We start from the raw sequence: 106,969 nt of genomic DNA, 5'->3' as shown, positions 1-106,969 counted from the left end.
CAGATAAGCCTCCACAATGGTACGATTTTGGGGTACATATCTTTTATTCCTTTTTTGGGTCAGTGTTGGTGATATCAACAACAAAAAAAACAATTCTGGCATAGTTTTTTTTTTTTTAACAGCATTATTTTGCCCTTTTTTTTTTGCACCTTAATTTTTTCTGCACATTTTTTGTGGTAAAAACGGCCACTCCAGATGTCAGCTGAAAGTCTATGGGAAATACGAAACATGGGACACACAAGCCTTTTTGGTCATTAGGGCTCATGCACACAACTACAGTCGTGGTCAAAAGTTTTGAGAATGACACAAATATTAGTTTTCACAAAGTTTGCTGCTAAACTGCTTTTAGATCTTTGTTTCAGTTGTTTCTGTGATGTAGTGAAATATAATTACACGCACTTCATACGTTTCAAAGGCTTTTATCGACAATTACATGACATTTATGCAAAGAGTCAGTATTTGCAGTTTGGCCCTTCTTTTTCAGGACCTCTGCAATTCGACTGGGCATGTTCTCAATCAACTTCTGGGCCAATTCCTGACTGATAGCAACCCATTCTTTCATAATCACTTCTTGGAGTTTGTCAGAATTAGTGGGTTTTTGTTTGTCCACCCGCCTCTTGAGGATTGACCACAAGTTCTCAATGGGATTAAGATCTGGGGAGTTTCCAGGCCATGGACCCAAAATGTCAATGTTTTGGTCCCCGAGCCACTTAGTTATCACTTTTGCCTTATGGCACAGTGCTCCATCGTGCTGGAAAATGCATTGTTCTTCACCACTGTTGTTGGATTGTTGGAAGAAGTTGCTGTTGGAGGGTGTTTTGGTACCATTCTTTATTCCTGGCTGTGTTTTTGGGCAAAATTGTGAGTGAGCCCACTCCCTTGGATGAGAAGCAACCCCACACATGAATGGTCTCAGGATGCTTTACTGTTGGCATGACACAGGACTGATGGTAGCGCTCACCTTTTCTTCTCCGGACAAGCCTTTTTCCTGATGCCCCAAACAATCGGAAAGAGGCTTCATCGGAGAATATGACTTTGCCCCAGTCCTCAGCAGTCCATTCACCATATTTTCTGCAGAAGATCAATCTGTCCCTGATGTTTTTTTGGAGAGAAGTGGCTTCTTTGCTGCCCTTCTTGACACCAGGCCATCTTCCGTCTTCGCCTCACTGTGCGTGCAGATGCGCTCACACCTGCCTGCTGCCATTCCTGAGCAAGCTCTGCACTGGTGGCACTCCGATCCCGCAGCTGCATCCTCTTTAGGAGACGATCCTGGGGCTTGCTGGACTTTCTTGGACGCCCTGAAGCCTTCTTAACCAGAATTGAACCTCTTTCCTTGAAGTTTTTGATGATCCTATAAATTGTTGATTGAGGTGCAATCTTAGTAGCCACAATATCCCCGCCTGTGAAGCCATTTTTATGCAACGCAATGATGGCTGCACGCGTTTCTCTGCAGGTCACCATGGTTAACAATGGAAGAACAATTATTTCAAGCATCACCCTCCTTTTAACAGGTCAAGTCTGCCATTTTAACCCAATCAGCCTGACATAATGATCTCCAGCCTTGTGCTCGTCAACATTCTCACCTGAGTTAACAAGACGATTACTGAAATGATCTCAGCAGGTCCTTTAATGACAGCAATGAAATGCAGTGGAAAGGTTTTTTTGGGATTAAGTTAATTTTCATGGCAAAGAAGGACTATGCAATTCATCCGATCACACTTCATAACATTCTGGAGTATATGCAAATTGCTATTATAAAAACTTAAGCAGCAAATTTTCCAATTTCCAATATTTATGTAATTCTCAAAACTTTTGGCCACGACGGTAGAGTTGAGGGAAGTGAGCGTCGGATGCTTCATCCAAAGTCACTTAATTCAAAATTTCATAATTCTACTCTACGGAGATCCATCTCTGCACAGTATTAGAATGTATGGGCTCTAATGAGCCGAAGTAAGTTATTCGCAAAGTCCCGCGTGACTCAGTTGAATAACTTCGGTAGATGTACCTCGGACCCAAAGCAGAGGGGTCTTCCACTTCAAAAATCATCTACCGAAGTTATTTAACGGGGTCACGCACAACTTTGCGAATAACTTAATTCGGCTTATCAGAGCCCATACATTCTAATACTGTAGGGAGACGGATCTCCGTACAGTATTATTCCGACGTTTTGAACGAAGCCACTTCAGGTTAAGCATCCAAAGCGCCGTTCTCTCTACTGTATACACAACCGTTGTTTGGGTTCCGCACCTGAGCGGGTCGGATGCAGACCCATTCACTTCAATGGGGCGGCAAAAGATGCGGACAGCACACGTTTCTCCGTTCCGTGGCCCCGCAAAAAAAAAAAAAAAATGTCCTACTCTTGTCCGTTTTGTGGACAGAAATAGGCATTGCTACCATGGGCTGCCCGTTCTGTTCTGCAAATGGCCGGCATCCATGTTTTGCGAACCGCAAAACATCAAATGGTCGTGTGAATGAGCGCTCACAGAGTTTTTTTTTTTAGGTTACTATAGATGACGTATTACGGCTCCAGCGTAATATGTGGCACAGAACATAATGAAATACCGAAACCCGGGCAGAGAACTCATTATTATTCTGAAATCTATCGCCAAACTCCTAATTGATGGTTTCCATTATTCTAACATGATGTAACTTTATCATATTGCTATATATATCTATATATGTGCACATCTCTGAGTCATGCACAATTTATAGCAGCCAGATAATAACCCAGGTAGATTTGTGGAAACACACATGTCCCATACGGTGCGGATTATCGCCAATCGTTATCTCTCCTTATCCCGTTTTTCTCATTCAGGAACGGAACAGACGGCCCCTAATAGAACAGTCCTATCCTTGTCTGTAATGCGAACAATAATAGGACATGCTTTTTTTTTTTGTTGCAGAAACGGAATGCACACGGAGTAACTTCTGCTGTTTTTTTTGTTTTTCTTAGTGCGTTCACATTTTAGTTATTTCCATCAGTTATTGTGCGCCAAAAACAGTAGTGAAGCCTCCTCAGAGATCAGGTATAATGGAAAGATCTGCACCTGGTTTTGGCTGACAATATCTGATGGAAATAACTGATCAAATAACTGAAGTGTGAACACAGCCTAAGGCCTCATGCACACGACCGTTGTGTGCATCCGTGGCCGTTGTGCCGTTTTCCTTTTTTTTTCGCGGACCCATTGACTTTCAATGGGTCCGTGGAAAAATTGGAAAATGCACCGTTTTGCAGCCGAGGCCGTGATCCGTGTATCCTGTCCGTCAAAAAAATATGACCTGTCCCATTTTTTTGACGGACAACGGTTCACGGACCCATTCAAGTCAATGGGTCCGTGAAAGAACACGGATGCACACAAGATTGGCATCCGTGATCCGTGGCCGTAGGTTGCTTTCATACAGACGGATCCGAAGATCCGTCTGCATAAAAGCTTTTTCTGATCTAAGTTTTCACTTTGTGAAAACTCATTTCCGACAGTATATTCTAACACAGAAGCGTTCCCATGGTGATGGGGACGCTTCTAGTTAGAATACACTGCAAACTTTGTACAAGACTGCCCCCTGCTGCCTGGCACCACCCGATTTCTTACAGGGGGATATGATAGCACAATTAACCCCTTCAGGTGCGGCACCTAAAGGGGTTAATTGTACTATCATATTCCCCTGTAAGAGATCAGGGCTGCCAGGCAGCAGGGGGCAGACCCCCCCCTCCCCAGTTTGAATATCGTTGGTGGCACAGTGTGCCTCCACCATCGCCCCCCCTCCCTCCCTCTATTGTATTAAATCGTTGGTGGCACAGTGTGCCAACCACCATCGGCCCCCCTCCCTCCCTCTATTGTATTAAATCGTTGGTGGCACAGTGTGCCAACCACCATCGCCCCCTCCCTCTATAGCAGTAACATTGGTGGCAGTGTGCGGTCTCAACAGTAGAAGATTCATACTTACCTGTTTGCTGCTGCGATGTCTGTGAACGGCCAGGAGCTCCTCCTACTGGTAAGTGACAGTTCTTTAGCAATGCGCCGCACAGACCTTTCACTTACCAGTAGGAGGAGCTCCCGGCCGGACACAGACATCGCAGCAGCAAGCAGGTAAGTATGAATCTTCTACTGTTGAGACCGCACACTGCTACCAATGTTACTGCTATAGAGGGAGGGGGGGGCCGATGGTGGTTGGCACACTGTGCCACCAACGATTTAATACAATAGAGGGAGGGAGGGGGGGGCGATGGTGGGGGCACACTGTGCCACCAACGATATTCAAACTGGGGAGGGGGGGGTCTGCCCCCTGCTGCCTGGCAGCCCTGATCTCTTACAGGGGAATATGATAGTACAATTAACCCCTTTAGGTGCCGCACCTAAAGGGGTTAATTGTGCTATCATATCCCCCAGTAAGAGATCGGGTGCTGCCAGGCAGCAGGGGGCAGTCTTGTACAAAGTTTGTAGTGTATTCTAACCTGAAGCGTCCCCATCACCATGGGAACGCCTCTGTGTTAGAATATACTGTCGGATCTGAGGTTCACGAAGTAGCTCATATCCGACAGTATATTCTAACATAGAGGCGTTCCCATGGTGATGGGGACGCTTCAAGTTAAAATATACCATCGGATTGGAGAAAACTCCAATCCGATGGTATAAAAGAACTCCAGACTTTACATTGAAAGTCAATGGGGACGGATCCGTTTGAAATGGCACCATATTGTGTCAACATCAAACGGATCCGTCCCCATTGACTTGCATTGTAATTCAGGACGGATCCGTTTGGCTCCGCACGGCCAGGCGGACACCAAAACGACTTTTTTTTCATGTCCGTGGATCCTCCAAAAATCAAGGAAGACCCACGGACGAAAAAACGGTCACGGATCACGGACCCACGGACCCCGTTTTTGCGGGCCGTGAAAAAAAACTGTCGTGTGCATGAGGCCTTACTTCTTTGAAGCAGATTTTATCTGTGTTCCCCATCAAAATCAACGGTGAAGCGTAAAATAGCTAGCAATATTTTGCACATTTTTAGTAGCATTTCTTTTACGAAAAACGTGAGCCTACTGATCTGCCCCTGTCTTTACGAGGCGGATTTAATCCGTGTGCACTTAGTCCAATGCTATGTGATAAGACACAGGGGATTTGGAAAAATGCAGTTCTGAACCATGAAGAGATACAGGGGCTCATTTGCCAAGGCTTTAGGCCTGAGTTTTGGCGTAAAAAGTTGCAAAATTTAGCACAATGGGTATTTTGCACGAAAATGTTGCAACTTTTTGTGTTTTTTTGCTACTCTCTGTGCATTTTGAAGGGGTGGGGCTTGGCAGAAAGGGTGGAGCCACTACACCCTGACGCATTTCCTATAGTTTTCCCTGCACTGCAGTACTCTGTAATGGACACAGCGATCTGTGCGTGGTTCTCTCTCTCCAGCCGTTGCATCACTGGCTCTCTCTGCTATTTGAGGAATGTCATCCTGTTTGTAGCGTGTGTTATGTTGGGAAGGTGTGGCGGTTGTCACGCGCCCTGCACCGGGGATGGGACAGGTATTCTGAAATTGTAGAAAATCAGGAAATGGTAGTTTCACCCGGTAACATAGTAGCGACACAGAGGAATTTACTGTAACCGTACACACTGTTCTGCATGGATGGCGGTACACATGCGTCACCCTGGTATGGATTCATTGGCGAGATGACCCTTAACCCTTTATGCACCAGTCCAGTTTTCATTTTGACACTTTAGTTTTTTCCTCCTCGCCTTCTAAGGCCTCTTTCACTCGACCATATGGCTTCTTCAGTGTTTTGCGGTCCGTTTTTCACAGATCCGTTGTTCCGTTTTTTTGTTTCCATTGTCTTTCCGTTTCTGTTCCGTTTTTCCGTAAGGCATATACAGAAATTACATACCAAAAATTGGGCTGGGCAAAAACGGAACGGATACGGAAGACATACGGATGTATTTCCGTATGTGTTCCTTTTTTTTGCGGACCCATTGACTTGAATGGAGCCACGGAACGTGATTTGCGGGCAATAATAGGACATGTTCTATCTTTAAATGGAAATACGGAAATGGAATGCATACAAAGTACATTCCGTTTTATTTGCGGATCCATTTAAATTAATGGTTCCGTATACAGACCGTAAATGGAACGCAAAAAGCGGCCCGTAAAGGGAAAAAAAAAACGGTTGTGTGAAAGAGGCCTAACACTCATAACTTTTTTATTTTTCCATCTACAGAGCTGTTTGATGTTTTTTTTGTGTTTTTTTTTATTTTGGTTATATATGACTTTGCGATGACTTTTTATTCATTTCTCTTTTTGATGGCGAGGTGATCAAAAAACATCAAATTGACCATTTTTACTGTTAGGCCACCTGCACAGGATACGATTTTTCCATGCGGATTTCCCTGCAGAAAAAACGCATTGTAGCACAGTATCTGCAAAGCGTATGAGATAAAAAAAAATGTTGCGCACACACTGCGGAAATTGACCCGCTATGCGGATTTCCAAATCCGAAGAATGTCAATGATGTGTGCAGTTTTAGCAGCGGATTTCACCCTTTTCAATGGAAGGGTGAGATCCAAGGCAAAACTGCATTAAATCTGCTCCAAAAACCGCTGTTAGAAATTGTGACTTTTGGCGCAGTTTGTGTGCAGAATAAATTAGTACAGATCGTCTGTGCATTCACCCACACTCGTGTGCAGGTACCATAAAGATGTTCACGGTTCACCCCTAATTTTATATTTTAATATGGGGGATTCAGCCCGCACAACCCCTAGCAGGTGCAGATTGCTATGGCGAAATACAGATACAAACGCAAAAACACAAAATGCATATATTGTTTTAATAGTTTGGATATTTTCAGATGCTGCATTACTAATTATGTTTCTTTTTTAAATGTAAAATTGAATAAAAGAGGTAATTTTAATTTTTAACATTGTGTTGTTGTTTTTTTGTTTGTTTTTTAAACATTTTGCTGCAATTGTTAGTCTGCTTAGGAGGCTTGAATATGCGATCTTCTGATCGCTTGTATCATAGACGGCAATAGAAATATTATTGCAGTCTATGGGATTTTAAAAGGCATTCCATTAAGCCCTACCCCAGGCAGGGCTAAAAGGGGTATTCCGGTTATAATGGATATGGGATAACTATCAGATCGGTGGGGGTCCTCCACCAATCACGAGAATGGTGGTTCCGTACCGGGTAGATCCTCCCTGAAATGGATAGAGCGGCTGGTCAGAAATACACGCCGCCGCTCCATTCATTTTTAAGGGAGTGCAGGAGATCGTTGAGTACTTTCTGATCAGCCACTCTGTCCATTTCAGGGGGGCTCCACAGGGTACAGGGTCCTCTGTTCTCGTGATCGGTGGGGGTCCCAGTGGTAGGACCCCCAGAGATCCTGTGGATAGAGGATATATAACTGGAATACCCCTTTAACAGGCATCTTACTATGGCAGGCCTGGGAGCCCTCACAAGGTCCCAGGCTGCCATACTAACCATTTGGAACCCTGCGATTTTCCTGTTGGGGCTCCGATTGGAGGACAGAAGGAGCCCCTCCCTTTGTCTAACCCCTCAGATGTCGTGGTGACTATTGATTGTTGCATCTTAGGGGTTACATGACCAGGATCTGCATTATCATTTTGCATTAGGGAGTTAAGGTGGTTTCTGTTTTTATATCAAAAGTGCATATTCACTGTATAATGAAAAGTTTTTCAATTTATTAAAGTGCTTCAATTCTTCACTATTAGATAGCTAATCTGTCAGTGAATTAGAGTACTTTTGTTTGTATTCAGAGACTGCAAACCTGTACATAGCTCGTCCAGTAAAGCGGTGTAAGGGGTTGCTGTCTCTAGCAAGGCGGCGGTGACAGATTCGTTTGCAGACAACAGGATTAAAGTCCAAATTGATGCTTTATTTTATGACACTCCGGCAATTTACAGGCAAACCCAGTTATAATTCACTAGGTACGGGGAAGTTCCAGCACCACAAAACGAAAACCAAACAAAAATAAACTCCCGCCCGTCTGGGCTCTAACTACAGATTAGTTTCTAGCTCACCTATTGAGTGCAGGTCACACACAGAGATTCCGGCGTCTCTAGCCAGCAAGGCAGCCGGCCTACTAGACCTTTCCAGGCATAACTCTCTCAGACTGACAGACTGGGATGTGCTTTTATTTCTCCCTAACAATCCCAGCTGGGTACACCTGGGGATCCCTAAAGATAGGAGGAAATCTTCCCTTGAATGGGGGTGGACTGGGGAGGTCCCACTACCAAACCTACCTTCCCAGTCCAAATAAAATCCAGTCCTTGAACTTCCTAACAACACTGTCTCAGCAAGCTACACCCTGCTGAAACCACTTTAGCTTTTCTGGATTTTACTTACCTCACCCAGTTGAGGAACCTGGGTGAGATATACACCCCTTCCAAGACTGTTCCATACACTTTACCACAGCGTTATACAGTTGTATCAAATCTAAATAATGCTCTGTGACCAAAACAGCCTGGACTCCAGACTGATACATTGTAGCAAACTGTCAGATTTACTGTACAGTACAGGTTTACTGTCCCTGAATGGAAATGAGTGTTTTCATTCACCGACAACAAACTAGGTGAGAAACTGAAACATTAAACATACTAGAACGTGTAGAGCTTTTCATTTTTATAGTGGTTAAGCTTTCCTAACTGTACGCATTAAAGGGCTTTGTGATCAAGCATTTTTTAATTTTGGGGGTACACATAACTTTAATTAAAGTGGTATTCTGGTTGTCCACAGGATAGAAGATAACTATTAGATCGGTGGGGGACCGCCACCGATCACGGGAACGGGGGCTCAGTATCCCTTGCAGCCCCCCTGAAATGACCAGAGCTGCTAGTGGCCACTCCATTTATTTCTATAGGAATTTCCGAAGATAGCGGAGTACAACGCTCCGGAATTCCCATAGAAATGAATGGAGCGGCCGCACACATGCCCAAACAGCCACGCCGTTCATTTCAGGGGGTACTGGGCTTCCGTTCTCGTGATCGGTGATGGTCACAACAGTAGAACATCCACCAATCTAATAGTTATCCCCCAAACTCTTTCAGGGGAGTATGGAAAAAAAGAGCAGTACAGCCAACAACTTTGGGATGATAACATAACTTTACTCTCTGGGTAAGTTTGATCCTAAATAAAAAAAATTTTTTTTTACTTTTTACTACTTTTGCACAATACTCTTCAAAAAAAATTGTGTTTGCATCCATAACGCATAACTTTTAAAATTTTTACAGAACTTTGCTTGATTTTTGTGAAACAGCTTGTATTTTTCACTTTTTGATTGCCTTTTATTCCGTTTTTTTGGTAGCCAAAAGGCAAAAAAAAAAAGCAATTCTGCCATACATTTTTCTTCGGTTGTTTTTTAGGGTGTTCACCGGGTCGCTACAGACGCTGTGATACCAAATATATGAAAGGAGTTGACATAAAGTTGTGGAGGCTGTTGACATAAAGCTCGTTCAGATGCTACCAACCATGCAAACTCTGCTTCTCTGAGGTCCCTTTCACACGAGCGAGTTTTCCGCGCGGGTGCAATGCGTGACCTGAACGCATAGCACCCGCAATGAATCCTGACCCATTCATTTCAATGGGTCTGTGTACATGAGCGTTGTTTTTCACGCATCACTTCTGCGTTGCGTGAAAATCACAGCATGTTCTATATTCTGCGTTTTTCACGCAGCCCTGGCCCTATAGAAGTAAATGGGGCTGCGTGAAAAACGCATTGCATCCGCAAGCAGGTGCAATGCGTTTTTCACTGATGGTTGCTAAGAGATGTTGTTTGTAAACATTCAGTTTTTTTATCACGGGCGTGAAAAACGCATCAAAATGCATTGCACCCACGCGGAAAAAAACTGAACAACTAAACGCAATCGCAGACAAAACTGACTGAACTTGCTTGCAAAAAATTGCGAGTTTCACTGAACGCACTCTGAACGCATCCGGCCCCAATCCGCAACGCCCGTGTGAAACCGGCCTGAACATGCGCGCTTATATGGAGAGAGGGGCATCTCTGCAGGAGCAAACATTTAGGCATGGTGCAATCCATCATCCTGATGGGAGACCTACATATATACTGGGTTAGATTGTCACCATTTCTGCCCCCTGCACTTTAGGCCTCTTTCACACGGGCGTGTGCGCCCCGTGGTCGTGCTGCGGCCTGCAAATGCGGGCCGCAATGCACGAACACAGTCCGTGGGGCAGCTGCAGAAGATCGCTGACCCATTCACTTGAATGGGTCCGCGATCCGGCCGTTCTTCAAAAAGATAGAACATGTTCTATCTTTTTGCGGAACGGAAGTATGGGACGAAACCCCACGGAAGCACTCCGTAGTGCTTTCGTTCCGCATCTCCGGATTTGCGGACCCATTGAAGTAAACGGGTCCGCATCCGTGATGCGGAATGCCCACGGAACGGCACCCGTGTATTGCGGATCCGCAATACGGCAACAGGGCGCACACGCCCGTGTGAAAGAGGCCTTACAGTAAGAAAATAGCTGCTCGTCTTCAAATCTGAATCTTCAATTAAATTTGTTTGAAAAATAAACTTTATTCAATGTTATAGGGGTTGTCCCACAAAAAATAGTCTACATTCAAACCTGGACCTGAATACTTTTGTAATTGCATCTAATTAAAAATGTAAAATACCCACTCAGTTATTCAAGAAAATCTATTTGTATAGCGCCACCTGTTTGTTCTTTTCCTTATTTCTCTGTGTACCTCACCGATGTGGTCGCACATGCTCAGCTCCACCCTTCATCTGCCATATCTTGTTAGACACTGTGATAGTTACAGGGAGAGAGCTGCAGCAGAAAGTACACGCCTCCTGAGAATGGACATGCCCCTGAGCTGCAGCAGAAAGTACACGCCTCCTGAGAATGGACATGCCCCTGAGCTGCAGCAGAAAGTACACGCCTCCTGAGAATGGACATGCCCCTGAGCTGCAGCAGAAAGTACACACCTCCTAAGAATGGACATGCCCCTGTGCTGCAGCAGAAAGTACACAACTCCTGAGAATGGACATGCCCCTGTGCTGCAGCAGAAAGTACACAACTCCTGAGAATGGACATGCCCCTGAGCTGCAGCAGAAAGTACACACCTCCTGAGAATGGACATGCCCCTGAGCTGCAGCAGAAAGTACACACCTCCTGAGAATGGACATGCCCCTGAGCTGCAGCAGAAAGTACACAACTCCTGAGAATGGACATGCCCCTGAGCTGCAGCAGAAAGTACACACCTCCTGAGAATGGACATGCCCCTGAGCTGCAGCAGAAAGTACACACCTCCTGAGAATGGACATGCCCCTGAGCTGCAGCAGAAAGTACACAACTCCTGAGAATGGACATGCCCCTGAGCTGCAGCAGAAAGTACACGCCTCCTGAGAAAGAACATGCCCCTGAGCTGCAGCAGAAAGGATGCACCTCCTGAGCAAGGACATGCCCCTGAGCTGTAGCAGAAAGTACACGCCTCCTGAGAAAGGACATGCCCCTGAGTTGCAGCAGAAAGGACGCACCGGCCTGAAAAATATTTAGCAATTAAGCAATGAATGAGAAGATCTCTGGATCCATGTGAGGTACAGGACTGATTCTACCTTTGTTATAAAGAGACTGTCATTTACTACATGATGTCCGATTGTCATTTTTATATTAACTCTTTTAAAGTTTAGTATTGGTGACCTATCCTCATCATAGGTCATCAATATCTGATCGGTGAGGGATGGCACCTGGCACCCCCACCAATCAGCTCCTGCGAGTGCCACAGCCTTCTTGCAGCTTACCAAGCACAGCGCCATCCATTTGATAGTGGCTGTGTTTGGTATTGCAGCTCAGACCCATTCACTTGACCACACAGACATAAGATATAAGGGAAAGATTGGATCCCGTTCTGTGTTTTTGACCAGCACCTGGTTTGGGCTCACAATCGCTGATGGAAATCACTGATCAAACACAGACATGTGTGAAAGCGGCCTCGATCTCAGTGGTTGGAGGGCCCATTTAATGATCATAAAATAGATATTTTTAAATAGTAAAACAAGGGTCAGCAACCTTTTGCACTCTAGCTGTTGTGAAACTACAACTCCCAGCATGCACACTTGCTCGGCTATTCTTATAAGGGCTCATGCACACGACCGTATGTATTTTGCAGTCCACAAAACACGGGTCCGCAAAAAATACAGATGATGTCCGTGTGCATTCCGTATTTTGCGGAACAGAACAGCTGGCCCCTAATAGAAAGGTACTATCCTTGTCCGTTATGTGGACAATAATAGGACATGTTCTATTTTTTTTGCAGAACGGACATGCGGACATACGGAAACGGAATGCACGCGGAGTAACTTTCTTTTTTTGCGGACCCATTGAAATGAATGGTACATACAGTACGCAAAAAAAAGGAGCGAACATGGAAAGAAAATACGTTCCTGTGCATGAGCCCTAACTCCCATAGAAGTGAAATAAGGATGCTGGGAGTTGTAATATCAAAACAGCTGGAAGTTGCTGATCCGGTCAGTAGAATATAATAATGCCACTGGCGGAATTTATCCCAATTATCCCTTTTTTAATGGTCGTGTGACAATAGTAGGTTGCACGGCTAGTGTTGAAAAGTTTTCAACAGTTGGACGGGACATGGGCGGAGCGGTGGCATCAGGGGCAGGGACTCTGTCTCTGGTAAATTTACAGGCTGGAAACAGGCGCACATGTTGCCTAAATACTACACCAGCCTGGGGCACGGCTGCCAGAGGCAAGGGAGTGCAAGGGGAAACAAAGACCACCAGTCTTTATAAATGTGCCCCAGTGAGTGGTAAAATGATGCCATGGTTAATAAGAGCTGTTTCTAAGGCCCCATTCACACCACCGTAAGGGCTCCGTGCCCGTATTACAGACTGCAAACAGTGGGTTCGCTATATATACGGGCACTCCTTGGTGCGGATGTGGACCCATTGACTTGAGTGCCATCTCCTATCTTTTGCGGAACGGAACCATGGATCGGAAGCTTACAGAATCACTACGAATCACTTGGGCTATTGGGTCAGGACCGCAGAAGATAGGACATATTTATATCTTTAGCTGTACCTTACAGATCCGGACCAATTTAAGTAAATGGGACCGCATCCGCACCACAGAGTGCACACGGCTGGTGTCAGGGCATTGTGGACCGCAATTTGCGGTCTGCAGCACGGGCATGGAGCCTTTACGTTTGTCTGAATGAGCCCTCAATGTCAGCCATTTATCCTTAACGCAATCACCGGCCTGACTGTTTACTCTTATCCTAAATACTACAGACAGCACAAGATGTAATGTAATCTAAGAGGATCTAATGTCATGTGCGCCCAGGTGGACGGGCGCTGTCATGCAGCGTAGGAGAAGGACGTGGTTAATGGTACACAGTGGTGGCGGGGTGTATCCCTAGTGACCTGAAGATGCAGGAATGTGGTGGAACCTGCCCAACGAGCCGGTAATAGAGTAACTTACGGTATGTTTCAGCCTGACCGAAACTAGGTCCCTTTAAACTGGCACTTAGCTCGAAGAAAATATTTTGCAACGTAGTAAACGCTCTTTCCTTTAGGGTGTGAAGCCTGTGCCCATGCTGTGGACCCCAAATTGCAGTCCACAATACACGGGCACCTTCCGTAGGGCAGGCGCATGGGGATTGCAGACCCATTCACTTGAATGGGTCTGCGATCCCTCCGTTCCGCAAAAAGCGGAGCATGTTCTATCTTTTTGCGGTGCGGAAGCACGGAACGGAACCCCAGAAAGCACTCCGTAGTGTTCCGTTCTGTGCTTCCATTCCACACCCTTCCGCATCTCTGGATTTGCGGACCCATTGAAATGAATAGGTCTGCATCCGTGAGACGGGAATGGGACACCAACGGTCGTGTGAACGAGCCCTTACACTGAGGTCAGAACAGCTGAGAAGAGATAGGTTACAATCTGCCACTCAGATAGGGTTATGAAACCAGAGACCTTCAACAACAGCCGACATGTCGATCAATACAATTGATTTTAAGCAGGTTTCAAAACCATAGGAACTGCACTGGAAGAGGGGAAGGGAGTGTAACGGGACTCCCATAGTGCCCAAATAATACTCCTTTAAGGGCCATCATAATACCGCCATATAGTTTCTACATCCATATTCGTGCAAGCCAATTCTCAGATCATACCGCCATACACCACTAAATAATGCGGGGTCATCTTTAGATCATTCTTGGGTTTCTCCTTCTTGAGAGTCCCCTAGAAAACAATGGCCTTGGGCCCATTGCTTAGTTTGCCAACCCATAAAACCAGACCCTGAGCTTGAGTCCTCATCTTGGGTACCACTAGAGGTAAGTGCTCTGACCAGTCTGTCGTTTATCGCAGCACACTGCCATACTGAATTATAAAGGGCATCTGTCAGCAGTTTTGTACCTATGACACTGGCTGACCTGTTACATGTGCACTTGGCAGCTGAAGGCATCTGTGGTCCCATGTTCATATGTGCCCGCATTGCTGAGAAACATGATGTTTTAATATATGCAAATGAGCCTCTAGGAGCAACGGGGGCGTTGCCATTACACCTAGAGACTCTGCTCTCTCTGCAACTGTCGCGTCCTCTGGTATGTGGAACCATTCAATTCAATGAGGCCGCAGAAAAATGGACATTCCGTGTCTGTATGTCCGCATGGCCATTCTACCCAAAAGAATAGAACATGCCCTATTATTGTCCACATTACGGACAAGGACAGGACTGTTCTATTAGGGACACGACTGGTATCATTGTTTTGCGGGCCACAATACGGGCACCACGGCCATACGGTGGTGTACATGAGCCAAAAAGCATAAGTTTGGGTCTCATACTGAAATGTATTTGCCTTTCACAGAGATGCATAGGATTGCCGCAATGTTCTCACGGGACACTAGATGGAGCCTGTGTGCAGCGACACCTGTGCTGCACATAGGGGGAGAGCGCATCCCACCAGCCTCCCCCATTGTGTGCATTCACCTGCCATGAGGAGGCACAGGATGGGACTGCCTCATTCTGCAGGCGGCCTGCCCATCGCCACCCACTGCACAGCTCAATCACAGCCAAGACTACACATCCCAGAACCCTCTGCTTTGCCAGGGGAGGGGCCGGCTGCCTGCCTGTGTCTGAGCAAAGGTTGTGCGGCAGTGGAACAGGTTAATGTCGTGAGCCGGGCAGGTTACACATTAAAGCGCGTAGAGCCACGAGGGTGGGGCCCTGACACCAGGGGCCAGGACGTCTCTGGGCCTGGGTGACCTGTTCTCACCGGTGACAGTTACCAGAAAACATGAATGCGGCGTCATGTTTACCCTTCAAAGCCCTTCAAATTATAGCAAGCAATATTCCGTCCTTCAGAAAGTCACTCACTAAGGGCTCATGCACACGACCGTATGTATTTTGTGGTCCGCAAAATACGAATGGCGTGCGTGTGTCATCCCTATTGCATCCGTTTTTTGTTTTTTTTCGGATATGTTGTAACTATGTCTATCCTTGTCTGCAAAATGGACAAGAATAGGACAATTTCTATCTTTTTTGCGGAACGGCCATGCGGACATATGAAAACGGAATGCACATGGAGTCATATCCGTTTTTTTGAGGACCCATTGAAGTGAAAGGTTCCACATGCGGGCCGCAAAGAAAAACAGAACGGACACGGGAAAAAAAAATACGTTCGTGTGCAGGAGCCCTAAAGAAAATTGGAAAATTTATTTTGTGTGCAAAAATGTAATGCTTTACCATGTAAGCATAGGAATCCTGATATAGGTATATAGTGCAATTAAAGGGGTAGTCCAGTTGTGACTATCCACAGGGGATAACTATTAGATCGTGGGGGTCCTACTGCTGGGAACCCCACTAATCTAATAGTTATCCGCCATCCTGTGGATAGGGGATAACCTGTCACAACCAGGTATTATAAGGAAATCAGCGGGTGTTTTTGGCTGTATCTAAAGTGGGTCTTAAAGGAGTTGTCCAGGATTAGAAGAACACGGCTGCTTTCTTCCAAAAACAGCACTACCCCTGTCCACAGGTGGTGTGTGGTATTGCAGCATGGCCTCATTGACTCCAATGGAGCCAAGCTACAATACCAGAGACAACCCATGGACGGGGGTGGTGCTGTTTTTCTAATCCTGGACAACTCCTTTAAAGGGAACCTGTCACCGGGATTTTGTGTATAGAGCTGAGGACATGGGTTGCTAGATGGCCGCTAGCAAATCCGCAATACCCAGTCCCCATAGCTCTGTGTGCTTTTATTGTGTAAAAAAAACGATTTGATACATATGCAAATTAACCTGAGATGAGTCAGAGCTTGAAAATATGACTCTTCTCTGGTCACACAAGTAAGATATGACTCTTATGTTAATTTGCATATGTATCAAATCGTTTTTTTTCCACAATAAAAGCGCACAGAGCTATGGGGACTGGGTATTGCGGATGTGCTAGCGGCCATCTAGCAACCCATGTCCTCAGCTCTATACCCAAAATCCAGGTGACAGGTTCCCTTTAAGGGTACCGACACACACCACATGTGGGGTTACTCTAAGGGCTCATGCACACGACAGTATTTTGCGTTCAGTATACTGGCCGTTTTGTTTAGTTCAGTATGCGGTACATATACTGAACCATTCATTTCAATGGTTCAGCAAAAAAAACTGAAGTGTCTCCGTCTGCATTCCGTTTCAGTATTTCCGTACCGTGAAAAGATAGAACATGTCCTAGTCTTGTCCGCAAATCACGGTGCTTGGCTCCATTCAAGTCAATGGGTCCGCCAAAAAAACGGAACACATACGGAAATGCATCTGTATGTCTTCTGTATTTGTTCCGTTTTTGATGAACCATCTATTGAAAATGTTATGCCCAACCCAATTTTTTCTATGTAATTACTGTATGGCTCCATTCACACGTCCGCAAATGGGTCTGCATCCGTTCCGCAAATTTGCAGAACGGGTGCGGACCCATTCATTCTCTATGGGGACGGAATGGATGGGGACAGCACACAGTGTGCTGTCCGCATTTGCGGAGCGCGGCCCCGATTGCGTTCGTATGGCATCCGTTTTTTTTTGTGGATCCATTGTAATAATGCCCATCGTTGTCAGCAAACTAGAAAAAAATATGACATGCACTATTTTTTTTGCGGGGCTGCGGAACGGACATACTGATGCAGACAGCACACGGTGTGCTGTCCGCATTTTTTGCGGACCCATTGAAATGAATGGGGCCGCATCCTATCAGCAAAAAAAATGGAACGGGCAAGGAAACAAAATACGGTCGTGTGCATGAGGCCAAACACGGAAAAAATAATACTTAAAATAATCTAGACCCCCTAACTTCACAGAGGAGATAGAAACACAACTGTATAACCAAACAGAGTGGGCGGCACAGGCTGGTACAGTGGTCATAATGGGAGATTTTAACTTCCCAGACATTGACTGGGGTCACGGTTCTGCCTCAACCGCAAAGGCGAAAAGATTCCTCAAAGGGGAGAAGATTCCTCAACTTGCTGCAGGACCACTCTATGGGCCAGTTTGTAGAAGCTCCCACTAGGGGCGATGCTCTGTTGGATCTGGTAATTTCTAATGACGCAGAGCTTGTTGGAAATGTTACTGTCCGAGAAACACTAGGTAATAGTGACCACAAATTAATTATATTCCCGGCTAAACCATAAGGCCTCTTTCACACGGGCGGCCCGGATTTGCTCCGGATGCGTCGCGTGTGCATAACGGGAAAACCGCACGAGTAGGCACGCAATTGCAGTCAGTTTCGAATGCGATTGCGTTCGAATGTTCAGTTTTTATCGCGTGTGGTACTCAGACCCGAACCCGGACTTCTTCACTGAAGTTCAGGTTTGGGATCGGTGTTCTGTATATTTTATTATTTTCCCTTATAACATGGTTATAAGGGAAAATAATAGCTTTCTTAATACAGAATGCTTACTAAAATGTAGCTTGAGGGGTTAAAAAATTAATTAACTCACCTCATCCTGTTGTTCGCGCAGCCGTCATTGTCTTCTTTCTTCCTGCCAAAGGACCTTTGATGACGTAATCGCGCTCACCACGTGGTGACGTCAGCGCAGGTCCTGCTGAATGAAGATAGAAATCTTTTATCTTCATTCAGCATGGAGGAGACAGGACTCATCTAAGGTTCATTTACATATCTATAAAATCAGTTTGTTTTTTTACACAATAAAAGCACACAGAGCTATGGGGACTGGGTATTGCGGATGTGCTAGCGGCCCATGTCCTCAGCTCTTTACACAAAATCCCGCTGACAGGTTCCCTTTAAGAGAGAAGCTCAGCTGAAATCATTAGTTAGCACGTCCTTCAGACTCCATAATGAATACATTTTTGGCCCTGCCCGTTGGCTATGAAGAGGCCTGAACACTTTTGGGCTGTGTCTCAGCCAGTGGTCCATCCAGATCCCTTTTCTCTTGTGGAGACCTCAGTTTGATGGAGGGGGAGGAAAATGGCTACTGTACCACATTGCGAGACTTATAATCAGTGATGGCCAGCGAACACATGCGGGCTGCCTTCTTTAGTAAGGTAGACTCGCCCGTCTGGCGATGCACAGGTAAGCCCTTACCTGTGCCAGGAGCCGGTCTGAAATCAAATGCGGTCACCGGGAGCAGGCAGTTCCGAGAACAGCCGCCGGGGGCCTTTATCGGGCTGTTCTCGGAACTGCCTGCTCCCGGTGACCCCATTTGATTTCAGACCGTCACATGGAACAGGTAAGGGCTTACCTGTGCATCGCCAGACGGGTGAGTCTACCTTACTAAAGATGGCAGCCCGCACGTGTTCGCTGGCGAACACTGCGAACTGTCCATCACTGATTATAATATGTCTTATGTATGACAAGTAGTGTATATAGGAGAAGGAGGTATTGCCGTAGCAACCAAGGTGATCACTGCTTTATAGTCACACCTGCTTTGGAAAAATAAAAGCTGAAATCTGATTGGTTGCTCTGGGCAACCCCACCCTGTCTTGCCTGTCCCAGCATTCGTACATGAGGCCCCGTATATAAACTAATACGAGGAGATGTATAAAAACTGATGTAAGGGAAAACTGCCATAGTTGCCAATAGCAACCAATCCAATTTCACTTTTCATTTTCCAGAGGGGCATAGAGTATTTACCCCTAGCGACCAGTCAGAGTCCAGCTTTTAATTTTTCAGTGCAGATCATAAAATCTGTTGTTCCAGAAAACATCTGCACATATATATATTTATGTCCCGTTATTTATCACAATCTCAGTTCTCTAAGGGTCCGTGCACACGGCAGCGTAGGTTATGCGGATTTCACTGCAGCAAATCCATACCACCATATGCATGGGTTACTTGTGGATACCGTCACAGATTTTGGGCTCCTGTACGCGGCCATAAGTGTTTTGCAATCCGCAAAACGCAGATCTCTACCGAGTGCATGCCGCCATTTATTTTTTAACTTCTGTAAAAATGACCTATCCTTGTTCGTAAAACGGACAACAATAGGACATGTACTATATTTTTTGCAGGGGCCGCGGAACGGACATACGGTTTGCAGTCCGCATCTTTTGCGATCCTAATGAAACAAATGGGTCCTCATCCAATCTTCAAATAATGCGGATCAGATGCGGACAAAGATTATGGGCGTGTGCATGAAGCTGGTACTGTATTAGGGCTCATGCCCACGAATGTAAGTGCTCCGTGCCCGTATTGCAGACTGCAAACGGCGGGTTGGCAATATACGGGCACTGGCTCACTTGAATGGGTCCGCGATCTGTAAAATATCTTTGGTCATATCTTTGGCTATATCTTGCAGATCGCGGACCCATTCAAGTCAATCCGCACCACAGAGTGCACACGGCCGGTGCCAGTATATTGCAGACCCGCTGTTTGCAGTCTGCAATACGGGCACAGAGCCCTTACATTTGTGGGCATAAGCCCTAATACAGTACAAGCTTCATGCACACGGCCATAACTTCTGTCCGCATCTTTTTTGCAGATTGAATAAGGACTCATTCATTTCGGGCACGGTCCACAATATCGGCACGTATCCGTTCCGTTTTTGCTGAACCATCTATTGAAAATGTTATGCCCAGCCCAATTTTTTCTATGTAATTACTGTATATAGCATACGGAAAAACGGAAACACGGATCCGTTAAAAAAGCGGGCCGCAAAACACAGAAAAAGGCCTACTGCACACGACCCTATGGCTTTTTCAGTGTTTTGCGGTCCGTTTCCGTTTCTATTCCGTTTTTCCGTTCCGTTTTTCCGTATAGCATATACAGTATACAGTAATTACATAGATAAAATTGGTCTGGGCCTAACATTTTCAATAGATGGTTCCGCAAAAAACATTTCCGTATGTGTTCAGTTTTTTTGCGGGCGCATTGACTTGAATGGAGCCACGGAACGTGATTTGCGGGCAATAATAGGACATGTTCTATCTTTAATGCCTCATGCACACGGCCGTTGTTTGGGTCCGCATCCGAGCTGCCGTTTTGGCGGCTCGGATGCGGGCCCATTCATTTAAATGGAGCCGCAAAAGATGCGGACAGCACTCCGTGTGCTGTCCGCATCCGTGGCTCCGTTCCGTGGCCCCGCAATAAAAAAATAACATGTCCTATTCTTGTCTGCGATTTGCGGACAAGAATAGGCATTTATATTGCCGGCGCCCGTTCCTCAAATTGCGAAAGGCAACATGGGCGCCTTCTGTTCTTTGCGGATCCGCGGTTCGCGGACCACAAAAAACGGCACGGTCGTGTGCATGAGGCCTTAACGTAACAGAAAAAACGAAAATACGGAGACAGAATGCATACGGAGTACATTCCGTTTTTTTTGCGGAACTATTGAAATGAATGGTTCCGGAACACAAAAAAAATGGCCAGTAAACGGGGAAAAAAAACGGTCGTGTGCATGAGCCCTTAAAGGAACAATAACTTATTTACCCAATATAATAGAGTGCTTTCTATATGTCGCATGCATATTCCTCAAGTACACACAGTATACAATTAGGTAATCGGTACATCCATTGGTCTTCTGTACTACATGACCATACAAGTAAATCCTGCATATATGACGATGGGACCCGGCCTCCTTTATTGAAATCGTCCAGGTCGCACACGACTGCAGGGCACAACCTGCTGGTCACACTCTGTAATTGTCTCTTTGCACCACAACTACAAGAAACTACAACTCCCACAATGCATTAGGGCAGAAGCAGGGAGGTGAGGGGGTGGCTGTGTATCTGCTGTGCCTGAAACAGCTGACAGCCTGGGTAAGGTGAATGGAAACCATTACCCCAGAGAGAGAGACAGGAGCTAGAGCTGTATTCCTGCAGGTGATGAAGGAGAAGGATGAAGCCATCACCTCCCCATAGAGGACTGAGGAGGATGACGATGCTGGAGATGATGTGCAGATTGTAGGAATTTGAGCCTGGCTGCAATTGCTGCTTTTGGGTCCCTGCATGCTGCAAGAGATCATCTTTCCATGATAGATCAGACCCCAATCGTGGACATGTGAGGTAGGTGATCTAGCGGATCAGATGTGTTAATATTATATCGGATAACGCGGAGCGGAGCATGGTTTAATGAATTATATATCGCCTGCACTCGAGCAGGAGAAGTCACATCTAGAAACCCTGTGCTGCTGCTAATATCCCGTCAGGTGATCCTTCCATTGACCCGGCACTTACTGATCCCTTCCTGACGGTCAGATCCTATGAGCAGACCCCTCACTTTATAAGTAGAGAGCCCACCGACCTGCTAATATCATCCATTTTGTGTATTTTATATAGGATTCCTATAGTGGTCTGATCACATCCGTCCATGCGATATCCTTAAATTAAAAACACAGAGGGCTCCGATCCTTACTCCATTCCCATAAGTGTCCACTGAACGTATAGGCATGGTTGGTAGGTAAGAAAATGTAACCTTAATCCCTGTGACAATGCCGTGTGACAGGTAGACAGTCGGTGTCAAACAGCAGCATCGGATTTCTATAGATCAAATAAACACAGACGTGGGTTTTAACCCTTCCTGAACCTTATAGACCAGTAAGGAAGCTGGTAAACATGGGCACACTATTAAATGTCTGCTGGGAGGTGGGTACAAAACATAGATGTTCCTCACCACCTTGAAGATGTCTTTAATGATTTTAATGAGGTTTTAACATCTAACTTTTCTTAATCCCTCACAGTTCCTGTTTGAAGCTTTCAGAGACTTGAAGTTCCAGGATCGTAGACAGTCACCTAATTCACCTGAATTTTCAGAAACCTCCACCCTGATGTACCTGAAGGATTTGGCTTGGCCTAAGCAATTTTACTAAAGCGGCTTGATCAGCAGAATGTGTCCTTTGGAAGATGGATGGAAAAATGAGTAATGGAGTTGATCCTGGGTTTAGTCAGGGGCCACTATATGCGCAACTGGTCTCGGACGTCTTTAAATCTCTTTATTATGGAAGTAGGTACATTGGACAAGTGCAATCTTGGGATTAGCATGGAGTAAAATGAGAACTTCCCTACCTTGATCTGCAGGTATGGATGGCTTTCCAAAAGCTGAGACCATGTTGTGGCAAAACTCTAAAGACCCAAAAGAAAATGGGATGTGGCATGATACAGAGGGTTATGGGGGTTCCAACCCTTTGTGGACAGCAGTTTTCGATTACGAGGCCACAGCAGAAGAAGAACTAACATTAAGAAGAGGTGACTTGGTGGAGATCCTCTCCAAGGACTCTACAGTCTCTGGTGATGAAGGTTGGTGGACTGGAAAAGTTAGAGACAAAGTAGGCATCTTTCCAAGTAATTATGTGGTCAGTGACCTTAAATATACCACCTGGAAGGCCACCCCGAAAGATTTCCCTCATCCACTGCAGATAAAGTTTGAAGAGCTGGATTTGGAGGAAATCATTGGGGTGGGAGGTTTCGGGAAGGTCTACAGGGGCATATGGCGAGGAGAAGAGATGGCAGTTAAGGCAATTCGGCATGACCCAGACGAAGATATCAACGTGACAGCAGAAAATGTCAGACAGGAAGCCAAACTTTTTTGCATGTTGCACCATCCCAACATTATAGCCTTGAAAGGAGTATGTACAACACCTCCGCATCTTTGCTTGGTCATGGAATATGCAAGAGGTGGACCATTACATCGCGCTTTGGCTGGAAAAAAAGTCCCAGCTCACGTACTAGTCAACTGGGCTGTTCAGATCGCAAGAGGCATGAAGTATCTTCACAGTGATGCCATTGTACCAATTATTCACAGGGACCTAAAGTCCAGCAACAGTAAGTGTCTATGAAAACAGGTAGTGCTTGTTGTCTTATGTGGGTGGATGATGGCGTAGGGTTCTTGGGTTCTTGTCTGCCTCTCCCTGTGCTCTTAGCATTTTTAAATGTCATAATTTAGGTCAGATGTGACCTATGGGCTGAAATGCAGAGCATGCCATCATTCATGCTATTGATCCTGTAGAAGGTTATTCATTCATATTTCCATATTTATGGACAGGTTAGTCATTTAAAGGGACGTAGTAGTGGAGATCTAGGCCAGTTGTACCTTTCAACCCTCCCCCCACCAGGCATCTGGAACTTCATGCAACTGCTACCTTTGCATCCCCTATAGCTATGTCGGGGATGTCAAATTTGTGACTTGGCCCATGTAGGACCACGTCATAGACTTAAAGGGGATCTCCAGGATTAAGGCACTTTTAAAATGGCACCTGTAGCTTTGGTACCTAATGAAAAAATTCTTAATCCCGCCGCTCCGTTCTGGTGCACTGGCTCAGTTCAGTGATATTACAGTACCCGGCTTATTTTCTTCCAGCCATGGTATCAGGGGTGTAGCTATAGGTGGTGCAGAGGTAGCAGTCGCTACCAGGCCCAGGAGCCTGAAGGGGCCCAAAGACCCTTGGGCCATATAAGAAGACATTGGTATTATAGAAAGCGCATGCTGGTCAAGTTACACCTCTGGCTGGAGGGAAGGGGTTAGGTAAAAAATTTGGCATGGCATGGTGTGGGGGAGGGTGCCGTTTCAATTCCTGCCTCAGTCAGCACGAAGGCTATATGCTTCCCTTCCCCCGAGCCACAAAGCACTGACGAAAGTGGGGCCCAAGCTGAACTCTTGCAGCAGGGCCCATGAGCCTTTAGCTACGTCCCTGCGTGGTATGGATGACCGGCTTTGGTGGCACACCGCTGCTGGGTCTTGTGCCTCTTGGGGAAATGTCACTGCTGAGGTCAGTCGGCTGCAGCAGAACACTTGACCCCGTCTGTTCACCAACTAGAAGTAAACAAACCAAGGACCCGAAGATCGACGAACAGAGCGGCGGAGGGCAGGTAAGTATGATTCTTTCCCTAGGTACCACATGCTAGGGGGCTAATTCAAAAGGGCTATAATCCGGGACAACCCCTTTAAATGGATTTTCTCATGAACAGCATTTATGGCATATCGATTTGATATACGATAGACAGAGATGAGTGGACGCCTGTACCTGTTGAAGTGTTGACGGCACGTGCCAAGCCTATGGGATATAGAACCAGCCTACTGACCCCCACCAATCAGGCATGTGTAGCCCATGAATCTAAAAAGGGGTTTTCCCAGTTTAAGAAGTGATGTCATATTGCTAGGATATGACATCACTTCCTAATCTGTGGGGGTTGGACCCACTGATACTGAAAGGGACACAGCACTAGTTAAGGGCTGTAGCTCCTGCACTGATGTGAGTGAATAGGGTCAGGGAGGATCAGGGAACTTAAAGTGGCCCTGCAAAAAAAAACAACTAAAAGTGACCCCATGTCTTAGGTGGGTCCAAATTGACAGAAGGCAGGTAACATAAGTAGGTGGGGCCAACACATGTAGGCAGGGGTAAGAGAAGTAGGTGGGGCCATCAACACCATAGTACAGAACAAAATACCGCCCCAGCAGAACCAAATACCACAGTGCAGCACAGAATACTTCCTCACCCGATGTCCCCATGTTGTAGGTGGGTCCAAATTGAGAGAAGGTGGGCAACACAAGTAGGTGGGGCCAACACATGTAGGCAGGGATAAGAGAAGTAGGTGGGGCCAGCAATACCATAGTACAGAACAAAATACCGCCCCAGCAGAACCAAATACCACAGCACAGCACAGAATAGCTGCCTCCCCGATACAGTATTCAACTGTGACAATGACGATACAGTTGAATTCAGAAGGACTCCTGCAGCTGCCAACCAGATGTATAATTACCTGATTAATTAATGCTGAGAGTATCTGATTGTTATGTACCCGTCTGGCGGCCATGAGGAGGGCTCGGGTGCCTCCCTGGACATCGGTCCCCTGGGAATTTTCCCTGTAGGGTCTATGGCCAGACCGCCCCTAAATAGGGCTGTGTTTAATTTACCGCACAGATGGGGCCCCTGTAGAGGAGAACATTCCCTTTTAAGGGGATGTCCCAGAGGTAGGACCCCCCCACAACCTTAATTTATGGAATATCCTTGTAATATAGCATAAGATTATTATCTTCATATTTTCCATAGGGTAAAAAAAAAACTTTAAATAATCACCAATGTTTTGACTCAAGCAGATAGATAGAGGAGAACCCGCTTTTACACTAAAGGCCCACATACACATTATGCTCGGCCAAACCCACCATTTTCAGCAGTACCGGCCAACAATCTAATATGTGTGACGCTAATATGTGTGACGCCTGAGCATGTCTGTGAGAGTCGGGAGATATATCTGTCCGCCGAATAAGCGTTAACTATTGAAGGTGATTGGGCACCTTCAAGGGATTGTTCATCCCCAGGACTACCCAATGTGGCTAGACCTATGAAGAGAATCATACCTGATCCCTGCTGCTGGATTCTGGCTCTTTAACTCCCCTGTTGCCGCTACAGTTCTCTGGACCTCCAGCGTCAATATTCACATTGACGTGGATCATGTGGCCATTGCAGCCAATGACCGGCTGCAATGGTGATGTGTCCCCCGTGTGTCATGTCACTGGGTCACATGCAGCTTGGGAATCTGTCACCGCTGAGGCCAGTCATTGGCTGCAGCAGGCGCATGTGACCATGTCTGTGCACGGGGACCAGAAATCCAATGAAGAGAGCCAGGGAGCAACAGAGAAGAAACTGAACCGCAGGGAGCAAGTAAATCCTTGCCAACCTCTTAAATGGTGTCCTTCATTGACAACCCCTTGACTTACTGGATGGAAGAATTTTCCTCCGGCTAGCCTTACCAACCCCATTCCCTTTCCCAATGACCACACAGAAACCTTCTTACTTTGGTAAAATGACCATTACGGCCAACTTTATTATACACACAAAATAATGATAATAACAGGCACTTTAACACATCCTTCAACCTTATGAGCCACTGTACCGTAACAAGGATCCTGGAGGGCAACCCAAACAAGCGGTATCTTCCTTAAACATCTCTCCTTATACTTCAAGGTTACCCTTGGCCACACTCACCGACCCAAGGGCACCAAATCCTTGAAGTATCCATGTATCTCCTCCTCTAGGCCTTTTTGCCCAAACAGGAGCCCCATCCTCGGCAATCACCAACCACATGAGATACAGGCTCCAACATGTCCTGCATCTCTTAAACCATTGTATTGCTCCCCCAGGATCCCATATCAATCAGCCGCCATTCCACCTCCATCAAATACACCCCACTCTCACCGAAACAAGGGCGGGAGGGCGGGAAAACACACTGGCTTGCTCTGGCAACTGCCTCACAAAACCCCTCCCACAACCTATATACTGCCCGCGAAATCGCTACTCCTCCCCGCTCACCTGAGCCAACCCCCAACAAACTTCATATCTGTAACCCCTTCCTAGCCTGCGGTCTTCCCCCCAAGTCAAGACGCACTCCACTATGTCTGCGCCTCGCTCTGTCGCTATTAGTCATGTTTTATATGGAGTCTGAGAAAGAGCCTACTAATGGCGCCTACCATGCAGATGGGAACTTAGCCTCAGCTTCAGCTGGTATCGAGTCTGTGAGAAAAACCTTCATCCTATATTAGCCTAATAATTCCATTCCATATTTTTCAGTATGTATTGAAGGACATGTATTTCTTCAACAGAGAGGAGGTTATGTAATTGTGTTCCCAAAAAGTCATCCGAAATGAAATATTAGTGGGCTATAATCGCACATAGTGGAACACGCAGGATTTGCATGTAATATAAATACGTGATAACGGCGTAATGTGAAAGCAATTTTGCAGCTTTTTGACCTCAGTGTTTGATATCAATTTACATACAATTTTATCAGCTTATTATATTACTTACGCCCTGTGTTAATAAAATACCACCGCTTCCAGCTTGGCTCGCAGTGGCGTCGTTCTGCAGAGTAGGGCTCATGCACACGGCTGTATTGCAGCCCCATATATGCTAGGAGTGGTCTGAAGCCATAATATGTCGCCCATAGAAGTCTATTGGATGATACTGTGTCTTCAATTCCTCTAGAATCATCCAAAAATACTTTGCGGTGTAACACCGTATGGGCTTGGTTCGCTGCCGTACAGGCTATGAGCTGCCTGCTGCGCTGTGTGTATGAGGCCTTATAGTGAATTCACAAGAACAGTTTTTTTTGTTTTTTAGCTGTTATTTCTCAATTTGACTGCGTAGTGTGAATATATGCTAAGGTAGATTGGAGAAAATCACATTTGTATATATTTTATAACCCCCCCCCCCTCAGTGTTTGTTCATCATGCTATGTCATTTTGGTGTTAGTATAGATGTAGCAGAACTGAGTTTGTCACTTATCGCAACGTGCCATGATATTACCACAGCATACATCAGGATAGCAGGACAGCATGTGCTGGTCACACCACTTCACTGGGCTTTACCTTAGTATCTACTATACTTTATATATGAATATACTGTCATGGCACCAGGATAAATTGTGCCGCACAGTGCCCAGATTAAGGCCTCCTGCACACGAAGGCGCGCGCCCCGTGGCCATGCTGCGGGCTGCAATGCACGAACACCGACCGGGGAGCAGCCGCAGCGGATCGCGGACCCATTCTCTTTAATAGGTCCGCGATCCACCCGTTCCGCAAAAAGATAGGACATGGTCTATCTTTTTGCAGAACGGAAGTACGGGACGAAACCCCACGGAAGCACTCCGTAGTGCTTCGGTAGGGTTCCGTTCCGTGCTTCCGTTCCGCACCATTCCGCATCTCCGGATTTGCGGACTCATTTAAGTGAATGAGTCCGCATCCGTGATGAGAAATGCACATGGAACGGTGCCCGTGTATTGCGGATCCGCAAATGCGGTCCGCAATACGGCAACGGGACACCTACGGTCGTGTGCAGGAGGCCTAATAGTGCAAGGATTGTCCTATAGCTACCATTTACTGAAAGCAGTAGCAAACCTAAAGCCAAACAGTGCCCAGATAGTGTCATACCATGTTGCATCCATTTTTTTGTGGATCCATTGTAACAATGCCTGTCCTTATCTGCAAAACTGACAAGAATAGAACATGTTCTATTTAGTTTTTTTTGTGGAACGGACATATGGACGTACGGACAAGGAATACACATGTAGTCATTTCCGTTTTTTTTTTTTTCGAGCCCCATTGAATTGAATGGTTCCACATACGGACCAGTAAAAAAAACGAAACAGAAAAAAAATACGTTCGTGTGCATGAGCCCTTATACTGCATCTAGGACACTGGCGACACCTGCAACATCAGGCCCTCCACTACAGAATTCTGGCTTCAAAAAGATAGGGTTTTGGGCTTATTAGCGAAATGTGACATTTTATATTTTCACACCACTCGCTCCAGTTTTGAAAAGCTGATGAGACAGTTGGCTGAGCTAATTTAAGCCAGGTTTATCAACTGCGTCTTTTCAAACAGTCACAAAAATGGTTGCACTCTTAGATTTCAGACACAGTTTTGTTTTTGCTTCATTTTTGGATTTTTTTGCACCTGTTTTTTGCTGCATTTTTTCTTTGGAGTAAAACCGCCAGCCGTAAATGTTAGCTGAAGGTTTGTGAGAAATAAGAAACGCAGGACACACAAGCGTTTTGTTTGGCTCCTGACATTTTTGTTCGCTTTTGGTGTTTTTTGTCTTTCTTGCCTCTTTTTAATAATCCAGCATGCTGCAGCGCTTGGCTTTTTTTCAGGCTTTTTCAGATCACCTTCTCTAAGGCTCCATTCACACGTCCGTGGTGTGTTACGGATCCGCAACACACCCGCCCGGCACCCCTATAGAAATGCCTATTCTTGTCCGCAAGCTGCGGACAAGAATAGGACATGTTCTATCTTTTGCGGAGCTGCGGACCCGAAGATCGGGGCCGCGCTCCGCAATTGCGGATGCAGACAGCACACTGTGTGCTGTCCACATCCGTTCCGTCCCCATAGAGAATGAATAAATCCGCACCCATTCCGCAAAATTGCGGAACGGATGTGGACCCATTTTGCGGACGTGTGAATGGAGCCTAAAGGGGAAAATCACCATGAAGAAAATGCTAGCGGTGCGACACACTGACCCAGATTTACTAATGTGTCTGCACCAAAAATCTGTAAAAATTGGCGCAATTTGGCACTATTTAGAGTTGCTATACCCTTTTTTTTATTTTTATTTTTACTTGCTCCGGAAGGGGGTGGTGCTTCGTGGGAAATGGGGTGTGGCCTACGATGTGACTTTTTGCGGCAAAATTACACCACAATTCTGATGTATATATCTGTTGCAAAGTACATCAACCAATAGTTGTTATAGAGTCGGAGAAAAGTGCCCGTCCCTGCACCACATGTGATAAATCTGGTGCCGATCGTAGGTTACGCCATCTACAGGATTTGTAAATCTAGGCCAATGTGTGAAAAATACTGCCACAAAAAACAGCAAAAAACCTACCTGCACTTATTCTGGAGTATTTTTATTCCTGCATGTAACTCCCCTTGTCAGAATTTTTTTCTATAGGTCCTCATGTCATTTTACTTATCTTTTAGGCCTCATGCACATGACTGTATTATGGGTCCGCATCCAGTTCGCATTTTTATGCTGATCACACACAGGCCCATACATTTCTATGTGGTTGCAAAAAATGCGGACATGTGCCGTCCACATCAGTTTGTCCATTCCGGAAATTTTAGACCGTGTCCTATTCTAGTCTCTTTGTGGACAAGAATAGGCATTTGTAGGGACCGAGGAAAGTGCGGGATGCGTATTTTGTGGATTTGCAGTTTGCAGCCGTGTGAATGACGCCTTAGTCATCTTTAAGGAGAACAACCAGAGGTTTTTTATAGGAAGTTACAGATTGCCGCTGCAGCATCAAGTCGCTTCGACAGCATTAGAACCTAAACACGTAAGGGTGTCTCTTAAAGGGGTTGTCCAGGATTAGAAATGGGCTTCTGTCGATCAACAGAACGGGGCCTGTGCTCCCTATATGGAGCAGCAGATGGGTGTCCGCCTCTCCATTCAACTCTATGGGACTACCAGAGATAGCGGAGTACAAGTGCTGAATGGAGCAAACATGTAGAACTGCCGCTTCATTCAAACAGGGGACTATGGGCCCCCATTCTTGTGATCTGTGGGGGCCCCAGCAATCGGACCACCATCGATCAGACATTTATACCCTATCCTTTGGATAGGGGACACAATTATTGTATTGGTACAACCTCTTTCACTGGCCTGGAGTAGTAGTGCCCATATTTTGTCACGTTAAAGTGCCTTTAACTGGCCTGGCGTAAGTAGGTCCGAGGTGTAGTGAAAATGCCTTATTCCGGGTTAGGGGGTGCCCATGTTATATCAGTGCCGTTCACCGGGCTGCTGGCGCCCATTTTGGGTTGCCTTTCTTTGGCTTTTTCAGTGGCCACTGGTATCAGTGCCTTTCACTGGCCTGGTGTAGCAGTGCCCATACCGCGTGTAGGTGTAGTATTGTACTGCGGGGAGGGGCGTCCTGCGCCTGCTCCAGTATCAGTACACACTGACCTTTCACACACTCCTCTCTCCTGAAACCTGTTTGACTTTCTCCTCTGTAACCAGGATTAACCTCTACATTGCCATCACACCAATCCCTTGTTATTGTGCAGAGCCTTGTGAAAGTATTCACCCCCTCCCCTTGGTGTTTTTCCTGTTTTGTGGCATTTCAAGCTGGAATTAAAATGGATTTTTGGGTTGTTTGTACCATTTGATGGACACGTGCCTACCACTTCATTGCTTGGACAGGACCTATTTTCGGGGGTTCATATCAATGTTACAATTTGGCCAATTTTGTCAGGTCCATTACATAAAATGTAAATTAAAAGGGTTTCCAGAATATTGATGACCTAACTGTCTGATTAGTGGGGGTCTGACTCCTAGCCCCCCCCACCCCCCACCAGGGCCTCTTCCTAGTGACCAATGAACATGATGTCTCGTGGCCTATGTGCAGCTCGGTCCCATTCAAGTGGACGGGCCTGACCTGCAATACCAGGCACAGCCACTATACAATGGATGGCGCTGTGCTTGGCGAGCTGTCAGGAGGCCGAGGGGCTCACCGGAGCATCGCAAGCTCTTCGACATCTGATCGGCAGGGGTGTCGGGAGATGGACCTCCACTGATCAGACATTGATGACCTATCCTGAGGATGGGTCATCAATACCGGACTTCCCAAAAACGCCCTTAAAAAACATTTTAATTCCAGGTTGTAATGCAACAAAACAGGGAAAACACCAAGGTGTGGATTAATATGTCCACAAGGTCGGTATGTACTGAGGTTAGCTAGAGGTTAGCTAGAATGAATAGATATACAGTATAGCTTGATTATTGATTAGTTCCAGCCTCAGCCGTGGTGTCAATGACTTTTCTGGAAGTGAAATCTCTGTCTGAGGTTGTCGGAGGGGGTTAATTCCTCATTTGCTTCCCGTCATTTGTGTATGCACATCCATTCTTTTGCATAAATGTTCTAGACACAGTGACTATATTGACATAGTAAATTGCAGCTACAGAGCTCGACGGTACGTTTGGTGCGTGCATCTTCTGTCTCTGCACGGCCCTGCCGCACTCTGGGCCTTGAAGGAGAAGAAAAAGTCAGCATTGACAATGGCCAGGATCGTGACTACAGGTTCTGCTGCCATACGCGTATCAATACTGCTTATCAGTAATTCATCTTTGTAATAAGACAGTGTGTAAAAAAAAAAAAATCAATTACCTCCAAAAAGTTAAGTGCCAGTAAAAGTTGGGAAACGGCTAATATGGCTGTCATTTGTTTGCTGCAATTTTCCATTTGTCCTGAAAATGTAAAATGCTGTCTGTCTGCTGCTGCCACTAGAGGGAGCTAACTGTGTTATCAATGCCGGAAGATCCCATGCCCCCTCTAGTGCCGGAGGCAGGCAGTGAGCATGTTATCTTTTAAATCTCTACCTCTGCAGTGGATTTAGAACTGTGTATCAGCAAAACATAGCTCTGACTGCTTTGAACGTTTATTAAGGAATTAATTGTAAAGAATTATGTCCCTAGTAACAATATGAAGATGAAAGCTGGAGATTCACTTTAAAGGGGATCTCCAGGATTATGGCTACCTTTTATCTAACCCGTTTGTACCTCATGCCGCAAGGAGGAAGCTGTGCTCACAAGAGTGCTGCGGCCTCCTCAAACAGCAGACCTCCACCGATCAGATGTTGAACTATCCTGAGTATAGATCATCAGTATAATACACTTGGAAAACCCCTTTAAAAACAGAAGTTTGTTTTTGTTGGTTTCTAAGCGTAGTTATAGACAGAAGAAGTCCTACTGACAAATGGTACTGACACATCTGAATTAGGAGGGTCTGACTGCTGTACAATCTCATGATAATCCCTTTTATCTTAAAGGGCATCTGTCAGCAGTTTTGTACCTATGACACTGACTGACATGTTACATGTGCACTTGGCAGCTGAAGACATCTGTGTTGGTCCCATGTTCATATGTGCCTGCATTGCTGAGAAACATGATGTTTTAATATATGCAAATGAGCCTCTAGGAGCAACAGGGGTGTTGCTGTTACACCTAGAGGTTCTGCTCTCTCTGCAACTGCCGCACCCTTTAACACGTCCACTGTTTAGACCAGTGGTGCCCAACCATTTTTCGTCTGAGGGCCGCACTAGACTTGGTATAAACTTCGCGTGCCGGAACCAGGTAGCTTTGCCAGAAAGAAATGCAAACGCTGTGAGGGGGCACGTGTGAGCATTACTACTGTGGAGAGGGCACATATCTGGGCACAACTACTGTGAGGAGGGCACATATCAGGGTATAACTACTGTGAGGAGGGCACATATCAGGGTATAACTACTGTGAACTGTGGGGAGGGCACATACCTGGGCATAACTACTGTGAGGGGGCACGAGTGAGCATATACTGTGAAGAGGGCACATATCTGGCATAACTACTGTGAGGGGGCACATATCTGGGCATAACTACTGTGAGGAGGGCACATATCAGGGCATAACTACTGTGAGGAGGGCACATATCAGGGCATAACTACTGTGAGGGGGCACATATCTGGGCATAACTACTGTGAGGGGGCATGTGTGAGCATTACGTCTGTGAAGAGGGCACATATCTTGGCATTATTACTGTGAGGGGGCACATATCTGGGCATAACTACTGTGAGGGGGCATGTGTGAGCATTACGTCTGTGAAGAGGGCACATATCTTGGCATTATTACTGTGAGGGGGCATGTGATGTATACATGTGTGTGATGATCACACACTGCGCTACATACATTACTCACATGTATACATCACATACTGCGCTGTCACCTTCTTCTGCACGTCTACCTTGATGTCTGGTCTTTAGGCTTCAGTCAGATCTTCCACCGCCATGCTTGCGCCGTGTGCTCGACACCACCAGGAGCTGGCCCCTCCTCCTTTCATCTCCCGCCGGCTTCTCCTACAGCAGGGCGCTCTATCTCTCCAGTGCCCGCCCAATCTTACCAATCGGGGGCGTAGCTAGAAATGACTGGGCCCCATAGCAAAAAAATGTATGGCCCCCCCCCCTCCCAGATCTCTCACACCCACATACCTATCGGACCTCCCACCCCTTCCAGGGCTCCCACCCAAACACCCCTCCCACCCCACAGATATCCCCCCTTCAGTGCCGTCCACAGATATCCCCCCTTCAGTGCCGTCCACAGATATCCCCACCCAGAGCCGCTCCCTAGCTAATTTATTCACTGCACTTACCTCTGTGAAATTGAAGAGAAGCGCCGTAATCTCGCACAGGCGCACTGGCAGAGGCCAGGAAGACGGTGCATGCACACTTCGATGCCTCTGCCAGTGCGCTTGTGCGAGATTACAGCGCTTCTCTTCAATTTCACAGAGGTAAGTGCAGTGAATAAATTAGCTGGGGGGGGGGCGCAGCGCGCCCTGCGCTGATAAAGTCCGGTCACTGCGCGGCCGTATAACACGGCTTCGCGGGCCGCATTTGGCCCGCAGGCCATAGGTTGGGCATCACTGGTTTAGACACTATGGACACTATAGGACACGTTGTGTGTATTTGTACTTTAATAGAAACAGGGATGCCTGCGGTTCACCCCTGTGACGATCTCTGGTGCTGGTGTCCTGTCATCAGCATCTAGTATGTGTGATCTTCGCCTTTTACAATGCATTTGTGTTCTCGTGATGGTTTTAGCAGAGCGCACATTACTTCTGCTGTGTCGGCCATTCTATTGCCAGTGAGTCTGAATGCTGCTTGCTACAGTCAGGCACCAGATATCTGTTTGTATTTTCACGTTATTACATTGATTTTCTATTCTGCAACGACCTAAAGAGGTTTTTGCATAAAACAATTTTATAGTATATCGACTAGACTTTACCCTGTTGGAGAATATCCATATAAAATCACTTATCATTAAAGTGTCTTCACCTCCTTCGCAGACCTCTGCATCTCCATGGTAACAGACAACAAACAAACCCTGTGTAGTCTGATTCTGCAGCCCTAATTTACATGGGACTATTATTGGGCGGATTTTCAGGAAAAAAACATTTGTCCATTTCCTGATAGGTGCTCGTTCATCAGGTGAAATCATTGTTTATGCCGATACATATATGGTCGTTTCTGTGTAAACCGTAATCTGCTACCCAGAAACAATGAATCTATATGGTGACAAACAATTGCAGTAGCCATCGTTCGTCTTCATACAGTGGAGATGATTGCGGCATGTAAGTACAGCTCTCACCCCCTCTGCAATTTTCTGGAAGGTACGGTTGTTTCTCGTTAAATGCCTGCACAGTCGGAGCATGTAAATACATCAATACTCTCTCCTATCTGTCCCCTACTTCTTCCTATATCTTTGGTACTTAAAGGGGTTTTCCGGGATTTTAATATTTGCTCGCGGTCAACACCGCAGGGGTGATTACAAGAAGCCGTCCCATTCACTTCTATGAGTTTGCTCTGTAGTATACACTTGAATAGGAAGGAGCCGTCCCATAAAAGTGAATGGGACAGTTTCTAGTAATTACACCTGCTCATCGCTGCAATGTGGACAGCAAGCGGGTAAACAATGAAAGGAAGGCAGCGCTCACACAAGCTCAGCCTTCTCTTCAAACAGCTGATCGGCGGGGGTGCCGGGTGTCGGACCCCCTTCGATGTGATATTGATGATAGAACATCAATATTAAAATCCCGGAAACACTTTTAATTAAGAATTAGGGACAGAGAGAAGCAAGTATGACTGCAGGGTCTGACTACACAGGGTTTGTTTGTTGTCTGTTACCATGGGAATGCATAGGTCTGCATAAAATGATTTGGAAACAAGACTAATAGCAAGGTTAGGCTAGTTTCACACCCGTGGCACGCATCTCCATGGTAACAGACAACAAACAAACCCTGTGTAGTCTGATTCTGCAGCCCTAATTTACATGGGACTATTATTGGGCGGATTTTCAGGAAAAAAACATTTGTCCATTTCCTGATAGGTGCTCGTTCATCAGGTGAAATCATTGTTTATGCCGATACATATATGGTCGTTTCTGTGTAAACCGTAATCTGCTACCCAGAAACAATGAATCTATATGGTGACAAACAATTGCAGTAGCCATCGTTCGTCTTCATACAGTGGAGATGATTGCGGCATGTAAGTACAGCTCTCACCCCCTCTGCAATTTTCTGGAAGGTACGGTTGTTTCTCGTTAAATGCCTGCACAGTCGGAGCATGTAAATACATCAATACTCTCTCCTATCTGTCCCCTACTTCTTCCTATATCTTTGGTACTTAAAGGGGTTTTCCGGGATTTTAATATTTGCTCGCGGTCAACACCGCAGGGGTGATTACAAGAAGCCGTCCCATTCACTTCTATGAGTTTGCTCTGTAGTATACACTTGAATAGGAAGGAGCCGTCCCATAAAAGTGAATGGGACAGTTTCTAGTAATTACACCTGCTCATCGCTGCAATGTGGACAGCAAGCGGGTAAACAATGAAAGGAAGGCAGCGCTCACACAAGCTCAGCCTTCTCTTCAAACAGCTGATCGGCGGGGGTGCCGGGTGTCGGACCCCCTTCGATGTGATATTGATGATAGAACATCAATATTAAAATCCCGGAAACACTTTTAATTAAGAATTAGGGACAGAGAGAAGCAAGTATGACTGCAGGGTCTGACTACACAGGGTTTGTTTGTTGTCTGTTACCATGGGAATGCATAGGTCTGCATAAAATGATTTGGAAACAAGACTAATAGCAAGGTTAGGCTAGTTTCACACCCGTGGCACGTATATTCAGCCGATTCTCCTCATTTTTGCCTGAATGCAGCCACATCTCTGCCGGACCTCATTATACTAACATGGGGCCAGCCGGAATTCCGTTTGTATCAGGTAGAGCAGGATCTGGAGAATTCCGTCAGGCTGTTCTCTGCCGTAATTCATGCTGCAGGTGTTAAATTAGCCTTTCTTTTATGTTTTAAGATGCATTGGAGAGAGAAATAAATTGCTTGAATAGGTGAACATAGCCTTTAGGTGGAGATTAAAAAAATAAAACAAAAAACGGGCCATAAGATGGTAAAAATAACAAAGAATCATTACTTGGCTCCACCGATTCTCCACTGCTGCTTCTGTCCCTGCTGCTCTGCACTTCCTGTTTTAACTTCACACAGCTGGAAATACCCAGAAAGACCCGCTCAACCAGTCATTGGCTGAGGTGGCTCATAGCTAAGGCCATTGTTTGAACATGTGGCTCTTTTCTAGTGTTTATGGCTGTGTCAGGCCAGAACCGGAGCAGCGGTTGAACAGTAGTCAAGGGAAGCTTGATGGAGGTGAAGAAAGATTGTTTGATATTTTTACCATATTCCGGGGACATTAAAAAAAAAATCCAGAACACCACTTTTGGCATGGTAGAGTTAGGTTACTTATTCAACGCATCATTGTATTATCTGATCAGTATAGGGTACATCATAAGGGAAGGGCTTCAAAAGAAGGTACTGCAACGGGGCATAACCCAACCAACCAAAGCCCAGGCCCGTGTGTGTGTGTATGTGTGTGTGTGTGTGTGTGTGTGTGTGTGTATATACAGGGAGTGCAGAATTATTAGGCAAGTTGTATTTTTGAGGATTAATTTTATTATTGAACAACAACCATGTTCTCAATGAACCCAAAAAACTCATTAATATCAAAGCTGAATATTTTTGGAAGTAGTTTTTAGTTTGTTTTTAGTTTTAGCTATTTTAGGGGGATATCTGTGTGTGCAGGTGACTATTACTGTGCATAATTATTAGGCAACTTAACAAAAAACAAATATATACCCATTTCAATTATTTATTTTTACCAGTGAAACCAATATAACATCTCAACATTCACAAATATACATTTCTGACATTCAAAAACAAAACAAAAACAAATCAGTGACCAATATAGCCACCTTTCTTTGCAAGGACACTCAAAAGCCTGCCCTCCATGGATTCTGTCAGTGTTTTGATCTGTTCACCATCAACATTGCGTGCAGCAGCAACCACAGCCTTCCAGACACTGTTCAGAGAGGTGGACTGTTTTCCCTCCTTGTAAATCTCACATTTGATGATGGACCACAGGTTCTCAATGGGGTTCAGATCATGTGAACAAGGAGGCCATGTCATTAGATTTTCTTCTTTTATACCCTTTCTTGCCAGCCACGCTGTGGAGTACTTGGACGCGTGTGATGGAGCATTGTCCTGCTTGAAAATCATGTTTTTCTTGAAGGATGCAGACTTCTTCCTGTACCACTGCTTGAAGAAGGTGTCTTCCAGAAACTGGCAGTAGGACTGGCAGTTGAGCTTGACTCCATCCTCAACCCGAAAAGGCCCCACAAGCTCATCTTTGATGATACCAGCCCAAACCAGTACTCCACCTCCACCTTGCTGGCGTCTGAGTCGGACTGGAGCTCTCTGCCCTTTACCAATCCAGCCACGGGCCCATCCATCTGGCCCATCAAGACTCACTCTCATTTCATCAGTCCATAAAACCTTAGAAAAATCAGTCTTGAGATATTTCTTGGCCCAGTCTTGACGTTTCAGCTTGTGTGTCTTGTTCAGTGGTGGTCGTCTTTCAGCCTTACTTACCTTGGCCATGTCTCTGAGTATTGCACACCTTGTGCTTTTGGGCACTCCAGTGATGTTGCAGCTCTGTAATATGGCCAAACTGGTGGCAAGTGGCATCTTGGCAGCTGCACGCTTGACTTTTCTCAGTTCATGGGCAGTTATTTTGCGCCTTGGTTTTTCCACACGCTTCTTGCGACCCTGTTGACTATTTTGAATAAAAACGCTTGATTGTTCGATGATCACGCTTCAGAAGCTTTGCAATTTTAAGAGTGCTGCATCCCTCTGCAAGATATCTCACTATTTTTGACTTTTCTGAGCCTGTCAAGTCCTTCTTTTGACCCATTTTGCCAAAGGAAAGGAAGTTGCCTAATAATTATGCACACCTGATATAGGGTGTTGATGTCATTAGACCACACCCCTTCTCATTACAGTAGGCTTTCGAGCCTATACAGCTTGGAGTAAGACAACATGCATAAAGAGGATGATGTGGTCAAAATACTCATTTGCCTAATAATTCTGCACTCCCTGTATATATATATATATATATGATATAAAGCTGAATGTGTGTATGTATGTCCGCTAAAGGAATCCGCACCGTCGCATTTACAAACACGAAATTTGGCACACATCAGGTGTCTGGGCCTCCGCTCTCTAGCATGTACCGTTCCTTTGATATTCCCCAAAAAATGCATCAGCCAATAGAAGCCTGGTCACATGACCCTTATCAGCCAATAGAAGCTTGCAGGCCCTTAGTCTCCACATACACAGTTTTACACCAGGTTTCCATAACAACCGAGTCCTTTTTCTTCATTGCTGTAGGTCAGCTTTAAAGGGGCAGGGCGCTTTGGATGACACTGTTAAGGGAGCGGAGTGCTGTGGAGGTCACAGTTCAGGGGCAGGTAGGGTGGCCATTCAGGCCATCCTCAAAAGACTGACTTAAAAACCCTTCCCCCTGGTCCTGTTAGGCCACGCCCCCTCCCACTCCGCAGCCGTCGGGGATTGAAAAAATGAAGGTGAAAATCAACTTCTGTTAGCTGCAGGAGTGGGAGGGAGGGTGACTTTCTCCCTGCAGCTCACACTCAGACAGCACAGTGCTGCTGTCTGAGAGTGAGCTGTTCAAAAGGACATCCCTGTGTCCGTCCAGGCCCTGCGCCGGACGGAGGACAGGGAGTCTGAAAGCCGGACTAAATCCGGACCTCTGGCCACCCTAAGGCAGGCTGCTATGGAGGTCACAGTTAAGGGGACGGTCCGATATGGAGGTCAGTGTTAGGGGCGGGGTGCTGTAGAGGTCACTGTTAAGGGGGCGGGGTGTTGTTGAGGTCACATTTTAAGGGAATGGAGCCCTGGAGGTCACTGTTAAGGGGGCGGGTTATTGTGGAAATCACTGTTAAGGAGACGGGGTACTGTGGAGGTCAATAGAAATGGAGCGGCTGCTTTGGAGGTCACTGTTAAAGGGCAGGCCGCTGTGGAGGTCACTGTTAAGGGAGGAGGGGACTGTGGAGGCTACTATTAAAGAGGTAACTGGGTACTGTGAGGTCACTGTTAAGGGAGTGGGGTATTGTGGTGGTCACTGTAAAAGAGGAAGTCACTGTGGAGGTCTCTGTCAAGGGGGCCAGGAATTGTGAAGGTCACAGTTAAGGGGACTATAACCTATGGTCAGTGTTAACGGGCGGGTGCTGTAGAGGTCACTGTCAAGGGGGTGGGGTGCTGTGGAACTCACTGTTAAAGGGGCAGGCTGCTGTGAAGGTCCCATTTTAAGGTGATGGGGCACTGTGGGGGCGGGGGTCAGTGTAAAGGGCTGGGGGGCTGTGGAGGTCACTGTTAAGGTGGTGGGGTACTGTAGATGTCACTGTTATAGTGAATACTGTCGATATCTTTTAACGACAGACACAAATATTAAATTAAATAGATGAAATATACCCTTGCGAAGCCGGGTCCTTCTGCTAGTGTATATATATATATATATATATATATATATATATATATATATATATATATCTGCTGTTTGTGATGAAGCAGCCTCCATGTTCTCCGGTTGTTTTTCTTGCAAAGCACAAAGTCATGCCATCCAGTGTTTGCTATGCTGCTGTGCCAAGACCTGCGCTGAAGGACGCTCTTGGCATCAGATAATATAATAAGATCTTGAGCAAAGAACCACCTTGAAAAGTGCAATGAAAAAAGGTTATGAAAAATGTATGCACACAGTGCACCATTTATGGGCTCAGAGGGGCCATGCTCCCTATCAAACAATGGGATGTTTCTCTTCATCGAGGAAGCCACACCAGACTGACTAATGTAAGACCTTTGTGAAATAACCGTGTGTACTTTCTTGCATTGTGCATGCAAAGTGTGCAAGCAAACAAGGGAACACTGGGAGGAGTGATTTAATTTTTTTTGGCATATCACCACCCATAATTCTCCTCAGTAGAGGAAGCATTTTATAGTCATGGATCATTTAAGACAGATAGGAGATACTGTCAAGTGAACTATCACCTATTAGACGAGAGTAAGCTACAGGAAAAGGAGTCCTCATCAAATGCTCAAATCTGCAAAAAAACATGTTACACAGCATACATTTATAGAGGGCAGCTGATGAGATGTATGTATATTGGTATGCTGGATACAGTGAGGAACAGAAGTATTTGCAAGTTCTCCCACTTAGAAATCATGGAGGGGTCTGAAATTCACATTGTAGGTACATTCCCACTCTGAGAGACAGAATAAAAATAAAAATCAGGAAATCACATTGTATGATTTTTAAAGAATTTATTTGTCTTGCTCTGCTGAACATAAGTATTTGAACACCTCAGAAACAGTAAGAATTCTGGCTCTTAAAGACCTGTTACTGTGCCTTTTAAAAAGTCCACCTCTACTGCACTCATTAATCTAACTTAGTAGCATCTGTCTGAGCTCTTTGAATGACTGAGGGGTGGACAGGTGTCTTTAGACGCCAACTACTACCATGGGGAAGACCAAAGAGCTGTCAAAAGACACCAGAGACAAAATTGTGGACCTCCACAAGGCTGGAAAGGGCTACGGGGCAATTGCCAAGCAGCTTGGTGAAAATAGATCAACTGTTAGAGCAATTGTTAGAAAATGGAAGAGGCTAAAGACGACTATCCGTCTCCCTCGGACTGGGGCTCCATGCAAGATCTCACCTCGGGGGGTATCACTGATGATAAGAAAGGTGAGGAATCAGCCCAGAACTACAAGGGATGGGCTGGTCAATGACATGAAGAGAGCTGGGACCACAGTTTCAAAGGTCACTGTTGGTAGAACACTTTGCCATTATGGTTTCAAATCCTGCATTGCATGGAAGGGTCCCCTGCTCAAGTCATCACATGTCCAGACCCTTCTGAAGGTTGCCAATGACCATCTGGATGATCCAGAGGAGGCATAGGAGAAAGTCATGTAGTCAGATGAGACCAAAGTAGAACTTTTTGGTCTAAACTTCACTTGTCGTGTTTGGAGGAAAAAGAAGGATGAGTTGCATCCCAAGAACACCATCCCTACTGTGAAGCATGAGGGTGGTAATATCAGGCTTTGGGGGTGCTTTTCTGCGAAGGGGACAGGACGACTGCACTGTATTAAGGAGAGGATGAATGAGGCCATTTATTGTGAGATTTTGAGCAACAACCTCCTTCCCTCAGTCAGAGCATTGAAGATGGGTCGTGGCTGGGTCTTCCAACATGACAACGACCCGAAGCACACAGCCAGGATAACCAAGGAGTGGCTCCATAAGAGGCATATCAAGGTTCTGGAGTGGCCTAGCCAGTCTCCAGACCTAAATCCAATAGAACATCTTTGGAGGGAGCTGAAACTCCGTGTTGCTCAGCGACAGCCCCAAAATCAGCCGGCACTCCGAGTATATGGTGAGCAGTGGGTAGGCGTCCCATCAATCCAAGAACAAAGAAGAACGGCACTTGCTATATTAGGCCTCTTTCACACTTGCGTTGTCCGGATCCGGCGTGTACTCCACTTGCCAGAATTACACGCCGGATCCAGAAAAACGCAAGTGAACTGAAAGCATTTGAAGACGGATCCGTCTTCAAAAAGCGTTCAGTGTTAATAGCATCCTGGATGCCATAGTAAAGTCCTGGTTGCCATAGTAGTAGTGGGGAGCGGGGGAGCGGTATACTTACAGTGCGTGCGGCTCCCGGGGTGCTCCAGAATGACGTCAGAGCGCCCCGTGCGCATGGATGACGTGCCATGCGATCACGTCATCCATGTGCGTGGGGCGCCCTGACGTCACTCTGGAGCGCCCCGGGAGCCGCACGGATGGTAAGTAAGCTGCTCCCCCGCTCCCCGCTACACTTTACCATGGCTGCCAGGACTTTAGCGTCCCGGCAGCCATGGTAACCATTCAGAAAAAGCTAAACGTCGGATCCGGCAATGCACCGAAACAACGTTTAGCTTAAGGCCGGATCCGGATCAATGCCTTTCAATTGGCATTAATTCCGGATCCGGCCTTGTGGCAAGTCTTCAGGATTTTTGGCCGGAGCAAAAAGTGCAGCATGCTGCGGTATTTTCTCCGGCCAAAAAACGTTCCGGTCCGGAACTGAAGACATCCTGATGCATCCTGAACGGATTTCTCTCCATTCAGAATGCATTAGGATAAAACTGATCAGGATTCTTCCGGCATAGAGCCCCGACGACGGAACTCTATGCCGGAAGACAAGAACGCAGGTGTGAAAGAGCCCTTAGATGCAACTTTATCTCAAACACTGGCTTGACAAAGTCTCGTGTTTGAGTCGAAAACGCGTCATTTGTTCCTCCATGTGCGAATTAAAAGGATAAAGTTGCATCTAATATAGCGAGTGCCGGTCTTCTTTGTTCTTGGATTGATGGAGCCCCGAAACCTGACAGATCTAGAGGAGATCTGTGTGGAGGAGTAGGCCGAAATCCCTGCTGCAGTGTGTGCAAACCTGGTCAAGAACTACAGGAAACGTCTGACCTCTGTAATTGCAAACAAAGGCTTCTGTACCAAATATTAACACTGATTTTCTTAGGTGTTCAAATACTTATGTTCAGCAGTGCAAGACAAAAAAAATAATCTTAAAAAAATCATACAATGTGATTTCCTGATTTTTTATTTATTTATTCTGTCTCTCAGAGTGGGAATGCACCCTCCATGATTTCTAAGTGGGAGAACTTGCAAAATCGCAGGGTGTTCAAATACTTCTGTTCCTCACTGTACACCCAAAACCCAGCCCTGGTTAATGTTAGAGTGCTGATCTGTCCAACCATCTGCCCCACATGCCTACAAATCACTGCTCGGTGCCACATTTCATCTGGATCCCATTTTTTATATCTAATTAACTATTTACTTTACTTCACAGTATGTTCAATCGACTTGGAAAAAAGTCCACTGTGTATTTGCCACTGGAATCTGCAGCAGAAATTCAAGGCTGAGCCTCAGATTTATGCTGTGGATTTCTACTTTGTGTTACCACAGATCCAAGTGTGGATTAGCCTCATTCATTGGGTCTAATCAACGTACAGCTACACAACAGCATTCTCAGCCCAGATTTCACTTGGATTCTGCTTCAAGAAGTGGCATGAACAGCAACTCAGGTTTCGTTGGAAACAATGGGACACAGATTGGGAAATTTTTGGAAATCTGTGCGCAGTTTAAGTTGTGTGAACATACTCTTAGGCTGAAAGGACATCGTTTTGCTGCGTGTCTGTCGGCTGGAACGTGTGCTTTCACCCTTTTGGTCAGTGAAAATGAATCCAGTCAATGGTAAGCAAGACGAGCAGAGATGATGGTTGCGTTCATATGCAGCATTCATCCATTCTGTATGGGGATGAACAATCGCTTCTATGATCGTTCATTCCCATACAGATTCATTGCTTGTTGGCAGCTCCTTCCTGTATACACAGGATGATCTGTTGCGGCAAACTCTGATTTCACGTGCCACATAAAAAATGTGATCACTGATGTCATGGTAGAATTTTTGTATGATCCCTAAACAAGGGGTCTGGCCATGTTGTCTGCAATGCTCCAAATCTTAAAATTTAGTCTAGGGCGAAAGATTGAGAAGACATGACTCATTGTGGTATTTGAGTCTTCCTCTTCCAACCCCAAAAGACAGAAGAAGACTTTTATTAGCCAACATGTGGGTGTTAGCCTTACAACCTAAAAATACAGGATTCTGTCACTCAGATCTATATGATTTCACAACATACCATCTCATTACAATTTAGCCTATTTTCACATCTGCGTTTTTGCTGGATCCGTCATGGATCAGTAAAAACGCTTCCGTTATGATAATACAAGCGTCAGAATCCGGTACGAATAGATCTGGTTGTATTATCTCTAAAATAGCCGTGACAGATCCAGCACTAAAGCCATTGTAAGTCAATGGCTGCGAGATCCGTTTTCTTTTGTGTCCGAGAAAATGGATCCGGCACCATTGACTTACATTGTGTTTCATTCTGGGTCCATCTTGCTCCGCATCCCATGACGCACTCAAAAACGCTGCTTGCAGCGGTTTTCTGTCCGGCATGGGAACGCAACCGGTGCACTCCGTTCCGTTCAGTTTTGTTCCCATTGACAATGAAAGTTTTACTCTGGTATTGAGTTCCTATGAGTGATCTCAATACCCGAAAGGGAAAGCGCAAGTCTGAAAGTAGCCTAAGATACAGTAGTGCGGAAAAACCTAAGCAAGGGAATTCCATTGTCTAGATACATGACATCCCCTCTGTAGCCAATTAGTTTGTATACCAAATATTGCAACCTAGGTATATCCAAGATTGAATTATGTTTCCTCATTCTTACTATATCATTGACAAACACACTCTGTGACTAAATAATGGCATCACTGCAAAACTGGCTTCATCGGTTTAAATCCAACAAGACAACAGAATAAAATTCCCGTATCATGTGGTGGTGGGTTAAAAGAAATGTAAGGCAAAGTGCGGCCCATCATTGATCATGTAATTTAAAAAAAAAAAAAAATTATGTTTTAAATGACCTGCATTGTGTTTCTTCCACCCACAGTCTTGATACTTGAGAAGATTGAGAACAACGACTTATTTAACAAAACCTTAAAGATCACAGACTTTGGTTTGGCCAGGGAGTGGCAGAAGACCACTAAGATGAGTGCAGCGGGCACCTATGCTTGGATGGCTCCGGAAGTCATTCGTCTCTCGCTATTTTCCAAGAGCAGCGATGTGTGGAGGTAATGTCTGTGTTTCCTTATGATAATAGGAGTTCATCATTCAGAACTTTTATTTGTTAGCTCTAACAGCAGATACAAACGGCGCCTCTTATTTTGGAGGACCTGACACATCTGTGCAATACACTGATGGCCCATTGATTTCAACTGGAGTTGTGTAATGCTTCATTTTTCCTGCGGGGACGCTGCGGGAAAAATGTCCCCCACATATTACAGGTGACTGATGATGGAGTGGACCTTGTGATTATATTGTCAGGTAGCCCTTCTTACAAAAAGGAATTGGCCAAGGTAGCCAACCCCTTGTAAGCTGTTTAAGTTAGATTAACGTTGGCGGATCCCATTGGGAATCCAGTATGTATGGGGCCTCCTAAAGATTGTGTATGTTGGATTTCAGATTGCCAAATCCTTTTGTCCTGCCGAGTGGAGCACGTACATAAAGAGACATGTCCCATACACAGACATGCTCAACATGCCCGACCCTTCTCTCTCCCAACATTTCTTGTCCAGGAGAATACAACTAATATGTATGGCCAGCATAAAATTACTGGTTGCCCTATTGAAACACGTGTTTGGCTCTCCAAAATGTGCGTATTCTTTATAGAGGAGGTAAAGGTAAGCATCTGCCAGACTGCCAGGGATTGTGTGAACATGGGATTTATGTACAGTATATAGAATGCCCAGAAGGAAAGATCTGAAGATAGGTTGCACATCAGCTCTTCACCCTATGAAAGTCACAATGACTGGACTCAGAATTCATATTCCATTATGTCTTGCAGTTTTGGGGTTCTTCTGTGGGAGCTGCTTACTGGGGAGGTGCCTTATCGGGAAATTGATGCTCTGGCCGTTGCCTACGGAGTTGCAATGAACAAACTGACTCTACCAATCCCATCAACGTGTCCGGATCCATTTGTAAGGATCTTAGAAGGTAATCAGACTCTGTTAACTTTCAATATGTCACCAGACTGTTGAGTATTTTTTGTCATCCTGATGTAGAGACCAATCCAATCCATAATGTTGTGACCCTGTAAATGCAAGAAAATTACAACCACCATTCATGGTACCAAGTTCGAGATTGCTGGGCCTTTAAATACATGAAATGTAATAATTGCATGAAGTAAAAAAAAATATGAGTTCAGAACCAGATTGTCTGGCACCAGCTTAAGCTATGGAAGTCTAGATTATTGGGTGTAGGACTCTTTAATTTTTTGTCTTCTTAACTTCCTATATTATGATTTCAGCATGTTGGGACCCAGACCCTCACAGTCGCCCTTCATTTTGCACCATCTTTGAGCAACTGACCGCCATAGAACAGTCAGCCATGTTCCAGATGCCCCTTGAATCCTTCCATTCCTTGCAGGAAGACTGGAAAATAGAGATTCAGCAAATGTTTGATGAGCTCAGGAATAAAGAGAAGGTAAACCTTAGTGTCCATGGGTAGATGATGACACAATGCTTCTTTGATAGTGACCTAACTGATAAAATGTTCCTGGCTTAAGAGATATGTTTTTCTCATTATAGTTCATATTAGTCCTATAGGAATGTATGACAAACAAACCCATCATATCCATTCTGGAGGCCAACATCTGTGTATCTCAACTAAGGTTCAGCATTGTTATGGTATACAGTTTCAGTAAAACTGTAAAAACGACAAAGTAGTTAGATTACAACATTATTGATTACATGGTCTTCAGGCATGTACTATAGGCAAGGAGAGGTGATGTGACATTATCATGGAAGAATTGGCAATTTGGAAATGGGTGGCTACAACGATCATCAATCTTGTCACCTGGGTGTTCCAAATGAGCATCAAGTTATCGGAAAGTCTTCTTGGTTGAAAAGATCTCCCTTACTTCTCTCATCTTCTTGGTGATTGTCTTCAAATGTGAACTATTTGATGATTTCTCTAAAGCAACAGCCTACAGCTATCAGTCTACAGCAGGGCATTGTGGGAGTTGTAGTTTTACAACAGCTGTAGGGCCACAGGTTGAGCATGCCTGCTCTAAAGGTTCTGATTTTAGAAAAATTCTAACTGGAAAATACGGAAGCAATTTTATGATCTACAAAATAGAATATCTACATATTTTTGATGGATCTAATTCAAAGGATGTACTAATGAAATAATGCAAACTGTCGGAACCGAATCATATGAGCTGGACAACATCACAGCTATATTTCTTGAGCCTCAACATACTAGGCAGCCATGGGCCTCTAATCAGTAAGGAGAACTGCAAAATGTCTTAACTTCTTCAAGGGAGTCTTTCAGCAGGAAACTCACTGGTAAGCCGGGCACAATGCCTTGTAGGGCTAGATCGGCTGAATGTAATGACAACTTTTTACTTTGCGATTTATTGCTTCATTGTAGAGAAAAAGTACTTTCAATCCATATGCAGATGAGCCAATAAGACCACCAAGGGCAGGCCCAAACCCCTCTTTGCACCATTGCTTCTCCTTCTCCCTCTGCTAGCCCTCCCTCTTATTCCTGATTGATATGGCCAGGTGAGATCACTATGCAGCAAACTATTCCTGACAATCAAAAAGGAGAAGCCAGCAGACGAAGCAAGAAGCGCACGGGTGCACAACAACCTTAGGCTACTTTCACACTTGCGTTTGGTGCGGATCCGTCATGGATCTGCACAAACGCTTCCGTTCAGATAGTACAACCGCATGCATCCGTTCAGAAAGGATAAGTTTGTATTATGTTATGTGTAACATAGCTATGACGGATCCGTCTTGAACACCATTGAAAGTCAATGGGGGATGGATCCATTTTCTATTGTGCCATATTGTGTCAGTGAAAACTGATCTGTCCCCATTGACTTACATTGTGTGCCAGGACGGATCCGTTTGCCTCCGCATGGTCAGGCTGCAGGCAGTGTTTTGGTGTCCGCCTCCAGAGCGGAATGGAGACGGAACGGAGGCAAACTGATGCATTCTGAGCGGATCCTTTTCCATACAGAATGCATTAGGGCAAAACTGATCCGTTTTAGACCGCTAGTGAGAGCCCTGAACGGATCTCTCAAACGGAAAGCCAAAACGCCAGTGTGAAAGTAGCCTAAAGGTTGCAACCCATAAAACCTAATCTTTTCAAAAAGTCTGAGGTCTTTTTCTGGCTAGAACCTCAGTCTTAGAATATTTTGGTTCAATTACAGTGTTGGTTCCATTGAGTTCTCACCATATGGACCTAAAATGGGAACTTTTTACAATTTCCTGAACTTTATAGAAAAACCAAGCAGCAAAAAGTAATACATGTATTATGTTACATTTTACATTCTTCCACTTACCACTGTATATTTTTTATTTATTTTTTTATTTACAATGTATTTTAATCTCCTATCTTGTCATATACTGGAGATATATAATTTTTTTAATTTTTTTTTTACAAATCTTTTGGATCTTCCATTAATTTTGAATTGCAGCAAGAGCTGGATATTAAAATCCTAAAACTTCGAAGAATGACACCTGAAAAAGACCACATCGTCCATCAAATCTGCCCTTTTTTTTTAATAGATATATTTTTTTATTCCAGACAGGTTTACCTTCACTTACTGTGGATCTCCAACCGTCTACTTTAAGTGGATTAATATTTCCTGACGTTGCTTGTGATCTTCTCCCAACTCATTTCAGATTGTGCCTGCTTGTTTTTGTGTTTACATTTTTTTTTATTAAAACACTTCCCTTTTGAACTTTCTTTAAACCTTTAGCATATTTGAAGGTTTCAATCATGTCCCCCCTTCATTTTTTCCTCAAGGCTATGCAAATTATCCTGTCACTATAAAAATGCAGTGCAATCTGCAGGCAGCATGTTATAGAGCAGGAGAAGCTTAGGAGTCAAGTGAATGGACCTATCATGATTAACATCTATACACCCGTTTATACAGCGAAGGCCGTCAATCACTGACTCCTAAGCCCAAGATGAGCAGAGGTTTGAATTAATAATTTACTAGTTCTACTGGATGATTTTCCACAAAACATGGATATATATCAATCTGCTCAACTCCTGCTCTATAACATGCCGCCCACAAATGACGGGTTCCTGATAAGTTCTGTGTGTGGCGCCTTCCACCAAATTTGTAGCCTGTCTTTGAATCCATTAGTTTTTTTATCAGTTCACTTTATTATGTGGACGTTAAGCCCTCCAAGTAAGAGTAAGCTCATACTGGAAGTCAAATACTGGTGGATGATTCCATGATGGAGATCCTGGAGGCATGTCTGACTATGACTAGTTAGGAGTTGAGTTAAAATGGAAGAAGAATACCTCGAAGAAGATTGTAGAAAGTGACCACTTTAAGTCTGTCTTGTGGGATGAGGACGGGACCACCCTTTTAATTGAATCAGAATTGGTTTAAAGGGAATTTTTTAATCGTAAGGGACCTTCCAGAATTTATGACACCAACAACATCAAAAGTTTTGTTTGTCAGCTAAATATCTGAGGGTCTGGCAAAATTCAAAGGGAATTAGAAAAATTTAAAACCACAGTAAGTAAGAAAGATCACGTTCTTTGTACAGCAAATATGGAGGACGTAATGTACAAGAAAAATAATTGCAAGACGGTCAGAAAATGAGAGCAAATATCTGATTAGTTTCCATGGTGAGCACTATTGTTCTCCTTTTCTTCGTTTCCATTCATGGTCCTCCAGATGTCATGGGGCGTGGAGAAAGATTCCTTTAATGTTCAGTTAATCCTTTGTTTCAATGAAAGTTAGATTAGATCCATTCTCAAGAAAAGTACAGACATTTTACCCTTTGAAAGATGGTGATGGATCTTCATCATAAAACTGCTTCTGTGTTTTCCAGTTACAATTAAAAAAAAATATAATCAAAATTTTCAGATGAATTCCCCAGAACTTTTAGGGTAGGACCGCATGTGCTGGAAATGTCAGATTAGTGGTGAAACTTTGGTTGCAGAATCCACACCTATACTCTGCTACAATGTACAGTAAAATGTGAATGAACGGCTATTAACCCCTTCCCATCATTTGTTCTATATCCTCACCAGAAGTGAATGTATTGAGTGGGCTCAGGAGCTAAGCCCACTCCAAAAAGCAGCGATTGTCATCTGTATTATATAGCTGACACCTGCCTGCATCTGTCAGGATCAGAGAGAACTACATCCATTCTACTTAACCGCTGTCAATAGCAACTGCGGCATCTAAGGAGAGAGAGGTGGGGGCTTCTTCTTTCACCCATTTGCACCCTGCAACACAATTATGGGGTGCTAATGGGCTGTCATGGCAGCTGGAAGCCTAGTTAAGGCCCCTACATCTGCTATTTTTGTCCTTTTATTATACCCTGCGAGAAGAAGGGTGTAATAGGATAACGTGAAAAGTACTGAAGTACTGCAGTGTATTATGCAAGTGTATCACATTATTTTTCTCACATGGTGAATGCTGCAAAAAATATATAAAAAAATCACAGCGTGAAAATTGATCACTTTTGTGATCACCTCACTGCCCCCCAAATGTGCTAAAAAATTCGGATTGTAGGCATGCATCAAATCCACTGCGGAAATGCTACAGACTTCATTCATTGTGATGCGATGAGTAAATCTGTGTCAAAATCTGTGAGCTAGACCCAGCAACTGCTGTAGGGAACCCAGCGCTAAACTCATGCTCTTCCTCACATGAATGCACTGCATTTTTCTTTCAGCTTTTACTAGGGGAAGCTCAATGCTAAAAGTTTTTACAGCTTCTATTGCATTCAGTGATATCTGTATAAACTCGTGTGCACTGAGCTCCCTCTAGTGGTGACTGTAGGCAGTTATATATGATAGGAGAAACAGAGGACTTAGAGCTATATGAGAGATTTATGAATGTACAATGCCACTTATCTAATGATTGTCTCCTTTGAGAAGATTAACTTCAGGAAAGGGAACACCATGCACACACCATGAAGAATTAATAGGACATTGGTAGAAAGGGTGAGCGATTTTTAGCTACTTGGTGTCCACATAGCTAAGGGTCTCACTTGGTCAAAAAAGCCCAACAACATCTTCACTTTCGCCAAAGGCTGAGGAGTGTCAACCTGTCACAGCAGATCCTCTGCAATTTCTACAGGTCTACCAGTTGTATTATGGCCTGGTATGGCCGCGCTACTGCTGCTGAACATGACTCCCTGCAGAGGGTGGTGAAAGCTGCCCAACATAACATGGCAGCTGCCCTACCGCCTAGCCTGAACATTCACAATAAGAGATGTATGAAGAACCCCCACAACGTTTTCTCTGACCATACACACCCTAGCCACCTTTTGTTTCAGTCTCTGCCATCCGAAAAGAGGTCCCAGAACATTCGAACCAGAACCACCAGATTCAAGAACATTATTTTTTCCCCTACAGTTAAACTGGTCACATCCGGAAACACTTACAAGAACATGAATACAGCCTGGTATACACAGTTTATGGGACTGTATGCACATTGCATTTAATGGAAACTTCATATCTGTATATTTAGCTGTTCACTTCCATACTTCAATTTTTTTTGCTGAAAGCTTTGTACTCGAACTGAACATAGCAGATGAACAGCAGTTTATTGAGATGCTGAACATATATATATATATATACAGTATATATTATATATGGTAATATTGCCCGCAGCAGCACCTTATATCTTTCAGTGTCAGTGTAGAAACACATCTTTGTTCTCCCTGTCTCCCCTGTATGTGTTTGTAATTATATATTTTTTTACACTTAACTTTATTAACAACATGAGAACATCACCTAGAGACAGGCAGCCATTTTACAAATCACCTTGAAACAGGCAGTCATGTAAAGCCATGTAGTTATCCCATGGAAGTGTCCTGTGTGCTGACCCAGCACATACGTGTCATTTAACACTTTTGCTTACTGTCAGTGGTTACTGACTGATGCCATGGATGCATTACACAGGACTGACTGATTCATGGGCTATACAATTCTGTTGTGACGATAGGACAACCTGATGTAAGATGGGATTGCAACTAAAATGTTAAATAAATGCATGTTTATTTGAAAATTTTATAATTTCCTAATATGTAAACAAACAAATAAATAAATAAATAAAAAATTCTAGCTGGAATACCCCTTTTAAGCTGTGCTTTTTATTATTTATTTATTTTCAGTTACTGTATCGGTAAGTAGTGTTTCGTTATGCTGTACAATTCTGTATTGGTATAATAAAAATAAAGTTGAATTGAATTTCCGTACGTATCATATATATTATGGACATTTGTGTCCACCCCAATGCAGATACCTGACATGCAGACCCTCTATTGCTTCACCATCTAAAGTTCAGTAACTTTTTTTTCTCAAATTGGCTTTAAATATATTGAATAGCGTTATGAAAAAAATATATCACTTTTATCAACAGAACAAATGGCACAGAGGCAGTCCATGAGGCTGCTGTTGGGTCCTTGGAAAGAGAGAGAGACCCAGACTGAGCACTTCCCTGATATTAATGTTTTGAGGCAAGCATGTGCCAAGTTCGCAGTACGGGTCGGTTCACATGACATTTTTTGTGTCCGTTTGAAGTATATATTGGAAAAAAGGATGCAAAAGTACAGCACACTATGCTTTGGTATGCTGCAGAGTCCCGTAAAAAAAAAAAAAAAAAAATTTCAATAATGTAACTCTTCAGTGAGCGGATGCTACTGTATGGCATCAGTCTGAGGATGGATGGGAAAAAAGTGATGTGAACCCACCCTAAGATGTATGTGTTAATTTGCTAATGGGCCCGCACTTCTATGTATTCCTCTGGCCATTGCAGCAGGATATCAACATAAGGGCAGATGTTTTCCACATGATAGAGAAGTAACAAATCTAGTAATGTGATGTGTGTTCCATCATATTAGGAACTTCGCAGTCGGGAGGAGGAGCTGGTGCGTGCAGCTGAGGAGCAGAGGAACCTGGAGGAGATGCTCCGAAGAAGAGAACAAGAGCTGGCAGAACGAGAGTTTGACATTGTAGAACGGGAACTGAACATTATAATGTACCAGATGTATCAGGAGAAACCCAAGGTGAAGAAGCGGAAGGGAAATTTTAAGAAAAGTCGTCTGAAGCACAAGGATGGAAATCGCATCAGCTTACCCTCAGGTAGGGGACATTTATGGGTCAGGGAATGCAGGTTCACCCAGCATTATAAATATGCACCGTCACCACCACTCAGCACCCACATCATCTTGTGCACCCACACTATCCTGAACACTCTACACCCACATCGTCCTGAGCACATCATCCTGTCCACTCCATCTCTCTACACATACATCATCCTGGGCACTTCAGCAATGTACATCCACATCATCCTGATTCTGAGCACTCCATCTTTCTAAAGCCACATCATCATCCTGAGCACTCCACACACACAATCCTCCTGTGCACTCCATAGCTCTACACCCACATTATCCTCCAGACATGTCCTCTTGTGCACTCCACCTCTCTACAGCCACATCCTCCAGTGCACTCCACCTCTCTACACCCACATCACCCCATGCACTCCACCTTTTAAGGCCAAATTATCCTGTGCTCTGCCGCACTCTACATCCACATCATCCATGTACTTCAGCACTCTGTGCCGGCATCATCCTGTGCAATGCACTCTAGCACTCTTCACCCACATCATCATGTGCACTCCAGCACTCTTCACCCACATCATCATGTGCACTCCAGCACTCTTCACCCACATCATCATGTGCACTCCAGCACTCTTCACCCACATCATCATGTGCACTCCAGCACTCTTCACCCACATCATCATGTGCACTCCACCTCTCTACAGCCACATCCTCCAGTGCACTCCACCTCTCTATACTTGCATAACATTACATGCATGGAAGAGCAAACCACTGGTGCCCTCAGATATCGGTGAATTACGCCTTACCCCACTTTGTTGTCTGCCCTCAGGTTTTGAACACAAGATCACTGTACAAGCCTCAACAACTCTGGACAAGTGCAAAGGTCAAGGATCAAGCAGTTGCAGTCCTCCTGGAAGCCCCCTGATCATCCCTAGGCTGCGTGCCATTCGATGTAAGAAGTTTCGCTCTAGGTTATACATAAGGCTAGGGTTTAAGAAGGTTTGTGCTGAATTTGAATGTTCGTCTTCTGAAAATTAACTTTAAATTCTCTCAGTGACCCCTGTAGACGGCAGTAAAACCTGGGGACGTAGCTCAGTGCTGAAGAAGGAGGAGGTGACCTCAACCAAGAAGAAGGGGAGGACATGGGGTCCAAGTTCTACGCAACCAAAGGAAAGAGCCGGAGGAGAAGAGAGGTGACATTGCTCTTTATACTAATCTCATCCATGTTTGTTGCCATATGGCATAATATAGCCCCTACCATAAAGTATTAGAATATTTGAATCCACCGAGGTGGTCTGTGACCATAAACGCATGAGGTTTCAGGATGAGTACATTTGTAGGTTACACAATTAAGCAATGACTTCTAATATTATTCAGAACTTCCAACTTGTTGTACATTATTCCTTATAATTTTTATTATAATCTTCTCGAAGAGTAAGGAGGAGATCCTGCCCGCCATTGATTGGTATGATACACCCTTATTCTGTCAGTGTAGCGACTACCATGGGGCCCGTAGTCAGAGGGGACCCAGCTCTGAACTGATTCTCCTAATTCCTGACCCATATTTATAGTGTTGGTCTGCATTGACCAGTAGGGGGAGCTCACTACATATAAATGTTTATAGAATAGCGGGCCATCGATGCATTAATTTTATTTATTTTTTAGAGGTTGACACTTAGTAAATCTCACTCTAGTGCAAAATAGATCAAGACTGGCATATAAAACCCCTTGATAAATCTCCCTCCATATTGCCTGTATAAATTCATATGCAGTTAGCTCCCCCTAGTGGTAGCTGCGTGCATCTAGGATTTTATCATATAACTATGGCTGTGTAAATTAAAGGGGTTTTCTACTTTTCAGATATTGCTACATCAATATCCGATTGGTGGTGGTTCAACACTCGCACCCCCATGATCAGCTGTTTTTGACAGGGGGCGAGAGAAACAAAACAGTGAATGGAGCAGAAGGATCTGTTAACCATGTAGCGTCTGTGTGGCAGACCTCAAAATTTTACACTGTATTTAGAACTCAGATGAGGCCCCTAAAATCAGTCAGACCACTTCTTTTACTAGGAATATTAATCAATGAACAACTACTATCCCAATTTTTTCCTCCACTCCCTCCTTCTTTTGCTCTGTGTGCTGCTGCACATCTGCTTTTAATTGCTAATCAATTCCTTCTATAGCACTGTACTGCCGACCCTGTTTTGTAGCCAGAGGAATTAGGTTCCTAGCTTGCTAAGTTCCTTGCTGTGCTGTTTCCTGTTGTCTGCCCATGTACTGACCTGTGCCTGTTTCGCCGTTGTGACATTCTGCTGCCAGTCCTGACCTTGGACCAGTTTCTTTGATTTGAACAAACTCTACCTGCCCTTACCTCAACCTCTTTCTGACTATGTGTTTAGCTTGTTCCTTCAGTGCCATGCACCAGTATCTCTGACCCCCATGCGTTAGCTGTCAAAGAGGTAGCCGTCTGGTGGTTCTTTGAAGTGAAGTCCAAATCCCTGTATAGGGGTTAAAGGGTGAATACTAGGGAGCCGACACAATAATGCCCTTAGGGCAAGATGGGCGAGTACTTACCAGTAGTGTTGCTCTCCCTGGCCTGCAGGCGGTCCATTCAGGTCTGTAGCCACAAGGTTGGCCTCAGAAAAAAGCAGAACCAGTACTGTTGCTTTAGTGTGAATGGGGTTTTTTTGCTCCTCAGTTCACACAGCAAGTCTTGAAGTGAAGTCGAAAGTCTAGACTTGAAACCGTTCCTCCCCAACCTGTGGGGGACAGCTTCACACAGGTTTGTGAGTGTACTAGAGACCCACACTTTTAGGAGTGCGGGATTTGTGAAGGTGAATAGTCAGTGATGGATTATAAGTTGGAGGGTGCATTCAAGTGGCCTGGCAGGATCCGGACAGTGGTCATCCAGTTAGATACCCCTGTCCCACAGGGATAGTTAAAGGGTTTGGCCCAGAATTTCTGGACTAACTACAGGATAGGTGATAAATGTGTAATCGCTGCTGGGACCCCCACAATCACAAGAACAGGGATTCCTGAGTCCCCTGTGTGTATGGAGTGACCACCGATCAATTCACTTGTGCAGGACCGTCAGAGAGAGAGCAGAACGCTGTACTCAGCAGTCCCATAGAGAGTGAATGGAGTGGTGATCACGCATTTGTGCATTCACACAGCTCAGGGATCCTATTCTTCTGATCAGTGGGGGGTCCCAGCAACCGGACCCTGAGAAATCATACAATTATCCCCTATCCTAAATGTTTATATTTTTTCTTCTTGTGGACCAACTCCTATAAAATGTTCTATTATAGCACTGTTGCTATGATGTCAGGAAAAATGGTTTTGTCATAGCAACAAAGTTCTCTTTATGTATTTTAGCAAATATTTTTTAATTGTTTTCATGGAGGAAAGAATCTTTTTTTGTCGGGTTAGCTTCAAGAGGACCAGTTACCTCTCCTGACATGTATATTTTGCATTTCCCATGTGATAACCATTCTGGAGCATCTATTCTTATGACTCTATGTTGTGTCATTCCTTTATTATTCCTGCAGCTGAATTACAAGCAGTTTGCAATAAAGGTCCAGCTGAGTGAAACCAGTTGGGGGGGGGGGGGGGGGGCGGAGTGTCCCTGCACAGTTTGGCACTGATTGGATAGTGTCAGACTGTGCAGGGACACACCCTGAACTGGTAAGAGCAGCGCAGAACGATGGAGTGTCGGCAGCGCCCCTGCTGGAAAGATAAGTTGGTGAAACCGAGGGGGTGGGGCGCAACTAAGGCCGGGCGCCTGGAGTGCACAGCGTCATAGAAACCAGTGACGCTGTGCAATCCGGGTGTCAGGAGGAGCATGGCAGCAGAGCTGATGGCACAATGGGGGCAGAGCTGATGGCACAATGGGGGCAGAGCTGATGGCACAATGGGGGCAGAGCTGATGGCACAATGGGGGCAGAGCTAATGGGGCAGAGCTGATGGCACAATGGGGGCAGAGCTAATGGGGCAGAACTGATGGCACAAGGGGGCAGAGCTGATGGCACAATGGGGGCAGAGCTAATGGGGCAGAGCTGATGGCACAAGGAGGCAGAGCTGATGGCACAAGGGGGCAGAGCTGATGGCACAAGGGGGCAGAACTGATGGCACAATGGGGGCAGAGCTTATGGCACAATGGGGGCAGAGCTTATGGCACAATGGGGGCAGAGCTGATGGCACAATGGGGGCAGAGCTGATGGCACAATGGGGCAGAGCTGATGGCACAAGGGGGCAGAGCTGATGGCACTGGGGTGAGGGGAAGCTCATGGCACTGGGGTGAGGGGGAGTTGATGGCACTGGGTGGGGAGAGCTGATGGCACTGGGGGATAGTGGAGCTGATGGCACTGGGGGGAACTGATGCACTTGGGCTGATCGCACAGGGGGAACAAAGGGTGTTGGGGACTAATGGCAGGGGGTCTGATGAGTTTTTATGAAGGAAAACAGTCTATTATTTTTTTCTTATTAGATTACTCGATTAATCGTAAAAAATAATCGATAGAATACTCGATTACTAAAATAATCGTTTACTGCAGCCCTAGTAACAGCACAACATAGTCCTAAGAATAGATGCTCCAGAATTGTCATTACACGGGGAATGCAAGTAGTTACTAAACCAGACATGTCAGGAGAGGTGAGGGTCCTCTTTAAGACCATAATGACCATTCAGGATGCATATAAGTGAAGGAGCAATGATGGATATAGAATTCGTTAGTATGGATTGAGCAATTACCAGCTATTCATTATGTAATCAGCACAGTCCACTAATCTAGTCTGCTCTGGCTGGTATGGAAGGAGGCTTTGTATAAGCTTTCTTAGTAATGATAGTAGCATTTAGTAGCATGGCTGCCAACAAAGGAGACAAAAAAAAGGGTAAAAAATGGAGTCCATAAATGAAAATTAAATAGATATAGTAAAGGTAAAAACAAAGGGCGTATATAAATGTAAAGAACTTCGAATACACTGTTCACTTCCCGGAGGTGAAGCTAAAGCTGGCCATACATGTGCATGCTTGGCTGAGCATGCATATCTAGTAAATGCCACTGGCCGACTTCTCTTGCCGGTGGCTTATCTCCCCGATAGCAAAAGGATCGGGCACTGAAAGCCAACGATACTTACTGTATCTCCCCTGACATCTGCCAGCAGCAGGACACCACACACATTAGGCTACTTTCACACTTGCGTTTGGTTGCGGATCCATCATGGATCTGCACAGACGGATCCGTTCAGATAATTCAACCGCATGTATCCGTTTGTATTATCTTTAACATAGCCAAGACGGATCTGTCTTGAACACCATTGAAAGTCAATGGAGGACGGATCCGTTTTCTATTGTGCCAGATTGTGTCAGTGATAACGGATCCGTCTCCATTGACTTACATTGTGTGTCAGAACGGATCCGTTTGGCTCAGTTTCATCAGACGGACACCAAAACGCTGCAGGCAGTGTTTTGGTGTCCGCCTCCAAAGCGGAATGGAGACTGAACTGATGCATAACTGAGCGGATCCTTATCCATTCAGAAGGCATTAGGGCAAAACTGATCCGTTTTGGACCGCTGGTCAGAGCCCTGAACGGATCTCGCAAACGGAAAGCCAAAACGCGAGTAAAAGTAGCCTTAGCTGTTAGAAATTGGTGGGTTTGACTGCCATAGATGAAATGTGCATCTCCAGCTTTAGTGTAGAAATGAGAGGCTTTAAAAAGCACAATATAAGAGTCCGCACAAACCTCATCACAAAACCGTGTATTCTTTACTAAAACTGCTTATAGTTTAATTTTTGTTGCATATTTTGTAAACGTAACATAAATATAGATTTTCCATTTTAAGAAATAATGTGACAAAAATTGCAATGAAAATAGCTATAATAAACACAGCATGAACACGGGGGCAATAACTTTTTCATATGGAACCAGATGGTGTTGGATTAATTTTTTCCTTCATAAAATAATAATTGAAAAATGTTGAATTTACCAGGGTTGTGTTATATATTTTATTTAATTTTAAGACGTGAAACAAGCGCAAACAACCCAGAGGAAATCATCAAATACCCGTCACTGTAATGGTCAACACAATCTACAAAAATGTCAAGAAATCCAGTGTTCTGTACTAAAACAAATTCTCTTTGCCCGTGTATAGGCTGAAGGCACTTGGAGAAGGTAGCAAGCAGTGGTCCAACAGTGCCCCTAACCTAGGAAAATCACCCAAACACGCACCTATCAGCGCTGGCTTTGCTAGTCTCACAGAAATGGGTAAGAGCATACTGTTCTTTTTAAAAAAATCTACCTATCTAATATCTATCTATCTCTATCTATCTATCTCTATCTATCTCTATCTCTATCTATCTATCTATCTATCTATCTATCTATCTATCTATCTATCTCTATCTATCTATCTATCTATCTATCTATCTATCTATCTATCTATCTATTCTATCTATCTATCTCTATCTATCTATCTCTATCTATCTCTATCTATCTCTATCTATCTCTATCTATCTATCTATCTATATCTATCTATCTCATATCTATCTATCTCATATCTATCTATCTCATATCTATCTATCTATCATATCTATCTATCTCATATCTATCTATCTCATATCTATCTATCTCATATCTATCTATCTCATATCTATCTATCTCATATCTATCTATCTATCTCATATCTATCTATCTATCTATCTATCTATCTATCTATCTATCCAAATCAAATCAAATCAGCTTTATTGGCAGGACTAAATACATTTTAGCATTGCCAAAGCAAGTGGGAAATAATTGGGTAGGGTTGGGGGGTGGGGACACGTCCAGGGTGGGGGTATAGGAGTCCATGGTATATCAGGCTCCTCTCAGTCTATGGCAGGCAGTAATATATTGTGCTGCTGTGGTCGGTGTGTTCTCCTCTTCCCCTAGCAGTATGGAGAGTCTCTCCTCCTCTTCCATGGAGATGAAGTCTGGGCAGAGATCAGACAGTCTCCTGAAGTGAGTCTCCCTCACTGCTGAGTATTTGGGGCACCGCAGCAGGAAATGAGCCTCATCCTCCACGGTCTCCTGGTCGCACTGCTGGCACAGTCTGCTCTCCCTGGGCATGTACCTCTGTCGATGACGCCCGGATTCAATGAGCAGGCTGTGGGCGCTCAGTCTGTACCGGCTCAGATCTGTCAACCTTTTGGATTGGGGAGTTTCTCCAGATATGGGGCCAGTTTGTACTCCCTCTGCAGGCTCTGGTATACTGTCAGCTCTATCTATTAGAATCTTATCTCCCATGAGAACCAAGAATCAGGCATACTGAATTCCAACATGCCCAATTCTTCTGTATTCCCCGGAGCCCCGAGCCCCCACCCCACCCCGCACCACACAGGTTCAGCCAACATTCATGTCATGTGTATGGCAACTTTAAAGTACACCCAACATTTTCCCAAACTTTCAATTGTTTGCAGTCTGGGTGCTGAGATCCCCCTGATCAGTAAATTGAGGGTGCAGAAGCTCTCGGCGGACCTCTGTTCATTTCTGTTGGTGTCCTCAGAGTCCATAGACTGTCTTAGGATCCATCTACTGCCTACTCCGCTCTGCAAAGAGAACCAAAATGAAAGTCGCTTGAATGGGACTGAACTGCAGAGAGGCCATGGGACCGATGGACGTGACGTCACCAGTCCTAACACATTACCTGATTATTTTTTATCATTGCAGAGGAATATTCAGAGAATGAAGGCTCCGTTCCCCAGTCCCCGTATTCCACACAGTCCTACCTCACGTTACCCCTCCAGACCGATGTCAAGAGTAACACCGAGGACTCCAGCCTATCTGCCGCGTCATCTTCAGACAGTCCTAAGCGCACCCCTCAATCGCGCAGGAAAAGTGAACTGGTGCTGCTAGGATGTGCGTCCCTCTTAGCGGCCGTGGCATTGGGTACTGACCTCGCCGAACTGGTGCCCCAGGAAGAAAAGAGAAAGGGAATCTTTCAGTGGGCAGGAAGGGGTCAGCGACGCAACGCCAACTCCCCCAGTCGCTCTATTTCTAAAGAGGAGCCGGTCATCCCTCCCAGTTCAGTCACCCTCATCTCCTTGTCTTCCATCTCAGACTGTAACTCCACCAAGTCCCTTATCCGTTCAGATAGCGACGAGGCTGTTTTGGCCGGTGATAACGCGCCCTGTGGGCATCTAGGTCCCAAGGAGACCGGTAGGGAGCAGAGCGATGGGCAAAACCCACTTGTGGACTATAAAGTGGAAAGCTTTAAGCGGGACCCCCGGCAATCACTGACTCCTACACACGTCACGGCCACCCGTCCTAACTCCTCTTCTACAAGAGGCCACAGGAGGACTCCATCTGATGGGGCCATACGGCAGGTCATACAGGGTCACCGGCGCTCACCCTCAGATGGCAGCAGCCCGCCTCAGCTGGGGGACACAGGTCAGTATTTTTTGTTTTTATTGGTAGCTTGCTCTTTTCATTTTCCCTTGTAGAGGACATTATGCCAATGTCACCTGGTTGTTTTAGCAGAACACAGATACCCAGTGCTTAAACACTCTGTGCAGCTTAAAACTGCAGGCAACCTACATGCTATATTTGACATTGACGTGCTCAGGAATGAAGGCAGGGTTGGACTTGGCCACCAAAGGATCATCCGGTGGGTTCAAGCTCTGACAATAATGGACCCCTAATAAAACAGGGCCCTTAAGGTTCTGTATGCGCAGAAGGTGGGCCCTCAATCATATCCTCTGGTGGGCCCAAGGGACTTCAGTTTGGTGCTGAATGAAGGCACCGGGTCCCCAGCCTACATGTGCTATACAAGAGCATGTATACAATATGGCCAGCCAAGGTGGCTGCTTTGGGGCTCCTGAAGGATAGGGGCCCCTTCTTCTCCATGTGTAATGTGAATTGACACAAAGCTCCTGTTACGAGCATGGCATGGTAGTAGGTAACCACATCAGTAGGGGGTACTATTTTGCCCCCACTCCTCTATGTCTGGCCCCTGTGGCTATATACATGGCAGGCGTACAACACTTACTCTAAGAAGGCATCTTCAATTAGACGGGTAGCAAAATAGGGCAAACTGGAGTCATTGGACCCCGAGTGTTACAGGTCCCAGATGGTTTATGACCCAACTTTCCTAGACTTCTGAATGGCAAAGTATCACTGCAGAGCTAGGACTGTATGAAAGCTGGATGACAGCTCCTATGGGAGCAGTAATTGTGACCACATTGTCACCCATCTTTTCCAGAAACGGATGTAACAAAGAAATGCTGTTTAGACATTGCAATGACTTGACCACAGGAGACCTGTCAAGGACTTGCATTTGCCGGTTATTGGGGGGGCTCCCCCTATGTAATGTGAGGCCACTTCAGCACGGAGTCATTTTGTCCACACAGCAGGTAGATGTGAAGTAACATGGGTCGTGCGTAGATTTGTCCTCTACAGCGTGTAGGCGAATGGGAAGTGAGGCAGATATAATTTTTCTGTTTTTGGAAGAGCTTTGTGCGCTGTGGTCTGGCAGGGAATGAAGACTCCCCCAGAATGCCCTTTAAAATCATCTGCAGCATCAACATAGCCGAAGCGCGTCAGCTGTACTCAGTCTGCAGTCGACCTAGTATCTGAGTATCCAGGAGTGTTTCTGGGTTGCTTTATAGTTACAGATGATATAGGCGATAATGTACTGTACTAAAGTGCACCCCAATCAGCGCTTTTATTTCTGCACCCTTAACAGTGTCAGCCCTCTATAATAGTGTATAATGTCAGCCATGATTGCCCCCCCCTTATAATAGTGTATAATGTCAGCCATGATTGCCCCCCCCTTATAATAGTGTATAATGTCAGCCATGATTGCCCCCCCTTATAATAGTGTATATTGTCAGCCATGATTGCCCCCTTATAATAGTGTATAATGTCAGCCATGATTGCCCCCCCTTATAATAGTGTATAATGTCAGCCATGATTGCCCCCCCCTTATAATAGTGTATAATGTCAGCCATGATTGCCCCCCCTTATAATAGTGTATATTGTCAGCCATGATTGCCCCCTTATAATAGTGTATAATGTCAGCCATGATTGCCCCCCCTTATAATAGTGTATAATGTCAGCCATGATTGCCCCCCCCCCCTTATAATAGTGTATAATGTCAGCCATGATTGCCCCCCCTATAATAGTGTATAATGTCAGCCATGATTGCTTCCCCCCTTATAATAGTGTATAATGTCAGCCATGATTGCTTCCCCCCTTATAATAGTGTATAATGTCAGCCATGATTGCCGGCCCTTAAAATAGTGTATAATGTCAGCCATGATTGCCCCCCCTTATAATAGTGTATAATGTCAGCCATGATTGCCCCCCCCTTATAATAGTGTATAATGTCAGCCATGATTTCTTTCCCCCTTATAATAGTGTATAATGTCAGCCATGATTGCTTCCCCCCTTATAATAGTGTATAATGTCAGCCATGATTGCTTCCCCCTTATAATAGTGTATAATGTCAGCCATGATTGCCCCCCCCTTATAATAGTGTATAATGTCAGCCATGATTGCTTCCCCCCTTATAATAGTGTATAATGTCAGCCATGATTGCCCCCCCCTTATAATAGTGTATAATGTCAGCCATGATTGCCCCCCTTATAATAGTGTATATTGTCAGCCATGATTGCCCCCTTATAATAGTGTATAATGTCAGCCATGATTGCCCCCCCCCCTTATAATAGTGTATAATGTCAGCCATGATTGCCCCCCCCTTATAATAGTGTATAATGTCAGCCATGATTGCCCCCCCCCTTATAATAGTGTATAATGTCAGCCATGATTGCCCCCCCCTATAATAGTGTATAATGTCAGCCATGATTGCTTCCCCCCTTATAATAGTGTATAATGTCAGCCATGATTGCTTCCCCCCTTATAATAGTGTATAATGTCAGCCATGATTTCTTTCCCCCTTATAATAGTGTATAATGTCAGCCATGATTGCTTCCCCCCTTATAATAGTGTATAATGTCAGCCATGATTGCTTCCCCCCTTATAATAGTGTATAATGTCAGCCATGATTGCTTCCCCCTTATAATAGTGTATAATGTCAGCCATGATTGCCCCCCCTTATAATAGTGTATAATGTCAGCCATGATTGCTTCCCCCCTTATAATAGTGTATAATGTCAGCCATGATTGCCCCCCCTTATAATAGTGTATAATGTCAGCCATGATTGCCCCCCCTTATAATAGTGTATATTGTCAGCCATGATTGCCCCCTTATAATAGTGTATAATGTCAGCCATGATTGCCCCCCTTATAATAGTGTATAATGTCAGCCATGATTGCCCCCCCCCTTATAATAGTGTATAATGTCAGCCATGATTGCCCCCCCCCCCTATAATAGTGTATAATGTCAGCCATGATTGCTTCCCCCCTTATAATAGTGTATAATGTCGGCCATGATTGCCCCCCCCCCTTATAATAGTGTATAATATCAGCCATGATTGCTTCCCCCCTTATAATAGTGTATAATGTCAGCCATGATTGCCCCCCCCCCTTTATAATGGTGTATAATGTCAGCCATGATTGCCCCCCCTTATAATAGTGTATAATGTCGGCCATGATTGCCCCCCCCCCTTATAATAGTGTATAATGTCAGCCATGATTTCTTTCCCCCTTATAATAGTGTATAATATCAGCCATGATTGCTTCCCCCCTTATAATAGTGTATAATGTCAGCCATGATTGCTTCCCCCCTTATAATAGTGTATAATGTCAGCCATGATTGCTTCCCCCCTTATCATAGTGTATAATGTCAGCCATGATTGCTTCCCCCCTTATAATAGTGTATAATGTCAGCCATGATTGCCCCCCCTTTATAATAGTGTATAATGCCGGCCATGATTGCCCCCCCCTTATAATAGTGTATAATGTCAGCCATGATTCCTTCCCCCCTTATAATAGTGTATAATGTCAGCCATGATTGCCCCCCCTTATAATAGTGTATAATGTCAGCCATGATTGCCCCCCTTATAATAGTGTATAATGTCAGCCATGATTGCCCCCCCTTATAATAGTGTATAATGTCAGCCATGATTGCCCCCCCTTATAATAGTGTATAATGTCAGCCACGATTGCCCCCCTTATAATAGTGTATAATGTCAGCCATGATTGCCCCCCTTATAATAGTGTATAATGTCAGCCATGATTCCTTCCCCCCTTATAATAGTGTATAATGTCAGCCATGATTGCCCCCCCCTTATAATAGTGTATAATGTCAGCCATGATTCCTTCCCCCCTTATAATAGTGTATAATGTCAGCCATGATTGCCCCCCCCCCTTATAATAGTGTATAATGTCAGCCATGATTGCCACCCCTTATAATAGTGTATAATGTCAGCCATGATTGCCCCCCTTATAATAGTGTATAATGTCAGCCACGATTGCCCCCCTTATAATAGTGTATAATGTCAGCCATGATTGCCCCCTTTATAATAGTGTATAATGTCAGCCATGATTGCCCCCTTATAATAGTGTATAATGTCAGCCATGATTGCCGGCCCTTAAAATAGTGTATAATGTCAGCCATGATTGCCCCCCCTTATAATAGTGTATAATGTCAGCGATGATTGCGCCCCCTTATTATAGTGTATAATGTCAGCCATGATTGCCCCCCCTTATAATAGTGTATAATGTCAGCCATGATTTCTTTCCCCCTTATAATAGTGTATAATATCAGCCATGATTGCTTCCCCCCTTATAATAGTGTATAATGTCAGCCATGATTGCTTCCCCCCTTATAATAGTGTATAATGTCAGCCATGATTGCCCCCCCCTTATAATAGTGTATAATGTCAGCTATGATTGCCCCCCCTTATAATAGTGTATAATGTCAGCCATGATTGCCCCCCTTATAATAGTGTATAATGTCAGCCATGATTGCCCCCCCCCCTTATAATAGTGTATAATGTCAGCCATGATTGCCCCCCCCCCTTATAATAGTGTATAATGTCAGCCATGATTGCCCCCCCCCTTATAATAGTGTATAATGTCAGCCACGATTGCCCCCCCCCTTTATAATAGTGTATAATGTCAGCCATGATTGCCCCCCCCTTTATAATAGTGTAATGTCAGCCATGATTTCTTTCCCCCTTATAATAGTGTATAATGTCAGCCATGATTGCCCCCCCCCTTTATAATAGTGTATAATGTCAGCCATGATTTCTTTCCCCCTTATAATAGTGTATAATGTCAGCCATGATTTCTTTCCCCCTTATAATAGTGTATAATGTCAGCCATGATTGCTTCCCCCTTATAATAGTGTATAATGTCAGCCATGATTGCCCCCTTATAATAGTGTATGTCAGCCATGATTGCCCCCTTATAATAGTGTATAATGTCAGCCATGATTTATTTCCCCCTTATAATAGTGTATAATGTCAGCCATGATTGCCCCCCCCTTATAATAGTGTATGTCAGCCATGATTGCTTCCCCCTTATAATAGTGTATAATGTCAGCCATGATTGCTTCCCCCCTTATAATAGTGTATAATGTTAGCCATGATTTCTTCCCCCCTTATAATAGTGTATAATGTCAGCCATGATTGCCCCCCCCCCTTATAATAGTGTATAATGTCAGCCATGATTTCTTCCCCCCTTATAATAGTGTATAATGTCAGCCATGATTTCTTCCCCCCTTATAATAGTGTATAATGTCAGCCATGATTGCTTCCCCCTTATAATAGTGTATAATGTCAGCCATGATTGCCCCCCCCCCCTTATAATAGTGTGTAATGTCGGCCACATATGACCTGTACAGAACCAGCCCCACACACATCAGCGAGCCTTGATCACCAATATCACTATTGCCAGTTCACTGGTTGTCCTTCCATGGATCATTTTTGGTAGGTGCTAACCACGGCATACTGAGAACACCCCACAAGACCTGCCATTTTGGAGCTGCTCTTACCCAGTTGTCTAACCATCACTTGCCCATTTTTCCTGCTTCCAACAAGAACTGTTTACTTGCTGCCTGATATATGTTCCAAAAATGCTCCAGTTGTGAGATTATCTCTTACAACTGGGCGTCGCTAGGATATGCCCCCATTGTCTGATAGGTGCAGGTCCCACCTCTGGCACCCGCACCTACACAGAGAACGGAGCCCTGAAAGTGGTGGAGGGCGCAATGCGCATGCGCAGCCGCATAAAATTTGTTTCTATAAGGTCGCCAAAAATAGCTGAGGGCTGGCTCGGCTATTTCCGTCAGGCCCCTAAAAGTGAATGGGAGCGGTGGCTGCGCATGCGCAATGCGCTCCCATTCACTTCTATGGGGAGAGCGCTTGGTGGTGGCCGTATCTGGGGAAACCTGGGGTCCTCCAGCCACAACCTTTCCTGCTCCGTTCTCGATATAGGTGCGGGTCCCATTGTCTCAGATGGGAATACCCCTTTAAGTCTCCTCTTCCCATCAACCTTCACAAAGGGCATGTATGTTATTTAGTAAGGGAGATAAGCGGGTCCCCTATATTGTTGGCGCTACTTATCTTTAGGAATCATACAGTAAATATAATCAATAATTTTCCCCCCACAGGTTCCAAAGAACACACTCCTTTTCCTCGCCTTCCGGACCCCCACTTTGTGTTTCCCCCTCCAGCCAGACGTAAACCCTATGACAAGGATCCGGCAGTAGAAAGACCCACCACCTTGGAATTTGCACCTCGGCCTCGACCCTCTTCTGGCCGGCCCCGTTTGGACCCTTGGAAATTTGTGTCCCTTTCTCGGACTCACAGTTCATCTCCATCTGGCAGCGGGGGGGATGCCAGCTCCAGCGGATCCGCAGATGGTATCCAGGTTGGGGGGGTCGAGGAGACCCTGCTGGACATGGAAGTGGAAGGGCAAAGACTGGACAACACTGTCCCTTTGTGTGGGGGAGGGGTACAGCCACAGACTGACCCTTATTATAATACGGGAGCGGACGTGTCTTAACCGTAGAAGGCCATTGGCACCAAGTATTATCCGGCCGCTGCCTCATGAAGAGAAGGAGCGTCTCTCATGAATGTATTTTGTGTTGTTACCCCACGGGTTTAAAAAAATATATAAAAAATAATCAAATAAAATAAGGGGTGGACCCCCTCCCCCACTTTATTCCTATTGTCAGGAGTAGCTGAAGCGGAGCAGGCAGGTTCCAGTCCACGAATTATCTGGGAATCTTAGCTTATTAAAGTGTTCAACATGGTACTTGACCAGTCCTTCAACACACTGGGGTTGGATTATCTAATTGATTTCTGTGAAAATGTCTGAGCCTTTGCCTAACCCACCTGTGTTTACAAGTTTCCTTACCATCAGCCCCGTCTCGGAGCGCCAAAGACCTTGCCGAAATCTTGGAAGTCGCTGGCTTAGCTGCATTGTAGCATGGCAATAGGCAGGATGTAGTGACTTCCAGCAGCTAAAGGGTGTAAGACGTACCCCAACTTGCTCCATCCGTTGTCGTCTTAATGGTGACTGAAGTATTAATAAAGAATTTTACCACTCTGGTCTGCGGCGAGTTTCTGTCATGTTCCGTAATATCTGGATAGGTTACTGCAAGTCTCACAGTCCACATAAGGGTTAATAATGGCACCATCTAAATGCACATCCTGAAATGGCAGAACAGGGGCGAAATCAAGGTCAGTATTGCCAAACTTCAGTCTCTGTCAGGGAGATTTGTAAATACCCCCTTAAAGGTATTGTTCACCCCCATGGACCTTTCAGCCAGACGCCAGACCCCCCCTGTCGCACGACCGAGATGACCTTTATTGGCCTCCTTACTGGACATGCATAGAATTTTATAAAGGTAGCTATAGGGGTCCCTGGTGTGCTTGAGGGGCCTCGGAGACCCATCGGCAGCATAAGAACAGACCAGTTTAGATTCTTTTCTGTAGCATCCATTCTTTAAATTTGTAGTTCTTACTCTGTTGTTCTGCCTGGAAAATAATAGGAATAAACTGACAACTTTCCGTTCAAATTCCACGTGCCATTTGGAAATTTCCCAACACGCAAACCATTGGAAAAGTTAATAATAACCCCTAGCTGTCATTGTAGTCCTACATTTCCAGGAGGAATAACAGAGGGATGACACAAAAATAAAACAGTTATTTTACACTGAAGTCAATAGAATGATGATTAGCAAAAAGGAAGCGTCATTTTTTCATGACCAACTAAAATCAAAACGTATTTGGTGTAAAGAAGCTAATGGATTTTTTTTTTCTAAATTTTTTTTATCCACAATAGGGTGGATTAAAAGGCATCTGTCAGCAGTTTTGTACCTATGACACTGGCTGACCTGTTACATGTGTACTCGGCAGCTGAAGGCATCTGTGTTGGTCCCATGTTCCTATGTGCCCGCATTGCTGAAAAACATGATGTTTTAAGATATGCAAATGAGCCTCTTGGAGCAAAAGGGGCGTTACCGTTACACCTAGAGGCTCTGCTCTCTCTTCAGCTGTTGCACCCTCTGCACTTTGACAGGGTCACGTGTGATGAAGTTCTCACTGCCTGGTCCTGTCAATCAAAGTGCAGAGGGCGCAGCAATTGCAGAGAGAGCTGAGCCTCTAGGTGTAATGACAACGCCCCCATTGCTCCTAGAGGCTCATTTGCATATATTAAAACATTTTTCTCAGCAATGTGCGCACATATGAACATGGGACCAACACAGATGCCTTCAGCTGTCAAGTGCACATGTAACAGGTCATCTATTTTTATAGGTAAAAATCAGCTGACAGATGCCCTTTAGGCTAAGGCTATGTATCGCATGACATATAGGGTACAACTACACTGTAACATGTGTCACACAACATATTTTGTAAAGATAGTCAATGGTGGCGCACCACGACATGCTGCGACTGTGACATGACAGTCGCACAAAAATCCATCCTGGATGGAATTTTTTAGACTGTCGTGTTGCAGTCGCAGCATGTCGCAGTGTGACACCATTGGCTACCATTATAAAAATTGTCACGCGACAACTGTCGCCATGTGGCTCTAGCCTTAATTGAAATAAAGTAAGCAAAATAACATAAAATGAAAATAAACTAAAATTTTTAAATAATTAAAGTAAATAAAGTAAAATAACAAATAAATAAAATAAACAGCATGAAAATAAACTAAAAGTAAGTAAAGTAAGTAAAATAAATTACAAATATTTTTAGAAAATCAATACAGTTAAGACTGGGAAAATTTTTCCTTCCATATCTTTGAATAAAAAACAATCATTGTTATGACTCGACGATCACACTGGATTTACATTGCTCTAAATAAAGCAATTTTAGATTTTTCTTTATTTATTTTTTACATTTGAAAAAAGATTCAGGAACAGAGTTTGTTGGCTTTTATTTACAAAAGAAAGTCCTACACGACATCCTTATGTTTCAGAGACTGAAAAACAAAGCACGATTTCACTTCATATGGCATGAGGGAGTCGCTCGGTCTGAATGATGGTTCCCGCTTATGCCGAAAGTGCCAAGCGTTAAATAGAAGTGTAAGGTGCAGAGGCGGCGTTAAATGATCAGGTATCACACTTCCTTCCATTTTGTGTAACAGTCTTGATCATTCCTGTAAATCTGAACACAATGCAGTCACTTGTTAGGGCCGGTGCAGAGGGGGAGGACAGGTCGAGATGCACACATTTGCAATCGGAAGTCTCCATTTCACATGGATCTAAGTAGAGGGGGTCATCTTGCTTGTATCAGCCGGTGGCTCATTATGTCATTGGGGCAGTTTTTCTTAATAGATGCAATATGGCATGGATGGAAGCTGAGATTAGGAGCTTCGTTAATCAGCATGCTGCCTCCAGAGCTACTGAGCATGACCCGTCCAAATATGAATATGTCCTATATCTATGTGTGTGTTGTCTAGACACGTAATCGTAGAGAAACACACACATACACATGAACACTTGCTGCATGCATTGACACATTATAGGTAGTCGAGAGGCAGATAGATGTATAAAATAATCTTTTTTTCATTAAATAATTTATATAAAGTGCCAGAGCTGCATGATTCTTTTATATCGTGGTCTCTTGATGAGAGAAAGACTGTTGAGGTTTGCACAGGGCGATGCTCAGTATCAGCCACCATGCTCTTGCTCACAGTATCTCAACATACAAGTCTGGTGAAGGGTAGGTTCAGGTCCAACGTTGGGCTATCCAATCACCTCCTTAAGACCTTTCCTTTCCCGTTGGTTTGACCGCTGCACTTTCATTTCTGTCAGCTGGATGTAGCGAAGAACATTAGTGTCTGTATGAAAAGAGAAGAACAGTCACATTTCATCTCTACGTGTTGAAATGGGATATGCAAATTAGCTTAAAGGGTGATTCCACCCAAAACTCTTAATGTTCTGCCTGTTGTAGGCAGTGTTCATGCAGTTTATTAGCTTCATGGTTTGCATTTTTTTTTCTTTAAGGGGAACTTCGAGATGTACAGAGACCCATCATGCTATATAACTCTAATCTCAGCATAGCTAGGATAGGCCTTATTCGTTAAGGTGACCATCCAATGACACCATGTTTGATATCTCTTATACAAAAATTTCTATAACAAAACAAGCCTCTAAAGGAGCACTCCAGGCAAAACTGGTAAGTGGGATGTCTAGTGCAGGGCTTGTGGGGTAGAGCATAACAATGGGGTACAAAGAACCCAGGGTAGAAGTCATACAATACCCTCTTAGAGCCTGCATTAGGGCCCCCATACACATTAGTAGTACACATGAGTATTTTTGTCTGGTTGTGCCATTTTGACAGGACCAGACAAAAATCTAATGTGTATGGGGAGCTCCCAACATTCCTCGACAGATGATGTTAAGGGAGAGAAGAATCGGAACATGTTGACATGGTGTCATCTGACAAGAAAGAGAAGGATCAGACACATTGACATACAGTAATCTATCAAGGAAGAGAAGGATCAGACATGCTGACATCATCTGTGAAGGGAGTTAAGGGTTGGACACGTTGACATCATCTGTCAATGGAGAGAAGGTCAGACAAGTTGATATCAGCTGTCAAGAAAGAGAAGGATCAGAAATGTTGACATCGGCTGTCAAGAGAGAGAAGGATCAGACATGTTGACATTGGCTGTCAAGAGAGAGAAGGATCAGACGTGTTGACGTTGGCTGTCAAGAGAGAGAAGGATTAGACATGTTGACGTTGGCTGTCAAGAGACAGAAGGATCGGACACATTGACATGTCAAGGGAAAGAAGGATCGGACACATTTACATCATCTGTCAAGGGAGAGAAGGATCAGACACGTTGACATCATGTCAAGGGAAAGAAGGATCGGACACATTTACATTATCTGTCAAGGGAGAGGAGGATCGGACACATTGATATCATCTGTCAAGGGAAAGAAGAAATGAACACATTGACATCATCTGTCAAGGGAGAGAAGGATCAGACACGTTGACATCATCTGTCAAGGGAGAGAAGGATCAGACACGTTGACATCATCTGTCAAGGGTGAGAAGGAATGGACATGTCAAATTTCAATGCCCATTCCTTTTGTTCACTTGGAAGTAAGCCACCACCAGAGGGGTTTGGCAGCAGTTCTCTCCTCTCTCCCCTTTGATAGCACATACATGCTTGGCCGAGCAGAACATGTATGTGTAAGGGGGATTCGTTCGTCCAACTGCTATCAATTGGAAGATTTCATTAAAGGGGTTCTCCATTTTGTAAAATTCCTACTTAGAAGATCACTTGTCAATAACCAGGACCTCAGGGTCCAAATACCTCAAGTTAAATACTTTGAACTACACCTCTGTGTCAAAATGTGTCAAAAAGTCCTGGAGATCTGTGTCTAATACAAAATGGACCTCCATATTACATACAGTGTTACCAATGATAGGGGGTTTAAATACCTGTAGGCTCCCGGCTTCGAGCTTCCTTGAGATAGAGCAGGGCATTGCCATAGTCTCCTAAGTGGTAGAAGGCGATGCCGGCTCGATATGTGGCTTTAAAGTTGCTGTTCTGTTTTTCAAGCACCTTCAGGCAATATTCCTTGACCCTCTCGTAGTTTACCAGCTCAGACTGCAGCATACAGGCTGTGGGGAGCAATCACCAGGGGACAGAAGATTATTATTAACATTCATTAATCCTAGAGACAATAGGGCAGAGTATAGAGTGACACAGGCAGAAAGGAGAAGGAAGCTTGGTATTAGTGGTAGACCTAGTAGCCAAATGGAGATATGACGAATGGGGTCTACTCCTGTAGCCAAGGCTGCCAATGTCAGCTTATGGATCTTCTGTAAACCTGCAGGGAATTTATGCAGAAACTTAAAAAATACTGTAATTTTAACCCTCCCCCTTCCCCAAATATATAGTACAGCAGCAGGCAACGACCAGCAGGTTGTACACTCAGATCAATAGACACTTGTGGAGATCTGAATGCATCGGTCATGTTCTCTTGATGGTCATGCAAATAATTTTTTTAAACGTGGACAAGGAGTCATATTGCATGGGACTTTATGCGTTCTCTACTTTTGCCAATTTTGCTTCAATCATTGGGCTTGAGGTTTTGTTCTTCAGGGTGCTGTGGTGCAGATACAGAAGAGGAGTTACCAGACGTCAGAAAGTGTTGAAGCGCCCTTTATCGGCACTCATGCCCTTTTCCCTGAAAGCTTCAAATGTTGCATTGTCAGGGCAGGGTATTTAGTTGCAAGAATAAGTAAGTGAACCCTTTGGAATTATCTGAATTTCTGCATTAAAGAGGTTTTCTGGGATTATCATATTGATGACCTATCCTCAGAATACGTCATCAAAAGAGATGAGTGAATTTCTGCTTATGAAATCCGTTCACACTTCGTTTGTTGGTAAAAGGTGAATTGCGATATGAATTCTGTTACCACGGACCATAACGCAATTCTATGACGGAATGCATAACGGAATGCTTTTAGGGATTCCGTTATTCAATCCGTCATAATAGAAGTCTATGGGCTGCAAAACTGATCCGTCCCATTTCCGTTATGCAGGGGAGGACTCCCCTGCATAACGGAAACGGGATGTATCAGTTTTGCAGCCCATAGACTTCTATTATGATGGAATGAATAACGGAATGCCTCTAAAGGCATTCAGTCATAGAATTGCGTTATGGTCCGTGGTAACAGAATCCATAACGCAATTTACCTTCTACCAACAAACGAAGTGTGAACGAATTTCAAAATATGAAATTCGCTCATCTTTAGTCATCAATATGAGATCGGCGGGGATCCCGGCAGTCAGTCCTTCCGCTGATCTCATATTAATGTCCTATCCCGAGGATAGGTCATCAATATGATAAACACAGAAAATCAGCTGTTTGAGGAGACCACAGCCATCAATATGATGATTGTGGAAAACTCCTTTAATTACTAATAAAATGTGTTCTGATTCAAGTCACAATTATAGACAAGCATAATCTACACTAATAACATGTAATATCTAATATCCGAGTCTCACTTCCTTCAGGGATTCGCGTCCGCACCTATCCCTTTGATGAGCTTGATGGACTTATGTCTTTTTTCAACTGTATTAACTTTGTAACACACAGACCATTCATGTCTTTTATTGAAAACTTTGAATAAACATCCAAAGTGCAGGGAGAAAAAGTAAAGGAACCTCTGTGTGGCTTTTCATTAAAGGAGAGGAGATTGGAATTGTGTCTTACACTGGTGCTTTGCACATGGAATAAAGGCACCCAAAGCCTGGTTACTGACAATTTTCGTCAGAAGACTTGGTTAGTATGAACCATGTCTCAATGCAAACTACTTTTAGAAGATGTGTTATAGAGATGCATGACATGGGAAAAGACTACAAAAACATTGCTGAAGAACTGGGTGTACATCAGTCCATGGTTAAACAAATTATCTACTAGTGGAGAAAGCTGTTGCTACTTTCCCTAGGAGTGGACGTCCTGTGAAGATCACTCCTAGAGTACAATGGCAATACTAAAACAGGTGAGAAAGAACCCAAGGGTACAAGCAGAAGTGCGACGGGCACCTCACCCCAGGGCTTCTATATCGCGTCCCAGGTGTAGTAGGGGTGGTCCGGCCTAAATGTCTCTTTATGTGTCACGGTGCTGGTCCCCAGGATTTGGCTCCGAAGCAAATAGGGGGAATAATTGAGGGATTGGAAAGAATAACTTGAGTCCAGACCTTGAGATGAAGTTCAATGGCAGCTTTACTTTGAATAAACGTTTCTTCAAACAGTTTACAGGCTTTGTCTTGGTTCCAGCAGGCTTTAGCATTAAACTGGCAGGCAAACTCAACTCTGCTATATCTTTCTCTCACTCTGCAGTACTGACAAGCTGACTGTATAACTTGGCTTCCTCTTTACGCTGCACTTCACTTTTTAGTCAGACTTAGGGTCCATTCACACGTCCGTAGTGTATTTGCGGATCTGCAATACACCCAGCCGGCACCCCCATTGAACTGCCTATTCTTGTCCGCAATAGTGTGCTCTCCACATCCATTCGTACTCCATTGAGAATAAATGGGTCTGCATCAGTTCCGGATATTGCGGAACGGATGCGGACCCATTCCACGGACGTATGAATGGACCCTTATCTTCAGCCAAGGGATAGGTTATAGTGATGTCCGGATCATGAACGAATCGTTCTTTTGAACCGATTCAGTTCACTGATCCGGAGGAGTCGGTTCCTCTGACTGAGCCGATCCGAATGAAACGGCTCAGTCAGATCAGCAGCAGGCAGTGTAATAGGAGCCTCCAGGGGACGCTAGCCCCGCCCCTCCCCGCCCTCCAACCAATCAGAGGCAGTCAGCCCAGCACTGACACAGCACAGGGGGAGTCGCAGGGACTCAGAGAATCGTCTGAGTCTATTAGTTAAAAGAATCGAATGAGTCAGAGACTCATTTGATTCTTTTGAGTTAAAAGAACCGTGAGTCACCGAGTCCCGGCCAGGCTCCCTGCTCTGCGGCTCCCTGTAAGTCCGTCCGTCCGGGGGGAAGGGGCGGGGGGGCATTAATCTAGCATGCAGCAGTGTAGCATCATGCTACATGCACCCTGTACACACACAGCTCTGCTACATGCTGTAGCAGAGCAGGAAGTCTGGTAGGGACTCGGTGACACGATTCTTTTAACTAAAACTCTCAGACAATTACACAGTCTGCTCCACTGCAGCAGAGCTGTGTTTTCCAGAAGCCAGTCCCTCCTGACCTTCGGTTCACTTGAGAGCCGACTCAGCAAGTGAACCGAAGATTCGATGAGCTGAGCATGCGCATTGATCTTCAGTTCACTTGCCTCTGCCGGCTCATGAAGTGAACCGAAGATCCGATTCATGAATCGGTTCATTTGAATGAGCTGATTCAAATGAACCGATTCATGTGAAAGATCCGAACTTCCCATCACTAATAGGTTAGAATCCTGGCAGCTCCAACAGGGAGTCTCAACCAGCACAAACCAGAACTGCCCCACCTCCTTCTGGTAGCAAGCAGGACTGGCCCACTTCTAACCAAAGGGGGGGGGGGGGGGGGGATGGAATGGTGAGTTCCATTCTATCTAACTATAGCTCTGCTGTGTTTGCTGCCACCTGCTGGTGAACCAGGCATATTACATATGAACAATTGCATAACAAGATTAGGATTGCACATTGTGGAGGACCTGGACAAAAATACATAAGGTGACACTGTGTTAGTCCATTAAAGACAATAGCAGGGTTCAGGAGTGGTAACACCACTCTGGGGTGTTACAGAAGACCTGCTGAAAAATCTACAAACTGTAAAAACCTTTGTTCAACTGAACAATATTGGTGTTCATGAGTGCCATGAGGGAAGCTACTGCTGTCCAAATGAAAAATCATTGTGGCCCATCTCAAGTTTGTCTGAGACCATCTTGATGTTCCACAATGCTTCTGAGAAAATGTTCTAGGGACACAGGAGACAAACATGTGCCCAATAAAAGACATGGACAGTACACGTCTGTGTGTTATTAGTTTAATTACATTGTGTTTGTCGACAATTGTGAGTAATTAATGCAGATTTCCAGGTAATTCCAGAGTTCACTTGCAACTGTATTTTAGAAGGTTGCATCCCATCCTCACTGCCTCCTTAGGGGGTGTAATGATCTCCTTTTAAATGGAGAAGTTTCAACAAAAGCATATTCTCCAGACATACAGCTTTCTTTTGTCTTAATTGAAGGGTGCTGAAGATTGTTTGCTTCTTGCATTCAGAAGGTCCCAAGTCCAAACACCAGAAGTGAGGAACCTCCTGCCTTACAGGGGTTGTTCAGCTTTCTGGAGTTTTTATTTTATTTTATTTTGATAGGGGCCTGTTGGAAAAACCAAATTCACCTCGTTCCTGCCACTCCCTTCCAGTTCCCTGGATCCATGGCTTCCTTCAATGGTCTTCAGATCCCTGTCCTGTAAACTTCCGGATAGCTGGGGTCATGTGTGCCGCTGCAGCCAATTATTGCCCTTAGCGATGATGTGTTACCAAGCAGCATGTCACTGCTAGGTCACGTATCGTTTGGGTATATGTCAACGCTGAGGCGGTCTACGTGACCCCATCTATCTGGAAGTTTACTGGATGGGGACTGGAAGACCAGTGAAGGAATCTAGGGACTAAGGGGACTGGAGCGGGGCAGCAGAAGGCAGGTGAGTATGGTTCAGCTTCAGTCAAAAGTTACAGAAGTCCAGAAATCTGGACATCCCCTTTAATTAGAACCTGTCAGCACTCCTGACATGTCTGTTTTAGTAAATACTTGGATCTACCATGAAAGCATCTTTTCCCTTAACTCTCCACTTGCATTGCAGTATGGAGATTGTACATAGCAACACACAAGTTGCCACGACCATGACATGCAAGTCACAAGAAATCCGTCTGGTTTGACTTTTTTATAACTACGGTCCCAATACTGCGTTCACATGGCTAAGGTCCTGATACTGCAATCACATGGCTATGGTCCTGATACTGCGATCACTTGGCTAAGGTCCTAATACTGCGATCACATAGCTAAGTTCCCGATACTGCGATCACATGGCTAAGGTCTCGATACTGCTTTCATGTGGCTAAGGTCCCGATACTGCGATCACATAGCTAAGGTCCTTATACTGCGATCACATGGCTGAGGTCCCGATACTGCGATCACATGGCTGAGGTCCCGATACTGATATCATATGGCTAAGGTCCCAAAACTACAATCACATGGCTAAGGTCCTGATACTGAGATCACATGGCTAAAGTCCCAATACTGCGATCACATGGCTAAGGTCCCGATACTGCTTTCACGTGGCTAAGGTTCCGATACTGCTTTCACGTGGCTAAGGTCCCGATACTGCGATCACATGGCTAAGGTCCCTATACTGCTTTCACGTGGCTAAGGTTCCGATACTGCTTTCACGTGGCTAAGGTCCTGATACTGTGATCAAATGGCTAAGGTCCTGATACTGCGATCACATGGCTAAGGTCCTGATACTGCAATCACATAGCTAAGGTCCCGATACTGTGATCATATGGCCAAGGTCCTGATACTGTGATCACATGGCTAAGGTCCTAATGCTACGATCAAGTGGCTGAGGTCCCGATACTGCGATCACATGACTAAGGTCCGGATACTGATATCATATGGCTAAGGTCCCAAAACTAGAATCACATGGCTAAGGTCCTGATACTGAGATCACATGGCTAAGGTCCTGATACTGCTTTCACGTGGCTAAGGTCCTATTACTGCGATCAAGTGGCTAAGGTCCTAAAACTGCTATCACATGCCTAAGGTCCCGATACTGCGACCAAGTGGGTAAGGTCCTAATACTGCGATCACATGGCTAAAGTCACTATGTATCTCTGGCCTAATTCCTCATTGAATTTTATAAATACATTGACAACTGGCTATTACCATTCCCCCGGTCAAAGGATGGTGTTCCTGCAGAGGCTGACACCCACAGCACTGATTGGATAGTTCAAGAATTGATAGGGACACCTCAAGGGGTTTAGCTAAGGCTAATGGGCCCCAGTGCAACAGTTTGGCTTAGGACAACCCCCTCCCGCACTATTTCTCCATTACAGTCGACTGCAGCCCCCACTTGACTTTGTTGCATCCCTGGCAATGCTCCCTCTAAACCTTTGTAGCAAGTGAGAGGGGAAGTTAGCGATCTGGGCGAATGTAAATGTACGACTGCAAAATATCTCTCTATGATCAGACAGAGCGATTCAGAAGTGATCTGCCTGGTTAGTCAGTGTGGTGACGGAGGCTTGTTGGCTTAGGGGCCTGGTCGCAGCTGCAGCCTCTGCCACCCCTACAGCTACGCCACTGGACACCCCCCACAAATGGTAACACTCAGTCATGAATGCATTCATAGGTTTCTGGTAGGAATAACGGGAACAACACAGAGCTATAAGAAAGGATGCTTCAGAATGGTTATTTCATGGGTGGCAATTCAATTATTTACTAGAAGGGACATGTCAAGAGAGTTACCAGCCTGGACACTGGGATATACCCCAAGTGAGAGCAGTGTCCAATAGGCACGATGAGGTCCAAGTCCCCAAATGAATTAAGCGCTAAGTGGTCGTTGATTTTTAGGAAAGCACCTGGTGCACTCACTATTATGAAGGTTCCAATTAGTAAAGAAGTATTCTAGTCTTAGCAAATAAATGTTATTCTATCTGTATTAATTCCTCGCAGTTTTCAAGATCTCTGCTTGCTGTCATTCAATAGTAATCCACTGTGCAGCATACAGATAGTTGTCTGGCCGTTCAATCAATATGTCATCATCTAAATCACTTTAAGTTATCTAGCGCTGCACTAGTTAGATCCAGTGAGGCAGACAGAATAGACTGACCCCCTTCTCCTTAAGGGTGACATATGAACACTTGGAAACTAAGATTTTCCTAGATATTTCCTTCGGAATTGGTTATCTCATCAATATCAGATCAGTGGGGGTCCAACACCCGGCGCCCCCTCCGATCAGTTGTTTCAGGCAGAAACTGTACAGTAAATTAAGTCTAATGCAGAAGGCTCCATACGCCATGTAGTGGCCGCACTGGGGTACTGCAGCTCAGCTCCCATTCAAGTGACTGGAAGCTGAGCTGCAATGCACCAGCATCGGGAACTGCAGAGTGGACAGAGCCTTCTGCTTCCCGCTCCATCCACTGTACAGTTTCTGCATGAAACAGCTGATAGGTTTGGGGTGCCGGGTGCTGGACCCCCACTGATCTGATATTGATTACCCACCCTGAGGATAGGTTATCAATATCTAAGATCCAGAAAACCCCTTTAACTCCCATCTAATTTCTGCTTAGCCACACCCACTTGTCAAACCCCTAATAAATGTGGTGTAAGGATTTTGGGTGCATTTGCAATAGTAAAACTGCCCCTTATTTTCTTTCTTTCTTCCTTATTATAGTGCAGCATGATTTTCATTAAAGGGTTATTTTTTATTATTATATTTATATATTTATTTTTATTTTTTAAATTCTAATTTATCATATTTATTATTATACATTACAGTGACTGTACAGCACTATTATTGCGCGGTGTAGGGCATCGCTTTGGGATCATATGCCACTAATTGGGCAAAGCATGGCATCGTTATTTGGGCAGTGGGGGTTAATTTTATATTGGGACTGTGTGGCACCTATTGAGTTAATGTTTTATATGAGCGGTATTATCTGGAGACTGTAGATCAGTATTATTTTAGCAGTTTAGGGGTAATGTTATTAGGGGACCTCATGTAATACCATATCATACTATATTGCATTTTTATTAATGGGTTTGTTAAAGCATAAAAAAAACTGGTCTTTTTTCCTCTGAAAATCGCACCACGTCTGTCCACAGGTTGTGTCTCGTATCGCGGCAGCTCCATTTATTTGGATGTGGATGAGCTGCAATACCAGACACAACCCATGGACACCTGTGGCGCTGTTTCTAAACCTGGCATATTATTAGACCAACTCAATATTGAGGATGTCATCTACCGTGCGACAAACCCAAGCAAACTATATTTTATATCACCCAGCTTTCCTAGAAACGGAAAATCTTGGAAATAATTACCGTACATAAAATTTATTATAAATTAAAATAAAATTCTTTTTTAATTTTCAATTTTTTGGGGGGAATCTCACCTGCATCGAAAATGAGAAAATGCAATAGATAAAAGGCAGAAGATGAAGTTATGGCTACAGTTGGCATCTAAACGGAAGAGCAGGCACAGTACTAATGGACGCTCCCGCTGCGGGGTCACACTGTGATAGAGACTGTTGCGCCCCCTGTGGGGTGACACGATCACGAGTCTGATGACATGGAATCTGCGCCTCCTACTGCAGGGTAGAAAGAAGGGGGCTAGAAAACATGGATCCTTTCTAGGGTGGCACACGGCATGGAGCTACCAGCTTCCCACCGTAGGGTGACACAGACCATGTGTCCTTTTTGTGCCCCCTCTGGCAAACAAAAGGTTAACGAGCACGAAGGACCCCTGTGCCTCCCCCTCACCAGTTCCCAATTCACAGGGTTAATCTCTTGTCACTTCCACACCAGTGCGTCCTCCACCCCCCTCCCTCCACCGCTGCATCCGAGCCTCCACCACCTACCAGTCAGGCTGTCATAACATTCGATCTCTGTGGCCTCCACCCGCACCTTCTGAGCCTCCGTCAACCTTGTGCCGGCTCCGCCGTTGGCCTTCCTCTCCTCCCCATCTTCGTGGACACCCTTCAGCACCAGCAGGGCCCGGTGATACTTGCCTATAGCATCCCTGAATTTTTTGTCCTTGTAGCAGCGGTTGCCTTCTGCCTTGAACTCCACCGCCTTTTGGATCCTGGCCTCCATCTCGGGCTCAGGGTTGGCCGTCACTCTCCCACCACCCACACCGGTCTGGTCTCCCATTGCCCTCACTGGTGGCGGTCCATGCTGGGGGTATCCCAGCCCCTTTTCCCTCTGTATGTACGTTCTGTGCATAAGGGATGAACGGCAGAGATGCTGAGGATGCTGGAGGAGGAGGAGGAGAGAGCGAGCAGTCCATCCCCCACTGCATTCTGGGTACCATACAGCTGAGCCATCTCTTCTTAACCCCTTGAGTATTCCCAGTGCACACGTCTGGATGTAGTGGATAATTAGCGTTATTTCTACATATTCCGCAGAACTTCGCAACCAAAAAGTTACTAATTGTAGAGTAAAAAAAAATAAAAAGAGTAAAATATCTACTAACAAGTAAACCAGAAGTCAAAAAATTATTAAGTATATAACCTGGTTGTTAGATACACCTAATAAAAGAAGTACGTCCGGGAACTTATAGCCCATTCACAAGATAGGCAATGCTTTCCAAAAATTCCCAAAGCTGAACACGTTTGGCTATCTCCCCGCTGAAATGTGTAGAGAATGAAGCCTCCAGTCCTTTGTTCTCCCCAGGGGTCGGCCACCTCCAGAACTATAGCCGTTGTGAAACTACATCTCCCAGTATATGCCATTCACTTCGACTGAGAAAGTGTGTATGCTAGGAGTTGTAGTTTAACTGCTGCTTTAGTGCCAAAAAAATGCTGATTCCAGCCACAGGTGTTGGTCCCAAAAGGGTCCTCTGGCAGTACCTTTCCAATTTTTTAAGGAACATTTCCCTTTAAAAGGAAAAAAACAAAAAACAAACAAACATTGGAAAATATTTAAATTTTAATATTATAATACTCTAGCTTTTAATATTCCATCAAACTGGTTATGACATATTGTGACTGCTTGTAAGAGCCCATTGGGGCTGCTACCCAACCTTTGGCACTGCAGCTGCTGTGAAACATGCACACTTATTCGGCTGTCCTTTGTCATTCCCATAGATGTGAAAGGAGGATTCTGGGACCCAGGGCATACTCCCCTCCAATCTTTTGTGTAAATTGGTCTTACAATTTTCAAACCAGTACCTGGATCTGAATACATTTGTAACTGCATGTCATAAAAAAATTCATAGTCTTTTAATAAAATGTATCTGTATAGCGCCACCTGCTGTTTGTTCTTTTCCTTTATTTCTCTGTCCACCTTGCTGAGGTGGTCGCACAGGTTCAGTTTTATCTTTCAACTGCTAGCAGCCATATCTACTGTTAGAAGCTGTGACAGTTAGGCCACACGCACAGTACTGTATCCATTTTACAGACCGCAAACCACTACTACTAGAACTGGCTATTCTTGTCCGCAAAATAAACAAGAATAGGACATAGTCTATAATTAGCAGAACGGCCAGCATGCGGACAGCACACGGATCACATCTGTGGGCTGTCTGCATTTTTGGCGGACCCATAGAAATGAATGGGTCGACGTACGATCTGCAAAAGATTTAGATTGGATGTAGACAAAAACTATGGTCATGTGCATAAGGCTTTACAGTGAGAGAGCTGCAGCAGAAAGGACATGCATAGGGAGAGCGCTGCAGTAGGAGGACCACATCACTGAACTGCTTGCTTGAAGAGAATTTAGCAGAACAATAGCCATGTAGCAATGAAATTGCAGCCAGCCAGAACCGCAGGGGCAACACGTGAGGTGCACGGTGGGCCGATGAGGGGCCAAACAATAACACGCAGTTTATCGGTTTACTCACAGTCAGCAGAAAGCCTCCCTGGGTTGGCAGCACAGTGTTGAGGTGGACAGCACAAAATCCTCCGGGGCACGCTCTGTGGTAGGGAAGCACCAGCCTAGATGGAGGTTGAGGTGCCCTTGATGTCAGGGGGGCTTAGGGTGCTTGTTGCGGCTGGGTCCCTTGGGGTTATTTGTTGTGACGGCAGTACCGTTAACGGTGGTAGAACCAATGGTAAGAATGAAGTAGACAGTGGTAGGATACAACTCACAACTTTTACTGATGTTGGTTCCAGTTGCGGCACATACATCCAGACAGAATACAGTCTTTTGCAATTTAGAGGAATTCTGTTGATCCACTGTTAATAGGTTTGGCTGGGTTTAGCTTAGCTTGAAGGTTCTGTATCAGTAGTTCTGGTAGGTGACTCTGCTTCAGGTCCCTAGTAAACCAGAGTAATTTGGTGAGGTTGCCTGTAATACTTATTTGGTATGCTTAGTCCTTTTGTTTCTGTATCTTCCAAGCCCTTGAACAGGTAGCTAGTCTGTATTCTTCACTGTATGGTGAGGCTGCCTGTAGCTAGATTGTCCTCCACCATGTGCAAAGGTGCCCATTAAAGAGGACCTTTCACTACTCTACAAACTAAAAACTAACTATACCTATGGGCAGAGCGGCGCCCAGGGGTCCCCTTGCACTTACTAGTAAGTCTGGGCGCCGCTCCGTTCGCCCGGTATAGGCTCCGGTGTCTGCGCTCCCTCTGACTAATTTCTTGTAGGAGGCGTGTCCCTTGCTGCACTGCTGGCCAATCGCAGCGCACAGCTCATAGCCTGGCTATGCAGCAAGGGACACGCCTCCTACAAGAAATTAGTCAGAGGGAGCGCAGACACCGGAGCCTATACCGGGCGAACGGAGCGGCGCCCAGACTTACTAGTAAGTGCAGGGGGACCCCTGGGCGCCGCTCTGCCCACTGATCTAGTTAGTTTTTAGTTTGTAGAGTAGTGAAAGGTCCTCTTTAAGCCTTTAGTAATGGCTGTTATCACCGATGTCTCTCTTTAGCTTGGTTATCTTCTTCCAGGGACGAAAACGCTATCGTCTGGTTATAGGATCTGGGATCTAAGAAGGTCACAGGAGGAAAATGCTCTCCTGCGCCTCATACCTTGGCTCTACCTCATTTCTGCATCTGGCTTTACCCACTAATGTGTGGTGTGTAGCCTCAGAGTAACCACTGACTCTGCTACTCTAATCTCCTAATGACTTTAGAACCCTCTCTCATCTGCCTCACTAGGCCTGACCTAGGTATTTATATGACCTAAGTGCTATCTCCATCTAGTGGTGGAATGTATAAATTACACCAGACCAGCCTATGAACAGGGATACAACAGGTGTTGTAATACAAAAATGACATGCAGTAGGATAATGCCGTTTAAGCTATTTTGCAGACTAAAATATAAGTCGCCCTCGACGTTGGTAATATCTGAAGCTGTGGATCTCTAAGCCGTGTCCTGAAATACACCAAATACACACAACCAAATATGCATATATGGATATAAACATTGCAATATATTATCATGACTCTTCGATAACCTCCTGTAAATAAAGTGTTATGCACAAAAATAAATTCTAGGCAAATATATGAGATATATCACATACACTTTTTATTTTTTCGTGGTAGATGTGTTACGGCCAAAAATGGTGATTAAATAATGATCTCTCATAAGGGCAGTAAAGTCCATGATATGGTTCAAAAGACAGAGTCCATACCTAAAATGGGGTATAAAACATGTATAAAACTTTTTAAAGTGCAAAAATTATGTATAAAAAGGATGAGCACAGAAAAGTCTTTCTGGGTAGTATACTTCAAACGTTGCGTTAACATAGTCCCTTGATAACCTGAAGATGGGGTAAAAAGGGGTTAAATGGCATAAAACACACAAATGAAGTGCAAAATTTTCTTCTGGATTTAAGTGGAGTCCTGGATGGAGTCCTTGCAAATACAACACAGAGAGGGGCTCAAAACAAAAAGAGAAGTCCTCTCAAACAAATGGCAGAAGAAGATGACACATCCGTAGGGATTGGACTTCCTGAATCCCAGGAATCAGGGGAAGATCCTTCCGGTTGTCCCTCCATTATCCGCTGTTTAGGTGTGGATGGAAAGTTCAATTCCTTTTTCACCTTTTCAAAGATAGGGGGCTGTCCTTTCTTTATGCTGCAATCCAGCCAACTCGCAGGGTCAATCCTGGTTACAGGGTTGGATTCCTCTGGTGGATCTTTCATTGACGAAGAATTTACTGGCTCTTGAATAGTGAATCCCTGATGTTGTTGTACAGCCAGATGCTGAAATAGAACTGCACAGTCCTCTACAGCTGTACTGAGGCTTGGTGGCTCGGGCCTTCTTCTTCTAACCCATTCCCTCTGGGGTCTAGGTTCACTGACAGGGTCTTTGGTAACAATAGCGGGTTGTCATAGAATTTTGGTACCTGCAAAACCAGTGGTGTATTGGTTCTGAGTACTTGGTGGCACATACTTTGCAGCAGGCCGCACGGGGGCGGTAGAAGGTTCCTGTTCTAGATCCTCCTCAGACTCAGAGTCTTTGTCAAGCTCCTGGGTCTCCGTGGGCTGTCTTGGACGACGTACTGCGGTAGCATAAGGTCCACGTGTACCCTCTGCAGGGGTGAACTCAACCACCTCATTAACATATAGGATATGTAGCCAAGCAGGGAGCTCCTTCCTCTTCACAGACCGGCGATTTACATAATAGTCCCGATTGGTCTCCATATCGTGGATAAATCCAAATTCCGGTTGTTTGCAGAAGTCAAGAACTCGGCCCAATTTCCGTACTGGAACCGGGAAGTCCTTTACAGGTTCCTCCAATAATTTACGAGTTAGACCCTCGTTATATTTCTTACAAGCATGGGTGTGCGGGAGTCGAGCTGACTTAATCTCCGCAGACAACTTAGCCCAAAGCGCTGTCTGTTCAGTAGTGGGCCACGCTATGGCAGGGGCATCAGCAATCAGACCGGACCTTTCAGCATACTTTGGAGGCCGGTGTCGTGGCATCACGACTACGCGCTGACCTGCACTGTAATCCGCCGATTCAGTGTTGCAGTCCACACTATGTTCCCTCCAGTGGCGGTCCCACAAGTCTTGTACACGAACCTGCAGTTCTGGAGCCATATGCGTAGGGGTCCTTGTCAGAGCGGCGACAGGGTCCCGTCCGGATTCAATCTCTGGTGCAGAGCTCTCTTGCTTTTCTGCCATACTGCTTCGGCAATACACTCCTCTCTCCATACAGCAATCAGCGTCTTCCTTTCTAACGTGTGCATGCACGTCACGCTCTTCCTGAGTGCTGGGCCTGCCTCCCAGGTCTGTCTGAGTGACTGGAGCGGCGCAACCATTATCCACCATACAAGAGGCGGTCTCTGGGAACCGGGTGTCCGGAGCAACACTGGTCAGTACTCCAACTGGGTTTGGAGACACACAATAATGCAACAGTCTTTTGTGCATGAAGATATTCATAGGCGGCTATGTCTTTGTCACAACATCCAACTGGTGGGCACATCGATATTCCACACATGGTTCCACCCACTTTGTTCAGCGGCAGAACTTTTCATAGGGCAGAGGAGGCGGCGCTGCGTTTGCATACTGGGTTCAGCCTCTCAGAGTTAACACAGTAAAGGTAGGATGGGCTTGACCAGACAATTTTGCATAAGTAGGCGGCACTACGTTTTCCCGCTCTTCAGGGGGTGTCGCTAACTTGTCCACAGTGATGGCGCAGTATTTTTTTTTTCAAACAACTTCCATGAACTCACTATGCCCATCACGAAATACCTTTGGGTGTCTTCTTTCCAAAATGGGGTCACTTGTGGGGTAGTTATACTGCCCTGGCATTTTAGGGGCCCTAAGTAGTTTGAAATCAAAATGTGTAAAAAATGCCCTGTGAAATCCTAAAGGTGCTCTTTGGAATGTGGACCCCTTTGCCCACCTAGGCTGAAAAAAAGTGTCACACATCTGGTATCGCCGTACTCAGGAGAAGTTAGGCAATGTGTTTTGGGGTGTCTTTTTACATATACCCATGCTAGGTGAGAGAAATATCTCTCTAAAAGACAACTTTTCCCATTTTTTTATACAAAGTTGTCATTTGACAGAGATATTTATCAAGCCGGCTCCCCATAGAAGTGAATGGGAGCGCATCTCGCATTTGCAGCCCTCACTCCCATTCACTTCTATGGGGCCGACTGATTTAGCCGAGCCAGCGCTCGGCTATTTTTGCCGGCCCCACAGAAAATGAATGGAGGACGGCTGTGCATGTACAGTGCGCCCTCCTTCACTTACGGGGCTCCGTTCTCAATATAGGTGCGGATCCCAGCGGTGGGACCCGCATCTATAAGACAATGGGGGCATATCCTAGCGATATGCCCCCATTTGCCCGTGATGAGACAACCCCTTTAAGTAAGAAGCTTATAACAGATGTTCTATGAGACATTATAGATACATAAAATGACTCTTTATTAAACATATGCCGTTTCTAGTTTTTTTTTTATGGACTTTGTTTTGCAGTTTTTATATATTGCACATACATTAACAGCCGCAGACACATTTTAAAAGAAAACACACACTTTCCGCACACAACCATCAATACATACTTAAAACAATAAAATACAACCGCTCCATTCTTCACACTAGAAATTAATAAAAAAAGACATCATTTATATATTTCAAACCACAAAATATACAGATATTATATTAAAATATTATTATTTTTCCCTGGTATTTCAGTGTAGCCCTGGGTTTCTTGTTGTAAGGTTCATCACAGCACAGATTCCTCTGTAATCTTTTGTTCTCTATGGTCCAAATTTTCAAGATTTTAGTAAATCAGAAGATTCATCAGGAATTGGGGCAGAACATTCCTATGCAGCGGGCAAGGTGTTTGGAGTTGGCCATGGCAGGTCCTGTGCTTACCCCATGTCTCTGAGGACGGGAATATTTCTGCCAGATGGACTTGGAGCTGACACGGAGGGCTGCTTTTCCCATGAGTTGTTGAGGAAGGCTCAAGTCTACATCACTGTAATGATAGACAATAAAAGAATGCTTAAAGGGGCTGAACAGGAATAAAAAAACATGGCTACTTTCTCCCAAAGTAAGGATCACCACTGACCATGGGTAAAGCCCATCCCCATCCACTCTAGTGGTGCTGAGCTTCAGTACCAGACAGATGTTGAGCTGTTTTTGGTGGAAAGGGGCCATGTTTTCTACTCATGAGCGATCATTTTAAGTGTCTGAACGGTAGTACCTGTAGGAGTAGAGCGGCCCTTGCCCATTCTGATCAAGACTCAAAGTTCCAGACTCCTGGGATACCATCTGTGCCAACGACAATGCGGCAGATGCCAAAAGGGCTGGCTCAACCATTGCTCCATCAGCCTCCAGTAGAGTTAGCTCCATGAAGTACATGGCGAGGTACTCAACCTATAGTTTTAAAAGTCCAGTATGTTAATACAAGATGGTGGCACTAAATCTAGAATAGTCACTGAGATGTACAGAAAACAACATGACTGAACCTGCAGATGAGGGGACAATGAAGATTATGATGGCAGATGCCTTCTATTTGTGAGATTCTGTATAGTACATAAGGCATTGTTCACATCTGCATTCGTAGCTTTGATCGGAGCTTCCGTCAGCAGTTCTGACACATTTCATAGCAAGAATAGAGCGTGCAGTACTATTCTTGCTGTCAGAACAATGGCCACCTTGACAGAACCTCTAAGGACTACATCATAAGTCAATGGAGTACTTTCGGTACCATTGGGATTAGTCATAGGACAAATCCTGAACAGAGTTCTGGTGACTTCTAGAGGGACTATATCAGAAGGGCAGCATAACCTCCCAATGGTCCTTAATGGTCCACCCTCCATCACTACACAAAACATACATGTTCACTTTGTCACCAGCAACAAGCGATTGACCCATATGAGCTTCAAATAGGATTGTCTTCTTCTGGACCTTTAGGCATCCATTACTGTATTATAATGTGGACCCAAGGATCCACTAGTACCCTGGTAGAAGCCTCACCCTGTGTGGCACAAGGTAAAAATTGAGGGTCTGCAGAACCTAATTTATGCCTTGATCAGATCAGTCCCAAGGGTGTTAAAGATCCTACGAAAATGCTAGGCTTCTTAAATGCTATATTTGTACTAGCCTACAAGAATTTGGGACATGCTTTCTAGGAGCTTGGGTTGATGTCCATACATACATTTTCAGGACACTTCCCGGTAACGGAGAGGAGGCGCAGGAAATGCAGGGGTTGTATGTAGTGCAGCTCAAAGCTGAGGCGGTGGAGAACCTTCTTCTCCATTTTGAGAAGCTCTTTCTTGGTGAAGGCATCTTCCATCATGAAACAAAGCTCTGCCGGCTGCAAGAAATCCATAAACTGATGTCAAGCATCAGAGAAATCAACAGATAACCTCCCTTACTGTGTAAGGATCATAGAAGCAGGGCATGCTACGGGAGCCCTTGATAAGAGATGACCCCAGCTTAGGTTGTCTATTCCTCTTCCTTATGGACACCATCATCCTACACCAGCCTTACTCATTAGAGCTTCTGTGCCCCCTTAGGCCCCATGTCTCAGGTAGACTGCTACAAGGGAAGATAGGTTAGGGGCAGTACTGTCCCAAGGTGGGGTAGAAGATGTGGTGGCATCAATCAGGACCAGGAGGAGGCAAGTTTCTGTGATGGAAGAGTCATGGTTGGACATTCAACCAAGCTTCATTGGAACCTACCAGTCTACAGCACATTGATAAGCAATGGTTTTTGCTCCCCCTAGTGGCACCTGATGGATCCCACATAACATCTGCTAGCCTAACCCATTATATAACTATTTTTTTGACTTCTGCCTTTCTAATTTATTTGCCAACTGTAAGAATCTGTAGGAAAAAAATCTTTTCTCAAGGTCTGAATAAGCGCACAGAGCAGGTGACAAAATATGAGCACGTGCAGCGATTGCTTCGATGAGAGTATTTATAAAAACGTGGAGGACCCCTTTAACATATCATTAGTAGATATCCTCATAGCACACCACAACTCATCACTGTATAGACGGTACAGATAGTCTGACCTCAGGAATAAGGCTTTCCTCAATCTTGCAGGCAATGAAGAGGCAGCTGGCCGCGAGTAACTGGAGAAGGGATATTCGGATTTTGTGAACTTTCATGTAAGAATTCATTAAGTACACGGCCAGATAGAGCGTCTCCTCCTGCAGGCCCAGATATTCCTGCTCCAAGACACAAGGACATGAAACAAGAACATTTTGTGGACAGATAAGAGATGCCGATTCTTCATGGGATAACAGTTCTGAGAAGACAAATCCTCTCCTGTCAGCTCCTTTAAAGAGGACCTGTCCCCTCCTGATGTGTCCGTTTTCGTACGTACTTACATCCTCCATGTAATAATTCTGGAGACTCTATTCTTATGACCCTTTGTTGTGTCATTCCTTTATTATTCCTGCTAGAACTTATGAATGAATTACTGGTAGTTTACAATGAAGGTCCAGATGAGTGTTACCAGTTTGGGGGGGGGGGGGGGGTCCCTGCACAGTCTGACACTATACAATCAGTGCTGCCAGTGTCAGACTGTGCAGGGACCCCCCCCCCCCCCCCCCAAACTGTTAACACTCATCTGGACCTTCATTGTAAACTACCAGTAATTCATTCATAACTTCTAGCAGGAATAATAAAGGTATGGCACAACAAAGAGTCATAAGAACAGATGCTCCAGAATTTATTACATGGGGAATGCAAGTAGTTGCTAAAATAGACATGTCAGGAGAGGTGACAAGAACCAAAAACTCAACTTCTCAAGGACTTACATTAAAGGGGTTTTCTCAGACTTAACTACTGATGAGAGAGGTCACAGCCTTCTCTCAGCTCACCAAGCACAGCGCCGTACATTGTATAGTGGCCGTGCTTGGTACTGCAGTGAAGTGAATGGGGCTGAGCTGCTACTTGGCCACATGATTGATGAAAGTGAAATCACTGGCCTAAGCAAAACTGTAAACAGCAGCTTGGCAGGGGTGTCGGATGTTAGACCCCCACCGATCAGATATGGATTACCTATCCAGAGGATAGGTCTTCAGTTGAAAAATCATGTAACTTTTCTTGGGCTGTGGACGTAGCAGATTGCAAGTTGGAACACAACCAATTCACTTGACTTCACATGAGTTAAAGGAGTTTTCTGGGAGTACAGTATTGATGGCTTATCCTCAGGATAGCTCATCAATATCTGATTGACAGGGGTACCAGGAGTCGAACTCCCACCAGTGGCATCTTCCTAGGACACTGACGTCACGCTCTTTGTTCACATGCCTATGTACAGCTCAGTCCCATTCAAATAAATTGACCTGGGCTGCAATACCAAGCACAGCCACTATACAATGGATGGCGCTGTGCTTGATATGCTTTGAGTAGGTCGCATTGCTCACTGGAGCACCCACAGTTTCTTCAAAACTCTGATTGTTGGCAGTGCTTGGGTTTCGGACCCCCACCGATCAGATATTGATGATCTATCGTAAGGATAGGTCATCAATCTTGTACTCCAGAAAAACCCTTTTAATCTTGGACAATTGCGTTTTTCTTTTCCGTCATTGAGTTCCGTCCTAGGGGTTCTATACCGGAAAAGAACTGATCAGTTTTATCCTAATGCATTCTGAATGGAGAGCAATCTGTTCAGGATGCATCAGGATGTCTTCAGTTCAGTCTTTTTGACTGTTCAGGACAGAGATAATACCGCAGCATGCTACGGTCTTATCTCCGGCCAAAAATCCGGAACACTTGCCAGACCGAAAAAAATGTGAAAAAAATGAATGTCGGGTCCGTTTTTCTGGATCACACCGGAGAGACGGATCCAGCACTTCAATGCATTTGTCAGATGGATCTGCATCCGGATCCCTCTGACAAATGCCATCAGTTTGCATACGTTTTGACGGATCCGGCAGGCAGTTCCGGCAACGGAACTGCCTGCCGGATTCCTCTGCCGCAAGTGTGAAAGTAGCCTTAAGCGGTCAGTATTGTAATAATTTGTTTTTCTAGAACATGAAAGATATGGCAGCTTTCTATCAAAAACAATGCCATACCTGTCCACAGGTCGCATGTGGTATTGCAGCTTAGCTTCATTCACTTCAGTAGAGCTAGGTTTCAATACCAGACAAACCTTGCGGACAGATGGTGGCGCTGTTTCTGGAAGAAAGCCGCCATTTTTTTTTCTAATCCTGGACAACGAGAAAAATAATAATCTAATATTTTTTCCAGAGGACCGAGAGAAAAATCTACAGAACCAGTAGACAGGGTACATACATGAACTTGGACCACCCAGTCCACCAGCATTGTCCTCATTTCTGTGGTCACAGCTTTGGGGATGTCGGCTGCCCGGAGGGCATGCTTAGACTGTTGCTTCTAGGAGGAACAGATGTGAGAACGTTGGACAAAGCTGACAAATTTTGCACCTGGAAACATTTCAAGTTTTTCTCACCATCATACTAGAGAAGATGTCGATGGCGTACTCTTGCTCAGTATGCATATCTAGCGTCAGCATGGTCCGGCATAGGTCTTCTCCCAAACAGTCATTAACAATAGGTCCTGAAGAGCTGACGGGCACAGGGATCTGACCATCTGGACCTTCTGGAGGAATCAGGAGAACCCTCTGTATTAGGCACAGTAAGTCAAGAGCAGCCTGATCAAGACTAGGCTATAGTAATCAGGCTAGAGATCCCCAAGTGTTACCATCCCGATCAGGATATCGGGTTACATTAGACATGAAACCTCAGAACTCGACAGGACATATTTTTTTTTACCTTTTCGCAATATTGAGTTGATCACTGTAGTCACCACTTTGTCAATGGCCAAAGGCTTGGAACATGGAAAGAGTCTTTTCTTCTATAGGAGGAAGAGCAGAGAACATATAACCATCATGACTTCTGATTGAGCCGTATACTCTTGGAGATCAAGGTCTGAAGAAGCCCTCAAGCTTATAGGCTGTAGCTAGGCTTTTCCTTCACCGGGGGTGAAGGTCCAGTTAGCTGCCCTCACTCTGTATTTAAATACCCGGCCTGGACTCAAATCAGGAATTTAGGTCATTGTAGATCAAAGCAAGATAGCCCCCATCTATTTCTGTCACTCACCTTCTTGTCTTCCTTCTTGCAGTCTTCTCTTTTGGACTGGGGCTCTCCTGTAGGATATGAACCCATCTTCTTGTCTTCTTTCTTGGAGACAATTCTGTTGTTGTCCTTGAAGGGCTCTCTTTTTCCTTCCATCTGAAACTGCCAGAACAGGGGGATTCCTTATGGTTACTTATCGGTCCATTGTAAGGACTTCTCCTGAATACAAGCCCTATTAGGACATATGGATGACATAGATGGGACATCCTGCTGGATGCAATTTAATGCAGGGATGCCCAACCTTTGGCCCTCCAGCTGTTGTAAAACCACAGCTCCCACCATGCCCTGCTGTAGGCTGATAGCAATAAATAAAGAGACATCTTCACTGTTCCCTGATAACAGACAATGGAAGGAAGAACAAATGGGCATGTTTGATTTCAGAGACACCTGTCCATCGGTTGAGTAAGGCCGTACTGGGGCTTTAGCCTAGGAGGAGGCCAGCATGATTCATTTTGGTGCTAGGGGACGGGCAATCAGGGGTTAATGATATCTGGTGAGAGGGGTGTGTCAATAAGGGAGGGGTTAGGACTTTATATGGGGATCTGTTTGAGGTCTGGGCGCCATTTTGTGTTTATTTAAGAAAAGCTAACAAGCTGAGGCTTACCTGATGGAGTCAGTGAAGGCGTTGATTAGGAGGTTGCGGGCGGCAGCGGAGGCCCGTGGACCGGAGTGGCTGAGGGAACAGATGGCAGGCCTTCTGCAGGGGAAGGTGGCGGGTACCGCAGGCCCGCAGCCAAGTTTGAGATGGCCGCGGCGGGTACGTCCGCCAGCGTGCCTTAGTCCAAGTGAGTCCCCCAGGGTTCGGCGCCGGATCGAGAGCCCCTCCAGGGACCCTCCACAAAGGGGGACCCGTGGGCAGCTAATTTCCTCGTCCTCCCGGCGTGGGAGGAATCTCACTGTGAGGCGGAACGCAGAGCAGGGCGGGGGTGTCAGCCCCGTCTTCACCAGAAGGCAGCATGGGAGCAGCAGCGGGAACTGCGGGCTTCCCTCCCCCTTGGGTGGCGGGGAGGACCGCTTGGCGTGGGAGAGGAAGCGGCAATATGAGGACTGAGGCTGTGCATGATGGGGCCAGCAGTGTGCACAGGCCTCATAGCAGTGACAGAAGACAAGGAGTTGGTCCTGCACACCTGGATGAAGAAGATGGGTGGGGGTCGTCGCAGAGCGCACCCAGTATGGCGGAAGCTGGGGTGCAGTCGTTCAGCGGCGGGTCTTCAGAGGGAAGGAGTGAAGACACGACTAGACGGGACATCAGGAGCAAGGACCATCGGCTGCGGGGTTCACAGCGCCCAGGCAGCCAGGTGAGACGATTTGGGCATCCCTTCATTGAATAGTTAGCAGCCCGGGTGGTGTTGGGGCTGGGGGAGGAGTCATGGGGAGCTAGTTGGGGGCCTGGGGCCGCTGTTAAGTAGCCTCACGGGGTAGGTTACTGGTTTGGGAGGGGCGGGTTTATCACCATTACCGGCTTGAGGGGTAGGTGCCAGGATGAATGGGCCAGTGGGGGGGGTTTGCCGCCTCGGGCTGGGGAACAGTGTCAGTACAGACTCAGGCCGGGGAGGAAGAGAACAGGCCTAGGGCGGACGATGAGGCTAAGGCCTCTTTCACACGGGCGTCATGTTTTTTGCCCGGATAAGAGCCGGGTGCGTTGCGGGAAAATGCACGATTTTTCCGCGCGAGTGCAAAACATTGTCATGCGTTTTGCACTCGCGTGAGAAAAATCACGCATGTTTGGTACCCAAACCCGAACTTCTTCACAGAAGTTCGGGCTTGGGATTGATGTTCTGAAGATTGTATTATTTTCCCTTATAACATGGTTATAAGGGAAAATAATAGCATTCTGAATACAGAATGCTTAGTATAATAGGGCTGGAAGGGTTAAAAATAATAAAAAAAGTTAACTCACCTACTCCTCTTGTTAGCGTAGATCCCGGTCTGTTCTTTAGCTGTGGACTGAATGACCTGAGGTGATGTCAGATCACATGCTCCAATCACATGGTCCATCACCATGGTGATGGAGCATGTGATCTGACGTCATCAAAGGTCCTTTAGCCCACAGCTAAAGAACAGACCGGGATCTACGCTAACAAGAGGAGAAGGTGAGTTAACTTTTTTATTATTTTTAACCCTTCCAGCACTATTATACTATTCATTCTGTATTCAGAATGCTATTATTTTCCCTTATAACCATGTTATAAGGGAAAATAATACAGTGAATAGACTGTCACCTAGAACCCATGCGTGAAAATCGCACCGCATCCGCACTTGCTTGCGGATGCTTGCGATTTTCACGCAACCCCATTCATTTCTATAGGGCCTGCGTTACGTGAAAAACGCACAAAGAGGAGCATGCTGCGATTTTCACGCAACGCATAAGTGATGCGTGAAAATCACCGCTCGTGTGCACAGCCCCATAGAAATGAATGGGTCAGGATTCAGTGCGGGTGCAATGCGTTCACCGCACGCATCGCACCCGCACGGAAAACTCGCCCGTGTGAAAGGGGCCTAAGGCTATGCTCTGGAGGTGGACACCAAACCGCTCCCTGCAGCGTTTTGCTGTCCGCCTGATGAAGCGGTGCCAAATGGATCCGTCCTGGCACACAATGCAAATCAATGGGTCAAAGAAGGATGAGGGGAAAAAAGGAGGAGGAGGATTGATCCCGCGCATTTTTTCAAATTTGTTACAGGCATTTGCCATTTTAGAGAGTGTTATTGGTGGAAAGACACCCGAGTGTTGCTCGGCCCTTTTCTGCTACTTAGATGCGATCGGGGAGGCCTACACGGTTTATGGGGGTCTAGGTTAGCTCCGTTATGATGAGCAATTTAGGAAGAGGAAAGCGGTCCGCCCTAATATACAGTGGGACCATAAAGATATTGGTTTATGGTTAAGAGTGACTGCGCCGGGGAGGCAGAGGTAGTCCTTTCAGGGGGATTCAAGGGGGTCCGGTCAGGCTAGTCTCTCAGCAGCGTCCGCCAAAGGGTTGCGTTTCCTTTTTGATGAAGGGAGCTGCAAGTTCGGCGTGAAATGCAAATTTAAAAAAACGAGTGTTCATTTTGTGGGGGGAATCATGGAGCCAATCGATGCTTCAAAGGCAATAGGCAAAAAGGGTCCGATGCCACTGCAAAAGGGATTGACTCCAGTGCGGGTGGAAAGTATGGTGCAGTATCTAAACAGATACCATAATCGAGAAGCGGCTGAGCTATTAAAAAGGGGTTTTACCTCTGGCTTTAGTATTCCGTCGAATCCAGTACCGGTGGTTTGTTTGCGTAAAAATTTGCGTTCAGCTTTAGAGCTTCTGGAAGTGGTGTCCGAGAAATTGGCAAAGAAAGTTTTGTTGGATAGGGTGGATGGTCCGTTTGCGGAACCACCGTTAGTTAATTTAAGGGTTTCACCATTGGGGGTAGTGCCCAAGAAAGAGCCGAACAAGTTTCGGCTGATTCACCATTTGTAATTTCCAAAAGGGGCGTCGGTCAATGATGGTATCGATCCTGAACTTTGTTCGGTGGCATGTACATCATTTGATGTGGCTGTGGCATGGGTACGGAAATTGGGCCCAGGTACTTTACTGGCTGACGGACATTGAGGCAGCTTTTCGCCTCCTTCCGGTTAACCCTGATAGTTTACATTTGTTAGGTTGTTTTTAAGATTGGGGGGTATTTTGCAGACAGGTGTTTGCCGATGGGTTGCTCTTTATCGTGTGCTTATTTTGAAGTGTTTAGTACTTTTCTGGAATGGGTGATGGTGGAGATGGCTGGCTGTTCAACTATTATCCATTACTTGGATGATTTCCTTTGTTTAGGCCCGGCAGATTCACAAGTTTGTTCGTTGCTGTTAAGTACACTACATTGCAGTTGATTTTCCCGTTTTTTGGTGTGCCGTTAGCGGAAGAAAAGACAGTTGGTCCGTCGACGGAATTAAGTTTTTTGGGGTATAGTTATAAATACGGAAAAAATTGAGTGTCGGCTTCCTGACGAGAAATTGTAGACTTACAGGTGGAAGTTGAAAAAGCTGGTAGGTTGCCCAAAATTTGTTTGCGAGAGCTACAGTCTCTATTGGGGAAGTTGAACTTTGCGTGCCGAATTATTCCAATGGGCCGGATATTTTGTCGGCGGTTAGTGGCGGATACTGCAGGGATATCGGCTCTGCATCATTTTATTAGGTTGGGTCGGGAATTGAGGAGAGATCTGAAAGTTTGGGCTGGTTTTCTAAAGAATTTCAATGATAGAGCGTTGGTTATGGGTGATGCGGTGAACAGTTTTGATTTTGAGTTATTTTCGGATGCAGCTGGGGGGGGGGTTGGATTCGGGGTTTATTGCCACAGGCAGTGGTGCGCGAGAGTCTTTGGCCGGATTCATGGGTTATGTGGGGTTGGGTGCGGAATTTGGCTCTACTAGAGCTTTTTCTGATAGTTCTTGCAGTGGTTTTATGGGGTGATAAATTCAGGAACAGGAAGATTCGTTTGCATTGTGATAATCTGGGGTTGGTGCAGGCGATCAATAGTTTGACCGCCTCGTCTCCTCCAGTGGTTCGTTTGTTACAGCATTTTGTGTTACTCTGTTTATCGCTTAATGTGTGCGTGGTGGCAGTTCATGTGCCTGGGGTGTCCGATTGCATTGCGGAAGCCCTCTCTCGTTCGCAATGGGAGCGTTTTCATAATCTGGCCCCAGAAGCAGATTCAGAAGGGTTGGGGTGTCCGGAGTCCTTATGGGAGCTCTTGGAGGTACAGTAGAGGGTCTTCTGCAGGCATCAATGAGCGCAGGTACATGGCCAGCATATAATAAAGCCTGGAGTATTTGGGAACAGTGGTGTGAGATAATGGGGGCGCGGGTAGATGAGGGGGAAGTCCCGCTTTTGTTATTCTTGGGCATGTTAAAGAAGAGGGTTGGTCAGTCTCACAATTAAATAGATGTATTTCAGGATTGGCTTTCGGTTTCAAGTTAAGGGATCTCCCAAACATTACTAAAGCTTTTTTAGTGAAACAAGTTTTGAAGAGTTTGAGGAGGGGTAAGTGAACGGAGGACAGAAGAAGGCCCATGTCGTTTGACTTGTTGTTGGGAATTGGGGGACAGGCGGAATCAGTGTGTAGTTCTTTGGGTGAAGTACGTTTATTTAAGTTGGCTTTTTCACTGGCCTTTATTGGGGCTTTTCGTTTGGGGGAATTGGTGTGCAGAATTGTTCGGGGCGTGGGGGGCCTTTATGGGGAGGATGTGGATCTGTATCAGGATAGGGTTGTGGTTAGGATTCAGGTGTCGATGACAGATAGGGAGGGGAGGGGGGCTCAATGTCAGCTTGTTTTTGGTTCCGGGGTGTTCTTTGTGTCCAGTGCAGTGTTAGGGAATTGATTACGGATATAAAATTTTACCTTTTGAGGTTATGGTCGTTGTTTCCCGCCATGATTACAGTGTGATCTGACATTATACCTTTATGTCGAACATGGCGGGAGGCGCGTTCAGTGGAAGATATTAATAAGGCTCGCATTAAGGAGAACCAGGGCGATAGGCAAGTTTGTGGCCAGGAACAGGGCAGTGGCTGCCAGGCATCTGGAATTTGAGTCGGGGGTGGGAGAATTTTGGAGGTCAGACGAGGGTTCACCTTAATGCGGTGGGCATAGACTTGTGGTCTCTGGTTCTTCAAGGGGGGGGGGAATCTAGAGAGCTTTAGGTTTGTGGATGAACGTGCAAGCTTAAGGGTGTGAGGGTGTCAAGTTGCACGTTGTTGGCGGTGGGAGGTCCTCGAAGCTGGTGGTATGGGTTGGTACTTGGTTGGTTCAGTAAGGCGTCCATCAGTTGGTGTCTCCGAGCTGGTGTTCTACGGCTGGAGGCAAGGTGGATTTGCCATGTTGCTTGTGGGTTAATAATAAACTTTGGGGCTTCTAGGACCTTCCTCATCTGGGTTAACTTATTGTTATTTATCATATGTATTTATGTGTTAATAAAACGGCTGGGGTGGCCGATTTAATCCGACTCTGGTTTCTGTGTTTTTATTATTTGGGTAGGTGGAGACATGGGGGGGGGGGGGGGGGGGGGGAGGTATTAGAGCAAGAGGACCCGAGGAATTAACTAATAATTTAATCATGTATGGTATTATATACTCCATTGATGTGCATAGGACTAAGTTGCAATACCACACATAACCTGTGGACAGGTGTGGCACTGTTTATAGAATTTCTAAGGACTAGTGCTATTTTACGCAACAGCCACATGGATGCGGACAGCAATTCCATGTGAATTCCAGAAATGAATGGGTCCAGGTCTGCATCTGAACCGCAAAAAAAGGCAGATCGGACACAGACCAAAAATATACGGGTGATTGTATTTTCTTTCTGTGTCCATAAAAAATTTTTTTTGCGGACCGTATACGAAACCATCCGCAAAAAAAAACAAAAAACAGAAGCTACTCCGTATGCATTCCATTTCCGTTCCGCAAAAAAAATAGAACATGTCCTATTAGGGGCCAGCTGTTCCGTAAAATACGGAATGCACATGGATGTCATCTGTATTTTTTGCGGATCGCAAAATACATACGGTCGTGTGCACGAGGCCTAATTCTGTAGAACCCGTTTAAAACCTGAGAATTTGGGTGTGCAGCTAACTAAAACCTCCCTCCCGTGTCACACATCCTGCATCGGACTGTAGTTCATTGGGCCCACCAGAGGAAATTATTTTGAGGGCCCATCCTCTAGGCATGCAGTAACTTTTTGTTTTCATTGCACATGCAGGACGTACCATCAGTCAGATTTAGGGTTCAGCCACGCGGTGACGTGTGTCGCTGAAAAGTCATGCAACATTTTTTATAATGACAGTCGATGGTGCCTCATTTCAACATGCTGTGACTCTGATGAGACAGTCGCAAAAAATCCATCCAAGTCGGATTTCCGTGCGACTGTCGTGTCGCAGTAGCATTGCGACATCTTTGACTATATTTTAAAAAATGTTGCGTGTCAGCAATGCGATGCCCATTGCTGACACGGCATCGCAGTAGCTTATGCGCATGCCCCGACCAAGGAAGTCATCGCGTCGGCACGGGATCTCGCTGAGGGGGAGAGAAAACAGATGGGCGGGCAGAGGAAGAGGCTGGGCGGGGATAAGAGGCGAAGACGCAGAGCTGCCTGGGCTCCAACGCGGTGGACGCCGCCCTGGGCACTTGCGAGCCCTCATTTACATATGCATCAAAGTTCGTTTTTGGCAGTTTTAAAAGTCCACAAAAGCATATAAAGGTACCGTTTTAATCATCTGTGTTGCGGCTACAGCGCTATGGGAACTGTTAAAAAGGGGTAAATGTGCTGACAGACTCCCTTTAAAGGGGCAGTCCGGTTTTCTGATACTGAATATCAGATTGGTGGGGTCTGAAACCTGGCACCCCCGCCACAGACTTCTATTATGACGGAATGCCTCTTATAGGCTTCCGTGGTGCATGCAGTTATAGAATTCCGTTACGGTCTGTGGTAGCGTAATCCATAACGGGATTCTTCGATAACCAGAACCTTGTACGCCAAACTTGAAAACACAAGTTCGCTTAAGGCTGAATGCACACGGCCGTGAACGGTGCGTGGTATCCAGGCCTGATTCCTGCTGACAGCAGGAGCGCATGGCGTCATTGGTTGCTGAGCATAGGTCATCAATATCGCAAAACCAGAGAACCCCTTAAACTTACTTTGCATGTAATGAAATAGACTTAAGGAAGCTTTGGCGTTTTCTTGGATAGATGGTGGAGAGCCCCTTTTCCTACTGGGTCTTTCTGGAGCTGCACATATGGTATGTCCAGTCAGCTGGAGATGACCTTTTGGGGCCCTGTTTTAGTAGCTCTCTGGTGGGCCAGTCTGACACAGCAGACATCTGAGGATCCAGAAAGTGAAGATATGGGAAGATGTTTGAGAAGGCCCGCACTCTGTAGAGATACCATTGCTGTCCTTGTATACCATATCATGGTTCTGAAGGGTCAAATAAGGTCCACATTTAAAGCTAGCACTGGAAAGGACCCCAATGTTCCTTCCATGTCCTAGATTGGCAAATGGACGTCTCTGAGCGTGCCAAACAGCTCCCTGTATCTCAGCTTCCTGGACATGTGAGGAAGAGGGGATACTAATGCTAACTGCCAATCAAAGCGAAAATGGGTTTAGAGTTGAGACTACAAGACAGGCCGACATGACTTCTCTCAGGTTCTCTTACCTGTGCTGTGGGACTGGTCCACAGAGATTGACTGAAATTGGGTAATGATGCAGAGAATTGTGGGTTACTATTTAGCACAAGTGTGGGTAATCTGTGGAGCGGATCACCAGTGGTGGGAGTGGATTCCTCATCAGGAGCAGTAGGGCCTCATGCAGATGTCTGTATTTTGTAATCCGGGTGCTATCTGCAGTTGTGGAGGATAACACACTGCCCCATTCATTTCTATGGTATTGTGCACACATCTGACTTTTTTGTGGATCCATGCGGCCGTTCCGCATACCATACAACAGGGATCAGCAACCTCCGGCACTCCAGCTGTGGTGAAACTACATCTCCCAGCACACTCGGTTAGCTGTTCAGAACTCCCATAGAAGTGAATGGAGCATGCTGGGAGTTGTAGTCCTATGGGATCAGAACTGCATTGTGTATAGGCGGTCCTGCCTCCATATAAACTTGGTCTGCTGTTCTGTATCTCCCTCATGCTTTACACTGCAGTACTGTCTGTTCAATTTTGCTGCTGTGTGTAAGTGGAAGGTCAGTACGTGGAGAGATGATTAGGTTACAGTAAGGATGGAAGATTATAAACTACAGGGACCCAAACCCTTAGGGAGAAACGGACTATCAGGAAGTGCAGTGTCCTGAAACACACTGCTTAGGGTCCATTCACACGTCCACAATTTCGTTCCGCATTCTGCGGAACGGAATTGCGGACCTATTAATTTCTATCGGGCAGCACGATATGCTGCCCGGATCCGGAATTGTGGATCCGCACTTCCGGGGTCCGCAATTCCGTTCCCGAAAAAAATAGAATAGGCATTTTCTATTAAGTGTCGGCGATTTGCGGTCCGCAAAATGTGGAACGCACATCGCCGATGTCCATGTTTTGCGGATCCACGGATCCGTAAAAAACACACGGACGTGTGAATGGACCCTTAAAGGGGTTGTCTCACCTCCTTATTTCAGTCCTCCTGGGGCACTTCCTGAGCTGTAGTGGGGGGGGGACCTCTGCTGTGATTCATGGAGCAGGCATGAGGCGCTGGGATAATCCCGCCCCTTGACCACACGTGCACGCTCGTGAGGCTGCTAGACTATCTGAAACACTAGCAGTCTCAGCGGAGCAGACCCTGTACAGATCGTGACAACCAATGTGGTTGCAGCGATTTGTATCTTACAGGAGAGAACGACAGAGAGGTGGACGGGAACAGGAGCTGCTGCGCATGTGCGCTCACACCATCAATTCCCGGCCACCAGAATGGCCGACCTTTTTTTTAGCTATGCGCAATCGCGGCCACCGCTGCTGCACTGCAGCGGTGACCGTAACTCCTGGAGACGAGCAGTGTATAAAGAGGACGAAGAAGCAAGATAGTGGGGACCAGAGCCATTTCTGCTAATTCATCTACATTAGTTACTTATATCAATGTCATGCACATAATAAATATAACTTGATGAGTTGAGACAAACCCTTTAGTGTTGTGATTGTGTTTCATGTAAACTGTGCTTGTAAATGTGTTCTCATAAAGTTGCATAGGGAGGGGGAGGTTCTAACAAGCCTCCCAGGGATGACTCCGCCCATCACTCAGGGGGAGGTTCTAACAAGCCTCCCAGGGCTGACTCCGCCCATCACTCAGGGGGAGGTTCTAACAAGCCTCCCAGGGATGACTCCGCCCATCACTCAGGGGGAGGTTCTAACAAGCCTCCCAGGGCTGACTCCGCCCATCACTCAGGGGGCGGTTCTAACAAGCCTCCCAGGGCTGACTCAGCCCATCACTCAGGGGGAGGTTCTAACAAGCCTCCCAGGGCTGACTCCGCCCATCACTCAGGGGGAGGTTCTAACAAGCCTCCCAGGGCTGACTCCGCCCATCACTCAGGGGGAGGTTCTAACAAGCCTTCCAGGGCTGACTCCGCCCATCACTCAGGGGGAGGTTCTAACAAGCCTCCCAGGGCTGACTCAGCCCATCACTCAGGGGGAGGTTCTAACAAGCCTCCCAGGGCTGACTCAGCCCATCACTCAGGGGGAGGTTCTAACAAGCCTCCCAGGGCTGACTCCGCCCATCACTCAGGGGGAGGTTCTAACAAGCCTTCCAGGGCTGACTCTGCCCATCACTCAGGGGGAGGTTCTAACAAGCCTCCTAGGGCTGACTCCGCCCATCACTCAGGGGGAGGTTCTAACAAGCCTCCCAGGGCTAACTCCGCCCATCACTCAGGGGGAGGTTCTAACAAGCCTCCCAGGGTTGACCACCCCTTACTCAGTGCACAGTGCAGGAAGAAGAAGGTCAGTGTGTGGTGATGTCTGAGGACAAGCTGAACCTCAGCAGCCATTGTGGAGAGTTATCCAAACTCCATACTTAGTTCCATGCACCAGCCCATAGAAGGGAGAAGATCAGGGCCGGACTGGCCTACCGGGAAAATTCCTGTTAGGCCGGTAGCCCTGAGTGCCGCACAGCCGGCCGCAGCGACAGCGAGGAGGCTCCTTGGCCGGTGTAGCTACTAGCTGACTGCCGCACGGCCCGCCTTGCTGATCACAGATAGCAGGTCGGGCACATACACGGAGGAGGCACAGTAATAATGGGCTCCAGTCAGGCGGTCTGCAGAAAGAACTCCCTCCACTGCGCTTGCGCGCAAGTTTGAGTGTAGCAAGATGGCGGATTCCCATGATTTTCTCCCCAGCAGGATCTTCCTGTGTATATCCCCTCCCTGTGAGCAGCCTTTTCCGCTCGGTCTCCGCAAAGGAAGCGCGCGTGGTCTTCTGTGTCTCCGGCCTAAGTGCTGAAAAGTATCCCGCGGAGGCGCGAAGTAAGTGGGCGGCCGGTTCGAACCGCTCAGACTGTCATGGCGGACTGTGGGGTCGCCGGGCGTTAGTGCCGGGTTCTCCGCTTATATGAACCTATCCCTAATCGGGGACTAATGGTAGCAGCATGTCCTGGGGAAAGGGATGTAGCAGGCTGGAGAGAGGACACACGTGGTGCGCACAGGATGTAGCAGGGCTGAAGCTGTCATGTAGCTGCGAGGGCTATGTCATAGTGACTGCGCTCAGCTCTGCTACATCGGTGTAACCTGTACAGCACTGCTACAGTTGTCAGACTCCTGAGAGGATTGAGTTGCTGAGATTGTACAAGCCGGACACTTAAGGGGGGGGGGGGGGGGGGAGGTATTGGGGGTCACATACTTTTTAGAACTGTTAGTTGCACAACACTATGGGCGGTGCCGCAGCCTATATAGCCTATATATATATACCCTGCAGCAGCCCCAGACCTATGTGTAGTGGGAGATCTCCGCACAGCGACCTGGGATCTCCGCAGCCGGACGGATCTTTGCATTGATGTATAATGTAACGCTGCAGTGACGGGGGGGACGCATCTAAAGAGGTCTCCTACATATTTGTATCGGCTGATCTCACTGGGGGACACTTTATGACAGGTGTTGCTTCTGAGACGACCCCTTTAAAGTTTGTTTAGGACAGCAGCACTGTGGATAGGGGGTGTGCTCTTTGCCGATTAACCCTTTAAGGGGTGACCTACAGACTAGATGAATTTCTGACAGCTATCTAATGTATGGGGGTGCCCAGATATCAGGGGGTATAGGAGTCGGCCATGTTTGATTTCAACACGCTCAGTGGTTTTGTCAAGGACGAGGAGCTGCGGCAGGAGGTGCCTGGTATAGAAGACATGCATGCTCAGCCAGAGTCGAGCATGTCTCTGTATGGAGCAGGGGTGGTGGAAAGAGTAGCTTTCAACTTATTGGTATGGATAACTACTAAGGTATATTCGGAGGGGGTTTCGCTTTGAACATTTTCCACCCCAAAATGAAGAATATGCAGCATGTTCATGTGTGGCGCCAGCTACATCCATCTGTAGCATCATGCTACCGCTGGATGTAGCTGGAGCCACAAATGAACGTGTAGGTGTGTAGCTGACTGCCGCGCGGCCTGCCGTGCCGACAGCGAGGAGGCTCCTTGGCCGGTGTAGCTACTAGCTGACTGCCGCACGGCCTGTCGTGCCGACAGCGAGGAGGCTCCTTGGCCGGTGTAGCTACTAGCTGACTGCCGCACGACCTGTCGTGCCGACAGCGAGGAGGCTCCTTGGCCGGTGTAGCTACTAGCTGACTGCCGCACGGCCTGTCGCGCCGACAGCGAGGAGGCTCCTTGGCCGGTGTAGCTACTAGCTGACTGCCACACGGCCTGCCGCGCCGACAGCGAGGAGGCTCCTTGGCCAGTGTAGCTACTAGCTGACTGCCACACGGCCGGCCGTGCCGACAGCGAGGAGGCTCCTTGGCCGGTGTAGCTACTAGCTGACTGCCGCATGGCCGGCCGTGCTGTTCACAGGGAGCAGGTCAGGGTAGCACAGGACCGCACAGTGTGCTCTATGACGTGACGTCAAACCTCATCAGCGCTGCTGCGTGAGTGGCACATCTGACGGCGCGTACCTTTAGTTCAGGCGGGAGCGGCTGCAGAGCACGGGTGCCATTTTGTTCAATGCTCACTGGCACTGCCTGCCATCCACGATTCCACGCTGCTGGTCCAGGCC

General features: G+C 45.7%; 3 protein-coding genes across 3 annotated transcripts; 1 reads left to right on the top strand and 2 right to left on the bottom strand.

The window, feature by feature from the left end:
* Nucleotides 1-21,214: 21,214 nt before the first annotated feature.
* MAP3K10 (mitogen-activated protein kinase kinase kinase 10) lies at nucleotides 21,215-69,116 on the top strand. Its single transcript, XM_044305915.1, has 11 exons — nucleotides 21,215-21,483; nucleotides 22,158-23,238; nucleotides 45,407-45,587; nucleotides 46,361-46,509; nucleotides 46,823-46,998; nucleotides 53,406-53,646; nucleotides 54,454-54,576; nucleotides 54,679-54,817; nucleotides 59,778-59,890; nucleotides 61,328-62,047; nucleotides 68,174-69,116. Exons 2-11 carry the CDS (start codon nucleotides 22,497-22,499, stop codon nucleotides 68,566-68,568), a joined length of 2,979 nt encoding a protein of 992 aa, XP_044161850.1. The 5' UTR covers nucleotides 21,215-21,483; nucleotides 22,158-22,496; the 3' UTR covers nucleotides 68,569-69,116.
* A 2,645-nt stretch (nucleotides 69,117-71,761) lies between these two features.
* On the bottom strand, nucleotides 71,762-82,488 carry TTC9B (tetratricopeptide repeat domain 9B). Its single transcript, XM_044269139.1, has 3 exons — nucleotides 82,128-82,488; nucleotides 73,470-73,652; nucleotides 71,762-71,856 (listed from the first exon to the last, which is right to left on the bottom strand). Exons 1-3 carry the CDS (start codon nucleotides 82,417-82,419, stop codon nucleotides 71,762-71,764), a joined length of 570 nt encoding a protein of 189 aa, XP_044125074.1. The 5' UTR covers nucleotides 82,420-82,488.
* Nucleotides 82,489-88,966: 6,478 nt separating this feature from the next.
* Nucleotides 88,967-106,746, bottom strand: LOC122919740 (cyclin P). The gene is made up of 8 exons (XM_044268925.1): nucleotides 106,312-106,746; nucleotides 94,248-94,385; nucleotides 93,599-93,769; nucleotides 93,424-93,522; nucleotides 91,191-91,346; nucleotides 90,330-90,488; nucleotides 89,373-89,545; nucleotides 88,967-89,144 (listed from the first exon to the last, which is right to left on the bottom strand). The coding sequence occupies exons 1-8, from the start codon at nucleotides 106,744-106,746 to the stop codon at nucleotides 88,967-88,969; spliced, it is 1,509 nt and encodes a 502-aa protein (XP_044124860.1).
* Nucleotides 106,747-106,969: the final 223 nt, after the last annotated feature.

Source organism: Bufo gargarizans, chromosome 9, assembly GCF_014858855.1.
Source record: "Bufo gargarizans isolate SCDJY-AF-19 chromosome 9, ASM1485885v1, whole genome shotgun sequence".
In the NCBI taxonomy this organism is placed as follows: Eukaryota; Metazoa; Chordata; class Amphibia; order Anura; family Bufonidae; genus Bufo; species Bufo gargarizans.
This window is presented reverse-complemented; position numbering and strand designations above follow the sequence as displayed.

Bases quoted from the DNA above. Each gene is read 5' to 3' on its own strand.
- TTC9B (XM_044269139.1), bottom strand. From the start codon at position 82,419: ATGGGAGACCAGACCGGTGTGGGTGGTGGGAGAGTGACGGCCAACCCT. The intron at 73,653-82,127 runs GTAGGTGGTGGA...TGCTCCCCACAG, and splicing joins ATGTTATGACAGCCTGACTG to CCTGTATGCTGCAGTCTGAG. The intron at 71,857-73,469 runs GTATTTAAACCC...CTTTTCATACAG, and splicing joins TCGAAGCCGGGAGCCTACAG to ACACTAATGTTCTTCGCTAC.
- MAP3K10 (XM_044305915.1), top strand. From the start codon at position 22,497: ATGGATGGCTTTCCAAAAGCTGAGACCATGTTGTGGCAAAACTCTAAA. The intron at 46,999-53,405 runs GTAAACCTTAGT...CCATCATATTAG, and splicing joins AGCTCAGGAATAAAGAGAAG to GAACTTCGCAGTCGGGAGGA. The intron at 59,891-61,327 runs GTAAGAGCATAC...TTATCATTGCAG, and splicing joins TGCTAGTCTCACAGAAATGG to AGGAATATTCAGAGAATGAA.
- LOC122919740 (XM_044268925.1), bottom strand. From the start codon at position 106,746: ATGCGGCAGTCAGCTAGTAGCTACACCGGCCAAGGAGCCTCCTCGCTG. The intron at 94,386-106,311 runs GTAGCATGATGC...CTGTTCTGGCAG, and splicing joins GGCTCCAGCTACATCCAGCG to TTTCAGATGGAAGGAAAAAG. The intron at 91,347-93,423 runs GTATGTACCCTG...GTCTTGGAGCAG, and splicing joins ACTGGGTGGTCCAAGTTCAT to GAATATCTGGGCCTGCAGGA.